The sequence below is a fragment of the Biomphalaria glabrata genome, chromosome 12 (assembly GCF_947242115.1).
Source record: "Biomphalaria glabrata chromosome 12, xgBioGlab47.1, whole genome shotgun sequence".
In the NCBI taxonomy this organism is placed as follows: Eukaryota; Metazoa; Mollusca; class Gastropoda; family Planorbidae; genus Biomphalaria; species Biomphalaria glabrata.
The window spans coordinates 22,783,424-22,914,504 of NC_074722.1; the positions used below are offsets into that span (position 1 = coordinate 22,783,424).

Consider the following 131,081-nt stretch of genomic DNA (forward strand, 5'->3'; position numbering starts at 1 on the left):
CCATGGGCGTAGCCAGGATTTTTTTGTCGGGGTAGGGGTATTTTTTTTATCCTCCCTCACCATATATATTTAGGTTTCTGAACCAAAATTTTTTAATAGCAGGATAATGCACTGTAGATACCTAAGAACAAGATTTTTTGTCTTAAATACCAGAAATATTATATTAGTGTTTGGCGCCAGGGCTCCGCCATATATATATATATATATATATATATATATATATATATATATATATATATATATATATATATATATATATATATAGGCCTATATATATATATATATTATATATATATATATATATATATATATATATATATATATATATATATATAAATCGATCAATTTCTAGAATCTAGTAGTAGTAGTAGCTTATAACTATTTTTCATTCGCGGCTCAAACCAAGAATGCCTTCATATTTGTTTTAAAATGGCGTTTAGGGCCTAGGTCTAGATCTACATGTTCTTTAAAAAAAAACAACAGTTTATTCAAATTAATAGATCTAGGATTTGTTTCGTCAAGATTTGCAATTTAATAAGTGGCGGGAATTTTTAACTTTTTCGTTGTAATGTCCAGTAATGTAGATCTAGATCTATATAGAGTATAGAGGTCTAGATCGATTATAGATCTAGATATAGACTAGTAGATCTAGGAATCTAGGTCTCAGTTTAGATTCTATTATCTGGGCATCTAAACTATTACTCTAGATTTTACGATATCTATATCTACTCTACTCAGTCACTAATCTGTCTAAACTTAAAACTAGACATATAGTCATAGTGACTAGATAGATCTAGATTATTCTAGATCTAGTTAGTCTAGTATCATACTCATAGTCATAGGGCGATAGGGTATTATAGTATAGTGACTAGATTCTAGAAAAAAATTGTTTAAAAAATGGTAATCACTTTTAATGAAAATAACAACACTATAGTATATACTAACTAGACTATCTCGTATAATGTAGAATATATTAGGTACTTTGATAAAAATTTCAAAATGATCACCTATTTAGCTAGTTAGATAGAACTTGAGAAATGCTTTCCAGTGATACCAATTTTATATTGCTGAGTTAGATCTAATTGTGAGGGAAGTTATTAAATTTTTAGTGGCCAAAAATTAGCCTCTTTGTAAAGCAAAAAAAAATCTGTGACCGAAACAACTGACAGTTGAACTTAAATTAACTGTATTATAAAAAGTCTTAAAGATATTATGGGGTTGAAACTTCACACTCTTTTACATTAACCAGTATTCTGTTAAAATAGATTTAAAAATAAGACCAAGAAATAAAATCTTTGAAAAAAAGTGAATTAATATATAAAAAAAATATATATATGTGATTTTGTCATCATATGAGCCAAAAAATCACAAATAAAACAAATCAGAGATCTGTAGTGTGTTTTATTTTTTTAAATTATAATTCTACTGTATTTAAATAGCTATTTATGTGCATCAGATAGATAATTCTTATAAATTATAAATGAAAATAGCACTGCGCAGAAAAATATTTCCTAAAATTTAATGATTATAAGTTTCATAAACTTCATAAAATAACAGTTTTAACCTTTTTGTAGAGCACTGGCAATTAATCATTTTAAAATGCCTTAATTTAAATGCTTTAAAAATTTGATTGTAAATGAAAAATTTCTTGCTTCGGACAATAAAATAAAAAAGAAACCTTGCGATTTTTTAGAAGTTATTAAAAGATTTTTTACTTGAATTTTTGTGCAATAATAGCTCATCATTTTAAAAATATAATGTACTCATTTATTAACTATTAATTTACATGTATATTAATAGAAAAAAACAACACACAGAAAAAAAAATTAATTATTAGTTCGCTGAGCTAAAAATATGAAAAAAAAATTGCAATATTTAGTATTATTTTTTAAAGTAATTAAACTTTTACTTTAAAATTTGCAGATTCTATTACAAAGTCATAATAAAGACACATTCCCTCTCCATAATCTAGCATTCAAACACTATAAAAGTTAATCTAAATGAAAAATTCCTATGTGTGCTTCTAAAAATAGCTCGTGATAGACAGAAATTGACTATTTCCAGTAAATCACAGTGTTGGTTGTTACTAAAAAAGATTTTAACCATCAACTTTGAAAATTAAAATCTAAAGATTGCGCCAAGCTACAAAGTTCAAACTTAGCACACAGATATATGTTAACATGATAAATTCAATAGAATTAGTGAGATTGTTGTAACCATAAACACTTTTATTTTATTTAAAAAAGAAAATTTTACCCTTTTTTGTCTTTGTTAATTTTAATATTAAATATCTTTAAAGTGCGCCAAGAGAATTTAATGAAATTTGAAATATACACATTTCATAATATGATAAATTATTGTAGCAAACAGCATTGTTGTAACTTTTATAGGAAAAAAGTTGTAAAAATGTCAACTTTTACATAAACTTTTGTTAAGAAAAATTTAACAGATTGGCTTCAAAAGCAAATAAAAATGATCTCTGATATCTTATGTTTACAAAAAGTAATCATAATTAGTCTTCAAATCAAATACAATATGTGCTAAAACTTTGATGGAAATGACCACCCCTAAAAAAAGGGTAAAATGTGCTGACACACTTTTCAGCCATTTTTTGGGAGAAAAAAAATGGATCTAGGTCAGTTTATCGAAGTACCTAAATATATAAATTATAAATTTAAAATATATCTAGAATCTATATATAGTTGTTTATTAAATTTAATTCGGACATTACATGAATTTGGACATTCGCTGTTTTTGTGGTCATTAAATAATTATTTTAATATTTATTATAAAACTAGCGCGCTGTATAATGTGCTAGTCCATTTTCCAATGGTTCTGACCCAATTTCCTTCCATAAAAAGTTAGCTGTCTTATTTTTATGTAAGAAAAACGAATTTCTAATTTGTTAGGTTGTTGTTTTTTCCTATGTTACCCTGAGCCCTGATGACTTTACCTCTTCCTAGGGTTAAGACTAGTCACTATAGTTTTTGAGTCTATACTAATGAGCCAGGCAATATTTACTCTGTTTTTGGAGCTAATTTATTTGATTCATAAGCCAAGTTGTTTGATTCCATTCAAAAAAAATTATTAGGGTGTCCGAATTAAATTACGATTTTTTCTTACCGAAATTTTTTTCGGACAGTCAGTTTTGGACATCACTGTTAATTATTAAATTTTTTTTTTTTTTTTTTTTTTTTTTATAGAGAATAAATGGGCAAATGTTTGGAGTGAGCTTGGTACATTGAATGAAGTTAAATGCTTAGTCTGTAAGGCTTAGATCTAGCTCTAGACTCTGCTAGACCTACTAGATATAGATCTAGATTTATAAAGAATCTAGAGAGAATATAGAGGATTCAGTTAGGCAAGAATGGCTATCCTAACCTGTACTATACTACAAAAGATCATCTGTATTAGAAATTTATTAAATTAATAAACAAAAAGCACAATAAATATTCAACACACATTGTTTAAATGTATTCACTCTGCAGCTAGCTGTCTGCTTACTTTTTGGTTTAGGTGTTTAATTTTTATATATATACTTTTTGTAAACTGCCTTAGTTTCTTTAAATTTTCTATATAGGTTTTCCTTCTGTTTACAAAGCTTCTTTAGTCTTTTATTAAACCAGCATTTATTTATTTTGTTTGATGTGTATTTAGTTGGTATATATATGATTTTCTATAATGCTTTTAAGATGGTTTTTAATGAAATTCCAGAGGTCATCGACTGGTTTAATGCAGCTTGGTGTAGTTGTGTTTGGTTACATTTATTCCAGAGTAAGAATGACAGTCCAGCGGCACATAATATACCACACGACAAAGCAACCACCCTATACTCTTTTATTATGTCTAGTCAAGATATATATGATACAGTCTACAGTGTTAAACAGTAAAGGGGGGGGGGGATATAATTTATGTTAAACAGTAGTGAGGGGCGAGATGATTATTATTAAAATTATTTGATCGGATAAACTGGCTTTTAGCAAAAAGTTATTTTAGTTGGGTGTCCGCAGACAACAGTTTGAGAACCACTGATCTAGATCTATGTGAATTTATAGCAATGTTTCTCAACCTTCAGCGAAAATATCATGCTAGTGCCCTTACTCTTCGACAGCTAGGGGCAGACGTCTACAGCTCATTATATATCCATCCAATTGAAAAATGCAGGTCAAATCAAGTAAAAAAAAAGTAAGGTGGGGATACTGGCCTCTTTGACAGCTATAGCTCTGGGTGAAGGCTTAAAGCCAAGCCTCGAGGTCCACTGCTCTTGCATCCTTAGATACATAATAATAGCATTTTTCTGTGTTCTGAGCTTCAGGAGTAAATTCTACTGGTGTCTTATAATGCCTTTTTATCATAGTAAAATGAGCACACATGTAAAAAAATGTTAAAACAAAAATGTGTGATGTGAGCCAATTTTAAAGTGTTTTCTTGAAATCATAGGACACTAATCATCATGGTTAAAAATAAAATCACAAGATAATTAAGTTTAATAAACAAGAAGGCAGCACTATTCAATATTATTTTGAGGGACATTCAAAGGGATAATTATTTCAAGATCATCTTCATGTTAAGATAATTGTCACTGACTTTTTTTTTGATACAAAAAAGTTGTCAATGTTAACAATGTATCATTAAGGAGAAATTCAATCATTCTGTTACAAGAAATTTGCAAAGAATCATGTTAGTTGAGACGTTTTAAAATGTCTTCAATTAGTTTGGAGATGACATTGTTCGAGCAGGAGGCACAGTGGCTGAGTTTGGGTTAAAGTTAGATATGTGAAAAAATTACAATTTATATAATACTTTTTTTTACCATTTGAAAAAGAAAGGATATGTGCATCTTTCCTCCTCCACCACCAATTTATCAAGACGTTGTGTGGCTTTTGGAGTTAGAGAAATGCTGGTCTAGACTTTATACTTCCATCATCATTTGTAATTCTTCAACACACGAGACCCTTGTTTAATGAGGTCAATACGTTGGCAGATGTCTATATATAGCTACAAGATCTAGATCTATATTATAATAATTATACCTGTAGCTAGAATGACTTTACTAATCTATATAAAAACTATATACCAAAAGGTATGAAAATACCTGTTATATTCTTAAAAATGAACTTTTTTTTCAGTCGAAAAAGAAAGGATTAAGCTTGGAAGAAAAACGTTCCAGAATGACAGAATTTTTCTATGAAAAGGTAAACAGTATAAAATGCTGAATATATTAAAATAAAGAAAATAAAAGTAGAGTGTGTAAATGGGTTTACCTGTTTAACCGACATTCATATCAAATTTAAAATACTGTGAAAACAGGATTACCTGATTTGTTAAAAGTTTTGTTCTTTAAGAGATAAATTTAGTGGTATATTATAGAAATTATTTTTAAGGCCCCCGGTTGTTGGAGGGACATTAAATATACACTATGGTCTCTTCCATGATCTAAGGCATATTTATGCCTAGATTGGTCAAACGGTTTTGATTTCCATTCAGGACATACTTACATACTCCTTACATTTCTACTTTATATGTTAGATATATATAAAACCACTTTAATTTCATCTGTCCCTTTGTCTCATGGTCATTTGGGGCACCACTTATGATCTCTTGACCATCTCTCTTTCCATTATATGTCTTTAAACATTATGATATTGATGTTCAAACAATAGTATGTATTGGCTGAAGATAGTAGAGATGATTAGAAAATACTTAATAGCAGAACCATGGTTCTTAAGTTACAGTCATAAAAAGAGACTGAATCATATTTTATTTATATTGTTAAGATCTCTGTTATTCTCACCTTGATAGGGATTAGAGATGGTTGGTTGTTGTGCTGGCCAATGATATGTGTTGCTACAGAAATAGGAATATTTTACACCATGAACTAACCTTACTGGCATTGCAAAACTTGTATATAAACCAGATAATTCTTTTCACAACCTATTATTTATTCAGTTACTAAAAATAAATCAGAGGTAACAAGAATTTTTCCCACTCCTTATTCTTTTAGTTTTGACATCTAGTTGGAAAGTTTGCATGTTTCTTTTGTCACAGCTAGAATTTTTGCTGGGTAGACAATTCAAGGGAAAGAGAAAAAAAGTTTAAGATTGGATTGCTATCTGAAATATATCACTCATCACTCATTATGATGTTAGAAAAAAAAGAATTGACTTAAAATAACTATGAAGTTCCAAAATTAGGGAGAATTCTGACAATTTAAGAAACGCAAAAAAAAAAATGCAATCAAAAACATTTTAAGGTGATTGGACATTAAGTTGAGCCTTAAGTGCAAGCATTTATTACATTTCTAGAACACTAGGCAATAGTACAAATAATGTCTGCCCACAAATTTTTGACTATTTTTGTGATACTCAAGCTTTTAACAGATTTTAATGATAGTTGTTTGACCTAACAAGCTAGAAAGCCAATTTAATTGTCATCCTTGTTGCATAACGGAGCTAAGAATATGTGTCTGATTTCCGAAGTGTAACTACTACATTTGTTTGATTTATTTATTGCAAAATCTTCTTAAAATTTTTCAAATTGAAAAAAAAAAAATCCATGACTTTTCCCATAAACCCTATTGGTTAAAATTATAGCAATATATTTGTTACATTTTTCTTTTAGAAAGACTTTTTCCAGCTAAAAGATCTAGAAAAACTATGTCCAAAAGAGAAAGGCATTACGAGCATGTCAGTGAAAGAAGTTGTACAGAGTCTTGTTGATGATGGAATAGTAGATACTGACAAAATTGGTACATCCATCTATTTTTGGGCATTTCCTAGCAAGTCAAGTCAAAATGTAATTTTTTGATTCACCCATTTTCTATTTCCTAGCATTTCTTTTTTGTTTATTTCACAATTTATCAGTTTTAAAATTAATACTATCTTATCTATGTATTTCAATAGAACTTACTGCATTGCGATTGTTTTTGTTTTATGCTTATAACATCCTTCAAGCCTGTTTATTGTATTATCTTCTAGAAACAGTTGTTTACATGTTTGTACTGACTTGTTGTCTAGAGGAATCCTGAATTATCTAACTCCTGGTCTAAAATTACCATCCTTCCCCACTTTGCTTGAACAAAACTCCTTTCAACTAATACTTTGTATCTTTGATCAGAGAAAAAGAAAACTAGATGAGCTAGATGGAAAGCTGAAAGCATTGGCAGCCAAAAAAGAACAACTACTAGTAGCATTAGAAAAGGCCAAAATTGGCAAAGAGGATTCTGTAAGTTTAAAAAAAAAGCTGTACATATCTCACCTATGATAAACTTAATTTAAACTATTTGTAAGATATATCCCAATGAAATCCCAAGCTTTTCTCTATGTGATTATATAATAGATGATAGTTTCCTATTACATACATCTATCACTTGGACAGTTTACTGCTCTGGAGATTTACTTTCATGGGTTATCAACACATTGCTTTTAATAGGATGAACGAGTGGAGGTCATTGAAGAGCTCAACAAAAGGAAGGCAGAAAAGGCAGCACTAAATGCTGAGATTGAAAAATACAAAGATTCTGATCCAAGTGTTTTGGAAAAATATAAACAAGAAGCTGAACAAGCAAAAGAGGCAGCTAATAGATGGACAGGTAGTTTTGACTAATTGTTATTTTTTTTTAAACTTCTAAATAACTTATTAATTGATGTTTTCCTGCCCTAATTCTGTTTGGCATCCTTAGGAAGGAATTTGTAATGGTTTCTATGTGACATTACACAAATGTAAACATTCATTTTAGCGTTTTGACTTGGACTAGATCTGTGCCAAATGCCAATACTAGAACTAGTGGAAATAAGGAACAAGAACTTCTTAAAAGATAAAATTAATTTATTACCATTGGGATGACTAAAAACATTTAACAGCAATAATTTCACTACATTTTTTACTGAAAACTCTGCACCAATTTTCAGAAGTAAACTTATTACTGGGGTGCTTAATGTATTTGACATCTCTTAAATCCTCTCTTCTCACTTTCCTATAATCAGGCCAAACTTTGTTTCATTATGACTTTGCTATCAAGAGGAACAGGAAATCCCTTCCTCATGTTCTCTATGCCTCCCCAGACTTGTAGAATTTCAATTCAACTATATGCTGAAGCCACTTGCTCTTGACTTACATACATGTGCTTCCACATTGGATATACTAAGTTTTATAGAGAACTGACAGAACTGTTTACCATGTGGCTTTCAAAAGGAAACATTTGACCACACAAGCCTCAACTCTAACAAGAGTTTGATAATGATAAGTGTCATTATAAGAAGTAAAAAAAAAATTGACTTTCTTTTACACAGTATGTCGTCCTTCGGCCTGATAGAAACAAGTTGTCGTCACCCTTTCATTTGGAGGGGGGGGGCATAACGTTACAAATTTAAATATGAATTGGGATCAATAGAAAGCACATGCTCATGAACTACCAGATCAATAGACTATACATTTAAGTATCAAATTATATATATAATTATATTTATTTACTTATTAAAAATAAATATAGACATTAATTTAAAATATTTCTGTCATAATTTGGTTACATACGAAACATTTTTTTTTTTCATCCAGTCACTAATGATTTTAGTAATGAATTAAAAAAGTGGATTATCCTTATATTATATTGAGATAACATTTTAAAAATTTTTGATATTGTTACAGATAACATCTTCTCCACAAAATCTTGGATCAAGAACAAATTCTCCTTTGAAGAAAGTGTGCTAGACAAACAGTTTGGTATACCAGCTGACTTTGACTATGTTGAGTGATTCCTATATTTTACTATGAAGAGTTTAGATAGAATGTACTCCTTTGGTGAGTAAATGGTCTGAAAGTATTCTGTCATTTCTCATTCCTTGAATGAACTTTATTTTTTCTTTAAAATCTTCAGTCTTGTAAAGTTCATCTGTTCATGTGACCATTGATTTATGAAAATAATATGTCATGAATATTTGTTTTCACTCCACTATCAGTCTGGTATCAATTTAAGTTGGATGAACAGTACGACTTAAACCAATGATTTAGTAGCCCAGCATAAAAATACCATGTTGTATAAATATTTTTTGAATTTGTAAATATTAAATATTTATATAGACAAGAATATGAATTGATTGTTACCCTTGTTGCCAAGTTTGATGTTTTTATACTTATTTGTTTGCTGTTGATATGTACACATTTATTGTTATTAAATTTTTTCTTAAAAGAAAACTTTTGTCATTCATTTGGCTAAGAATTAAACACTAAGTAAAGAAAAATTTATTACAATGAGGTTTTTATTATATAAATTTAATGCAAGTTTCAGTATGTTAAATTTATACAATAGTTAGAAAGGCCTAATTTGATTGCCAAAATAGTTACACAAAAGAAATAATATTGAACAGAATTATTTTTTTTTAAAGAAAATATTTGTTGAACATTTAATTAAAATATATGCGTCAAACTGTAAAGAAATAAAGTGTTAAACTGTAGGTCTCCTATATTATAAGACACAGAAGAGTATACTATTTTATCTACAAATGTTTTGACATGAACATAAAGCTTGTTAGCAAATTAAATAAATATAAAAGTTGTTCTTAGAGTAAAGATATATAAATTAAGTTAAGTTCTGGTGTTCACAGAAATAAATCTTAAAAATTTTCACATAATTTCTTCGAGATAAATGTTTTCTAACCAGTGGGACGTGGTACTTTGATATTTTGATGAAAACCAGAAAAGCATAGGGCCATTTAAAAGACTGGAATGTTTTATGGTCTCCCATTTATTTATTTAAATAACTTATCAATATTGTTGCATAAAGCATTGAAATAAAATATATAAATTATTTATTTTGTTAAAAACACAGCATGTAAAGCAAAAAAGAAAAACATTTTAGAAACAAATTTGACAAAAGTCAGAAAGTGTGTATGGAGAGTAACAAAGTAGCTTTAAGAATTCTCATTAATGATAAAGTTAAAACTCCCCCATTAATCATAGCTCAAACCTAGACCAATCGTTATAGAAGGCCTGAATGCTAACCTGTGATGTCACAACCTGTGGGCAGTTTAGACCAATAGCTCGTTGCGATGTCACGGGTGGTGATGTCAGCAGTGTTGAGGCCTTCTCCAATGATTGGTCTTGCTCAAATTCAGAGCAATAAATTTTCTTAAAAATGAAATAAATAGCTTCTCTTACTGTAGCTATAAAAAAAAGGCTAATCATTATCATTATAACTATTGTTAGTATGGAAACAAGAATAAGGGACAAAGAAATCATAAATATATCATTAGGTATTTGATACAGGAATTATTGAATACCCTAAAGAAATAAATTGTTTTGAAAAAAAATACAATAATATATTTCTGTAAACATAAGACAAAGAAACTGGACATACTTTCAAATGCAGATAATTAATTAAGCATTGTAATAATGTTTTAAAACTTCATTAAATATCTTAATTGTTCTTTGATTACGAAAGAATATATCCACAGCAATTATGGCTTTAATATTAGTTTTCACACAAATTTTGACCAGATTGACTTAGAAATAGGCAGGTACTTAAATTTTAAGACATGTAAATCAGACAAACTATAATTGTAAAATGAATTTACACAGTGTGTACAATTTTGATGTGATCTTGTTTACTCTATACTTAGTGTCTCCAGCTTTACCATGTTCAGAATAGAGTTATGGTACTGAGAGTATTTGTTTAGATTGCAACTTGTTTGCTTTTTAAATTTTCATTGTGTAGGAATCACATCAGAGCCAATAATATATGATGTTACTAGTCTATTGGGAGATATCTTAATATATCAGGAACAACAAAAATAAAATATTTATTACATCTAGACTGGTTACATCAAACTAGCTTGTTAAATTTATATAAGAAAAAATCTGAACACAAAAGCAATGAATGAAAACAAACCAATGTAGTTTGTTAAATAGAGAAACATGACTCATAATCACATGCAAATGAACCTTTTGAAAGGAATATTTACTTCTGTCACAAAGCATGACAAGTACATCAACAAAATAATTCTGTGATAGGCTGATATCAGGGATAGGATAATCTTTGTAAGAAATATATCTTGAAATTAGGCAGCTTGGTAAAAAATGTGGGATTGAGAGAAAATTGAATAAAAATGGGCAGAAGTTGAAGTGAGAAAACTAATGGACCCATTGCCCTTTGCAATCTCCTATAATATAGTAAAAGAATTTCTTATCTTATATATTGCAGACGTTACTTCAAAAAAGAAGAATAAACCATATGCTTCATGCATCTAGTCATGCATGTTAATGTCATGAAGTAATGTCTGTATTATATAAGATAAGAAGATGACTCAAATTCTGCCAAGTCACTGGTTTGCCTAACTGGCTCAGACAACACATTCCATGCTCTAATAGCACTAGGGAAGAAAAAATGCCACCAGTCATCTTTGATGTCTAAGTGAAGCAAAGAGTTAAATCAGGTGATGGCTTGGGATTAGTCAAATCTTAGATTTCATAGTTTAGTTCAACTCTTAGTTTTAATTGACTTACAGAAACAAATATACATTTAAAAAAATGACCTTCACCTCTGCAATAAAGCAATCATTACAAATAAATGTCTAAGGTGCACAAGCAATACACAAAAGATATGAACACAAATCTATGCATAAATATATAGATAAATATATACCCATTATGACTTTATATGTTTAGCTTTCAGTAAGGACAAAATAAAATGACACTTAAGATTGAAATGTCACATCTGGAATACCACACACACACACACTTTATTTGGTGCCATAATGGTTGGAATTATATCAACAACAACAAAGAAAAGAGAACCTTTGTTTTGTACAGAACAATTTTCAAGGAATAACAATTTTAAAATAGCAGAAATAACATTTTCACATTAGAGTAAAAAAAAAATGCATGTTATATTTTGAGGTAAATATTACAATAAAAATGTAGATACAACATCTGTAAATAAAATTGAAAATATATAACAACTTACCAAATACAACTTCTTTTAAAATTACAAAGTGTTATTTACTGGACGTTGTGCAAAATATCTTACAAAAAGAAGCACTTCTAAGGCACAGCCTAGTTTTTGTTTGGATAAATATCATCAATGGTTTCAAAACTAAATATATACATGAGATAACTTTTTTTTCTTTTTAAAGATTGCAAAGTTGAACTTTTTTTCAATTCATAAACAAACAAACAAAAATAATTTTCTATTGTAACATTTTATTTACAATGCTCATGGATGCTTACAAATAATTATAACTTTTAATGTGTTTACCATCTACTGAAATTTCATTAGTGTTTATAATTCATTAATTACTTTTTGAAAAGTCTCAAAAATAGCACAAATCTACACAGTTAGAGACACTTATTGCATTATGAAATCAGTTTTACTTTGAGAGCTGCTGTCATCTAGTCTTTCAATTCTGAACATTTCAAGACTGATCCCATAACAAATGATATAATGAGGCTCAACTATGTAGACAAAATATCAAGGCTGTCTTACAATGATAAGATACAGAATGAAATGCATAGAGAATGTTTGTCCATAGCTGTTCTGTCTTTAAGTGCTTGTCTGATTGGAGTAGATCCTGGCCTCAGCAACTCTCTCTGGCAAGTTCCTTAGCATTCCCCCTTCGCTGACAGGTAATGTGATTTCCTCCATCGTTCTCTCTAATGATGACCTTGACTGATCACTGCCAGCATGGCTGTGACTGCGAGAGATGGCGTGGTTCACAGTGAAGTTCATATCAACATTGTCAGTCACAAGGGTGACCTCAGGTTTGCCTCGAAGTGATCCACGCAGTGCAGCTAGTTCAGCTTCATCCTAAACAAGTTACAAGAAGTTAGACCACACTGCTTCATTAATTTTTGACTGATTATATTATAATTAACAGATACACCTTGTGTTATGACATGGGCGTAGCCAGAATTTTTTTTCGGGGAGGGTTTTTGGGGGGGATTCCCCCCTGACCCCCCCCCCCCCCGGCGGAAAAAAATTGTATATATATATATATATATGTACATAATTAATCTTTATTACATTCTGACCCTTTCGGAAGACGTTTATTGTAGACTCCCCGCCCTTGCTAGCAAGGAGGTCTGGGGGAGTTCGCGAAGCCCCGCCGCCGAGCACTATTTCTGGTATTGAAAGCCAACAAAATGCATATTCTGAGGTATCTACAGTGCATTATCTTGCTATTAAAAAGTTTTATTTCAAAAACCTAATGTGCTATTCTTACTGACTTAGACCCTCTCGCGCCGATCGGCGCATTTTCCGGCAAGCTGTTTCCGCAATTCTTATTTTGCGTAATTCATTTTGTGTGAGAACCTCATGCGACGCTCTGTCACAACCTTACTAAGGATTCGACTCCCAGTTCGGCATATGATTTTTTTGATTTAGACCCGATCTCTATGACTGACTCCTAAAATCTGTCTTAGTCATCTTTGTTGAGACACATTTAATGATTTTCAATTTTGGCAGAAGACTATTCACACTTTATTAATGGAGCCCAAGCCACTGGTAGAAATTTGTAACCTTTCTTGACTACGCTCTTGGAATTACATGCCTGTATTTCGCTTTAGATTTTATATCGAAAAGGAAAGTTTTTTCGTCAAATCATCTGTTGAGGGGTTTTAAACTAAGAAATCTCTGGAGTTTTTTTGTTTTGTTTTTAATTCAAAACCCCATTTAGCTACGATCATAGAATTTGGTGACTGTAGTTTGCTTTAAAATAATATTGAAGAGAGAGGTTTTCAACTCTAAACGCTCTGTAGGGGAATTTTAAACTCAAAACCATCTGGAGGGGTTTTAAACTTTAAAGAAAAAGCCATCTGGAGAAGGGGGATTTAAACTCAAAACCCCTTTGGCGACGCTCATAGATTTTATAGTGTGTAATTTGCTTTTTTTTTATATTGAAGAGGTACTTTTTAGCTTCAAACCCTAACTGGAGGGGAGGGGGGTTTAAACTTAAAACCCCTTTGGCTACGCTCAGAGAATTTTGAGTTTTTTTTTTTTGAGCTTTTTTTACATTGAAGATGGGGTTTATCGTAAATTTTGGAGGGGGTTTTAAAATCAAAATCTTCCTCAACTGTGCTGTTGGAATTTGGGGATTCTTGTTTGCATTTTTTTTGTTTTGTTTTATACAAGAGGGGGATTTAACTGCAAAAACACTCTGGTAGGGGATTTAAAATTCAAAACCCCCTGCAGGGGGTTTTAAACTCAAAGCCCCCTGGTAGAGGGATTTGTATCTCAAAACCCCCTGATAGGTGTTTTTTTAAATCTCAAAACCCCCTGGTAGGAGGATTTAAACTCAAAACCCTCTGGTAGAGGGTTTTAACTCAAAACTGCCTCGGCTGTGCTGTGGTAAGTGATGATTTAGTATTAAAATCTCACCTAAAATAAACAAAATGAAAGCAAAAATCAGTCACATAATTCCGTTCCCCCCCCCCCCCCTTAACTGGGATTTCATTTCGGGGGGGGGGGGGGGGGGGGTTGAACCCCAAGACCCCCCCCCCCCTGGCTACGCCCATGTGTTATGAGCAGATGAGACTCTTAATCATACACCAATAGACTCATCTATAATAGATTATGAAGACTTTTAATCTTGATTAACAAACAATAATATGTCAATTACAACTTCATTTATAGTACTCCATTTTTAGATTCCCCTCTCTCCCTATCTTCCTCTTTCAACACACATTTGCACCATTCCAAATTCACACTATGCTGCGCACGTAACACTTTGAAACAATAATGTTTTATCACTCTTGTACATAATAATTATTAGTTTCAAATTGATGAAACTGCAAGTGTAGCCAGTGTTGTGGATACACAGTTCTCTCCGCTCCTACATTGTGATCAATTTGAAACCATCCATTAGTGAATCAGTTTATATATGCTTAAGAGCATTAAGCAAAAGAATAATTAAATTCATTAATCTGAGCATTAAAAATAAAAATAAACTTAATAGAATCCTAAATGCTGCTGGCAAAATCATTGGCAAAAAACAAACCCCATTTGGGCAGTTGTTTGAGACAAACATCTATAAAAAAGCTAACAAGATCCTCGAAATGAAGAATCACCCTTTGTGTCAGGATTTTGTGATTTTACCATCACAAAAGAGATACAAGACACCGATAGCAAAGACAAACAGACACAAACACTCTTTTGTTCCCCTGGCAATCAAATCATTAAATAAGAACAATCTGGTATAAACTTTGTCACATGTAAATTATGAGTGAGTCTGGTGTGAATGTACTCTTTGGTTTCTTATAGTTATAATGTTTTTTGTTTGGTGTAATGCACAAATTGTAAGACAAATTTCCTTACGGATAATAAAGATTATTATTATTATTATTATTATTGACTCACAGTGAACTATCTGTAAAGGAATTAATGAAATATTTGTTTGATTCAAGAAGTTTAAGGAAGTTACTCATTTCCCCTCTCCCTAAATTTTATAATTAAAGCTCTACAATGATAGTGCTTGTAGAATTATACTAAAAGTTTCATTTTTCATTACAACTATTAGTAGGCAATTTTATTTTCCTAATTTGTGAGAAATCAAATGTTTGTAGAATGGGGACTAATCATCCTGAGGCAGGATAAATAAGGAGGCCAAAGTAAGGGACTAGAATCTAATTGTAATAAAAAGTCTACAGAATAAGTTAGGACATGTTTTTCTAACTTCCGAATGGTCTTATGGCAAAAATCTTAAGTTTTGCCCACTTAAGTTTACATTTTTGTTTAAACATTTTTCATGTTACTAATAATAAATGTTACCTTGATGTCCATTTGTGCTTGTAAAGTCATGTATCCTCTAGATTTGACAGGCATTGTGTTGTAAGTAGAGGCAAAACCTCTTTCATCTGTTTCACATAAGAATAAATAATAGACTCAATTAACTAACAAGCAAAATCTTAAAAAAACAAAACAAAGCTTGTCAAAGAGAAAGAGCTCTGCACTTTCAACAATATCTCTTAAAAATGTATAAGTTATTTCCCTCACACAATATGAAACAAAATAATTAATTACCAATAAATAATTTACTAATTGGTAAATTTTTAAAATTGATTCATGTTTTGTTAGGGAGAAATAATGTGTTCAATTATCTTTCTGACTGAAAGAAAAGCTTTATTGTTATTTTTTAAATGTTTATTATTACAACTCAGCTTATGGTAATAAATTCATATACAAATTTCATAAAAAAATTTAATCTGGATAAAGCTATTTGCCTATACACTTTCAATTGCTTTACTTCTGGCTACTTTTTAGCTTTCTTTGTGGCATTTCTTGTATAATTTTAGCCAAGGAATAATATTATAAAATTTGTTAGCCTTCAGGAGTCTACTCACCCATTGATGTGTTGCCAGTTAGGTAATGTTGGCTCTCTGCCAATTTTCTGGCCATGCTGTCTTTCTGAGCCCTGTCCAATGACTGAGTAGAAAATACTCCATTATGCTCTCCATAAGATGTGGATGTGGCAAAAGCAGACAAGCCTGACTGGAATCCACCTCCTTTCATCAGACCAATCTGATTGAACAAAGTATATAATCATTTTAAATAACAACATATAGTGCAAAATCACTAATCACTATATGACTCACTTTCCAGGCTCTCTGCAAACTGCACCACACAACACTACCAACTCAAAGAACTTGAGAACTTAGTGCTTCAAAGTAAAATGACACTTTAATGTCCAGTAAATCCCAGCTAATACTGTACAATTGGCAACACATTACAGTGACAGTACAACTTTTCTGTCATGGATATCTGAACCATCCTGTACAGTGGAACCTCAAGATACGAGTTTAATTCATTCCAGACCCGAGCTCATAAGTCAATCTACTCTATCTCCAACGAATTTTCCCCATATAAAATAAAGTAACTTAGAACTTAGTGCTTCAAAGTAAAGTAACACTTTAATGTCCAGTAAATCCCAGCTAATACTGTACAATTGGCAACACATTACAGTGACAGTACAACTGTTCTGTCATAGATATCTGAACCATCCTGTACAGTGGAACCTCGAGATACGAGTTTAATTCGTTCCAGACCCGAGCTCATAAGTCAATCTACTCTATCTCCAACGAATTTTCCCCATATAAAATAAAGTAAACCCAATTAATTGGTTCTAATACCCTATATAAGGTCTCAAAGTTATCTAAATGCTGAAAAGACATGTTTTGAATTAATAAATGTACATGAAACACGTATACATTAACAATAAAATAAATAATGAAATGAGAAATGCAGAAAAGAAATCAATAAAATGTATGTAAAGTAATGGTAAATGTACAGAATAGTATCTGGATGGCTGATGACTGCGGCTAACTGAGTGCGGATGAGGAGGAAGGAGCAAGGGGGTAGGGCTACGTAAACAACACTTCATTAACAGCATAAACAAAACAACACTGTATTGTTTTCAATGGATCTTCTTCGTATCATTTGACTTTGCACTTATGTTAACTTTCTTGGGACCCATGATGCACAAGAATAATTCTGATTAAAATCACTAAACCCGCTAGCTACAACACTCACACTACTGAGACGAGCCTTTGTTAAGCACTGTGATATGTGCAAATGGTCGAGATCATGGTGTACACACTCTGTTGTTTTTGTCCAAGTAGTGTCAGTACTTAACATCACATTAAAATTTTTGTTCTTTATTAAGTATTTCATGATTGTATTAGCTATAGCAGCTTAGAAGATTGTAAGCCTATACTGCAACTCTTTACCATTTAAATTAAAATAAAATAAAAAATACTCTTAAAGTATGGTATAATTAAACTTCAAATTTATATTAAATTAAACAAATATATGACTATGTTTGCCAAAGCTGGACAATGCTTGTAAGAAGTGGCGTCACTCTTATCCAGTGTCACTTGGTGTGGTTAGCTCAGGGTGTCACCCCTCCATCAACTTTCTTCAAATATGTTTCATTTAACACTATTGTTAGTTCTTTTTGTTGAACCAATATAGTGAGCTGATTACCCACTTTTATTGATTATTACTCAAATGCGAAATGAGTGTCAATTCTATTATAAAATCCTTCTGTTTAGGACATTTATTCAATTCTTATTGCAAATTTTACAATGAAATTGAATTAAAATTAGAAACAGACTTAACATCACCTGAACAGGTTTCCTTTGTTATACTTTGAGATAGAAATGGTATAACATTGTGCAATATCATTTCAACTTAAATTACCATCTAGATGTGTCTAGGCATATTTGGGCATATATCTAGAGATTTTATTATTATTATCTTTTCCGATGTGTCTGCTTTTGCAAAAATATAATTTTTTCAAATTGGGTGTCACCCCCAAAAGGGTGTCACCCAGTGTGAACTGTTCCCCTCGCACCCCCTTGTGATGCCACTGCTTGTAAGACAAATTAATAAAGCCATTTCTATCAAGTAGAAAGAAACATATAAATACATTTCTTTCTTTTTTTTATTTTATTTATTAACAAGGTAATTATTTGATTATTAATTAATGTTTAATTTTTTTTTTGAAAGTTATGTTCAGTAATACAAATTTAAACCAAAAGACAGTTTCTGCTTGAGATTTATATCTTAAATACATTATCCCCTTACAAAAGAGATTATTGCGAAAACAAAATACCTGAGATCCATGTTCTGAAACTGAGCTCATGTTGCTATGCATGGTTGCACCTGAAGAAAAAGAAACAATCATTTATACACATTTAATATTTGCTTGTATTCAGCATACTATTTAGGCATGGTGGATAAAACATTGCCCCCAAAAGTTATTATTTTGTATAAATCATATAAGCTTAAGCTATTTATTTCAAGATTTTTAGTTCCATTAATAATAAATAAATGAAATAAAAAGAAATGGAAAATACATTTATGTTTTTCTTGACAGAAACACTAAACTTACTGTAATCAGGCCCTGCATTAACATCTGCAAAATATGGAATGAAAGCCAAATGTTCTTTTGCCTTCTTGAATTTGCCTCTGAAAATATTTATCACAAATATATTTTTTTTCTCATTCAAAATGCAAATGCAGCTCTGTAGACAAATTGTGTGCATTTATACAGAATATTGGTTTTGTATGGTGTTATAGATAAGGTAAAAAGTATTGTTATAGGCTGATTTTTTTTTGTCATTTTAATTTTATTCTAATAAATAAAAGAACTGAAAATATTATACTTCTTTGAATGAACTGCCAATTAAAGAAGCAGGCTGAAGACCTTTCAGACTCCTAATGAAAGGAAAGGATTGCTCCCATCCCAGTAGTCAGGAATAAGAGATTGACTTCATTGACCACAGGTGATCTCTTTGAGCCAAACCTGGTTTCCCCCACAATTGTATACGCTGTATGACCGTTTTGTGCACATTAGGTCATAATGTCTTGGTGTTTTGTCTTATCAAATATAGACGTTACTCAAAAAAAAGAAGATAATTACATCCTACGTGTCATGCATCTAGTCATGCATAATGACAATGACCAATGACATAAATTCTGCCAAGTCATTGGTTTTCCTGGCTGGCTCAGGCAACCCATTCCATGCTCTAATAGCATTAGGGAAGAGGGAGCATTTGTACAAATTTGTGCTGGCATATGGAACGATAAATGGGCCTTTATCTTTGTGTCTTTCTGAGTATTTTATTAGATTTTGTTTTTGTATTTGAAGATTATTGTTCAGTGTTTTATGTATAATTGCTTCTTTACTTTTGAGTCTTCTCTCCTGAAGGCTTCTGAATTTTAGTGATTTTACTAAAGGTATTACTCTAGTCAAATGTAAAAATTTGTTTGTTATGAATCTCGCTGCTCTATTTTGTTTCTGTTCCAGTTTCTTAATGTTTTCCTAAGTTGTTAAGGATGCATATTCTATTATTGGCCTAACCAAGGTTAAATAACATTTTAGTTTTAAGTTCTTATTTGATTTATAGTGGCAGATGGAACAAGGGTAGTGTGGCTTTCTGTTTTGTAAGTTCTTATATATGTGAAGTTATAGTGTTATCTCATGTGCACCTATCCATCTCTTCTCATGTGTAATCAATCATGCTACACTAAGGCATGGAATATACTTTGGCTATCTAACTCAAAGATTATTAACACAACTTATGAGTGAGTAAAATATTGAACTGATTCCTCATTCTAACCAGAATGTATGTAGAAGCATGCTACACTTTTATTTATGCAAACTTACCAAACAAAGGTCTTCAAAAGATATATAGATGAAAACAATTATTAAGATGTCAATGATCAGTGATTAAAGATATATTAAAGTAAAAATGAATAGAATGTTGATTGAACAGGTCAGAATATAATACTGACATCCATCTTTTACACTGGCATCAGTGCCTAGTGCTGATATTTTAACATGTATGTTTAAAGAATAACTGAGTTAGTACTCACTGTCTATGACAATATCCAAAAGCTAAGGCCAAACATGTTAACAAAACAAGAGCAGCCACACAGGCAGCTATCACAGCAGCTAATGGAAAGCTATCTGTTGAAGAAAGACACTCAACTTTTAAAAATTGCAGGTTATGATAATACTTTATTAAAAGGTGACAAGAGTGAGGCAAAAAATTTTTTTACAAGTAATCAAATCAGTTTAACTCCAACATTTTATGAACATTCCTACTTTTCTTAAGATGTCTGTTTATGTTTTCATCTTATAACTGTTGAACTCATTAGCTATTTGTGCCATGAATAAAGAGCATCTAAAGGCTAAGTTGGGACATTAAGAAAAAAAACTTCAGCCCCTTACTTATTACTACAAGACAAAGATTTTTTAAATGCCAGGAGAAAGAATAGCTGAAGCTCAGAATGCAGGAAAATGTCGTAATTGGAGCCGGATTAGAGCCCTTGGTGGAAGGAAGATACTTAATACTTTCTCCAGAAATTGTTCGTAAGTATACAAAACACTCAAAATTATCTATGAAATACTATTTCTGGAAATAAAAAAGCTTTAACTGATTAAGTCCCACATTTTATTTTGCTCCTTAGCAGTTAATATTTAGAAGTATTAATAAAAAGGATGTAAATAAACATATTAGTGAAATTTTAAATATATTTTCTTTACATATGTAGGCAAAGTAAAATTCTAAATTTTATAAGTAACAATGTTGTTTGTTTGTTTGTAAAATGTTTTTCATGTTTCAGATGTTCCTTCAGAGTTGAAGATTATTTACTTCCTAGTCCAAACCTCCCACAGTATGACAGGGGATGGGAGTGGGCAGGGTTTGAACACGGAACCATTGATAAGTCAGAACGACAATGCAGCATGCAAACTGCATGACCAGGCAGCCATCCAGTAACAGTATGGGTTAGATGATGAAAAATAATCAAAATACATCTGAATAACTTATCAATCTATTTCATTAGTTACAAGCATGTATAAAACAATGTCCTAGGATGACCATTACATCCATCCATTGGACAATAACATTGGTTGCTTTTTTCTATCAAATCTGATACATAGAAATACTTTTGATCTTGAACTGGAGCGGGGTAATGACAGGGGACCATGGGTGATCCTCATGTCCTTGCCTAGACATAAATATGTTCTTGCAACCTCTTTCCTTGTATTCTTGATAGAAATAATTTTGTCACCATGGATGAATTTAAAAATGCAAATATGTTAACTACTGTTAACTACAGTAAACACCTGTAGTGTAACTGAGTTGATTTTCTGCGTGCGTCCAGCGTGTCAGAAGGTCATGCCCAGTGTGTGTGTTTCATGTCCAGTGTGTGTGTGTGTGTATAGACTGCATCAGTGTTATGCGAGACGTGCTGATTTCATTCACTGTGGTCTAATTTTGTCGAATACAGCCATGTTATTGGTATACTAGTATTTGTTGTTTCATTACAACACCAATACCACTTTTTTCTTTGAATGGGTATGGTGTGCTTTAATTTCTAGCAAACAATGGTTGGAGGTGCCAATATATGCCACATTCTTATAACATATGCAGATTCAGAGGTGCCTATAAAACTATTCAAACTCAATACTATGATTCACTGAAGAATCACAGTGCTGAATATATTTTCCTTGAGTTTAATGCTCAAAGCAAGGATATCTGCCCCTAATTCCTTTGATTTCAGGTAGTCCATGCCTTCCTCCATGGTCAGAAACTTTTTTTTTATAAACATCTTGTATAAGAAAATATAATCTTACAATATAAAGTATAGAAATAATAGAATAAAGAAAAATGGAAATCCTATATAGCAAATATGAGCATGATGACCAATTACATGATTGTATTGTATCAGTGGCACCAAACATATTGAACATAAATATTTATTACAAATATGGTGAGCTATAAAGTTTCTCTTCAATCAAAGGTTTTATCAAGAAATAACCAAGAACAACTGATATTAGTTAAAGTCAAGATCATGACACTGATATCATGTTGCCAATAATCAAATCTTGGACCCCAAAATGGGAACCTGTATTGCTCCTCCAGGTCACCAGCTGGCTAAGGGGAAGTGGATTGGGGGAATGAACAACATTTTTTCACCTGTTGGAGGGATGTTTGAGAAACACTGAATTATTGGATTGATTTATTTGTTGGATAATGTCCATGTAGAGGAGAATTGTTTAAAAGAGTCAAATTTTCAAAACTGACCTTAGAAATATGAAAGACTAGCCTTACTATAGTCTTCCAACCAACCTAAAGAGTTTCTTCTAAACATTTTTTAAATAAGCATAAATCTGCATAGACATAGATTGTGCTAGTTGTTTTTTAATTGTGTCGTGACTGATGGACACACTTCTTTGAGAAATGATAGAAAAGAGAAAAAAGGGCATGTTTACCACTTTGTTTATCACCAGTATAGCCGCCAGATGGTATTACAACTGGTGTCTCTGTGGGAATCACAATGATAGTCACAGGCCAAGGGCAAACAACTTCTTGATTTATTTCTGAGCTAGTAAAAGCTGTCTTGACTGTAAATTAAAAAGAAATGGTTAGAAGATGATCAACAAATAATTTATTTAAAGCAAGCATTATGTTTTACGTAATGAAAAAAAAGTTATTTACCAAATTCACAAAGGAAAGACTTTTGCTGATCACAGACAGTGTCCCCCCATTGCCACATACCACCAACACCAACATTAGTTCTCTCTCTAAACATGTGTCCACACTTAACAAGGTTAAAGTTTCCATTGACAGAATTTAGTTGAGCACTTGCTAAAATCATGGAGAGAAAATGGATTTACAAACATTAAACATAAAAAGACAACTCGTGAATAGATTTTCTTTCATTAGTGTAAAATGATCATATCTAGGGTAACTCATTTTTTTAAAAATGTATAGCTTAACACTATTTCTGTTTATCACTTACTAGCATTGAAAGACCAGGCATAATTAGTTGCTCCTATCCAATACCTAGATTGACCATCCAGGAACTGAGTCACTTGGTTCATCTCATTCAGTTCATGCATGTTCCAAAGATCTCCTCCTCTCTGAACACAGTACGCTCTAGCAGCATACCAATTGTAGTTGATAGCAACACGTAACATACATTTGTCTCTCATTAGGAACCTGCACTCTGTCCCAGTGCACTGAGTGTTATTATTGCACTTTGCAGCTTCTCCTAGGATTGAAAGTGAAATAAAATAAAGGGATATAAATATAAAGTGATATAACTGTAGGCTATATCTTAAGCAGATTAGATTTTTAAAATGAAAAAGGAAATAGCAATAAGAAAGTAATATATGAGTGGTAAATTACTTGGTTTCCAAACGAGGGGTTTTGGGTTGAAATCTTGGTGAAGACTGGGATTTTGAATTTGAATTTAGGATGCCTCTGGGTCCATCCAACTCTAATGACTACCTAAAATTCATGGCCAGTCTTAGGCCGATTTTATACTTATTGCTCCTAATTGGGCCCTGTGCCTGGCAGAGGCCCTGCAAATTACATTTAACATTTCACTATCAGTTATAACTATTGTCATAGGCTTTAAAAAATGTAGGACTTAAAAAGTTAACATATTCTGTGATTCATAGGGTTTAGGTAACTTCAATTAACTTCTTAAATTCTTGAGTGCCATAATTTTAATCTTGTTCTTGGAGATATATCTAAAACGTGTTCAATTGCCATGACATTTTTTTGGAACCCTGCAGTGTAAATACACACAGATGGACTGCTATTAAAAAGCATGTGAAAAATCTGTTAAATTATTAGCAGAAACATGATGGGAATGTAGAATGCAAAGTTAAAAGCTGTAAGATTCCAAGAAAATGTGAGGCTGAATCCTTAGTAAAACTATAGAGAAACTATAGATTTTTGGTAGCAATATTTTTGTAGCACTCTTACTGTTTCAAGTAAATTTTACTGTCAAAGAACTTCAAAGTAACACCAAGTAATACAGCATGCAGGGATGACATCATATGAAAAATTGTGTGCTTTGATTTATGCTGATGAGCTTGCAAATGAGTTAGAAGTTGACCACATAATTTTTTGGAAATATTCGTTTTAATACTTTGTTATTATTTATAAGATGAGCAACAATTGTGAAGTTAAGTTTTGAGTTTCTTTCTATACATATTGTAAAATAGAAGTTGATATAATGATCTAATTAGTAGCAATAGTTGCCATTGTAAAAAAAATTAGAGTAGCGGTCTCGCAAACATACGTTAAATTGGGCCTCATATTTCATAAGACCGGTCCTGCTAACATTAGCTGGGAAAAGTAAAAGTCCTTGATAGTTTTGCTGTTGGCTGACCATATGAAACCCTCTTAAGTGTCGGCTAAAGAAAAAGATTGTCTTTACATCGTCTGTCCTATAGATCACAAGGTCAGAAAAGGGTACCTTACCTTTTACTTACTCATATATATTTATAACTCAGTCCCTTTCAAAAAAAAAGTCAAGAAAGAAAAAAAAGATACCTAGGCAACAGATAAAGGGACGGTTGGTAAAACAAGTGTCACTCCTCATTTCTCTGCTATCTTTGGTTTGCTGATCCACAGTGGCACATAAAATTTCAGTTTTTGAGAAAGCTTCAGAACTGGCTAGTTTGATCAGATTGTCTGAAAAAAAAAATTAAATTAAATTAAAAAAAAATGAAAATGAGAGAAAATTATATGATGAAGATTATATGTATTCAACTGCAATTCATCATAATTCATGTGTCAAAATGTTTTAACAGCCAGCATACATTTTATTAACAATAGGTGATACTTCATATCAAAATCATTAAGCACTGACTCAATTAAAGCCACCACACAATGCACAATAAGAAAAGTAAGGCATTTTGAAGAAAAATTGAAAAGCTATAATGATTAGGGCATACTTAATGCAGCAGAAGACAGCATTTAGTATATGGCTCCTTATGTTTCGGAAGACAATGAATACACCCAGGTGATTCAATAGCTTAGGATTCGTCTTGAGACGGGGCAGAATCTGGTGTGACTGATCAAGCCGATTCTGAAGCGGCAGAGTTTGCCACAGTTCATTACTATGTTGGAATCCTTCAATTCCTGAGGGACCATTCCTTGCTCCCAGCACAAACTTAGCAGTTCATGGAGTGGCTTCTGCAGGAATACAATCTCCTCCAGTGTGCAAGCATGTCAATGGCTGTGCTCAGTTCCTTTACCGAGGGTGTTTTGTCTAATTCCCTCAAAACTGAAAGTGATGGGAAGTTAGACAAAGCAATTGGCGAGATGACATTTTCAATCTGGTAAAGTTCTGCATAGTGCTCTACCCATTGCTCCATTTGCTTGATTTGATTTGATTTGTTGATTTGAGGCACATCGGCACAATTTAGGCCATGTCGTGCCTGCAGTCCCTTAAGGACTACTCTCTCTCTAAACAACAAGGGCCAGATTCTATACAGTAATATAATTAAAATTAAGGTCTATTCACAGTTAAAATGGTAAAGGTAGTAAAAATTTAAATATTTGGTAAAAATCTAATGTAAATAGTGCATGTTCACAAATTCAGAAATCAGATCTTCGTAGATAGCCCCACTTCCCGAATAAAGCCCAGTACCTTCCCAGGGTCGACATTATTAAATAGTGTTTTTAGATTAGTGGCTCTAAAATGTTTCGCCCTGACATCCTGGTATCTGGGGCAATCAACGAGGATATGTTCCACGGTGAGGCGAGAGTCACAGTACTCGCAAAGTGGGGGCTCCTCTCTCTTCAGTACAAAAGAGTGCGTGATGTAGGTGTGGCCAATCCTAAGTCTGGACATGGTTGTGCTACCACGCCTTGTCAGACCCTTAGATGTGGGCCGCCACCTGACATCCGCCACAATCTGCCTGAGTTTACTGTGAGTCTCAGCCTCCCATCGGTTCTGCCACTCTCGATAGGTGGCAGAGGCAATACTTTGTCTCAGGTCCGAGTAGGGAATTTGGGTTCCTGACACCGCATGATTTAGGGCTCTCTTTGCTTCTCTGTCTGCGGCTTCGTTTCCCTCAATGCCAACATGGGAGGGGACCCAGATGAAGGTGACATCCCTACGGTCGGCTGTTATTAGGTCCAACAGCTTCAGGCTCTTATGTACCAATGGGATGTCAGTCTTCATCCGCCCCAAAGCTTGCAATGCAGATTTGGAGTCGGAGCAGATTATAAATTTACTCCTTTCTGATGCTTTTACGGCCATAAGTGCAAGCAATATTGCGTGCAATTCGGCCGTAAAGATGGAGCAGCCATCGGGGAGTCTACGGGAGATTGTTTTGTTCCGAAAGGAGCAGGCACACGCGACCTTTCCCTCCATTTTGGATCCGTCTGTGTAGATGGTGCCACAATCTCCGTAGCTCTCCTGCAGTTCCCTAAAGTGGACTTGTAGTATGCTTGGGTCTGTATTTTCTTTTTTGAAATTAAGGAGGGATAAATTTAATTTAGGTTTATTCATTAGCCAAGGAGGATTCTGAGGGGTTTCTATTTTAGAGATTTGGTCAATGGGTGGGGTTAAATTTTGGATGGGTTCTCTCATTCGAAGGCCCAACGGCTGTATGACGTTAGGCCTTCGATTGTATAATTCTACCTCTGTGGGGTTAAATATGGAGTCAAAAGCAGGGTTCGTGGGGTTGGATTTTAGCTTGACTATATACTGCATTGCAAGCTTTTTCATTCTTATATCCATGGGGAGTTCTCCAGCCTCCACTTGGAGACTTGGGATAGGTGATGTACGAAACGCGCCGAGACAGAGACGCAGGGCAGCATTTTGTATTGGTTCCAGTATTTTTAGGTACGACTTCCTTGCTGCTCCATATATTATGGATCCGTAGTCTAGCTTGGATCGAATTAGACTCCGATAGAGCAGCAGCAAGGTATCTCTGTCAGCTCCCCAGTCCGTATGGCTGAGTACTCTTAGTATGTTTAATGACTTTTGGCATTTCTTCTTAAGTTCCTTAATGTGGGGGAGAAAATTAAATTTGGAATCTAAGGTGAGGCCTAAAAATTTTGTAGTTTTCACGACAGGGATCTTCTTTTTGTGTATAAATAGTTCAGGGTCTGGGTGGAGCCCCCTTGGATTACAAAAATGCATACTAACTGTTTTGGAGTCTGAGAATTTGAAACCATTATAGTTTGCCCAACCCTGAATTTTGTTTAAACATAACTGTAATTTCCTTTCTAAGGTGTTCATGTTTTTCCCATAAGTAAGAATGACAAAGTCATCAACATACAAAGAGCACTCTATGCCAGGGGACAGCGCATTTATGATGCTATTTATTTTAATGTTGAACAGGGTGACTGACAGAATGCTGCCCTGGGGTACACCCATTTCCTGGTCATGAGTGTCAGAAGCGGAGTTGCCCACTCGGACCTGAAATTTTCGATCTTTCAGGAATTCCTCCACAAAACGGGGGAGGTGTCCCTTAAGCCCCATAAGCGCCAGGTCACGTAGAATGCCATGTTTCCAGGTTGTGTCATAGGCCTTTTCTATATCGAAGAATACAGCTACTAGATGTTCTCTTCTGAGTAATGCATTTCTAATATAAGCTTCCAGCCTTACCAGGTGGTCAGTTGTTGTCCGCCCCTGCCGGAATCCGCACTGGTAGTTTGAGATCACTTTATTCCTTTCCAGGTACCAGACCAGCCTACTGTTAATCATTCTTTCCATGGTTTTGCAGATGCAGCTTGTTAGTGCTATTGGTCGATAGTTAGCTGGGTCAGAGCCGTCTCTTCCCGGTTTAGGTATCGGTATAACTGTGGCTTTCCTCCAGCTGTTTGGGAAAGCGCCTGTTTGCCACACACAGTTATAGACCCCTAGTAGGACTGCCAATGAGGGTTCGGGAAGGTGCTTGAGGAACTGGTAATGGATTTCGTCTTCTCCAGGCGCTGTGTCATGTGACTTGTCCAGCGATTCCCTCAGTTCCTCAAGGGAGAAAGGTTTGTTGTAGTCTTCATTGTTCTCTGACCTGAAATCAATGGGGTGTCTTTCCTCCCTGGTTTTGACTTTTTGGAACTCTGGCGTGTAGTGTGCAGTGGATGATTTTTCTGCTATTGAGGATGCAAGGCAGTCAGCTATTTCTCTGGGGGACGTGACAGTTCGTCCTTGGTTTTTCAAATGCCCTATTGCATTTGATTCTTTCCCTTTGATTCGCCTTACTGCCTTCCAAACCGCTCTAGCAGAAGTTTTGGCATCCAGACTGCCGACAAAACTTCTCCAGGAATTCCTTTTGGCTGACCGTATGGTTTGTCTAGCCTTTGCTCTAGCTATCCTGAATAGCTTTAGGTTTTCCTGGGAAGGATTCTTTATAAATGCAGCCAGTCGTTTTTTCCTATCACCAATAGCACTTTTGCAAGCTGTATCAAACCATGGTTTGCTAGGCCGTTTTGGATTTGCAGAGGTTAGGGGTACAACTTTCCTGGCTATACTTAGTAGCTTGCTAGCAAAGGTATCAGCTGGGTTCTGTTCATGGAGGATATTTTCTGTGATATCCTCAGAGCATCTTTTTTGGAATTGTTCCCAATCGGCCTTATTCAGTTTCCACCGCTGAGGTCATCCCAATGAAGGGAGATTGTTAGTAATGATGATTGGGAAGTGATCACTTCCCCGTAGATCATTGCTAACTGACCATTTAAAATCGTCCAGAAGTCCGGGGACGCATACGGTGAGGTCAATGCATGTGAATGATCCAGTTCCTGGGTGCAAGTAGGTCGGTGATGCATCATTAAGTATGCATAAATCATGTTGGAGGAAGATATCCTCCAGCATACGACCTCTTGTGTCGGTATTGTTGGATCCCCACATGGTGTTATGGGCATTGAAATCCCCAAGGATTAAATAAGGCCGGGGGAGTTGTTTCAATAGGTCCTCCATGTCTGTTCGGTTTAATGGAGCGCCTGGTGGTAGATACAGGCTGCAGCAAGTGATAACCTTGTGAAGGGTTATCCTAGCTGCTACGGCCTGTAGTGTGGTCTGTAGTTCTACCCTCTCATGGGGGATGCTATCCTTCACAAGGATACAGACTCCACCTGATGCTCTCTCTGCATCCTCAACATTCTTGGTGTAAGCACGGTAGCTTCGGAAGCTGATGCAATCTTTTAGAAATGTTTCCTGTAAGCAGACAGCTACAGGAGTCTCAGAGTCCATCAGTAGCTGCATTTCCTCGTAATTGGCCTTGAGGCCTCTACAATTCCACTGTACAATTCTGGAATCCATGGCTTATTCTAGATGACCTACTTGGAGCTATTTGGCCTTGGGAGGCCCCCGGAGGGGTTTCCCTTTATTCCAGTGACCTTGGTATTTTTATTCTTGGGTTTGGATGGAGAGGAGGACAACCCCCTTTTGGGGGAAGTCTTTCTCTCTGGAGAGGGGAGATCCCTCTGGTTAGAGCGGAGGTTATTTCCTCCTCTCTCACCTCGGGCATCCTCTCTGCTTTGATTTCTCCCCTTAGGGAGTTGGTCAACCTCTAACTCAGTAGAGGTTGGGGTGTCTGGCTGGGTTCTCTGAGGAGAACCTGTGTCAGACATGATGTCTCCGGGTTCTCCCGGAGTATTGGTTTTGACATGCTGCTCAGTCTCCATGCTCTCATCAGCGAGCACAGAGAACCTGTTCTTTAGCATGACAACAGGGCTTTCTTGTTTCTTCAGAGGTGTGTTCTTTGGCGGTGTTTTCTTCTGAGTTGGGGGAGGAGGAGGGGGTGGTGGGGTCAATGTGTCCGTCTGTGTGGCTATGGATCTTCCTTTCTTAGCAACAGCCTGGGCGTAGGTCTTTGTCAAGCCGAATTGGCCCTTGGGTAGGGCCAGTACAGCCGATTTCGCCTGGCTAAAGGTACATCCGTTTCTTGCCTTGTACTCCTGCACGGCAACCTCCTGTTTCCACACAGGGCAGTCCTTGGAGTAGGCTGAGTGGCCAGCTTGACAGTTTGGGCATTTGAACTGGGCTGTGCAGCCCTTGTCCTCATGACCCTCTCCAGCACATCTGGCACACACAGTGTTCCTCTTACAGACTGCCGCGCCGTGTCCATAACCCTGGCACTTGAAGCACCTCATGGGGCCTCACTGGAACTCGTAGGTATCCTGCCTTCACATACTCTGGCGGTGTCCTAGTTCCGAATGTGAGGATAATAGTGGCGGTTTTGACCTCCTCACCCTCCCTGCGCCTGGTAATGCGCCGGGCATGGGTGACTCCTTCAATGCCCTCCACTATTTCCTTCTCGGAACATTCCAGTAGGTCCCTAGAGCTGATTACACCTCTGCTGGTGTTCAGACTCTTGTGTGGCATGACTTCCACTTGGAGATCACAGAGTCTTCTGCATCTTAAAAGCCCATCAGAGTGTGTCTTGCTGTCTACTTCTACAAGGAGTTCCATTGTTTTGTGTAGCTTAGACACACTCTTGGGCTCTCCCACTACTGACTTGAGTCCCTTATAGATAATAAAAGGGCTCAACTTGGTCAGGCTTTTTCCCTCCTCTGTGCATCTAACCACCAGAAATGATGGCCAGGTGGCACAGCTTTTTGGGACCTCCTCTTTTTTATCGTCAATTCGTCGTTTCTTGCCCAGACATAGGTCTGGGGCAAGTAGTTTTGTGTGTGTTTTTTTGTCCATATATATTTTGGTTAATTCGGCACCTGTGCTCCCCACCCGCCATCGAGTCCAACAAGGGGACGGGCCATTCGGATGTCCAGAATGAGCCCGCCAGGGCTACACAGGTGCTATACTCAGTCAGCTGCTACATCGGACATGTGTCCGATACAGCAGCTCCCTGATTGACCCTCCAGCCACCGCCCTCCAGCATAGGTCGACGACCTATGCTGGTAGCTCGGCATGACCAGCCGGTTGACCCAGAGCGGGCCATCTGGGTCTCAGGTCTAGGGGAACTTGGAGCCAAAGTATTGTGTTGTGGTTTATCCTCAGATAGCCACCACTCAAACACCAGGATCTCTTTATCCCCCCTTACCCGTCGCAGTCCACGGCAAACGGACTGGTCTAGGACGTAGTGAGAATTTAAAGTTAAGGAGACAGTGAAGAGATCAATGAAGGCAGACTTAGGAAAAGAGGAGGCAGACACAATGATAGAAAAGAAGTAGGGCACTTTTGAGCTCCAAAAGTGCTAAGGAAAGAGGAGCGCAGTTTAACGTCATGTCTCGGGACGAGCTCCATTTGCATTCAATAATTCAGTTGTATACCAGTTTAAAGTCATCAGCTCAACATTTAACAACTATATCACCATGCTAACATCTTCATCATCATCATCACTCCTTTGAGTTCCTCATGGAACATAGGGCCTCGACAAAAACACGCCACTCTCCACGGTCTCTAGCTAGCTTTTTGATGGTTTCCCAGCTCTTCCTGGTCTTCTCTGCTTCTTCAAGTACACTGCGTTGCCATGTTCTTTTTGGTCTTCCTCTGCATCTTGTTCCCTGGGAGTTCCACTCTAAGGCCTGCCTAGCTCTTTTGCTGGTATCTTTTCTAAGGGTGTGACCAATCCATCTCCACTTCCTCTCTAAGATCTGCACTTCTATATTTTTCTGTCCACTCATCTCCCACAGTTTGGTGTTTTCTACTTTGTCATACCAGTGTATTTTTAGGATATTTCTCAGGCATCTGTTGATGAAGGTCTGTATTTTTTTTTTGTTGTGGCTTCAGTTGTTCTCCATGCTAACATCTTAAAGCAGTATTATACTAGATCAAACTTATCAGACATTTTAGTATGTCAAAGTCTTTTTTGAAAAATGCACCACATCAAAGTTTTCAACCAGAACATCATGTCGATGTCCTAATCATAAACATACACTTTGTCTAATAAAAACAACAACAAAAAAAAGTTTTACCTTCTTGAGCATGTACAATAAAATAAGTTTTCTTGTCTGAGTAATTGACACTGTCTGCTTTACATGGTGACATATATTTGGTTTCCAACTCATGCTTACAGTAACACTCAAAGGAAGTGCCTGAGCTCTAGTGGAACAAAAAAAAAAAAAAAAAAAAAGATTGAGACTTAAAGACAACAATGAAATGAAATCTTCAATGCTTCCATTCTAGATTAACATTCGTATTTCTGTGCAGAGATTTCTCAAGTGACACTATCCTTCAATTGATTAAATCTTATACATTACAGACATTCTTTCTTAACAGAAGATAATTATGTCCTACACATATTCATGTGTCAGTCTAGTGCATGTTAACAGTGGTCCTCTAGTGGTACAAAAATATGGATGTTATAAAATAATAAACTGCTTGTTAATTTCATTGAAAGCTAGACAGAATGGCGCCTCTGGAAGTAATACAACTTTATCAGACAGGAAATCATTATTTATAAGAGGGTTTAATCTGTTAACATTAAAAATATCTACTAGAGACTAACATTACGCATTTAAAATTACATTTAAAAAAAAAAATAACTATAAAAATGATTTAAAGTTTAAGAAAAAAAAAGTATAATTCTGATGTTATTTAATTAAATTCTTGAATGTTCTTAGTTATTTCTCAATAAAGATTTGTTTTGATTCTATATACATCGGCTTATAATTAATTTTTCCATTAAGTCATGTTTAATGATCTTCAAAATGCAGTATGATCTCATCAATATGACATTATAATAAATATAAAGTTAATACAATTATTACATTTAAATTTACATCATTGATTATTTTACCGATTAAAAAAATATAAGTCTAGATGTTAATCTAGAACTTAATAACTATAAAACTGCATAAGTGTGATTTGTCTTTACCATATTCAAATAAGTCTACTGTGACACAGTGAGGTAAGGAAAATAAACCAACACCAACAATTAATCTGGGTGCATCCATTGTCTTGAAAGACAGAATGGGCCATATCCAAGTATTACAATGACTAGGATTTCCTCTTGTATTTTATCAATAACATTCTCATAATACGTACAGTGTATTTTGATTGGCTCTCTAGAGGTTGTGAAGCATGAAAGTAACGTAAGCAGAAATGGCATTTAGTCAGCAATGAAAGCAGGGAATACCCATGATAAAAGTTATGTGATAGAAAATCTAGCAGTCTGTGTTATTGTACGTCATGAGAGAAAATGTTGCCATAGTAAATGAAAACAAATTTGGCTCCATAATCTTCATTATTTTATGTCAATTTTTTGTGTGCCAAATGGTAAGGACAGCAAGTTCGTGGGCTGTCTCCCACATCACCTACGCCTTGCACCGCCTCTGCATTTTAATTACAGACTTAAACTCTTTTAAGTTATTGGTTTTCCTAGCTGTTTCATGCTCTAGTAGCACAAGAAGGAACACTTGAACGAATTTGTCCCAGCATATAGAATAAGAAAAGTGCTTTTATCTTTGTGTCTTGCTGAGTATTTATAGGATTTTGTATTTGTAAGTAATGATTCAGTGTTTTATGTGTGACTACTACTTTACCTTTAGTCTTTCATTCTGAGGTATATCTAAATTTAGTATTTTACTAATGGTATGACTTTCTTGGTATTTATTATTAAATACTATTTTTTAAAAATCTGAGATAACATTGTACAGAAAAAGCAAATGAAGATTTGCAATGGCTTTTAGATTTAATTAAAATTATCTGGGCTACTAGGGCAACCTGAAGAAATAAAACATCTCATTTAGAATTTTCTAATTTAAACAGGCAATGATGGAAGTGAACAATGTTGATGTATACTACTTGACTTACGTGTAGAACTATAAACCTGGCACCTCTGTCATGACAAGTAGAAACACAGTAGTCAACACTCAATGTGTCACTAGTGATGGGAACACTGCTGGAATCGTCTTTGGGTGGTTGAAGTTCTGTGCAGTAGTTGATCTTGTTCACCAAAGTCACTGGGAAATACAAGCCACCATCATTAATGTGTGTATGTATTTACACAAAGGTAGGGAAACTCGTGTTTGTGTATGTGGATCTCTCAGCTGTTGTGATATTGTCTGTTTAGATTTAGTAAAAGACAACAGTCATTGCAGCTTGAAGAAAGTGTCTTAAGAATTGTCTTTGGGGAAGAAGATAACACTAGGTGAATTCATGCCATTGCTATTTGGTTAAATAAGTCAGCAAGGAAAACAATGAAAATAGTTTGGGCAAGTAAAAGCTTACTATGTCCTGAGTTAGGCCTACACATTCCTCTATAGAGAAATTAATTGATATGCCACCCTTAAGCTGCCTTTCTACAATTTCTCTTATCAGCTTGCAAACTGGAACATGGGTTCAGGGTGGACAGGGATCTCGAAACGGTTCTAACAATTTTCCTAGAAATTTGGCATTTTTGTGTAAATATTTCGGGAAAAAAAAAACAAGCTAATAAGCCACACAGGGAGAACTCTGGTTTGACCATTATGATTTTTCAAAATATAATAATGGTAGAATTAAATTTAATCTGGAGGTCTTGACTACACAGACATCAGCCGGTAGGTGTTGAAATAACAAGACGTTCAGGAGCATGTCTTGTAAGTCTCAGCTGGATCTAGAGGCCTTTTATTTGTTTCCCTCCTTTTATACTTTCCCATCTAAGTTTAATTTAAGATAATGAGAACATATAAAACTTTCTATTTTTAATTATTGCTTTTTAAAAGTAATTTGCTTTAATTGGTCATTAGAAAGGCAGTGCGTTTCCGCTCTTAGAGCAAATTTAAACTTAATTGTAACAAATTCATCACAAAAGTGCCAACATATTTACAAGAATCATAAATCGTCAGTTGTGACAGCAAAGTATCCGGTGAGACCAACACAATGTCGAAAGAACAACCAAAGAAGAAAATGACAACAAATCGCAAGAACAGTGGAACTATTTGCAATGGGGTTTTGTTACATCGAAAACAACACATCAGCAGTCAGTTGTGGTATTTTTAATGAGATTATGAAATTGAATTGTGTCAATATTCGGTGTACTTGAGCAACATCTCCCAACTTAGCACACAGACAATCATTTGAAAAAACTCCACAGAGTTCGAATCATAGTTTCTGTTCTCGACAATGGGAAGCGATGAATGAAAGCTCTGGGTTATATCACCGTTTAATACAGAAAGTATTTTAATATATAAATTATATATGATCATGTATTTTTCATATGAACAAAGTGTATTAAACATTTATTCATGAACGAGAATATGATGTCAAATAATCGCATATATGACTTTCTTTTGTTTGGCATTTAAACAGTAATTACTTACATAAAAAGGGAGGGGGGGATTATGATTAATTGATAGTGGAACCTCAGTCCTCAACTGCTACTACTTGTTGAAAAAGGTTTGAGAAGCCCTGGCACATAGGCTATCCATGTGCCAGTCTAGACATGCATGTTAGTTAAACTAGGAATAAATTAGCTTAACATAATTAAAACATTGCATTGAAAAAAACAACAACTCTGTTGATGTTATAGCCTATCTGGAATAATCCCTTTTAAGAAATAGGAAGTGGAAAAAAAAAAAAAAAGAACATGTGGGGAACCTACACCTCAGACTTAAAAAAAAAAATTATATAGGTCTAACTTCTTCCAGAAGAATGTTACACAAAAATGTTTACATCTAAACCATATGTTTAAGATACATTGACAACAAAGAAGTCATTTTGCACATGGGCGTAGCCAGGATTTTTTTTCGGGGAGGGTTTTGGGGGGGGGGATTCCTCCCCCCCCCCCCCCCCCCGCGGAAAAAAATTATATATATATATTGTTACGACCCTATTGGCGGCGCAAAAGGGTTAACTCAGGCTCAGCTGACACACACGTGAATCACTCAGGTCAGCGGGGCCATGGACAAGGGACAGTACTACGATTACACGATTACACGCAAATATGACCAATGTTATGGTCATGTGATCGAAAGCCTGCGTGTACGAGAGACAGTGTGTAGGAAAGCGGCAGTTCAAGACTGGAGAGCGTCGAGACCGGGACTGTTAGTCGGCCATGAAGTCGGTCCTGGTCGAGTCCTCATGTGTTGATGTACAAGTCCAGAAAGAGAGACAGTAGAGTTTTGTACGGTGATCTACAGAGTGACATTTTAGTTGTTGACGTGTTTGATGCCAATTGTCTAGTATTGGCTGTTATCTACTTATTCACTCATTATTAAAGTACCCGATATTGTGAAGCTCTTGTTGTCAAGTTCTTGATGTGTTGATGTGTTGTGTTGAGTTTTAGCAGTGTTTACAGAAGACTGATTAGGAGAGAGAGAATCGTAACACTTGTGTCTTTAAGTGGGATTTCCTATGGCTTCTGTAAAACTGCTAGATGAACTGAATCTGAAAGAACTGCAACAAGAGCTGAAATGGCGAGGACTGAAGTACTACGAAAGGAACAACGAAACTCTTAAAGAACGTCTCCGGCAAGCCCTGGTGGATGAAGAGGAAGATCCGAACACGTTCCTCTTTGAACTCGAACCTGATGTGGTAGAGCTCTTGATCACCTTTAGAGAGCAGATGTTGGCTGGCTTTCAGAATGTGATCAAGGGTGACTCGCAGAAAGAGACAGATGAACAAACAAGAGAAGAGACCGAGACCAATAGTTCAACCAACGTTTTTGCTACAGACGTCCATGCCGTGAGTGCCTCCATCAGCCAGATAGAACAAGACAACGTCGTGTCTTACCTCAAGCCTGTAGCTGAGGACATTAAAGACATCTGTCAATCTGTCAGTGCTGATGGGAGGAACTCGAATCCTGATGGCTGCACCCAGATGTTTGGCAAGAACTTTGTGTGTCGAGCTTCGCAAGGAGAACGTCAACTCGAAGGAACCCATCGGCAAGGTCTGCACCCAACAGACGTTTGTCCTGCTGACGAGGCCATAGTGAGAAGCCCTGGTTCTGGTCAAGTAAGTGAACTGGAGCCTGATGCTGAAGATGAGGGTCCTTCGCAAGTGGAGTGCTGCCAACTTGCTCCACTAGTTTGCCCTCCGGACAATCCTGAAGATGATGTGTGCCACTATTTCCCCTCCTGTGGACCTGATACCCATTCCCAAAACCCATCTCTTGAAAGCCCTATGAAACAACCTGATAGGCCAAAGATCTTGGTGACCCCAGTCCTGACATCTTATCCCTCCCCATGTGCTGGCTGGCTGCCTTCAGTAGTGAGCGACCAAAGAAGGCGATGGTTGCTGAATCCAAAGTGGATGGCTATGCAACCACGACGTCTGTGCAACCAGGTGAAGGTCAACTGGAGCAGAAGGAGAAAGAGACATACGCAGTATACAACGCAGATGGCTCCATCGAGATGGCAGTATAGGCCCATTGTCGCCCCCACCGATAGACCTCCTCCTGCATCGATTCATCTCCACTGCCCATGTCGTGTGATAGATTTTGTCCGGGACGGACAAATCTGAGAAGGGGGCAGTGTTACGACCCTATTGGCGGCGCAAAAGGGTTAACTCAGGCTCAGCTGACACACACGTGAATCACTCAGGTCAGCGGGGCCATGGACAAGGGACAGTACTACGATTACACGATTACACGCAAATATGACCAATGTTATGGTCATGTGATCGAAAGCCTGCGTGTACGAGAGACAGTGTGTAGGAAAGCGGCAGTTCAAGACCGGAGAGCGTCGAGACCGGGACTGTTAGTCGGCCATGAAGTCGGTCCTGGTCGAGTCCTCATGTGTTGATGTACAAGTCCAGAAAGAGAGACAGTAGAGTTTTGTACGGTGATGTACAGAGTGACATTTTAGTTGTTGACGTGTTTGATGCCAATTGTCTAGTATTGGCTGTTATCTACTTATTCACTCATTATTAAAGTACCCGATATTGTGAAGCTCTTGTTGTCAAGTTCTTGATGTGTTGTGTTGAGTTTTAGCAGTGTTTACGGAAGGCCTGATGATTAGGAGAGAGAGAATCGTAACAATATGTGTGTGTGTGTGTGTGTACACAATTAATCTTTATTACATTCTGACCTTTTCTGAAGACGTTTATTGTTTATTGTAGACTCCTCGCCCTTGCTAGCAAGGGGGTCTGGGGGAGTTCGCAGCGCTCCCCCAGCGCGGGGCGAAGCCCCGCCGCCGAGCACTATTTCTGGTATTGAAAGCCAACAAAATGCATATTCTGAGGTATCTACAGTGCATTATCTTGCTATTAAAAATTTTTATTTCACAAACCTAATGTGCTATTCTTACTGACTTAGACCCTCTCGCGCCGTTGGGCGCATTTTCCGGCAAGCTGTTTCCGCAACTCTTATTTTGCGTAATTCATTTTGTCGGAAAACATGTCCCGCAAAACCTCATGCGACGCTCTGTCACAACCTTACTAAGGATTCGACTCCCAGTTCGGCATATGATTTCTTTGATTTAGACCCGATCTCTATGACTGACTCATAAAATCTGTCTTAGCCATCTTTGTTGAGACACATTTAATGATTTTCAATTTCGGCAGAAGACTATTCACACTTAATTAACGGAGCCCAAGCCACTGGTAGAAATTTGTAACCTTTCTTGACTACGCTCTTGGAATTAAATGCCTGTTAAAGAAAAAGCCATCTGGAGGAGGGGGATTTAAACTCAAAACCCCTTTGGCTACGCTCTTAGAATTTTTAGTGTGTAATTTGCTTTTTTTTTTATATCGAAGAGGTACTTTTTAGCTTCAAACCCCAACTGGAAGGGGGAGTGGGGTTAAACTCAAAACCCCTTTGGCTACGCTCATAGATTTTATAGTGTGTAATTTGCTTTTTTTTATATTGAAGAGGTACTTTTTAGCTTCAAACCCCAACTGGAAGGGGGAGGGGGGTTAAACTCAAAACCCCTTTGGCTACGCTCATAGAATTTTTAGTGTGTAATTTGCTTTTTGTATATTGAAGATGGGGTTATCGTAAATTTGGATGGGTTTTTTAAATCAAAATCTTCCTCAACTGTGCTGTTGGAATTTTCGGGATTGTTGTTTGCATTTTTTTGTTTTGTTTTATAGAAGAGGGGGATTTAACTGCAAAAACCTCTGGTAGGGGGTTTAAAATTCAAAACCCCCTGTAGGGGGTTTTAAACTCAAAGCCCTCTGGTAGAGGGATTTGTATCTCAAAACCCCCTGATAGTGGTTTTTAAAATCTCAAAACCCCCTGGTAGGGGGATTTAAACTCAAAACCCCCTGGTAGAGGGTTTTTAACTCAAAATTGCCTCGGCTGTGTTGTGGTAAGTGATGAGTTAGTATTAAAATCTCACCTAAAATAAACAAAATGAAAGCAAAAATCAGTCACTTAATTCCGTCCCCCCCCCCGCAGGGGGGGGGGGATTTCATTTCGGGGGGGGTTTGAACCCCAAGAACCCCCCCCCTGGCTACGCCCATGATTTTGCATATCGCAACCAAGGCGTCCAAGGGGTATCGGCTAAATAACTAAATAGGGCCTGTAGCTAATGTCCATTAAATAAAAGTAGATGTAGGCCTACCCTTGATACGTTTATTCACTTTGCTTGTGTTGACATTTAGAGCACAAATAATACAGCAATACATAATTAAAAAAACAACAACAGCTCACTGTTAATCCAAAAAAAATGTGGATACCACATTCCAACAGCGTTCAGCCACATATCATCAAATGTGGTCTCAGATATGGATGCCAAGCAGTTCATTAGATTAGGGCGGGACTGCAAGAAGGCGTTGGGGTGCTAAGAAAAGAAATATAACAATTCATCAATCATTAAGTCAGATAAATTAATGTCATTAACATAACTATCGTAATTCATAACACTAAATTTAATATTTATTAAATTTATTACAGAGAAATTCTTGGTATGCCACCGTATGCTGATTATAAAATAAAAAAACAACTATAAATTTGCTTTATAAAGTGAACATGTTATGGTCTGTATGAACAAGAAAGCATTAAATGTCTAAAAGTACCTGATAGAGAGAACCTCCTGCTCTTTCACATGCAGCCTGAGCTGTAACCCAGTCATAAGCTGTTTTAACTGGAACCAGACATTTCCCATCTTTAGGCAGATTTATACTTCTCTGGTGTGAGCAAGTGTTACCAGCTATAGAATGAGAGCAAATAAAGAAAACACAAATAGTTTAGAGATATGCTTATAGTAATATATTAATGGGACCAAGATTATCAGTAATTCAAGACCAAGAGTACAATTGGAACAATGTTAAAAAGATAGTTAGTGTGGAAACACAAACTCAGAATCAGCTCCCGAAGTCTATTCAGGCAGGTAAAAAGCAGGTTTCAAAATGTTCAGCCTACAGACTATCTCCATCCATACAAAAAAGAAGAGTGCGTGTTGCCGAGATTATTGTATTGTTGGGACATGATGCTGCAAAGTATGGAGATATATCAATGTTATTATTAGTATTTGCCTGCATTGTTCATATATATATATATATATATATATATATATATATATATATATATATATGTATTTAATGAACTGATTGTTAAAGATATGGTTCCGAGTGAGACTGGCCTAACTGAATTGAATGATGGTTTTGTAAATGGCCAATCTCTCATTCAAGGTCTCAATGAAGAGCCTTTCCATTTGGTTATAAGTGTCAAAAGATGTACCGTTGGTGGTTGTGTATAAACTATCACTGGTATGATAGTAAAGTACTGCTTATCAAATTTTGGTTTAAAATATGTGTATGACTTCTAGGGGTACTAAGTGCATTTCTCTTCTTTTAAAAGATAAACATTTTTTTATATTGTTAGCAGCTTGTGTACAAGAAAACATTTAAGTTTGTACTACAAAGATTTTTAAAAATCATTATTTCAGAAAAAGAACAAAACCACTCGCACACATGTTTTGAAAAAATACAGAAATATCGAAATCTCCACTCCCTTATCAATACAGTCTCCCATGAATTTTACTATTGATATTTGTAAAAATTGTATTGCGTGTTTTTATGACAAAACTGCTTAAATATTTAATTTAAAAAAATAAACGGTTTGTTTTCGGAAAATATAAACTAGCCTTTGCACCAGACCATAGCAAAATCTAAAATAGCATGATATTGGGTTTTATATAAAACCTATTTCACCTCCACCTGTTTGGTGCATAAAGTAAGTGCAGTGGCAGTGGCTACATAATATGTGGTCTTGCAAACTTTCCTTTTTGTCATTATTTACACCCTTTTTGAAACAATATCTTAAGTCCATCATCTACTATATATTTTCAAGTTACCATTTACTGGTTCATCAAGATATCTTTTAAACTGTCATACTGATCAGCATGAAATTTCGTACACAGGTTTCTTTTACTTCCTAGGCGCTTGCTAAGAACCGATTTTGATAGATTCGCAACCTAATCCTAGTAGGATCAAAAAGATAGGTCTGGATTCGTTTTCTTACGATTGAAGGATGGAGATACAAATTTAAAACTAACCAGTAACCATAGATGCTATATATATAAATTCAAAATCTAAAAAGTGTTTGGTGATCAATCGGAGGATTCTTTAATTTAAATAAATAAATTTTAAAAAAATCCAAATAACATTTAAAAAAATCTCTCTCTCTCTCTCTCTCTCTCTCTCTCTCTCTCTCTCTCTCTCTCTCTATATATATATATATATATATATATATATATATATATATATATATATATATATATATATATATATATATATATATATATATATATATTGTTATTTCGCTACCTTCAAAAGGGTATTGATATTTCTTTTTATTTAGAGAACAAAATACCAAAAATAAATGTAGAACGGGGAACGTGAAGATGACATTCAATTGGGAACTTCGGGGAATGCAATTTTGTATAGGTCTGAAACTGATGGTATAGGTACATTACCTTGTTATAATACTATACTACTACTAATAATAAGGCTTGTCTTCGAGTCCGAAGATTAGTGAGGTATGCAGTATTTCCCGTGGCTGCGTAGCCCCAGCTGTGGCCTACATATTTTGCTACATCCAGGGCAAGCATAACCAGTGTCCGCAGGTGGTCGATTTAGATTTTCCCTTTGCCGTCTGCGTTTGTCCTCGGCAGCGGATTTTCTTTTGGTCTCAAATGTGTATCCCGTTGCCTTCGTGAGTGACCTCCAGCTGTCTCGTTCTGAGGCCGCATGCAACCAGGTGTTCTCTTCTATGTAAGCCAAGGAAAGTTGACGCCTAAGCTGGTCTTTGAAGCGTTTCCGTGGGGCGCCTCTGTTACGTCGACCAAATTTTAGCTCACCAAAAAGGACTGCCTTTGGCATACGTTCGTCTCCCATACGGGATACGTGCCCTACCCAGCGCAACTGTCGGACCATAAGAAGTCCCTCTATACTGTCCATACCGGCGTTTGCAAGGACATCGCTGTTTGAATTGCGGTCTTGCCACCGTATGTCCATGAGTGGTAGACCACTTCACATATCTAGGTAGTATAGTGTCAAATGACGCCTCACTTTCAAGGGAAGTTGATAACCGTCTGGCCAGGGCCAGTAGCGCTTTTGGACGCCTTCAGGCGAGAGTTTGGCGGAACAAATAGCTCCGCCTACATACGAAAATCAATGTCTACCAGGTGGTGGTTCTCTCAACCATTCTATATGGCTCTGAGACAAGGACACTATACAGGAAACATCTAAGACTTCTTGAGCGCTTCCACCAAAGAATACCCTGTTATGATTAAGCTTCAATAACTTTTTAGTTTGGTATCAGAAAATGTTTTATTTGGCATAGAATTAAAGGAGAATGCATGCTCATTTTATATAACACAAAGAAAAGTTTATAAAATTATTTTATTTTATTTAATGAGGTCAAATCAGGAGAGAAAGAGTTAATATTGTACATTGCTTGCATTAAGAATAAAGGTTGAAAAAAAGATTAACAAAAAAAGGGGGGTGTCACGTTCGAAATATAATAGGCTTATAGATTGAATTGTGAAGCCGAAGAAAAGTGATAAAGAGTACGAAGTGATTAAGTGTACGAAGTGATCAAGTGTACGAAGTGATCAAGTGTACGAAGTGATCATGTGTACGAAGTGATCAAGTGTACGAAGTGATCAAGTGTACGAAGTGATCAAGTGTACGAAGTGATCAAGTGTACGAAGTGATCAAGTGTACGAAATGATCAAGTGTACGAAGTGATCAAGTGTACGAAGTGATCAAGTGTACGAAGTGATCAAGTGTACGAAGTGATCAAGTGTACGAAGTGATCAAGTGTACGAAGTGATCAAGTGTACGAAGTGATCAAGTGTACGAAGTGATTAAGTGTACGAAGTGATCAAGTGTACGAAGTGATCAAGTGTACGAAGTGATCAAGTGTACGAAGTGATCAAGTGTACGAAGTAATCAAGTGTACGAAGTGATCATGTGTACGAAGTGATCAAGTGTACGAAGTGATCAAGTGTACGAAGTGATCAAGTGTACGAAGTGATCAAGTGTACGAAGTGATCAAGTGTACGAAATGATCAAGTGTACGAAGTGATCAAGTGTACGTAGTGATCAAGTGTACGAAGTGATCAAGTGTAGGAAGTGATCAAGTGTACGAAGTGATCAAGTGTAGGAAGTGATGAAGTGTACGAAGCGATCAAGTGTAGGAAGTGATCAAGTGTACGAAGTGATCAAGTGTACGAAGAATTTGTTGTTGACGGTGGGGAGGGGAGGGAGAAGTGAAAGTGATACTAAAATTAACGGGCCCATAATATGAAGTTGTCATTATGTGTCGGGGGCGCATTATGAAGCGAGTCTTTCCAAATCAAGTCAAAAGTCTATGTCAGAGGTGGCAAACCTTTGCTTCCGTGCGCCAGTTTTTTTCCTTTCTAATTCGCGTGCGCCACACCAACTTTTACCCATTTTCAGCCCATTAACATATAGTAATTTAGATGTATTTGGTCAGTTAAGCATAATAGCATTTATGATCATAGTTATACATATGATAGTGTGGGCAGATCAGTAGCGTAGCTAGGGTATTTGATGCCCTGTGCGGCAGTTCCTCATAATGCCCTCAAAAAAACTTTTTAAATCAGCGAAAAGTTTGTTATTTCGAAATAATGTGTATTTATTATTTAAGCATTGCTATTTCGCAAAAAAATCGATTTGACAAAAAGATGACGTGCTTAATCGTCATGCAAACTATCGATAATTTTATCGAGATCCTTTTTTTTTCACTAGTCAAGTTCAGTAGACGAAATTGCCAAATTAGTGAGTCGTGAATTCGTCATCGTTGATCGTAAGTATTTCTTCATCAAAGTAAGTTTGGAAAAGCTTCACTTACTTGTCACAATTACCACAATAGTTTAAAAAAAGAATAAATAAAAATTTGCAACTCAAGACGACAACATTTCGGGACAGACTCAAAGCTTAATAGATTTTTGTTTTGGAAGTTCAGAGACTTCTGGAGAAACTGCGACAATGAACTGATTTTTGTCTATGTCGCTGGGAGAACAACATTTTCACAGACAAACTTCAAGTTTCCTCCAAGCAAGTGATGTGCGGCTGGGAGGCTAAAATCGCTTGGCCACCTTATAAGTGGGCTTGAGTTCGAATCCCGACTCTAGCAGGGTTGTGTTTGTTGGAAAACCTTATCGCAGATATCCCTTTCTCCACTGGTCCACAAAAGAGATTTTTACATTTAAATTAATTTAAGAAAGCATATAGGACATAACAGATAAACAAAACAAATAAATGTGATTTTGTTTCATGTCATTACAATGTGTAGTTTTACTGAGAAAGTTTGTCCTCAATTTGATGCCCCCCACCACTTGATGCACCGCACGGCTCGCACCACCCGCACAGACGTATCAATTATAAAGTGATAAACTGTAGGCTACCTACGTTATAGACATTTATTAATTAGCATTTATAATTATAATTCAATGTACAACTATTAATTTATGAACACTGTTAGCAGTTTTTTAAAAATAAAAAAATGTTTTCAAATATAGGCTAGATAAACATAACTAGATTTAGTGAGAATTTTCACTTTCCTTGGCTTTAACCAGACCTTACTGTGCAATATCATCAATGTGAGTATATTCGTTGAAGCTAATGAAAAGATAGAACTAAGAACATGCATGAACAAGGAACAATTCACCTATATTAAGCGTAGTTGTATCAATTGTTTGTTTGTTTGTTTGACATGTTTCGGATGTAAAGGGTTGAAGATAATTTACTTTCTAGTCCAAACCTCCCGTAGGACGACGGGGGATGGGAGAGGACAGGGTTTGAACTTGGGACTATCGATAAGTCAGAACGAGAGTTCAAGGCGCTAACCGCACGAGCAGGCAGCCATCAGAAAGATGATGCATACATGGCATACGTTTAGAAAGGTTGCAATTATTATTGGGTTAAAACTTGTTCCTATGTCTATTGATGATGAGCTATTGGACAAAATTAACATGACTGATCAGCAGGATGGCTGCCTGGTCGAGGATGGCTGCCTGCTCGTGCGGTTAGTGCCTTGAACTCTGGTTAATATTTTTTTTATTGATCCTTGTGTTGGCATGTATTTGGTGTGGGAGAAATAACGTGTACAAACAGAGTAAGTTGATATAAGCTTTGGAATACATTTACATTTATATTTAGACTTTAATGTGGGCTAATTAATACATAATTAAAACAACAACAACAACAACAGTTCACTTCTCTTGGTAACCACTGTGCTAGCGAAGAGCTTCTGAAAGAGTGCATAGAGTGTTTCTATTTCATGTTTGTGTTTACTAAACCTTAGACGACGACGTCAAAAGGGGACTAATCCAGCTTATACCACCACTTTTGTTTAGTATAATTTCTTTTTCTTCTTCGAGATACCAAACAAAATAATTAATCACCAATAGTTAATAAACAGTTTTTTTTAAAATTGATGTTTGTGTTGTCAGGTAAGAGAAATAATTGTGCCAAATTTCAGCTTAATCCGAGATAACGTTTACAAACTTTTTACTATACAAACAGACAGATTGAGTAGACATAAGCTTTGTAAAAATAGAATAGACGGCATAGAATGTGCACCTACAATTATTACAATTCCTCTTATAAGCTTGCAAATTCATGAGTGGAACCTAAAACCGACCTGGGTAAACACGGATCTCGAAAACGGCTCTAACGATTTTCCTAGAAATGTGACTGTTTATGTACATATTTGGTAGCAACAATATCTAGCTAATTGGCCACACCGGGAAAACAAAAGACATCTTTATTATTGCATCAAAGTTGAACAGGTCAAAACTCTACAATGCTGTACGGAATAGACCTAGGTGTTTTAGTAGGCAGTAATGTTTCCAACATTTCTTGGTTACAAAGTTGGCTTTCATGCCTAGTGAAAACATGGCTTCTCGCTGTTTGTGATTCATGTATGTAAGCCTAACAGTGTTTAGATATATTAGCCAATTAAATCCCAATACGATCTGAATTTAATTTGTGTTAAACTTCTTGCGTCTCCTTGAGTTGATGTAATCGTGCATGTTGTGTTTGGGTTTTGTTACGTCTTACTCTGTACATGATGAAATCTCTTCAAGACAGAAAATATGCTCATTCATTTTTTTTTTGGCTGATTCAGGCACTAGAGAAAAAGACGCTATTAGTTTTGTGTGAAATGTCTGTCCGTCTGTCCCGTTTAGATCTCGTAAACTGTAAAAGAGAGTGAGAATCCGACATCCCAATATTTTAGACCATTCAAAGTTCTGATGCAACGTTTATTTTTTTTTCTGAAAGCGAAAAATCTAATTTTTTAAATCAGTTATGCAAGCAGTTTTTTAAAGAGAAAAGGGTATTTAGTATGCATTATAAGGTAGACCTAATTTACTAATTTAAAACGAATAGTAATCTTGTAAACTGCATTTTCTAGAACATTTGTAAAACTTATGGAATTTTTTTTTTTTTTGAGGATTCGAATAAGAGATTGAGCCTTTTCAAAACAATTACATCAATTATAAGACTTCAGTTAGGCCAGGGGAGGCGCGGTAGCTGAGCGGTAAAGCGCTTGGCTTCCGAACCGGGGTCCCGGGTTCGAATCCTGGTGAAGACTGGGATTTTCAACTTCGGAATCTTTGGGCGCCTCTGAGTCCACCCAGCTCTAATGGGTACCTGACATTAGTTGGGGAAAAGTAAAGGCGGTTGGTCGTTGTGCTGGCTACATGACACCCTCGTTAACCGTAGGCCACAAAAACAGATGAACTTTACATCATCTGCCCTATAGACCACAAGGTCTGAAAGGGGAACTAGTTAGGCCAGGTTCACATCTAATTTAGCATTCACTTGCACCTATCATTAGATCTGCTGGACCGTTGGGGCACTACACAAGATCTGTTAACCTTCTTTCTCCATTTTTATCTATCATTTGTCTTTGATCTAATTTCATTCGGATGTTCTTTCTGAAAATATTGAAGCCTGCCTGGGTGGACCACTTCGGGGGCCGATTTTGAGTTTGTGTTTCCACACAAACTGTCTTTGTAACCTTGTTTAATTTGTAAGTTATTGTTTAGTGTCCTATGTATGCTACTTTACTTTTCAGTATTCTGTCTGAGGTGTCTCTACTTTTAATGATTTTACTCAAGGTGTTATTCATGTCAAATGTGAGTATTCATTTGTCATAAATCTTTAATTTCTTAATTGTTTCTTTTGTTGAGGGGTCCTAAACATGACGTATTTTATAACATTGGTACTTTCTTGTTTTACGTAATTTGTCGTTTAAAACTCTTAGCTTTATAACAATGTTACATTTGCTTCCAGTGTTAATACGAAATATACTGTACTAGTTTTGATGTCCACCTGTCTTCCATTTACCATTTGTATATATTCACCAACTGCAGGGCACGTATCCCATAAGGCAGTCTTTTTTTGTGAGCTGAAAGGTGGTCGACGTAACAGAGGCGCCCCACAGAAACGCTTCAAAGACCAGTTAAGGCGTTAATCTTTAGCTGACATAGAAGAGAGCACCTGGTTGCATGGGCCTCAGAACGAGACATCTGGAGGTCACTCACGAAGGCCGCGGGATACACATTTGAGACCAAGAGAAAATACGCTGCCGAGGACAAACACAGACGGCGAAAAGAAAATCTAAATCGACCACCTGCGGACAATGGTTATACTCGCAAAATATGTAGGTCACAGCTGGGGCTGTGCATCCAAGGGAAATACTTCATTCCAATCTAATCTTATATTCACAACTTCACCCATCGATACAAGACAGCGGGTGTGTGGCGCTCATCTATCCTTTCAATACGCTGATATCGATTGATTTCTAGCATCAAATTGTATATGCATGGCGTATAGGCTGTGTTACTTAAAGTAGGCTCATTCTGCTTGAGGGTACCTAGTGAAGGACACAGGTGGACATTCCCATCACTACACACTCTCACGGTCAAGCATAGTTATTTGGCCTCCTTCAGTCGTATAACGACTATGGTTCATCTCGTCGAACATTTTTATGTGCCTTTAGAACCCTGTTCTTGAGAGACATTCCCGTCCATATTGTTATGACTCCGCCATGCACACCGGCCGCACCGCCATTTAAGCTAGAAGTTGCGCACTGTGATAAACTAGACTGAGAAGGATGTCAACATTAGGAAGAGAAGAGAACGATTTCCGCCCAAGTAGAGAGCCAATATGAAGAGACTGTGCCTAAGATAGAGGTTGTTTTGTGTACCTGTGTTGTCCTGTAAATAAACATCAATGCCCTCGTTGAGTTGCCTCACTAAAGTTATTACAATTGGTCTCAGAAGTGGGATTATAGGCAATTCAACGAGAGGAGGTAGGATTTACAATGGCATCTTTGAAACAATTAGACCAACTCTCAGTTAAAGAGCTTAGGAAGGATCTTCGTTACCGATATGAGATAATTGGTGTACCAAGGAGCTGCTTACAGCTCGTCTCCGGCAAGCCTTGATAGATGAAAACGAAGATCCAGATACCTACTTATTTGAAATTAAACCGGAGATTTATGAGCTCATTGGCAAGATACTGGAAGAAATTGATGCAATGTGTGAACAAATTAATAGGATGGAGAGTAAGGTAGATGAAAGTGTATTGCAAGTGGAAGGACAAACAGATCAATTTGATAAAATGGTGTCTCAAGCGAAAGGAGGAATAGACTCGTTAGTAAAGTTGCATGGTCAGGACTGTGGCTGCACAAACAGTGGTGACGGAGACGCTAGGGATTGGAGCGCCGTCTGTGTCTGCGTTGTGGGCAAGTCTTGTGGTTGTGACTTTCAAGATGAGAAACGTGACAACGATTGCTGCGACGATCTCAACGGGATGTACCGAATTGAAAGGAAAGAGAGAAATGAAGAAACTGAAGTCTGTTATGTGCCTGCAGCGTTTGTTCCTGTAGTACCTGTTACCAGTACCTCAATGAGCTGGACAGATCAAGACAACGTTGGGTCTGCGTTCAAGCCTGTTGCTGTGAACTTTAAAGACCTCTGCCTATCTGCCGGTGCTCACGAGGGAAATTTGAAGCTCGACAACTGCATCCAGAAGTTTACCATGAACTGTACGTGCGGCGCATCATACAGAGAATATAGATGCCAAGAAAACTACAAACAGGGCATGTGTACTTCTGCCATCATCATCGACATTGGCATAGACAAATGTCAATCAACCCAGTCTAAATCTGAGCTGTTTAGAGGAAGACATTTGAAACTTGAACTTGAAGAGACCTATCTCCTGGATGTGAGACTGTTGGGTGAGGGTGACTGCGGCGTATTGGACTTTGTTTGCAACGTTGCTGCATTTGAGCCTGCAATCTCCTTGGGAGGCGTCTGTCGGGAAGGTCTGCTGAGACAGCGTGTCCGATCAACGGCTGTGCTGAAGAAAACAGTGCTCGACACTATCTCTTTGTGTGTCGAACGGCCACGTCATCATCGCAACAACAGCCTGGTCAATTGGAGAAAGAGAAAGCGGCACCGGAGAAAAACAATGCAAATGGCTTCGTGGGGAACACGCTCCCTGCCGCCTGTGGCTCCCACTGATCGACCTCCACCTGAACTGTCAAACCTCAGCTGCAGTGTTTCTTTTCGGGACGAAAAGTGCTAAGACGGGGGCAATGTTATGACTCCGCCATGAGTACCGGCCCGCACCGCCATCTAAGCTAGAAGCTGCGCACTGTGATAAACTAGACTGAGAAGGATGTCAACATTAGGAAGAGAAGAGAACGATTTCCGCCCAAGTAGAGAGCCAGTATGAAAAGACTGTGCCTAAGATAGATGTTGTTTTGTGTACCTGTGATGTCCTGTAAATAAACATCAATGCCCTCGTTGAGTTGCCTCACTTGAGTTATTACAATATATAACGCAGGTTAAGGTAGCTAAGTTTTAAACAGAATGGTATATTCGAGTTCTTAAATTCTTTGACAGAAAAATGTTTTAAAATAATAATAATAAAAAAAAGACCAAGAAAGAAAAGAAAAACGATATTTCGAAAACTCAGTTTTCTTAGTGATTAAGTAAAGTAGGTAGTGTTCGATTTTTGTTAGTGATTAAGTAGTAGGTAGAGTTCGATTTTTGTTAGTGATTAAGTAGTAGGTAGAGTTCGATTTTTGTTAGTGATTAAGTAGTAGGTAGAGTTCGATTTTTGTTACGTATTACTCCGTTAATGATCAAATCTCTTATAGTATTTCATCAGGTGCATCAAAGATTTCTCTTAGCATTTGCTATCAATGAGGAGCTATAAATCTAAATAACTATGTAGTCTTCACATTTTTAAAACTTATTTGTGGATATTCCATTCATCGATCGTGTTGATCAAATCACATTTTCACCATCCTGCTTTTGTTTGGTATCATATCATGTAAGGGGCCTTAATAGCAAAAGGTCACCTGCTATAAGAATCTTGCAAACTCTTCCTAAAGATTTGTATCTGTCCAGTTTAGGCGTGTTTCTGTAAACCAAAACATGCCATTGCTAGATTTCTTAAATCTTAACTGGGTTTAAAAGAACATAAATCATCATGTTCTGGGTTTAAAAGAACATAAATTATCATGTTCTGGGTTTAAAAGAACATAAATCATCATGTTCTGGGTTTTAACCCTATTAGTAGGGTCGATTTTTGGAGTCGTAGGAGCTAATGGGTTAAATTCCTGTTGTCCTTTTTTTTTCTAGAAATCGGCTCTTCTTATTTTTGTATGAGCAGGCATGTTTATAACTGGGGCTTAGTGCGCCACTTTTGGCGGATGTTCCATTGTTTGGCCACTCTGACCCAGTACATCAGGAAACATAAAAAAACACACAACGGTTCTCAAACCCCAACACAATTTTCTGATCTTTTTTTTCCTCTCTTTCATCCTTCAATTGAACGCTCTGCAACCAGCTAATTTAGACAATGTATAAACACTTCTTTGGCCCATCAGTTGTAGTCCAGCTAATTTAGACAATGTATAAACACTTCTTTGGCCCATCAGTTGTAGTCAAGCTAATTTAGACAATGCATAAACACTACTTTGGCCCATCAGTTGTAGTCAAGCTAATTTAGACAATGCATAAACACTTCTTTGGCCCATCAGTTGTAGTCAAGCTAACTTAGACAATGTACAAACACTACTTTGGCCCATCAGTTGTAGTCAAGCTAATTTAGACAATGCATAAACACTACTTTGGCCCATCAGTTGTAGTCAAGCTAATTTAGACAATGCATAAACACTTCTTTGGCCCATCAGTTGTAGTCAAGCTAACTTAGACAATGTACAAACACTACTTTGGCCCATCAGTTGTAGTCAAGCTAATTAAGACAATGCATAAACACTTCTTTGGCCCATCAGTTGTAGTCAAGCTAATTTAGACAATGCATAAACACTACTTTGGCCCATCAGTTGTAGTCAAGCTAATTTAGACAATGCATAAACACTACTTTGGCCCATCAGTTGTAGTCCAGCTAATTTAGACAATGCATAAACACTACTTTGGCCCATCAGTTGTAGTCCAGCTAACTTAGACAATGTACAAACACTACTTTGGCCCATCAGTTGTAGTCAAGCTAATTAAGACAATGCATAAACACTTCTTTGGCCCATCAGTTGTAGTCAAGCTAATTTAGACAATGCATAAACACTACTTTGGCCCATCAGTTGTAGTCAAGCTAATTTAGACAATGCATAAACACTTCTTTGGCCCATCAGTTGTAGTCAAGCTAACTTAGACAATGTACAAACACTACTTTGGCCCATCAGTTGTAGTCAAGCTAATTAAGACAATGCATAAACACTTCTTTGGCCCATCAGTTGTAGTCCAGCTAATTTAGACAATGCATAAACACTACTTTGGCCCATCAGTTGTAGTCCAGCTAACTTAGACAATGTACAAACACTACTTTGGCCCATCATTTGTAGTCAAGCTAATTAAGACAATGCATAAACACTTCTTTGGCCCATCAGTTGTAGTCAAGCTAATTTAGACAATGCATAAACACTACTTTGGCCCATCAGTTGTAGTCAAGCTAATTTAGACAATGCATAAACACTACTTTGGCCCATCAGTTGTAGTCAAGCTAATTTAGACAATGCATAAACACTACTTTGGCCCATCAGTTGTAGTCCAGCTAATTTAGACAATGCATAAACACTACTTTGGCCCATCAGTTGTAGTCCAGCTAACTTAGACAATGTACAAACACTACTTTGGCCCATCAGTTGTAGTCAAGCTAATTAAGACAATGCATAAACACCTCTTTGGCCCATCAGTTGTAGTCCAGGTAATTTAGACAATGTACAAACACTACTTTGGCCCATCAATTGTAGTTCTAAACCAAAAAAAAATGTATTCTGATCTGCTTGCATTTTGAAACCACCCTCCACCCAATTTATGTGTATTCATTCAATAAACTGTCATTCCCAACTACACAATATTTAGCCATTGTATCTTCCAATGGAACGGTACCCCCTCCACACACACAGACACGTACTCAAACAAACAACAACACATATTTTTAGACCCTTGAATTCAAGAAACGCAAAAAGATAACGCAATTCTTTGACTTGAAGCATTTGTTTTTGTTCTTATATTTATTGTTCAGCGGGTCAGCCAGCATTATAATTATATACCAACAACTTTTGACCTCCAATGAAATCCATCCTTCCCAACCACGCATTTTTGACCTTTCAACTTTGTGTGTGAATGCTCCTTCACATTCACTCTGACCATTCTGTGACAGGAGAAGATTGAGATTGAAGAAAGAGCCTAACCCTAACCTTACCTTGTCTAATGCTAGGGAGTAAAAAAAAAATGTTTGTTAAATATTTTGCATGTTTCGGCTGTTCCTTCAGAGTTTAAGATAATCTACTTCCTAGTCCAAACCTCCCGCAGGAGGACAGGGGATGGCATCGAGACGACCGAACGACAGTCCAGCGCGCATACCGCACGACGAGGCAGTGTAGTGATCTTATCTACATATAAATGTGCGCGTGATCATAGATAGTTCTTGCTCTGGAAAACAAAAAGACATAGATCTATTTGCTGCTATTGTTGTTTATTTCGACCATGTCTACTATAATAATAACAATAAAGAGGAAATGAGAACACAATATGGCGCAACTAAAATGTAGTCGAATTAAAAAAAAAATAGATTGAAAGAAAGCGAGGATAAATATCGAGAGATGTAGAGCCAAGAGGAGAGATGAGAGAACAATGCCTTACATTGTTATAGAGTTTAGTCCTCTAAACACACATTATCGACAAGGTCGTGAGTGTTAAGGTTTGTTAGGTACAAGAAATGTGTGAAATAAAAAGCGTGCACATTTATCTAAGGGTCTTATCTGTGAATACTGGAGGATTAATTTCCTTTGTTGCTATCAAATGAAATAATCAATTAGCAGTAACTAATTGGCTAATTGTTTATTTTTTTATTGTGTCATGTCTTATCTATGCCAATGTATAAATGTGCAAAGTTTCAACTTGATTCGAGAATGGGTGTGGGAGAAATAACGTGTAGACCATGGTGTAGTCTATGGTGTAGTCCCTGGTGTAGTCTATGGTGTAGTCCATGGTGTAGTCCATGGTGTAGTCTATGGTGTAGTCTATGGTGTAGTCCATGGTGTAGTCTATGGTGTAGTCCATGGTGTAGTCTATGGTGTAGTCCATGGTGTAGTCCATGGTGTAGTCTATGGTGTAGTCCATGGTGTAGTCTATGGTGTAGTCTATGGTGTAGTCCATGGTGTAGTCTATAAACTTTTACCAGACAGACTTGATATAAGCTTTGTAAAAACAAAGAAGTTTCATTATACCCGTTTTCAGCATGCAACAAAAAATGATGAGGTCAGAGGTTCTAAAGCGCTTTTAGTTTGTGTGATCTAGCCAAGACACAGACAACGTATGGCGGCAGCCCTCTCAGGGCCCGCTAAAAATATTAATATACAGTAAAGTGTATATTTAACAAAGTGTCAGCATGTGTGGAACAGAGGTGTCTATTCATATGTCTATTTGTATAACTAGTCACAGTGTCGTTTAGTGGGATTTATTACCGGGGACCAGCTAGGGGATCTGTGGCGGAGTGTCACAATAACACAAGCCAATCTCCAACTTCATTTTCAATCATTTCATAATCAATTTCGAATGTAGGAAAGTTCATGTATGCTTTTGAAATCAATAATATTTTTTTATTACATACGGCGAAAATATCTGAATAATATTTTAAAAGAATTATCTGCAAATTCTGAAACAGTAAAATGACAGGTGTTCTAATACATTTTTCGACACAAATCATTTACAACACCATCTGTGGTAGTACTTGAAAAAGTTAATACCAAACTAAATCTCTAACTGTTCGATCAGCATCTCAAATTGTCCCCCGTAGAATTGCATACAGCGCATCCCGACGTCTCCAGCTACTTTACAGGTTTATACCGACGTCTCCAGCTACTTTACAGGTTTATACCGACGTCTCCAGCTACTTTACAGGTTTATACCGACGTCTCCAGCTACTTTACAGGTTTATACCGACGTCTCCAGCTACTTTACAGGTTTATACCGACGTCTCCAGCTACTTTACAGGTTTATACCGACGTCTCCAGCTACTTTACAGGTTTATACCGACGTCTCCAGCTACTTTACAGGTTTATACCGACGTCTCCAGCTACTTTACAGGTTTATACCGACGTCTCCAGCTACTTCACAGGTTTATACCGACGTCTCCAGCTACTTCACAGGTTTATACCGACGTGTCCAGCTACTTCACAGGTTTATACCGACGTCTCCAGCTACTTCACAGGTTTCAAACTTTAATTTAGGCCTCTTAAGCAAGCAAATAAAAACAGATTAATTACAAAGAATTAATTGATTAATTGAGTATTTTTGTTTATTGATTCATGTTTTGTTAGGTACAATAAATAATTGGCTAAAGTATCAACTTGATCGGGGAATGTGTGAGGGGAAAAAAAGCGTTAATATCAAGGGGACTAAACCCAACAAAGTTAGCCATATCTGTGAAATAAGGAATAATCAGTAATTAAATGTCTAATTGGTTACTTTTTTTTAAATTGATTCATGTATTGTCTACGTCAATGAATAATATGAATATTTGTGCGAAGTTTCAGCTTGATCCGAGATTTGGTGTGGGAGAAATAACGTGTACACATTTTTTACCAGACAGTCAGAGTGAGTAGATATAAGCTTTGTAAAAAATAATCAGCGGGGCATTGTCAGAAATACATTATTAAAAATTGCTATGACTGCATCCTTATTAATTATTATAACAATTGGTTGTATTGCCAGTTAATTATTCTCCTGGAAAATAATTGTCAAATGTAGTGTGGTATTTTTATATTGTCACAAGAAAACATGTGTCTCACGTTGCCGTCCCCTATTATCGGGCAGAAATTGTGTTCTTGAACTGCGCTATATAGCTACTAGTTTTATAATTAGGCTGTAATATATATTTCTAAACATGTAGGATATCTAGATCTAATATTAATATACATTTAGACTCTACGTATCTACCTATTTTGACTTCAAGTTATGAAAACTGAAAACTATATGTTTTATGATATAGCGACTTTATCTAAATCTATCACCAGTAGAGTCACTAGGATCGATGTCACTCGGTGCGGTTAACATGAGATACCTAATTTTAAAGAATTATAAAACGTATAATTGATGTTTTTACCAAACGCTAATATAAAATGGATTCAGTATATATGAAATAAACTTTCCACTAAAGATCAGATGGATTCGAGCATTACATTTTGAGTTATAGAAATAAAATGAAATCATTTCAGTATCCCATATTACCCGCCATAAATGGATAATATGGGATACCCAACCAATGTATGAAAACTCTAAAAATACAAACAAAATATAATTCTGTAAATCAAGGAAACAAAACAAACAGTTTAAAACATCACAAAAAATAGCATTTTTTTTTCTATTAAAAAGACAATAAAAAAGTGGTTGTGTAAAGTGAACCGTGCACGCACCGGAGCTGATGAGAAAAATTAATTGTCTGCATTTTAATTTATATTATTGGCTAATACAGCTTTTATATGAGCTGATTATTTTGGGTTTTCTTCTGCTTGAACATTCACCACCAATTAAGATCTAGAGGTAATATTTGAGCAATTAAACATTAAAAAAACATCGTAACTTAATTTACCCCAACTTAGTATCGCATATTACCCCCAGGGTAGAACACTGAAAAGTTTGTTATTACAACCATATCGCTGTGCTGATTAGAATTTTAAAACTGTTTTATGCTTAATATTAGCACATGTATCCATTATATACCAAATATAATATGATAGCTAACTTTATGACCCAAGACCATTTTTTTTTATAGCCTCCCTTGCGCAATGCTGAAATATTGAAAGAATAAGTTTTCAAGTGTAGATCTACAAGTGACAAGTCCAAGAACTGTCACTGTAAGCGTGAAGGGGAGGAATCACGACAATTCGTTCCGAAATCGGAGGAGAGAGTCACTTCTTGACAGTGGTGTAGCTAAGGATTCGGGAGCCCGGAGGAGCTTGACCTTTTAGGGGCCCCTGCATTTTGACATTCGACATCATCAATCGTCAATGCTTTCTGTGAAGCAAAGGCATCTAAAACATTATCTAGATCAATGCTGTCTATTAGTTTTGGCTCCACGTGAATAGCATGGGGCAGTGGCGTAATATTTAAAATTAAATGTACAAATAAATTACGACATTTATTTACGGGTCCCCCTCAAGTGTGTGTGTGTGTGGGGGGGGCCTTTCGAATTTGGAACTCTTCTACCCCACCATAGCTACGCCACTGTTTCTGGGAACTCTTTCATGAGGGCTAAAACTGAGGAGCTGAAAGACTTGAGCTCATGACATCTCTATTTCTTTAGTTGAAATGTAACAAAGTGGAGGAAAGTGCTTTGACTCGAGATGAGCACATGTGACTGACGTCCTGGAGATTCATGTAGATTTCAGTACAACTTTATATGTGTTCAAGCTTTTAGAAATAAAGTTTTAAATATATCTGTTCACGTGTATTACATTTGTCTGTACCAGTCACACAGTCAAACAAGCTGGTAGACATAAATGCCAAGCATGCTGTTGACAATACTGGGAAATAGCAATAATTTGCTACTTATAATAATACCCGTGATTCGCTTCGTTGAAATAGTTGATATGTAAACGATTTTTGACAGGAACGCGTTTTTTTCTTAAAGTCATGCATAGTAACAACCCAAGCAAGCACAACTTTGTCCAATAAGTTGTAATAGCTCCAAGGATGATAACCCTAGCACAACTTTGTCCAGTAAATTGTAGTAGTTCCCCAAGCTAGGGGGGTGCGGTCCGCACCGGCTGACACCCGTTAGGGGGTGACACTCAAGTAAAAAAAATGCACTTTTGGAAAAACTGACAGTTAAAAAAAAACAACGACATTGGCTAAATATTGGAACAGGTTATTCACAATGAATCAATAGATCTATCTACTTTTTTTTTCATTTCGACTAAACATATTTAATTTTTAATGTTTAAATGTTTAAAATATTATATCCTACTTAATATCACAAGGAAAACGTGAAACCTATTTCAGATGTTTACCATCTGCATGTATGTATAGGAACACTGCTTTGATTTTTACAAAAATGTTTTAATCGAATCCATTGAATTTTGAACATCAGCATGCCAAGCAATAGTCATTGTTTACCATATGACACAGTGTTCAGGCATAAAATATTATTGAAATCTCACAAGTAATTAATTAACGTAAATTTTGTAGAAGTGGAAAGTAAAAAAGTGGCCATTGAGATTACTGAAGATAATTATGTAATTTCATTTTTCTGTGAAAGAAGCTCTAGCCAAGATGAAGGAAATGTTACAATATCTCAGTCGAATGATATAGGCTACTTGAATAATTTTTTTTTTTGGGGGGGACATGACTGAGAAGAGATGTAAAGGCAACAAAAGTTATTCTTGAAGAAAATAAAAATTGATAGTGCCTGTTTCATATGCCACTAAGACCTTAAAGATATTGCTAAATCATTTAACAAAGCCATTTTACAATCTGCTTATCTATGGCGTCATGTGAAAAAAGATTTTTAAAATGAAAATTAAGAGCTTTTTGAGACAAACGACACTTTCACAACGGGCAATTTGATTAAAAAAGAAATTGTTAAAAACATTACTTTGAAAGAAGTTAATGATACGTTTTTAAGTTTGAAATCCAGAAAAAAAGTGTAATTTACTTCTGGTTGCATGGTTGCAAAATTGAACTCTAGATTTATGTCAATGTCTTCGACTCTGAAGATTAAGGATGAGTGGAGGGTTTCACATGTTTAGCAAACACAGTGAACTATAGATAAATTGTAATAAACAATTTTGAATTTTAAAAATTAATGGACATTCATTTTATAGTTGTTGAACACTCCAATAACGTAGGTCATTATTAAACTATGTGTATTACAGCTCAACAAACAAACGAAAATAAAACAGGATTTTTTAAAGGAGGGGAGGGTGACACCCTGACCGCACTGAGTGACACCCACCCTAGTGGCGCCATCGGCCCCAAGGATAACAACCCAAGCACAACCTTGTCCAGTAAGTTGTAGTTGCCCCAAGAATGACAAGCCAAGCACAACTTTGTCTAGTAAGTTGTAGTAGCCCCAAAGGATAACATCACAAGCACAACTTTGTCCAGTAAGTTGTAGTTGCCCCAAGAATGACAAGCTAAGCACAACTTTGTCTAGTAAGTTGTAGTAGCCCCAAAGGATAACATCACAAGCACAACTTTGTCTAGTAAGTTGTAGTTGCCCCAAGAATGACAAGCCAAGCACAACTTTGTCTAGTAAGTTGTAGTAGCCCCAAGAATGACAAGCCAAGCACAACTTTGTCTAGTAAGTTGTAGTTGCCCCAAGAATGACAAGCCAATCACAACTTTGTCTAGTAAGTTGTAGTTGCCCCAAGAATGACAAGCCAAGCACAACTTTGTCTAGTAAGTTGTAGTAGCCCCAAAGGATAACATCACAAGCACAACCTTGTCCAGTAAGTTGTAGTAGCCCCAAAGGATAACATCACAAGCACAACTTTGTCCAGTAAGTTGTAGTAGCCCCAAAGGATGACGTCACAAGCACAACTTTGTCCAGTAAATTGTAGTAGCCCCAAAGATAACAACACAAGCACAACTTTGTCCAGTAAATTGTAGTAGCCCCAAAGGATAACATCACAAGCACAACTTTGTCCAGTAAATTGTAGTAGCCCCAAGGATGAAATACTTTTGTTTTGTTCTTCACATGGAACAATGTTGTAGAGGGACATCCTTTTCTATTTAGTCCTCACCCCTCACATAAACATTATTGTCATCGCTACAATCAAATTTATATGAACAACAGCTTACATACAAAATAGGTTCGCTTTCATAAGACCAAAGTTAGCAGTTGCACCTAAACTTATCATGCCACATTTGACGTTTTAACATTTTGGACATCTAAACATGACGGACGGACAAACGTACGACACAAAACCAATAGCGGCAGTTCTCCTTACCAGGGCCGCTGAAAACAAACAAACAAGTAGCCGCTGCACATAAATCGTTATAACTTTATATTCCAATAGATGTGAATTCAAAGGGTTGTACCTTTCAAACTACATGATTTAAACTATGGAATGTACAATACTTTAGATATTAATGTTATTAGTCTTAATTAAATCCCATTTACTAAGCTACTTACTTAATTCTTCAGGCTGGCTGCTGACTGTCACCAAACTAATCCCAAAAAGTAGAAAAATAATCCTCCAATAGTTTGAGAAGTGTTCCATTGTTACTTCAATGAAAAAAGTCTCTTCAGTATCTCAATAAGAAATGTTTTGAAATACACACACACACACACTCCTAAGTCTCTTTGTGAATGGAATAACACATAAGCCAATAGACACGATGAAAGTACAAATGAGTTTAAATTAAATGATTTTGAGTCACTCGCTTCAAATATATACTAGAAGAGTAGATTTAAAAGAACTTGAGGTAAAAGTAAAATCTAGAGTCTAGACTCTAGATGATATTTAAAGGCATAAAACAAAAGAGTAGGCCACCGCTAAATAAAACTAAGCCTATAGTAAGTAGGATTCTATATCAGTAGCCTTTCTGTTAATACAAATATAGATCTACATGTAGCCTAAATATATCTAGACTTGACTAGCATATGATAACACTATCTAGACTGTAATATAGACCTAGATAAATTTCTAGACTATAGAAGTCTAAATATATAAATAATGTGTCCAGACTTTAATAAAATACATAGATCTAAATCTACATCGAGATTTCTTTTTTAAGCCTGTATTTATCTATTTTATTTTAAAGTTGCCTAGATCCTTTGTGTTAAACAAAACTATGAACTTAAACACTGTTTAAAAAAAATAATTCATATTTAAATTCTGAAAACAAAATGAAAAAAAAAACTGAAATATTTTGCCAGAATTAATCTCATTTTATGACAATACTTGAATATATCTTTAGAAAACTTTGGAAACACACACTGCGTTAAAGCAGACGGCGCGTTGTTACTTGCCTGTTAGCCTTTCCAGTGGACTAAAAAAACAGAGATGCTTTTTTTTTCTTTCTACTAGTTTTCTTTTTAAAAAAAATTGAATCAGGCAAAAATCTGGCCTTAAACAGTATTTTAAAAAGGGGGGATGGGGAAGTTGCCAATGTAAACTAAAAGGAGTAATAACGATGCGAGAGGCTGTACTAGGTTTTTGAATGGCGTGTTGCTCCGATGGCTAGGTCTACGGCACATTTGCACAGTGTCACATGTGTAAAGATGTGAGCGTGTATTTAAACAAAGATACCTTGCAAATGAAAACAATGATTCTAACAAAAATGATACTTAATAAATGTAAGTAAAGGTTTGACCTTTGACAAAATTTACCGTACGCAGTGCTGGATTGACCTATAGGGAAACATAAGCTGTAGCTTAGGGCCCTTGCTTGCCTGGAGGGGCCCCAAAAATAGTTACAATGATATTTTCAAGAAAGAGCACACAAAAAAAAAATGCCTTGCAAGTTACAAGGGGCCCCATAGCTCTTGAAGCGTATGGCCGTATTAATTCTAAAACAGGCCCTGATCATTGTGCTCTGTCATCCGTCCAGCAGACATTGGCCTAAAGTGTGAAAATATTCGGGTTTTAATCTGCTGATTCCTACAACTGCATAATGTTATTGTCAAGTCCATCAAATACCTTGTGGTTTTAACACACACATACGCACACAAACTCGCTTATCAATAACATAAAGATGATAGGATTTGCATAATTAAGACTGTTGAAAAGAAACCTGTTCTAAAAGATTTTGTCAATTTATTTGTTTATTCCTGGGCCAATTGCCGTAGTCAATTTGTTTATTCCTAGGCCTATTGCCGTAGTCAATTTGTTTATTCCTAGGCCTACTGTCAGTTTTTGAATTGTTATAAGAACGGTACCAAGTGCGTAAAGCGACGCTGTTATCTCCAACCGTAATAATCGTTATTTCTGAAAGAATATATAAAACTTATAATTCACATCGGGGGTGCGGTGGTAGAAGTGGTTAAGCACCTGGCTTCTGAACCTGGGGTCCTGGGTTCGAATCTCAGTGAAAAATGAGATTTTGAATTTTGGGATTTTCAGGGCGCCCCTGAGTCCACCCAACTCTAATGGGTACCTGACTTTAGTTGGGGAAAGTAAAGGCTATTGGTCGTTGTGCTGGCAACATGACACCCTGCTCGTTAACCGTTGACCAAAGAAACATGTGACTTTAATATCATCTGCCTTATAGATCGCAAGGTCTCAAAGGGGAACTTTTACTTACATGAACGTTGAATGTACATCACGGCTGATCAACGCGATTGAGTTAATATGACATACAATAGCAGCTCTACGGTACAAAGGATGAGAGAAATAATATGGTGAAACACAGATAAACCCCGAGGAGGACTCGAACCGCAGACCTCTGAAACATCGCCTAACAGCAACCAGTCTAACATATAACTTCCCCATCCAGGTGACCAGGTCTTCAAAATATAACCTTTCAAGTCAGCAGTGTTATCTAGCCCCGCATCGCTACCCAGGGCCACGTCATTACGCAGAGTCGGGTTTTATACTTTTAAATTATAAATTCTAAAATCATAGAATAAGCTTTGATATTGTTACTCACAAGGAATCGCTTTCCTGAGTTATGAGCTTCAGAAAATTACTTCCTGTTGTGTGGAATATAATTTTATTGTGTTGTAAGAAAAATTCATATTAAAAAAAGATGTATTAAAAAGGGTGAGACTAAAACGCAGGCTAAATTAAATCTGATAAAGAAGATGGCAGCACTGGCCAATACTACTATATGAGGGACATTCAAGGTAAATATAGTGTACTAGTCGACCGGCCATGAAGAGAATTATATATATATATAGATGCACGTCTCTAATCGGCGAGATCGTCATAAGACGGTCAGAGTATCTTGATGTGAAGTAAGAAGGTACGAGTATCTTGATGTGAAGTAAGAAGGTAAGAGTATCTTGATGTGAAGTAAGAAGGTAAGAGTATCTTGATGTGAAGTAAGACGGTAAGAGTATTTTGATGTGAAGTAAGAAGGTAAGAGTATCTTGATGTGAAGTAAGACGGTAAGAGAATCTTGATGTGAAGTAAGACGGTAAGAGTATCTTGAAGTGAAGTAAGAAGGTAAGAGTATCTTGATGTGAAGTAAGACGGTTTTGTTTAAACATTGACATTAACTTCGTTAATATTCAAATCAAGATTTATAAGTACAATGTAAATAAAACATAATTTTACCTTAAAAAGTAAATTGAGCGCCCCCCCCCCCCCCCGGTTGTCAGATACTCGCCCCCCCCCCCTTTTTTTTTGTAAGTTGTTAGTGACTCCCTGGAAAAGGCGCCTCCGAGTCTGATATAACGTAAGAACCACTGATATAAAAGAGCAGTATGACATCATCTTCATTTAAATGACGTCACAATCTAAGTTTATATCACACTTAATATTTAGAGACAGAGACACTGAGGGAGAGGGAAAGACTAAAACAGTGGAGGTAGAAAATGTTTGAAATAAAGAGACACTGAAACACGCATCGCCCTCTTCATTGCATGAACGCCAACGCGAATTACAGTAAGCGTTCTAAAGGTTTGACATAGAACTGAGATACCCAACCATACCCTGGCCTTTCCTCCAACCCTAACCTGGCCTCTCTGTACAGACGTCAACCGAAACGAGGAGGCAAGCGCAAACAGACGTGGAGGCGAGTCAGACGCTGGGAGAACACGACTTGGGGCCTCGAATTTTCCATGTCACCGCCATCTCACGCATACCAAGTAGATGCCTGAGCGTGAAGTTATTTTTGGAAGAAAGTTCAATCGCCCCTTTAAACTCAACTCAATATTTTTTTTTGTGCTGCGAGAAAACAAAGGTATTTAACCCATCCCGACGTCCAAATCGTGCGTCACAAGAACAAGAAATCTGCACATTTAGCAACACCATCTCATCATTGTTTGTACGACATGGATGTACACACAAGAACAACATTCAACCTTCTAAAAAAAATATGTTAGGTCCTTTTGTCTCTGTCTTCAAGTAGTCTAATCAAAGCTTAGAATCGTTGCATTCATTTAGCGAATGTGTTTGTTGAGTATGTTTGGTATGGGGGAGATCATTAATGGAAATTGATGTGGCCAAGCCTAGCAACTTTTTTTCTTTAAATCATTTCCATGTTTAGAATACAACAAGTTTAGTTTACTTAAATTCTACCATCTCAAATTTGTGGCTATATAATCATGTCACTCGTGGACCAAAATATTTTTAAGGTTGGTCCAGGTATCAAAATGCCGGTCAGATAATGGAATCTTTCTACATGTTTATTACTCAGCTAGTAAACAAAATCTCAACGATTGAACTCTTGCACAATCAAATTAATCTGCATTTCAAATAGGAGAGCACTACATAAAAAATGACGTCTAGCTTTACCTATCCCACAAGCCCACGTTGTGTTTTTCATTCAACGTGCGTACTTAGCAACTAAATAAATACACAGGCTGGGTGTAGATGGACAAGATTAGAATGTAACTTTCTCAAAAGTAAATATCATGTCCATCCTTCTCGTGCTTACATTGACATTAATATAAAAGTGAGAAGTAGGTCTGGATAAATAGTGCATACTCTATGGACTTAACCTGGCCTATCTAAAGTAGGCCTAACTGTGAATAGATAAATAAAGTATAAGTTTAATTTCATTATCTACAGGAATTTGCATTTATAACAATAGACTTTCTCATAAAATAAGCACTCACACACTTAAAAGAGTTCAAATGAAATAGAAAAATAAAAAATAGTCATCGAAACAATATAATGACACAAATTATTGACATCCTGATGTATCTCATACAATAACGTGGGGGGTTCGCTATTTCTTCTCTAAAAAAATTGTTTTCAGTCCTCTCTGAGGCCCCCACTAATCGGAGGCCCTAGGCGGCTGCCTCCTTTGCCTATGGCTAAGGCCGGACCTGCCTAGGCGAAGCAAATTTGGTGGCCCTAATTGAAATTTTTAAAAATTTTAAAAAGGAACAGTAAAAAAAAATAAAATTACGCAATTTATTAAAAACCTGCCTGTGTCTATAAGTAGCCTCGAATCGACAAGTAACTGAAAGTCATATAGGTATCACAATTTCCGTAGTAGTGACGAGAGTTAGATTAGTAAACATAGAGTCATAGCTCTAGTGCTGTACTATGTTGGAGATCTGATCGTATTTTGTTTTCTAAATTCTTAGTTCTCTGCGAGGTCCCCAACTATTGAAGGCCCCAAGCGGCTGCCCAATTTGCCTATACCTAAAGCTATCTCTGTGAGAATGCTAACAGGCCAGCACAATGTCCTGTTGCTTTTAATTTGGACAACTGATATTAGGTGCATGCTTTAAGAAGAACAACATCTTTCAGTGGGATGTGAACCTGGACTTTAGGATTACGGAGTCGTAGACAATGACAAACCAACTAAAATGACGCAAATAACGTTAGATTTGCCTCTGCGTGGATACCTCTAAGTTGAGTGGTGGAGAGAACTGTTACGATCCAACAACAACAGAATAGAGGCTCGGTTTGTTTTTCACACCAAGGTTCAAATCCGGCCCTCGTGCCTGCACCTGGGACACATTAAAAAAAAAGCTCGTGTGTTGGCCTCTGGCTGGACGCAGACATCTCTAAGGCATGTTAATCAAGTTGGCATAGTGTCATTCTGTCACTACCGACCCCCACCGTTCGCTTTTTTTGTGTGCTCGGAGCAATGACAACTTAGTCACCTGACACAAGAAACCATTTTTCATTAGAATTCTCAATTATGAGTAACCTGAGACTGAAGCTTAAATTAGCAGTCGGCCAAAAATTGGATTGCCAGCTGGACTTACAGAATAATACAGAAATGAAAACTATAAATGTGTAGACAAAATTTTGATTTAAAGTGATGGCTTTTATAAACTGATTAAGTTATGAAGAATTAAAATATTACTAATGACATTTCTAATGTATTTGGGTCTATTCATTCTCCAGAAGTACCTAAAAATTCGTGAGGCAGAAATAGTGTTAACAATGATTTAATGTGACTAAACCCAATAAATGTATCCATATCTGTAAATACTTAAGTATTAGTTTCCATTGTTGTTATTAAACAAAATAATGGATCATCAGTAAATAATTATCTAATTGGCTACTTTTTTGTATTTGTCTTGTCTATGTCAATGAATAAGTGTGTAAAGTTTCAGCTTGATCTGAGAATGAGTGTGGAAGAAACAACGTGTACACACTTTTTACCAGACAGACAGAGTGACAGAGTGAGTTGATAAAAGCTTTGTAAAAATGAAATGGGGTTAAAAGTGCTAAAAAAATGAATCTAATTTTATCATAAAAAAAGTAGTTTCATTATGTATAGAACACAGATCTACGATACTGAACTCGTTGTGGTCTCTTGATAAAGCCTTTCTACCAATCGGAGTTCATCTCAGGTCTCTCTATACAGCTGGCGGTGCTCGGTATGATTTGGTGTTTGTGAACTTCAATCAATGGAAATGTAATTTATTTAAAGTGTTTGTTTTTTCTTTTCCAACATTCAAAGAATTGGCACACCAGAGAAGTAAAAAGAAAAAGACGAGCCATGAAACAAAATTAATTTACACCCATAACACTATTTTGACATGAATCGTTAATAGACATGACCATTGTCAGGAAGAACCACACATTTCTTTTCTATTAATCATTTGAAAGTTTTTTTTGTTAAAGCAGGGTGTCATGTGGCCATCTCAACGACCAACGTTCCCAGGTATATCCATTAGAGTCAGGTGGACTAAAGGTCGTACTCGAAATCACAAAGTATGAAATTCCAGTCTTCAAAGGGATTCAAACTTTTGATCCTCTGTTTGGCCACTAAGCCCATACGTGTTTGTGGGGATCTATAATTTATTTTTTTTGAATGGGACATTTTTGTTTTACCCTAGCTTCTGTCTCCATCTCATGCAAACGTTGATTGAGGCACATGTCGAGTGGACGAGAAGCTAGTCTTTGATATTCATTAACCCACAGCCAACCGAGTTTGAATTTATTTATTATAATATGGAATACGTTGAAAGAAATACAATAGCTGTGTGATGAAAACGTTTTAATGCATTTTTACCAAACAACCGATTCTTTATAGGCTATATATATCTATTGATTCGTGACTTAATCGCACTGAATGTTCAATTCAATTCGTTCGTATTTGTTAATGACATAGCAACCCCCCCCCCCCCAATAGCTCAATGTGTTTCATTAAACAAAAGATCACGAAGACAAAACCTGTGAGAGATGGGTCTGCGTCCCTGATTGTATTTTTATACAATGACGCAAGTGCTCCCAAAATCCGGGTAAAATAGTCATATAGGTAAGTGGCAAGTGTAAATTTGTACTTCGGTGTGTGTAACTGTGTTTGCCTAAACGAGTCACGTGATTTAACCTCCTAGTAGAGTTTGTCCAACCCTAAATGGAATGAAGCTTTGTGAGAAAGAAATGAAAAAAAAAAAAAAAAAGAAACACATACTAACAAGTAATCATTGTTGATGGTGAAAACAGGATTGTCCCCCCCCCCCTCTACATAATTCTAGTAAGCAGTAATAAAAGTGTATGTTCAATGTAAAGCTCAAATGTCCTGCTTTAGGAGATAAAAAAAATATGAGAAAAAAGGTGCGTCAACACCGTATTTGAAGAACACAGAATTTAAAGTACCGCATCTAAGCCGATGAAAAACACAGGAACTTTCACGTACAGACTTACCCTTGACAGGGTGCGCTAACATCACAGAGTTTTAGTACAATGAACAAAAAAATCAGACAAACTTTACATTCGTCAGCTTGTGCGTGTGCTTTTGAGAATACTAAAGATAAGTGCTTCCCATTTACTGTCATAGTAAGAAATATGCGAATGAATCTAAACGTTAACATTAAAAGAGTAGATGTTGGGACAGTTGCGGGTCATTCCATGCTTACAGCCACCCCCCCCTTCCCGACCACCTTGTTGGGTGAAGGCAGAACCAGCAACCTGTTCAATAAAATCTCCAGATTGAACTTTTTTAAAAACAAAACATTTTAAAAATTAGATCAATATACGAAACAGTTTCCGAAAAAAAAAAACACTAAATACACTAGATTTAAAGAACATTTAAAGCGTAATTTTAGATTCTAAACATATTGTAAATAATAAGGCTTGTCTTCGAGTCCGAAGATTAGTGAGGAATGCAGTATTTCCCGTGGCAGCGCAGCTCCAGCTGTGACCTACATATTTTACCACATGCATGGCAAGCCTAACCATTGTCCGCAGGTGGTCGATTTAGATTTTCCCTTTGCCGTCTGCGTTTGTCCTCGGAAGCGGATTTTCTTTTGGTCTCAAGTGTGTATCCCGCGGCCTTTGTGACTGACCTGCAGCTGTCTCGTTCTGAGGCCGCATGCAACCAGGTACTCTCTTCTATTTAGCTAAGGCAATTTGGCGTCTAAGCTGGTCCTTGAAGCGTTTCCGTGGGGCACATCGACCACCTGTCGCTCACCAAAAAGGACTGCCTTTGGCATTCGTTCGTCTCCCATACGGGATACGTGCCCTTCCCAGTGTAACTGTCGGATCATAAGAAACTCCTCTATACTGTCCATACCGGCGTTCGCAAGGGCATCAATGTTTGTAGTGCGGTCTTGCCACCGTATGTCCATGATGGAGCGCAAGCATCTTTGGTGAAAACGCTCACGTAGTCTAAGTTGCTTTCTGTATAGTGTCCATGTCTCAGATCCATATAGATAGGTTGAGAGTACCACCACTGGTAGATATTGATTTTTGTAGACAGGTAGAGCGATTTATTCCGCCAAACTCTTTTGTCTAAAGGCGTCCGAAAGAGCTACTGGCCCTGGCCAGACGGTTGTCAACTTCCCTTGAAAGTAAGGCGTCATTTGACACTATACTTCCCAGATATGTGAAGTGGTCTACCGTATTAGGGGCTGTCCGTTTACGGTGATCTTTGGGGCTGAGTAGGTTTTTTTGGGTGACTTCTGGAATATGACTTCCGTCTTCCCGAGGCAGCGATTGCATGAAGGCATCTACATCCGGTTTCGTTCGGACGGCAATGTGTTTAATTTTTGACGTATACTATCCCATACAAAAAAAGGATATGGTCATGATGGAGCTTCTCTATTCTTATGTTTGCGCCCTGCTAGCTCACAATGAACATGATCTCCAGAACGCGGTCTAGAATTTGCATACGCTGTCGCCTCTTTCGGTTTATCTACAATGTAAATATCTATGTAAAAAAAACAAGAACGGAAAATTGTGCTGTAATTATGTTTTTAAGTTGTTGTTTTTTTCATTACATTCTAAAAGCCTTTCGGATTCCAATGTGAGAGCCTACAGATAGCTAAGGAAAGGAGCGAACGAATTTTTTTTCCATTTAGACTTTAGAGGGTCGTCACCGGCAAAGTTGCATACAGCAATGGAGAAGTCACCCCATCTCATAAGTTGCATACAGCAATGGAGAAGTCACCCCATCTCATAAGTTGCATACAGCAATGGAGAAGTCACCCCATCTCATAAGTTGCACACAGCAATGGAGAAGTCACCCCATCTCATAAGTTGCACACAGCAATGGAGAAGTCACCCCATCTCATAAGTTGCATACAGCAATGGAGAAGTCACCCCATCTCATAAGTTGCACACAGCAATGGAGAAGTCACCCCATCTCATAAGTTGCATACAGCAATGGTGAAGTCACCCCATCTCATAAGTTGCATACAGCAATGGAGAAGTCACCCCATCTCATAAGTTGCATACAGCAATGGAGAAGTCACCCCATCTCATAAGTTGCACACAGCAATGGAGAAGTCACCCCATCTCATAAGTTGCATACAGCAATGGAGAAGTCACCCCATCTCATAAGTTGCATACAGCAATGGAGAAGTCACCCCATCTCATAAGTTGCATACAGCAATGGAGAAGTCACCCCATCTCATAAGTTGCATACAGCAATGGAGAAGTCACCCCATCTCATAAGTTGCACACAGCAATGGAGAAGTCACCCCATCTCATAAGTTGCATACAGCAATGGAGAAGTCACCCCATCTCATAAGTTGCATACAGCAATGGAGAAGTCACCCCATCTCATAAGTTGCACACAGCAATGGAGAAGTCACCCCATCTCATAAGTTGCATACAGCAATGGAGAAGTCACCCCATCTCATAAGTTGCACACAGCAATGGAGAAGTCACCCCATCTCATAAGTTGCATACAGCAATGGTGAAGTCACCCCATCTCATAAGTTGCATACAGCAATGGAGAAGTCACCCCATCTCATAAGTTGCATACAGCAATGGAGAAGTCACCCCATCTCATAAGTTGCACACAGCAATGGAGAAGTCACCCCATCTCATAAGTTGCATACAGCAATGGAGAAGTCACCCCATCTCATAAGTTGCATACAGCAATGGAGAAGTCACCCCATCTCATAAGTTGCACACAGCAATGGAGAAGTCACCCCATCTCATAAGTTGCATACAGCAATGGAGAAGTCACCCCATCTCATAAGTTGCATACAGCAATGGAGAAGTCACCCCATCTCATAAGTTGCATACAGCAATGGAGAAGTCACCCCATCTCATAAGTTGCACACAGCAATGGAGAAGTCACCCCATCTCATAAGTTGCATACAGCAATGGAGAAGTCACCCCATCTCATAAGTTGCATACAGCAATGGAGAAGTCACCCCATCTCATAAGTTGCATACAGCAATGGAGAAGTCACCCCATCTCATAAGTTGCATACAGCAATGGAGAAGTCACCCCATCTGATAAGTTGCACACAGCAATGGAGAAGTCACCCCATCTCATAAGTTGCGCACAGCAATGGAGAAGTCACCCCATCTCATAAGTTGCATACAGTGATTGGAAAGTCACTTCATTTCATCTGTTGCATACACCAGTAGGAAAGTCATATCATTAGTTACAAGGGACTGAGAATGTGTCTCAAAACGTAAAATGCTGTATTATAACACAGCTCGTGTGACAATGGCTGCTGATCTTATAGTTCTATACATTGCACTGGAAAAAAAGAGGATTAAACTCCATAATAGAGTCATAACATTCCAGGATTACTTTTTTTCCTCCGCTGATTTACTCTGTACATTTATGTCTTGAATTCACTTCATTCTTACATTGGTCTTCTTTCAATCTAATTAATATTCATTCATTTGAAGAAAATATAAAAACAATCACCGGTAAATCTGATGGAAGCACAGTGTCAACAAATGATGTGGGCCTAAGTGTAGAGCTTCTCAATTAGTTTGGACTGTCTCACCTTGCTGTGCTAATGTCAATCGTGTCACAGTTCTGTTAACACAGCTGTAAATATGCGTCTAAACGTGCACAGGTTTTAGTTTTGTCTGAAGAGTCTGGAGGAGTATTAGTAATTACATTACAGTCTCTAAACTAAAGAAATATTGTATATGACAGATAGTTCACTAGTTGGGCTATATAGAGATAGGCTAATAAAATGGTTTAATTCAATGTTCTGCAAATAAAAGGAGTCAATCTACAAAACAGACCAGATAACGAATATAACACCAGCTCAGTAAATATTTTAACTTTTTAAAAATATAATTAAAACTAGTACTTGAAGCAAGGGAAATAACACTGTAACTGGACAAAAAAGAAAGATAGCCAGTACAGAGAGGAAAAAAAGAAAGGGAGAGAATAAAAGAAAAAGTATGCTACTGTGTCAATAGTGATTATAGGGGAATTACTCAAATCCAGGGAGCAGACTCAAACTAAGTCTGCCTGTTGACTTTCAAGGCGTGGGACTAATAGTGTTAAAGGTCCGTATTGCATAGAAACATTTAACAGAAGTTCCTTCCCTTTAAAGCAGAGGTTCTTAACCAGGAGACACTGGGAGGGGTTGCGAAAGTTAAAGTAAAGTTTCAGACCTTGTGATCTATAGGGCAGATGATGTAAAGGTCATCTGTTTCTATGGCCAACGGTAAACGAGGGTGCCATGTGGCCAGCACAACGACCAGCCGTTTTACTTTCCTCAAGTATTGTCAGATAACCATTAGAGTTGGGTGGACACAGGGGCGCCTAAAAATCCCGAAATTAAAAATCCCTGTGTTCACCGAGGTTCGAGCCCAGGACCGCTCGGTTCGGAAGCCAAGCGTTTTACCACTCGGCCAGCACGTCTCTAAGTTATGCAAGACTAAACAAAATTTGTTGAAGAAACAAAATTTTTTAAAAAGTTGACTTGATAATACAAAGTGGTCGCTAGAAAAGCGGAAAATTTGTCAAACAGTTTATATTTTCATATATATATATATTTCACTTCAGAGCAGCGTCTCAACCAAGAAATCCAAGTTCGTGTAGCGTTTTGGTGTGTAACTTGTTGTTCCCTTCTCTTCCCACGCTCGTTTTCAAATCATCACTAGAGTTTATGTCACGTAGACAAGTCTGATGCTCTGTTAATAACCAGCTCCAAATCCAAATAGAAATGAGCAATGTCTCAGTATCTCTGTGTCTGTCGGTGTTGAGGCCTACTCAAACGGTCTAGTATATGGATGTGGTTAAGACAGTTTCGGATGTTTGTGAGATATATACTATGAAGACATTCACGTTTTTTTTAAAAATAATTTACCTTCTTTAGAATGTATTTTGGTTCAAACCAAAATCTAAAAATATTTTTTTTACCAACGGTTTGTGTGTGTTTTATTTGTTAGATGGAGCTCCTGCTATATTTTGAGTCAAGATTTATCAATAGCATCAATAAAGTTTATTCTGATCCACTATTATTAAGGAGGAATGCAATGCTTCACGAGACTACGAAGTCACATTTGCGACATGCATATTGTGTCCCTCATGACATAGACAAAACTGTTGTCTGTCGAGCTTCAAAGTGAAGATAAGAAGAATGCTCAACTGCTAAACATACTTGTAGTTAGTGACTTGCATGGGCAGGTTGGGCATGGGGGGGGGGGGGCAACACAGTGGCATTAAATCAACAAGTTAAGAATCCCTGTTCTGGGGATTGATTTTGACATTGGTGTTGGAGGACATAACAGGCTAGTTATTGTTAAAGGGACTTGATTAAGAACAATTTGTTTAGTCTTAGTGAGAAATAAAACTGATGATTGCTAGAAAATCCTAGTTCGTTGATGTATAGAGACAAAAACAAATGTTTAAAAAAACGTGATTAAAGCAAGCAAGACAAAACATTTATTAATTGATTTTCTAGATCTAGACGTACATCCTGAAGTCAGAACCAAAACTTCACAAAGAGACCTTGTTCAATTCTTTTTAAAGACATTTTGTTTTTGGTAATTCGTAATATAGATAATGGCGTGAGGTGTTAGATTTTGAAATAGCTTCATACTATTTGTTGATAAGTACAGAAGCTGAATCAATTTTATTTTCATATGATACTTTTGAAATATTGATTTGATATTCCTGTCATGGCCCAACCAATCCAATCCATGCCTCCATTAATGTTTTGTTAAATGTAAACAGGACAGACAGAGAAATGGACATAACTTTCTTTACTACTGTTTCCATTGCAAAATACAAGTAAGAACAAGATAACTGCCTGGTCGAGTGGTGTGCGCTTCCGAAAGCAGTCATGATTGTCCCGAGAACGTGCGTGCTTCCATATCCAGTCGTCCTGCAGGAGGTTTGGGATAGAATGTAATGACTTACATCCTGCAGAGGTTTGGGCTAGAATGTAATGACTTACATCCTGCAGGAGGTTTGGGCTAGAATGTAATGACTTATATCCTGCAGGAGGTTTGGGCTAGAATGTAATGACTTACATCCTGCAGGAGGTTTGGGCTTGAATGTAATGACTTACATCCTGCAGGAGGTTTGGGCTAGAATGTAATGACTTACATCCTGCAGGAGGTTTGGGCTAGAATGTAATGACTTACATCCTGCAGGAGGTTTGGCCTTGAATGTAATAACTTACATTCTGCAGGAGGCTGGGTATGTAATAACCCAAATCATGCAGGAGGTTTGGGATGTAATAACCTACATCCTGCAGAATGCGGGGTTAGGATGTAATAAGAATGTGAACACATTATTTCTCCCACACCCATTCTCGGATCAAGTTGAAACTTTGCACAATTTGCCATTAAAAAGAAATTACGAATTAGTCAATTAACTGGTAGTTTTTTTTTTATACCGACTAAGAAAATAACTTCTTCAGTATTCAGAGATATGGCTAAATATTTAGGGTTTGTCCCTTTAGTTAATTGTACACGTTATTTCTCGTCTCGGATCAAGCTAAAATTTAAACAATTATTTATTGTACTTAACAAAACATAAACAAAAAAAAACAACTAAAAACAATTAGTCATTTATATACTGGTAATTATTTTGTTTGATATCGAAGAAGGGAAATAGCTTCTCCATTTTTTAGAGATATAATTGTAAACGTGGAGTTCCTCCCCTTAGATAAGCAGTTTTTTTTTTAAAGTATTTTTTTAGTCTTTTGAGTTCATCTTAGAATACCCGAAGAGGAGGGTACTTTTTTTTGTTGTAAGATACGTTGCTTCCATTGGTGAGTGAAATGTGAAGGAGGGTCGGAGGGGCTTGAAACTGTGTCTGTGTGAGTTTGGAGGTTGTGAAATCAAATAGAAACAAGCAGCCCAAACATTGCAACACCTGCACCAACAGAGGAAGATCCGCACCAGGTGATACGCTGTAGGGATGGCAAAACACTTCACATTCATAGCTAGAAATGAAGTACAGCCATATTTATATTGCCAGCGGCATCAAATGGTGTTGTGTGGCCACTACAACGACTGTATTGACTCTTCTTAACGAATGCCAAGTTTCCATTACAGCTGTGTGAATCGAGTAACATAATCTCCGGCTCAAGAGTTTTGGTGCCCTTTAAGCGCTATGCCAATGACAAGCATATCACAGAAAGTGATACATGTAAACTATATATACATACAAGAAGAAAAGCGATCGCTGTTAAAATAAATAAACAGAAAATTGTGTAACCAATTATTTATTAAAAATAATCTTCGAAAATAATATGAAATATAAATATTTGGCTTTCAAAACCAAAACAAATAACAATCGATCAGGTTGTCTTTCATGGTGCTATCTATTTTAATTAATGAGCTTCATTTTGTGACCTCACCTTCCAAAGACTAAGTGACATGTCATCATGCCATTCGTTAGCCAAATGTGTTTAAACGAGATTAAGTATTTACACAAGATTGTCAGTACATTGAAACAGATGGCAACTACCCGGATGAATTAGATATGTAGATCTAGAAGGAACCACTCCTTGTTATGGCATAGATAAAAACAAACGCCTATAGATAAACCATGTCTTTAAGAGGCAGTAATGATTAATAACAAAAAAGATTAAAAGCATTAATGGAAAGTCTATGCAAGAGTAAGCCTACTTCTGACAAAGGTATTGATTCTTCAGGAAGAGCAAACCTATATCCCAGTTTAACTTAAGGACAGATCGATCAACAATTGTCAAAACTCACAACAACTTAACAAGAGACAAAAGAGAGTGATTCTAGATGGCTTTTTAAATTTTTTTAGATGCTAGAAAGTTTGTAGTGCTGCAAAAAGTTGATTAAATCTGGTTTCCCTGATACTATACAAGGAACTATGCAGTTTTTGATCATTCTGTTTCCAGGACATCTCTCAGTAAGGCAGGGACTGAAACAAGGTTATTTTCTGGTGCCAGACGTTTTGGCTTTTTCTTTTCAGCTTTTCTCGCAAGAGTCTCTAAATCTGTGACGGAGTCTTTTCAAAACAAAAACAATGGAAGACTTATTTTTTCATTTAGATGAAAATGCTGCACTAATGTCTTATACAAAGGCAGTATTGACTTAATGTCATGGAAATACCAGAGATCTACAGAGGTGATCAAAACCTTACTAAGGCTCACTTATATATGCACATATAGTCAACTATAAATAACGATTATTTAAGCCCTAACAAAGAAATACACAATAAATTGGACAAGATTAATAACAATTTTTAAATCGAGTATTAAAAAAAAAGTCAAATGCACTAAGCATCTAGGGAAAGAAAAAGGAAATTTGTCTTATAAGATATCTGTTAAAACAGACACACCAGAAACTGTGCAAGAATCTGGCACCCCAATACTAACCTGTTAAGTGAAAACTATAATATGGCTTGACTTCACATACTCACACTTCAACTAAATGAAGTAGGTCAATAATAGGACTTACAATTTCATACCCCACTCTTTTAGAGTATTATAAGTCATACTCCATACTTTAAGGTAATGATAAAATGTAAATGTCCATACTCCACAAATGTGTACTTCAAAGAAATACATTTTTCAATACTCCTATTTTAATAAGGAGTACATTCATTTAATTATGAACTTTTGTTAATACATGGATGCTACATATGAATTAATAAGCCTAACAGCAGTAAATTAGACATTTTGGTTTTGTAATTCTTTCCTAAATGTTGTTATGCATATCCTTCAATAAATTAGTGTAACAATACAATAAAGAAAATGTCTTAGAAAAACTTTAACAATGTGATAATTATTTAAAGCTACAATAACAGCATCAATATTAAAAAAAAGAAACATTAATTTCATAGCATATTAGAGATCAATTAAATTTATATTTAATCATTTAAAAACCAAATTAAAATTCTTAAAATAAAAAACAAAAAATGTCCTGCAGAAACAATAGACAACAACATGAGCTTTTGGATTTAGTTAGAAATGAGTGCTAGAGCTAGATGTTGAGGACTTCTATAGAATGCCTAGTGTTGTCTTAACAAGAAATAGCTTCATTATATCAAACTTGCCTAGACATTGTAGAGAACAAATTCAGCAATGTGTAGCATGACTAAGTTTGTTTAGGCAAGAGTATGAAACTGACTGAGGTATATGTATTACTTTTCAATACTGATTGTTTGCTTTATATTTACATATAAAAAAAACTTTAAAAAGACATAAAACAATGAATAATTAATGTTTTAAATAAACTCCTTTTTCATTTGTATTTTTCTTTTCATTTGTGAATAATTTTTAATAAATAAATATCTTTCTAATTAGGACATTGCATATTTTGCCTTAAGTAGTTTTAGTCATTCTATGTAAATAACAACTGGATTTCCTACTTTGCTTTAGTATCTTTATAATATCTTCATTTTCTATATATACATATATAATGTACCTGTGTCTCACAATCATCTAATAATATTGCACACATTAAAATGTCCCTAACATCAATAGCTGCGTTCCACTGGAATGTGCAAGGCTGAAATGATCTTGTTGATTCTGTGTTTATTTAACTTCATGTCATGAAATGGAATCCAAAATAAAAACTGAAAACAATAGGGAAAATGAGAATCTTAGGAACTAAGTGTATAAATGAAACAATTTCAAATGTGCTGTGTGATTTGTACAAATACATTAGTGAAGAATACACATTTTTTTGGCACCATAAATATTAGCTTTTTGTTTTTGTTTTTATTAGATGTCTGTAGTCTGCAGTAAATTAGCAATTCCAATTGAAACTCAACATCAGTTGATGAGGTCAAAAGTTCACATTTTAATTCAAAGATAACTTTTTAAATTGAGTTCTGCATCATGCATATCACAAATAGAAGATCAACTAGCATTACACACTGGCTTTGGTGATTTGATTTGTTCCCAGGATATATATTTTTTCAACCTGAACAGCCAATAAACAGGTGAAATTTTAGCAATCCCCATGACATGCTTTAAACCAGTGAATTATAGTACCTGTTACATTGAATTGGAATAGCCCATCTTTCCTTCTCTCTCTCTCTCTTTTCTGTCTCTCTTTCCATCTCTCTCTCTCTCTTTTCTGTCTCTCTTTCCTTCTCTCTCTCTCTTTTCTGCCTCTCTTTCCTTCTCTCTCTCTCTTTTCTTTTTCTGGCACCTCCTTTTTCTTTTGTCTTCACCCTGTGCAACATTATGTTCTCTGACATAGACTTGTAACTTAAACTGGAATGACCCACTTTATAACACCCCCCTCTAACACACACATGTACCCAAACTTTTCTAGTATCACTTTTACTGTTCCACTCTCCTCCCCCTCATAACAAAAAAGTTAGTCCTACATACAATTTCAGACTTTTCTTTGGCTTCTCAATTTTATACCAAAATATTTAATATACTCTATGTTGCCTTTGGGATGGAATCCTACCCCCCCCCTCACTCATTATCACAATGTTTGGCGTTTTTCTATTATAATGACAACAACACCCCCCCCCCCAGCTTTTCTTTTTAGCATCCTCTCCACACAATTTTTTTTGCATCCTTCAATCATAAGGTAAGCAATGTACAAGACACTGCAAACCTTTCTTTAAACTATCAGTTTCTATATTACATTTATTTGAGCTTGTGAATTATAGAACACAACTAGTAGGACTAATAAATGATTTTTCAAAGGGATTAATTTCACCACCATAGCTTCCTTAAAAGTTAAAATAATTTGGCATTTCTGGTTCATTACATCAGTAGATTAAGGATTTCCTGATGGGTAGAGAACAAACTGTAATAATAAATGGCTCCAAATCAACAGCAATAACAGTAAACTCAGGTATACCTTAATGAACAGTCTTAGGCCCACTACTGTTTCTAATTTACATAAATGACCTATCAGACTGCATTACTTCAGGAACAAAATTCAGATTATTTTCAGAAGACTGCATAATATAAAGAACAATAAAAACAACACAAGATACAGACATTTTACAAAAAGAATTAGAAGAATTACTGAAATGGGAATTAAATTGGAGAATGTCTTTCCACCCAGAAAATGCCAGTTATTAAGAGTAACAAAAAAAAAACTAAAACAAATAAACCTAATTTTTTATTCATTATAAGCTTGTTACACAAACTAAACACTCAAAATATCTAGGTGTAATAATATATGAAAAGTTATCATGAAATTCTCATACTAATGAAATAATTAAAAAATTAAGCAAAACTATAGGGTTTATTAAAAGAATTTTTTACAAATCAAACAAGAACATAAAACTAAAATGCTAGTTAACCTTTGTTAGGCCAATATTAAAACAATGCATTTTCTGTTTGGGAACCCTCAAATCAAGAAAACCTAAAGAAACTAGAAAAAATACAAAATAGAGTGGTAAGATTTATAACACAAATATTCACATTTGATGAGATTAACACCATTAGTAAAATCACTAAATTTAGAGATACTTCAGGACAGAAGAATTAAAAGGTAAAATAGCTATAAAAAATAAAACACTGAACCATAATTTGAAAATAGAAAAACAAAACCGAATAAAACACCCAGAAAGACACAAAAATAGAGACACATTTCTTATTCCACACGCTAAGACAAATTCATCACATGAAATGTTTAGGATGTAATTATCTCTTTTGAAGTAATGTCTGTAATCTATAGGATAAAATACACATCAACATACATGAAATCATTATAGTCCTTGTTTCTTAGAATAAAAAAAATAAAAAGATTTATCTATTTGATGTTGTTCTTTATTTTAACTGTGTCTAAAAGGAAGTGGAAATGAAAATACAATATGTCAAAAGGCAAATTAAAAATAAATTGAATTAGGGGAAAAACATATGCTTTAAAAAACTGAAGTTTTATTTTGTGCTATATGTATTCATGCTTTATATATAGAATGTGGCCTTTTAGGAAATATTGAGAATAAAATACAAAGGTGTAATGGAAAGCTTGCATTTTTATTTGTGCATTGCATCATTGTGGTTGCAAATCTGTCAAAACCATTTCTAGCGGTAAAAGGAACTCTGTTTACAAAATTTCATGGAAATGCGTACAGCAGTTACTGAAATCTATTGATACATAAATAAATAAATCATTCAGCAGTCAGTGGTAGTTTATACTTGTAATATAAATTCAAACAATGTTTTCCTGTTGTACATCTTGAATATTTAGATTTATTTATAGTTAAAGATAAGAGATAACCATGGCTCAAGTTGGTAGAGTTTTAAGTAAATTATAATATTTATTTATAATATAAATGAAAATATTTTCAAAAGGCAAATAAGAGTTTTCTATATAAAAAAAATATCATCAAATCAACTGGAGAGTTCGCCAAAAATCTTTTCAATGCCAATTCTACAGTGAGGATATGAAATAAACCAATGATCTTTTCCTTCTCAAAGTTTTTGGCTTAGATTGTTGGTAATAGGTCCAGACATTGTAATGTTAGGGCCTTGTGCGAATTTGTAATGGAGACTCTTTATTACATTGCACTTCTTCTGTACAACTGAATTGGAAAGTATTTTCAAACATTTAAAAGAGGGCAACAAGGCTGCATTTTCTATACAGTAGTATTCCAATTATTTCTAAAGTATTTCGTTATTTCAACCCTCCAGGGATTCAGACTAAGGGTGAAGATAAAAGGTTGATCAATTCCAGTGTTAAGTTTCATGATAACATAGATCTGAGTCACTGGAGAAAATATCAAACTATGTATACAACTTTCATTCACAATGAAAGCTGCAACACCAAAAATAATCAAAATACTCTTCAGGGGATATCAAACATAGATGCCAGTATATTCTAATACTTCAGTAAAAAAAGAAAATGGAGATCTAGTTCTATTTTTATTTCAATATGTCTGCTGATTGTGGACCGTAAGAATAACATTGGGAAGGAAAATTTAAGCCAAGAAAATAGAAATGGCAAATACTAAGAATGATGTCTGTACTTACCGGATTCAGTAAGCAAGCAAATGGAACACAAAGTGGTAAAAATCCTGAAGAAAATGACCAGACCTATTAAAAAAAAAACATTCTGAAAAGTGAAAAATGCTCTACAACATAATAATACCTAATTTTACAGTACAGTTCTAGATATATAGTTATATTTATATTTTAAGAATTAGAATCTGGATGCACAACTGCACAATCTATGATGTGCTTCTTTCAATACATGCTTCTTATTTGCAAGCACTCTATCTTTTTGACCATGTATGAATATTACATGCAAAATATTTTCCTTATTATTCTCTGCTTTTTTAATACTAATACTGTACAATAAATGGATACAAATTTGGATAAGAATGAAATAATACTCAAACACATTTGGACACATAAAGAAACGATTCTAGCCTCTATTTCTTTTGAGAAGGAGGAGTGCAGAATAAAGAAAGCTTTGAGAATAATGGTGTAAGAAATCTTGCAAACATTATGCATGTTGAGAATGAACAATTTTTTAAAAATGTTTCTTATATGTGAGATTTAAGAAAATCTACTCATCTACATCATCACCAAGTTCAATACTTATATGTAGAATACTTATATGTAGAATAGTTTGCTATAAGGAAGTTTGGAAAATTGAACTGACTCTTACAAGCTTTAATATCAATTTCTAAGGGAAACAACTGCATTAAGCAGTCAATCCAATGTGTGAAAAGTAAGAAGTTCCCCTTTCAGACCTTGCAATCTCTAGGGCAGATGATGTGAAGGTCATCTGTTTCTTTGGTTAACAAGCAGTGTGTCATGTGGCAAGCACTTTCCTTTTGTTGGGTGGACTCAGCGTCGCCCTAAAAATCCTGAAATTCAAAATCCCAGTCTTCACTGAGATTCGAACCAAGACGCCAGGTTTGGAAGCCATTTGCTTAACCACTCAGCCACTGCGCCCCCATGAAAAGTAAGCTTTATTTAAAATGCTTATGTTAAAAGCTACATAATTGTTTGCTGAATGCCTATTAAATGTACTATGTTTTTCAAAGTTACTTAAAAGACATATAAATAGTTCAACTGTAAATGCCTTGACTACACCTTCTAGACTTACTTATCAATAAAAAAAAAAAGATATTCAGGCATTAGAATGTTCCTTTCCTTACACCTCTCAGCACATGTCAATGTATTTAATGTCTACCCAATGGAAACATAAAAGCATTTCATTGAATCAGTTATGTTGTGAGAGATATTCATTGCTTCTAATACTATTATCACAGCACTCATCATTAACAAGTAAATCAAAATTACCTCAGCATTCTTGCCAGAGAACTTGATCTCAATGATGTCCAGCCATTCAGCCCTAGTATAGACAAACACCTGCAGAAAACCTTCTAGGAGTCCAACCTCTTTCTAGACATGAATAAAATTTAAAGTGACTTATTAGTTGCTGATTTCTGAATTGAAATACTTATAGCAAATAGTGAAATGTCTAATTCCTGTTTTTTATACTACAAGATATACCACATAACAACCATTCCATTTAATTTTAAAACATTTTATAAGGATTATAAATCTAGATCCAATCATATAATACAATGTTTCTCAAACTTTTACCAATGGTTCCCCCCCCCCTCCTTGTTTACAAAATGATTAAACATAAAGCTAGATCTAATGTGACTGAATAGAAGTATTATTAATATACTACACAAATAGTTACTGAAACAGAATTTATTGATTTTATTAGCTTGAAGAATAATAATTACATCTTTAAAATGACCCTTTATTTTTTCTTTTTATAAAGGGTAGATCTTTCTATGGCACACCTAATAACTGCTTTTAAAGTGACTCTGTGTCTGTAACAATGTCATGATAGTTGGTATAGATGTTTACTTTGTCCAGAACTCCTCTGTTTGCTAATGGAAGAGTTTCTTCCATGCCCTTCCCACAACTTAAAGTGAGATGCAAACCTTGTGCAAAATGAGATGCAAACCTAGTTTAAAGTGAGATGCAAACCTAGTTTAAAGTGAGATGCAAACCTTGTTTATAGTGAGATACATACCTTGTTTATGAGCCAGTAGGATCTGGTCTTGTCTTCTTGTATCACTTCAGTCAATGCTTTCACTACAGCTTCTAAATTACTGTTAACTGACTCACTGTTTAACTTCCATCTGTGCAACAAAACAAATCACTATAGATAGATTAAAGCTAATAATAACAAGAGTAATTAGTTCCTTTTATTCTTTTACAACAATATGCAGTTCAACAATACTAAAAAACTAAATGAGAAAATTTTAATTGATAATGTAACAATCATATTCAAACACTTGAAAAGGGGATGAACATAAAAATCTATCATTTCCCTTGAGGTGTCTGCAACAGCACATATTGACTCAAAACATTTTGAAGAATACATTTCAAAACATCTCAGCTAACAAGTTTCTTATTTACTTTTGTGTGACAGAATGTCGACAAATTTTAAGTGACAAAAATAAAAAAATCCACAAAAAAAGACTTGTTTAACATGATAACACCCATCACAAATGTATGAGCACTATATGAACTTTGAATCATTGAATGGCCCTAGTATAGCATTATTGGTCTGTGCTGCCTCCTTCTATATTGGACTTTATTTGACCAGCAATTTTCTTTACTAGGATGAATAGTATGCTACAATTGGACATGATTACCTTCTTCTTTAAAGGAAAATGTATAATTATAAGATAAAGACACAGACTGTAACAGCTTTCTCTTTTGTTTTGTTGTGACTTCCAAATTATCTGTGATGTCCTGCTAATAATAATAATACAAATGGGATTTTTTTGTGTGCTACCAGACCCTTATCAAATTTCATGCTTGACTGGGCACAGAATCTACACAATTATTTGGCCCCTAATAATGGACTCAGAGACCGTGCAATACAAGAATAAGGAATTAAGAAATATAGGAAACTAGAAAAGAAAATGATATTAATAAAGTAATATAAACTTTTCATATGTGATTAATTTCTATATCACTTTTCTAACTTTTCAAAGCATTGAAAGTATATATAGCCATACTTTTCTTTATGACTATGAAGGTTTCGGATTCCTGGCAGCCAAACACCTGGCCTAAGTGTACACTGGATATTACTCTGTAATCTTGCAATGATGCTTGCTTTAGATTTTTCCATTGTCTATAAATACAAATAACAATAGTTAAAACTTTTATTAAGAGTGACAATGTACATGTGCAGGTTTATCTTTATTGAATTTCAATGTTTTTATTATGTTTACATGCTGAATAAAGAAGAAATATCTGATTAAAAATTAATGTGAATAACTTAATATATGTGTTTAAATTAAAGACACCTAGAATGCAGAGTAGTACTTATAATATGATTTTAAAAAATTATTGATAGAATGTAATAATAATAGAAGCAATAGATATATATACAAACTAAATCTAGTTTAACAATGTAACTGTAAATCTTAATTTATGTTACATCCAAAACATCTACAAATTCTACAAACAAAATGTATTATTATATCTATAGTTTCGATATAGAGTCTACACTACTTATGCAGATCTGATTTTGTAAACAAGGTTTTAGATCTAGATAGATGGGCTATAATTTTACTAATTTTAGATATAATCATAATATATAATAATAATTCTTTTTATGTATTTTTTTTTTTTATAGATCCAATAATCATTATTTAAAATGTAATCTTTCTTAATAATCTTTCATGATCTATAAAAACCATCTTTATCGATTATAATGGTTTCTGCATTTTGTTTCCCTTTCTAGCTTTAATTAAGGATATTGAAATGGCTCGCAGGTTGCATAGGCATCACTGATCCATCATCTAGAATCTAGACCTAGCTAAAATAGATCTGGTAAGACAGTAGGCTTCTTTAGTGACAATTGACTGAGTGTCTCTAGGCCTTGGTAGTCTATAAATTAGATTCTAGATATAGATTAGATCAGGAATCTAGATATGGATAGAGTGATGGATTAGATATAGACATAGTCGTCATAGTGTCACATAGATCTAGATAATATTGGATAAGTCGAGACTAATTTCCGCATTCAGATGTTGAGATTATCATTATGACATTATCTCATTATAATCATTATAATTATTTAGATAATTTAGAATTTAGATGGTTACCGGTAACTAGATTTTAGATATATTTAGTAATTTAGATATATAGATAGATCTAGGACTAAATATATTTAGTCAATCTAGTAACTAGATTAGTATGTTTATATCTATTACACTACGACTCTATAAAATTAAAGGTCTATAATATATCCTACTATAATCACAGATCTAGATAGATCTGTATACCGGTATGTTTGATCTATTTTGTTTTGATTTTTTGCTGAAAATATATTTAAACTTTGACCTTTGCACTTCTAAAACGTTGTTGTTTCCCTTTAGCACTCGTTTTCTAAGTAGAAAAACTAGACAATAATTTTTTTAAATGGGACTGTTCATTATAGATATGGATCTATGAGAACATCATTTTAAATTTTGTTTTAAATTTGATAACTAATTATGAATTCAAATTAATAGTTATTAATTTTTCAAACATTTATTATGAATATTCTATGAATATTCTATTACCTATATTTGTACATTTAGACTTTGAAATAGCTAATAAAAGGGTAAGAAACCCAATATAGCCAGGGACAACACAAGATCTATATATAGGTCTGTGATCGAGAACCAAGAACTAATCGAGTGGCTGTTTGTTTTTTTTTTCTTTTTTCTTTTTTTTTGGGGGGAGGGGATGATGTATCTTTTAATAAACATACGTTTATAAGCATCTAGCTCCCCCCCCCCCCCTCGACCTGTAGGGTCCGGGACGATCAAACTTATCAATGTGTAATATGTGACCTCCCCCCTGAATGTGATGACTATAGTTTGCTTGAGTTTTTCTCAGATTGTTGCTTGTAGGTCGTCTTTATTAAATGGAGCCAGCGACGTGGGTGACCGCCCGTGGCATCGCATTGCTTAAAAGGCGTGAAAGTGAAAACTTGTTATAAAAATGATTCCAATTTTGTTCCATTGATCTATTATAGTAACATTGCTGTCATTTCATTGTTATCATGGAGATTCCCTAGTATCATTCTGTTTCTTGTCTTTAGTGTAAAGATCAAACAATTTCAATAAACTGGAATTAACAAATATTTCTTAGGCACTTGTCAATGTATCGAATAAAAAAGCATTTATGATATGGCATAAGACTTTTAAAATATAATGGCAGGTCTACATAGGAAGGATGTTCGATTATGAAGGCCGCGATCAATTAATACAATCCACTAAAAGCCAGTACGCAATAGACTTTTAAAAAAATACTATGATTGATTCTGTTATAAGCAATATAGATTCAAAATCCTCCATGATGAGAGTAAAGAAAGTTAAAAAGTCATCTTAAAGAGCAAATAGTCCTACAAGTGGGCGAGAGCAGTGAATTATAACTTGAAGAAATAGTTTTCCTCAGTCTGTTGTTTAAATTCTCATAGATTTAGGCCTACTTTATTAATGGAGCCTGGTGACAGGCAGCAAAACAGTTCAGTGTGAAAATTATTTTTTTGAGCGGTGAAATATTATTTTTGGGGAGGAGGATTTGAGCCCTAAATTTTCTGGCTATGCCCATGTATAGCAGGTAGTTTTTTTATACGATCTAGATCTATTAAATACAGGTCTGTATGTCACGGTGTTGCATAGCTTGGTACTCTTTGTGGTAATACATTGATTTGTATGGCCCCGGTAGGATGTGACAACATTTTGCGTATATCAGTAGCCAAAGTAGGCCCTACATGTATACAAAAGGCATTCAAAGGCAGATAATACCTTGTTTTGAGCTATTGTTTTTGTAGGTTTAAAAAAAAACGGTTTATTTATTTATTTCAGTGTTTAATGGAATTCTCATAGCCTCATAACAGTCTTGACCCCAGAAGGGTGGATGCCACGCTAAAGTCTTTTATCTTATCTTCTTATCTTATATAATACAGACGTTACTTCAAAAAAGAAAATGATTAGGTCCTACGCGTCATACATCTAGTCATGCATGTTAACCAATGACGTAAATTCTGCCAAGTCACTGGTTTTCCAGACAGGCTGATCCCACCCATTCCATTCTCTACTAGCACTAGGGAAGAAGGAGCATTGATACAAATTTGTCCTAGCATATGGAACGAGGAATGTGCCTTTATCTTTTCTGTCTTTCAGAGTATTTTATTAAATTTTGTTTTTGTATTTGAAGATTATGGTTCAGTGTTTTATGTATAATTGCTACTTTACTTTTGAGTCTTCTCTCCTGAAGGCTTTCTAAATTTAGTGATTTTACTAAAGGTGTTACTCTAGTCAAATGTGAATATTCGTTTGTTATGAATCTCACTGCTCTATTTTGTTTCTGTTCCAGTTTCTTAATGTTTTCTTGAGTTGACTTTTTGTTTGACCTTTTGTGGGTCCTCTAACTTGTTGTGTGTTCTGTTTACCTAACAGGTCCCTCTCACCTTCTGGAGTGAAACATATTTCATGATGGGACGTGACGTAGTACGTCCATGTGTTACTTCATTAGGGCCCAAGTCACATGACCTGCTGTCATAACTAGCTCTATTTTTAGAGTTGAACTCGTCTCACAAGTATGTCCTTATGTGTGTGTGTGTGTGTTTGAAATTGAGAGAGAGGGAGGGAGGGAGAGAGAGAAACGTTCACATGTCACTACGGAAAGTGATACCATATAGAATGAGAGAGAGGTTTGCAAATTATATACAGACACAAACTATTTTTCCCTCATTTTACTAATTAAGAGAGGCAAAGGGAATAAAAGCTGGAGGTCTATTGGGTCAATGTGGAAAGGTTAGGAAAGAATGCTTTGATTTATTTAGAAAAATGTAACATTAGAAATAAGAATATAAAAAAAGAGTAATTAATTAAATTAATTTTTTTTTCATAGGCAATCAATTTTATTTTGATAGGAATTATTCTAATATTAATTTTTGAAAATAACGAATGAATTTTAAATGTCAGTCTTTTTTTTTTTTCTTTCTTGAAAATCTATGGTTTACAAGGCTGTTATGTCATTAACATGACAGTACGAATTTAAGCCACAGATATTTAGCTCTAGATTTTACTAAAATTAACAAGCTTATGTTTTCAATGACGCCATCTCTATGTGGTGGGTTTGGCACAGAACAAACTAAATGACATGACGAAGGCAACTCCTAGGACGATTCCAAACCTGCAGCCATCCATAAACACATGGTGTAGAACCAGGCACAAACAGGGAGTGGAGACGACGTAGGTCCAGTAACGTACGGACACTACAGCGACAAGAGGTGCAGGTGGAATAGACAGTGCTCACGTTGGTCTGCCTTGTTATGCGCGGACACAAGGTGCCATCTAGGGGGAAGGATCACGTGGATATCGGGGTGGCCGGTGTTTTCTGAAAAGGTATCCACTCCACTACATCTACATAAAACTACATCAAAGACTTTTATTTAAAAAAAATAGGGAATTTCAAGTGATCATTATCTTTAACTACCCACTGTTTGTACTCTTGTAGTTTTTGCTAGAATGTTTTTATAGTAATAGATTCACTATTAGGGCTGTCATCACTTGAAGACACAACCATAAGATTTTACACTCAAATAACACAACTAGCCCCTCATTAAGGCTTTATCAGTATATTTTGTGATAACAACAAGATACTTCAGAAAGTTTAGATGACTTTTATGATTCTGACCATCGGCTAGATAAAATTAATTTGTTTCAGTATTGATGATAATACTTTAATGCCATCCTTGACTGTCGTAGTTGAGAGTTGGGGGGAAATCCCTTGAGATTCTTGACCAGCAAAAAGCTTTCTTTCAGTGACTAGGTTGAGAGGCCGGCTCTTCACTGACTGACCTCTTTGTTTCGAAACTGTAAGCTCATTAAGGGCTTGGCTCCTCATACGTTACATATAAATACAGTCCAATGTATTTTTTTTGTTCGCATTTTAAATTACGAATTGTCAATCCTAAGATGTATGGGAATATTAAATCGCGCTGACTAGGCGTGAACATTTTATGCGCAGACAGATAGTTCGGCATCTCGGGTTAAATACATTAAAACTGGTTGAAAATCTGATGCCCCAAACCAGCGGATGCCTTGTGTCCCCCGCACCACACTTGCTACGCCACTGTTAAAATAAAGCTCTCAGGAAAGGACAAACTACGTGACTGAAATGCAGGATAAATTGTCTGCACCGAAACTTACCCGCCCCCTAACCTTTTATAAGTCATAGAAGGTGGGAAAAAATATTTAAAAGCGTCTGCATGCTGATGATTGCGTCACCAACTCAAGGGACAGCAGTGCATGTTGTGTTTTTCTTTAGAAGGGAGATAAGCCACCACTTGTCAACTGATGGTGAGGTTATTACCGTTTGTACGTGGGGCTTTACCTATTTTTAAATTTGTTTTGTTTGGCGTAAATGTTAATTAAAATTAACACTTAAAATTGTTACAATTTGAATATATATTAAGTGGAAATTAACAAGTTCAGTTCAAAATAACTTAACAAAAAGATTTTTTTAAAGGTAGGAACTGAAATGAAGAAATATATTGTTAATTAACTGTATATACTATACTAACTATATACTAACATTTATATACTGAAGGACAGACACATTTGTACATTTTCTTGAAGTGATAAATTTGTTTCACTGCTTGTAATTTTAAGAAAAACAATCAACGCAACTCTAACTGATCCATTGATTCAAAATGTTCTCTGTGCAATGGAGACTATCAGACATAAAGACAAAACCACCAATAGCAAGGTTGTAAGGTATATCCGGTGTAGGGAATACGTCATTATGAATACGCGGAAGTATTTTAGTCAACTACAGAAATAACTCTTGTACCTTGTAGAAACACATTTTAAAATTTTATTCATTAGTTGATGAAAGTTATTTTAGTTATTTAGTTATTGGTCTTAAAAAGGAGGTGCAGTGGCAGAGGGCTTGGACTCTGAACTGGGGTGTCCCGGACTCAAACACTAGTGTAGACTGATTTTTTATTTCGTGTCTTTGGACGCATCTGAGCCACCCAGCTCTAATTTTAGTTGGCAGATGATCGTCGTGCTGGCCACATGACACCCTTGTTCATCGTGGGCCACAGAAAAAATGATCTTTACATCATCTGCCCTATTGATCACAAGTTTTGAAAGAGGAACTTTACTTTATTGGCCATTCAATGTTGTTTCCTGCAGATGTTTCTCTTCATTTGATTTCAAAATGTCTCCCCAATTTTCCTCTTTTCGTTTTTGTACCTTTTTTCTTTTGCTTCTATGATATCGTCGTATCACTTTATCTTTCTTTTCCTGTTAATTAGAGTTGTATCCCTTATAAGCGTAAAAGGAATCATAAAATCATAATAAACATAGAACAGATTACGATATAAAACTATCAAAAGATTTTCAATTTTGAAGGAAATAAATTTTAAGATACAAGATGGGATGTAGGTTAATATTTTATGAGAAGATGATTAAAAACAAGATTGTAAATTTAACCTTTTTTTTAGAACTACTAGAACTTTTTCTTATGGTTGCTAAAAATAAATAATTTACCGAAAACAAATTAATGACTTGGAGCTTTTGTTTTAAGTCATTTGAAAATTGCTTTGTTTTCATGACTAACGTCACAAATCAAGAGATAATAGAGTAGGCGTGAGCCAACAAGTTTGTTACACTGGAACTTTTATCATTACATTTACAATGATGTCATCCATAGCGGAGTTTTAAAAACTAAATCTTACTAGAATTAGTAGAATAGCGAGGGAATTAGTAGGTCTCTATAATAATGCAGTGAAGAAAGTACTTTCCATCTTCCGGAAGTTGAAGGTATAAAAAAGTGAGACAAACTCTAATTAATCAAGTCAGCTTGTGGTTCAAGGTTCAAGTAACAGGAGGCCTTTTATTTCTTTTTGCAACAAATACAGTTAACTTTATTATACTATTTATTTATTATTATAAGAAATTCATTCCTACACAAGCTAGAGTTGGTCATTTAATCTAGCAATACTAGTTTTGTTACGACCACATTTTTAAAAATTAATATAATTCAATATCTGTCTAGATGTGCTGGATCACAATGTTAGTGATAGCGTGCCATGTCCACTGGGGAGCAGCAGTATTGAACAACAGAGACAACCAGGTCTATACAGGTGAGAGCAGATGTCTGTATGTAAAATATTATGTGACAAGTAAGCAATCATATAAGTAGATGTCATGTAGCAATCAATTAATTATGTAGTCTCAATCAGAACTAAAACCATGATTTTGTACTTACTTAATTCATCGACATGGACAAAACTCACCTTCGCAGATCCCTTAGGCTGATGAACAGACATACGTTTGAAACTAGTAGACCCTAAGCTAAATCGTTCATCTAACGACCTTCAAATTCTAGCATTGGAGACCATTAATACCTTCAAGCCCAGTGCTATTTTTGCATACACTGATGGGTCGGCATCGATAGATTCTGGAAGAGCAGGCTATGGAGCCTACATCGACTTTCTTGGCTCTCACTCAGTCAAAATCTTTGGACCATGTGGTAGTGTTTGGAGTTTCGATGCGGAGGCCATGGCAGTCTGTGAAGCCTTAAAAGTCATTGACTCTCAACTCGAGATTGTTGTGGTCACTGACTCAAAATCTGTACTACAGGCTTTGCAAAGCCCCGGACCATGGCCCCCCAATATCGACACTGTCATCATGGCTTCACACAACATAAAACAACGCTATGGCACCCCTGTAATAATGCAGTGGGTACCGAGTCACATAGGTGTGACTGGCAACACTATTGCAGACTCCTTGGCCCACCAGGGAGGGCAAATTCCACACACTGAACAGGCTGTAAGTTTTCATCATGCTCTGGCTATAATTAAAAAAACAGAAATGGAAAAGTGGTTTGAGTGCTGGGACAAGTCCCAAAAAGCCCGTGGAGTCTGGGAGCGCATGAGACGCCCTGACCGCACTTCCCCGTGGTGGAGGCTGTCCAGGCCTGAGCAAGCTATTATAGCACAGTGCAGGACATGCCATTGTCCTGTTGGCTCATATTTCTCACGGCTATGGCCAAATTTCGATTCGCGGTGCCCCCACTGCGGGGAAGAAGAGGACACCGTGCCTCATATTCTGTTTGACTGCCCCAGACTTGCTGATCTCCGTCTCGACAGGTCTGGGAAACCAAACATTCTTGACCTGTACGGCGACATTTATGCACTACGCAAGACAGCAGGGTTTCTGTCCAGGGCTTTTGCAAGAGAGGATTTGAGCCTCTCAAGCCCTTTCTCAAATGGAGTTTGATGATGATGCTGATGACCTAGTGTATGCACGAAGACACGAAATGAGTAAATAAAATGAAATGGCCCCTTAAGACCCCATTTAAATTCACATATATTTTGTAACCATTTTTTAACGAGCACAATAACTATCGATTATTAAAAATCACATCACATCACATATTGAGGAAATGTTACATAAAATTGAACTGGTTAGAACTGAGTAGAATATATTTATAGCTTTTATATATAGCGTTACTTTCATTTCATGCTTATAGCATGCTCAGAGCGCTTTGGTCCAATCTCATTTGTGGACCAGTGGGGGGGAGGGGGTATCTAGGAGTTGGTTTTCCGTGCTGCCTTTAGGCGCTCAGTAAACACAACTCTGCCCGAGTCGGGTGTCGAACCTCGAGCCCCCTTCTAGGTAGCCAAGCCAAGCCAAGTTCAAGCGCACTTGGCCTCTCCACCACGCTTCCCACATTGAATTGAACTGAACTGGTTAGTACTGAGTAGAAATGAGCTGAACTGGTAAGAACTGAGTAGAATTGAGCTGAACTGGTTAAATCTAAGTAGACCTCAGGATTAGTGAATGAAGTACTATGTAAAAGTGTAATGCTTATTATTAGCTGAAGATATGTAAAATAATTTTTTTCCAAATTATTTGAATACAAAATATAAATATAGAACATAATTATTGAATCCTTAAATCTACTTATTAATAACGTGAAATAAATTAGATTTCTTTCTTGTTTTTTCTTACTTCTGCCACCCCCCCCCCTTTGACTAGCAGGATGTGGTTTTGATGTAGTACCAGGACAACCAAGCATGTTTAAGTTTTGCAACGCTTATGGTCAGTGCATCAAATCAGCCTGCGGCATGTCTAGAGTATTTAGGTAAAAAAAAATATTCACCAAATGATAATCACCACATTCTTAAAAAACATGCTCTGTATTACGTTCGTCTCTAAGAGTCTTCAGCGCGGACTTAAGAGAGTTGTGTGTGGATAAAGTATGGGATGCAAACATTTTTTTGGGATGCCTAAATTAGAGAGAGCGTTAGAGAGAGAGAGAGAGAGAGAGAGAGAGAGAGAGAGAGTGTGTGTGTGTGTGTGTGTGAGAGAGAGAGAGAGAGAGAAAGAGAATGTTTTCAGACCGAAGAGAGAAAATATTTATAGACCTAAGAGAGAAAAGGTTTCAGATCTAACAGAAAATGTTTAAAGAACTAATAAATAATAATAATAATCTTAATTATCTATAAGGAAATTTGTTTTACAATTTGTGCATTACACAAAACAAAACTTTATAAGTATAAAAGAGAAGAGAGAAAATGTTTATAGACCTATAACTTTCGAATGTTTTCAGACCTAATACAGAAACTTTTTATAGACGTAAGAGAGAAACTGTTTTCAGACCTAAAAGAGAAAATGTTTGTAGAGAGAGAAAATGCTAGAAATCCTAATCGTGAATTGACGAGCTATAACTATAAGTAATGTAACGAGAAGTTAAAGTAATAAGGTACTAAAATATTGCTTTTAAATTTACTCAAATGGCTGTCCTCCATTAACATATTTTTAATGCATGTATTAATTTTAGTAAAACTGACTGTGGTTGCGTCCCCTTGTTGAATACTATCAATGAAGGAAACTCGAGCACTGCTTCAGTGAAACTGACACTGCCAGATAACTCCACACGTCCTGAAGAAAGATCTGCTGCTCGAGCTTCGGTCGTATCGTCATTTTTAGAGCCTAATGACAGGACAATCAACAGCGTCACTTCCAAATCAAAGACAGCTGCAGCAGCTTCATCCAACAGCTCATCAACAAGAACAATTAAATTCCCAATGACTATTGCCATAGAGACAGGAAGTCAATCCAAAAATGTTACACAGCCTCCCAGCGACGTAGAAAGTTCGACAATTGGATTTACAATCCAACCAACTTTGTTTTCTACAGCTTCCAAGCACCTAAACATGACTAGAGTTCTCCCTCTCAACCATACGTTTGGTAAGTAGGCAATACGTGTTTCAGCCTTATGTCTGTCTCATATTATACTTAGACTGGACATGGACATCTCTAACGCAGCACACAAAATGTGAAAACCTTCAAAAAAGCTGAAATAAGGCGTTGTTATCTAAAGTAGTTATAAGAAGTAAGGTGTTGTTTTTTTTCAACTCTAACCTATGTAACATATAAGTTAATGTTTAGATCTAGATCTAGTAATTTGAACATCGAAGATAAGAGATTCTCGTCTCATTATTATTATTATTTTCTATTTGTAGACACATAATCTAGAAAGAACTAGGTAATCCATCTATTTTCATGAGATGATTAAAATCAACAGACGTGAATTATATGGATATAGGATTTTGAAAACATTTTATCTCAATGGAAATTAACAGGAAATGGCTTTATTTCATAGATTTGCGTGAATATATAGATCTTTGATAAATAGCCCATTCTATTTAAAATTCGCAAAAGCTTTGAAAGCTAAAGAGCATTAGTTTTCCAAGACAGAAAAGATCGATTTTCCTTTATCCATGGAGACTTCCTTTACAGCTTGAAAAGGTAACGTATATAACAATCTATATATGTCTGTGATTTGATCATTTTCAGATAGGAGATAATTACAGTTTTCCAGTCTAGGTAATATATATATATATAGGTGTGTCGTCTGTAAAATAAGAATGCTAGCTTCTATGAGATGCAGTAGCTAAACTATCGTACGATATCTTCATACCGTAAGAGAAGGTTCACAGGATCATTAAGTGTTCTTTTTTGTTTTCTCTAGTGATAAAATTAGGAACATTAAATCTCTTCAAGTATTGATTGTATGCCGTGAACTCTTAGTCAAATCTCCTAGTCACGAGTTGTTTCTCTAATTAGTTTGGATAAGTCTGTGTTTGCTAAGAGCTACATATGCTGTACTGTAATTTAGTCCCTCCACACCCGTGACAAATGAATGTTGCCTACAGCTTAGAACTCAAGCTCTACTGGCAGGGCCACTTCAGTAGCTATAAAACATTTCTATGTGCTCTTTCTGCTGGGGTGGAGAGTTCTGTTAAAAGTAGATGTACTTTTCTTTCCTAGTGTGAAAAAGAAAACTTAAGACATAGATGTTACTTTAAAGAACAATAGCTACTGTTTTCCCATCATCATATATTTGTATCATTCGCTAGTACTGTTAATAATTAATAGTATTTAGTAGTATTAGTATTTGTATAAAAGAGCTTGTATATTACAAACAAGCGAAATAAAAAAAATACTTTAAAAAAAAAAAGCTTATACAAATTTTAAGGGAGAGGACCGTCCAATCGCTGTCAAGATTCAATATTGCAAGGTCTATCTCCACCTTTTCTATTCTAAACAAAATTAATTAATTGCCTCTAATTGAGTAACTCATTGGTGCGTTTTTAGATTGATTCGTGTGTTGTCATCGAGAATGAATAATTATACAAAATAACAATTTGATCCGAGGATGGGAAGTGGGCGAACAAAACGTGTAAAAGAATGCACACAGACGGAGTGAGTTGATAGAAGCTTTGTACAAGAGTTCTCTTTATAAGAGATGATAAGTAGTGGTTGTAATTGAACTTACTAAGCTACATAATATCAAGTTATCAGATTTTCGATATCTGTTCTAGTTTTAAAGATTTAAACGTGACGGACAGACAAACTGCACACAATGAATAGCGGCTTTATATTTTGATTTTTAACGTAAGAAAAGAGACCTTTTTTTTTTTTTTTTTGAACACAATTTTTAATCGCTTGGAAAATCTAAAAAATGTAATCATAAATGTTTTTAAAAAAGCATGATCACTTCCTTGTGTTAGAGCACCAGCTCGGCGTACCGTTCGAATGGCCGTGACTATTTTGTTTTAAATGATACAGTACGTAACAGCGTGTTGCATTAATTTCCGCTACTAAAAATAGCGCCACATCAATGTTGGGACAACGAACTCATTTAACCTTAAAGTTTCTCCTGCTTTGAACAAGGTGGCTGATTGAGAGAATGTCACTGTTTCTATTTACAGACTTCGAGACTTTATTAATCACACTATGTCAGCCTTCATAACAGACAACCTTTGAGCTAAGGCACAGACCGGAGTTAACTTTGAAGCAAATTCTTTCCACCTAATTTATGTTCCCCTTTTTTTAGTGGACTCTGTAGGGAAAAACCGATATTAGCCTGTAGCATTAGTCTGTAGTGATTACGATTACACCCGAAAAGCTATTGCAATTCCGATTTCACCATCCCTGTGCTCTATTCTTTATCTTGACTGCTTCTCTTAGTCCAATGGTTTCTAGAAGTACATTTAGTAGGTCTATGGTACAAATTGTATTTGATGAGTTTGAATTTTGGAACTGTATTGCTATGGTCACATTAACTGTAATTTGTGTTTTAAGTAAACTTGTCAAAGAAATTAAAACTAATTCTTATATTAAGGTATATTCACTACAAGGTTGTTGTCGCCGTGTTTAGCCTTTCACCTATAAAATTCTTACAAAGGCATAAACCTCAAAAAGCCTCTGACAACAGGCCAGACTCTTCATCAGAATGTCTGGTTCAGGCATTGTGACTAAAGTAATGCTTTGCACTATTAATAGAAGGGGCAAAGGCGAGTATCTGGTATTTAAACCGGGCAGAAGGGGCTTGCTTATATTATTTAATTGCCCTCAACGAGAAGGGAAATGCAAACCTCCGCTGCTTTGCGTTCAAAATCGGGAAGGGCTTTGAAATCAGGAGCCGGTGACCACAGGATGTATTGGCTATCGCCTTTCCCTTTGGACCAAATAGTTGAGTAGAGAGGGGTGGACTACTGTGTGAGCGACAACGTTCTGACCATAGCCGATGTCCGGTTTTCATCTCGTCAAGACGTGAGCCATATGCGAGTTGCGACTGAAGGAGGCCAATAAGTCTATATATTTAATACATTAAAAGTTAATCTAAGAAGCTTAATTAGTCAAAGAATGTAAAATAGATGCAACTTTTATTTTCACCATTCTGCTCTTATGTCAATTTTAAATGTCGTACTGAAAAATTGTATTTTAGTTTGCCGGACAGAGGTCAACATATCTGGGATGAATGACAGAGAACTGTTAACTGGTGATACAACAGTCGGAACTGTTTATGTCGGTGTCAGAGGGTTAAACAATAATAATGGATCTATCCAGTTCAGTGGCAGTGGACTTCTGTGGATACCTTACTACGATAGTATCAGTTTTCCATCAGGTAAGATAGAATTAAACATAGATGCAGCGAAGATGCAATTATTATGAATCGTGTCCGACAAATGCGAGTCGAGAATCTTAATTTATAGGGGGGGGGCTCCATAACCATTGTGCCATAGTGAAAAAACAATTGATACCTAGCTGGATACAAGTGCTATATATAGCTTCAAGTTTTTATTTCATGCTTTAGAGTTGCTCAATGTGACCACCACCGGCGACAACAACAAGTCCAAATGAAAGTTCTTCCCAAACACGCTTTAGGATGTCTCCGTTCACTGTGTTGATTGCAGCTGTTTTGTTCCTTGACTCAGCATCAGGTCTCTTGAAACTGTCTAACCCACTGCCGAATGCTTGCATGGTGGGATGGATCAATACCAAATTCTGTTTTAAAAGCTGCAATGTGACATTGGCATTTGTTTTGATAAACTTAAACACACAAGACTACTTCTGTTGAGGAGTCGCCATTTTGAGGGTAAATAAACAGCTGATTTTCTTATAAAGAGAAATAGAAATTGACTAGTGGAAATTGAGACCCAGTTAAACATAAATACGTCCTGTATCAAATGGCCACTAATTCAGTCCATTACTATAATTTCGAAATGAATAAATGCGTGACGATTTTGGAGCTTTCTTTTTGCATCACCTTGTTACCTGTATATATATTCAAAGGTTCCCCATTCACTCATTAATAATGCTCCCACTTGCTATGGACGAACAAATATAAAATGTAACCTTTTACCTCTTACCTTTGGTCGAGGTTACTTTCAAGATCGAAACCACAGCGGTTAGATTTTCTTAAAACAATTTTTATTCGCAATATCGACCCACTATATTATTTGTAAAGCCGACATATCCAAAGTACTAGATTATACTTGCGTTTTAAACAGTTTTTGTAATTTCTTCCGATATTAATAACTCTTGGTTAGCTTAGTCGGTAGAGCATCATACTTTAAATCTGAGGGTCAGTGGTTCGAATCCCTAATCGCGGGATCTTTTTACAATTTTTTTCGCACCATTTAAATTTAGTAATTCGATCTATCTAAAGTTGAAACGAAATTTGTAACGTCGATCCTAAAACTATTTTAAACACTTCATTCAAATATTTCGATAAAAAGCTAAAAAAATAAAAAGTATTTATATCGTATATAGGACTATTTTGTTCTAAGGGGTAGAGTGTTTGTTGGGGAATATGGGATATTGGTCATCACATTCACTGGCGACACAAATATGTGTTTTGGAGTGGAAGTGTTATATAGTGATGTATCAGATACTAAATTTTAAGTGTTTTAAGCGCCGGAGGGATGGCAAAAAAGAGGAGGGGTGAGAAAAATGATATTGCAGAAGTGAATTGTTTGGGAGGTCGATTTAAAGGGGGGAACATATTAGAATACACTGGCTAGAAGGGGGGTTGTTGAAATGCGGGCAGTTTTATTGACAGTGCAACAAAAGGGTGTTTAATGTGAGCATTTGCTGGTTGTAATTAGAAAAAAGGGACTAGGCCTATTTCCTATTTCTATATGTTACTGTCTAAATAGGCCAATAAAGATTCAGCATTTTTGTTACTTTGTGTAGCATAATAATAAACCTGATCTATTCATTGGTGTTAGAAACTTTTCCAAAAAAAAAAATAAATAAATAAAGGAAGGCTACTAAAGTATTTGTGTATTGTATTCGTCCTGCATCAGTTTGAAGTGTGCCGTTTACTCCTGGATCAAATCATTGAATGTGTCCCCTGTCTTCTTGACAAACCCACGTAGATTGTACTAATAATTCTATTTTTAAAAAACACAATGACAAGAAATTATTTTGTGTCATGCATTCTGCTGTCATAAGAACGTTGTGCGATCCTAATTCCAAGTCTATGTTTATGTAATAAAGCTCGTGACCTAAGTCGCTCGACAAGTTCCCCACTAACGGAAAACGTAATACACTTTCAAGACATGGAGAGCAGGGGCGGTCACTCTCATTTGAATCTTGCCAAAATTTTAATAAGCGGACTTTACGTTTTGCTGTCACAGACAATAACCATTTGTAGAGAAACAACGTCAAAACATTCCTGCGTAGTTCTTTACGAATATTTTTTTAATTGTATCAGCAATAAAGGAATCCTAAAGACAGGATACATTATCTGTCAGTGCAACATATCCACATGAGAAATTTTGTTGGTGGTTTCCGAGACAGCACTTCTCTTGGATATTCGCACACTATATATACTCATAACTCTCGTTATCATCACGTCTTCCATCGCCAGGTCTGACAATCTCCATGGAAGTTCAGGAAAACGTTACGCACATGGTGGCCCAAGGGTTAGTCAATAACTGCGGGAACGGTGTGTCGCCGTCATACAGCATTGTCTTGGATCCAAGCCAAAAATTGGTGCGCTTTAAAGCTGTGGTCATTTCTGAGACCAGGCCACAGCCAACGCTGGAAAATCTGGAGATCTCAGTACCATACGAGGTATGGAAGTACTAATAAATCTTTGAAACAAATACAGGATGTATTACATGAGCTTACAATTCCAGATCATGAAAACAAATTAAACTAAACAAACGGTTGTTACTTCTTAATGCTATATCGTCCGGATAGAATGTCCTTTTATTTGTTTACTTGTAGGCCTACCAAAGTTTTGTTTTCCGTTTTGTTGGTTGGCATTTATTTTTGCTGAATCTATTATCTGTTTGATGTGTTCGATTTGTATCATGTGAACATTCATACAGCACATTACAACGTGGATCTTCGTTTTCTATTCAGCCTGGTTTTAGCAAGATCATAGAGATGGAATGTGACGGGAACAATCTGATTGGAAGAGTAAGCGGTCACATGGCAGGAACTCACATTTCCTCCAAAGGTGATTTGAATAGGTGTATGTACACAAATTATTTTAGGTTGCTGTTATTTTTTATCATAAGATTTATTTCAGGTTTATTGTTAAACAGTCTCCCTTTGTATACCATTGAATCTATTTTAATCTCTTGGGACAGAAAAGTATACCATGTCAAGTCGACCTAAGCCAATGTACGTTGGTAAAGGTTGTAATGAGGAGATGACGGGAGACTTTCAAGGGGAGATGAAGAATGTAAGTTGTCTCTTCTTACGTAAGGGGTAGATTGTGGTTGTCAGTCCTTAAGTAAGCAGTAGATTGTGGTTGTCTCAATCCTTAAGTAAGCAGTAGATTGTGGTTGTCTCAATCCTTAAGTAAGCAGTAGATTGTGGTTGTCTCAATCATTAAGTAAGCAGTAGATTGTGGTTGTCAATCCTTAAGTAAGCAGTAGATTGTGGTTGTCAATCCTTAAGTAAGCAGTAGATTGTGGTTGTCTCAATCCTAAAGTAAGCAGTAGATTGTGGTTGTCTCAATTCTTAAGTAAGCAGTAGATTGTGGTTGTCAATCCTTAAGTAAGCAGTAGATTGTGGTTGTCAATCCTTAAGTAAGCAGTAGATTGTGGTTGTCAATTCTTAACTAAGCAGTAGATTGTGGTTGTCAATCCTTAAGTAAGCAGTAGATTGTGGTTGTCTCAATCCTTAAGTAAGCAGTAGATTGTGGTTGTCTCAATCCTTAAGTAAGCAGTAGATTGTGGTTGTCTCAATCATTAAGTAAGCAGTAGATTGTGGTTGTCAATCCTTAAGTAAGCAGTAGATTGTGGTTGTCAATCCTTAAGTAAGCAGTAGATTGTGGTTGTCTCAATCCTAAAGTAAACAGTAGATTGTGGTTGTCTCAATTCTTAAGTAAGCAGTAGATTGTGGTTGTCAATCCTTAAGTAAGCAGTAGATTGTGGTTGTCAATCCTTAAGTAAGCAGTAGATTGTGGTTGTCAGTCCTTAAGTAAGCAGTAGATTGTGGTTGTCAGTCCTTAAGTAAGCAGTAGATTGTGGTTGTCAATTCTTAACTAAGCAGTAGATTGTGGTTGTCAATCCTTAAGTAAGCAGTAGATTGTGGTTGTCTCAATCCTTAAGTAAGCAGTAGATTGTGGTTGTCTCAATCCTTAAGTAAGTAGTAGATTGTGGTTGTCTCAATCATTAAGTAAGCAGTAGATTGTGGTTGTCAATCCTTAAGTAAGCAGTAGATTGTGGTTGTCAATCCTTAAGTAAGCAGTAGATTGTGGTTGTCTCAATCCTAAAGTAAGCAGTAGATTGTGGTTGTCAATCCTTAAGTAAGCAGTAGATTGTGGTTGTCAGTCCTTAAGTAAGCAGTAGATTGTGGTTGTCAGTCCTTAAGTAAGCAGTAGACTGTGGTTGTCAGTCCTTAAGTAAGCAGTAGATTGTGGTTGTCAATTCTTAACTAAGCAGTAGATTGTGGTTGTCAATCCTTAAGTAAGCAGTAGATTTTGGTTGTCTGTCCTTAAGTAAGCAGTAGACTGTGGTTATCAGTCCTTAAATAAGCAGTATATTGTGGTTGTCAGTCCTTAAGTAAGCAGTAGATTGTGGTTGTCAGTCCTTAAGTAAGCAGTAGACTGTGATTGTCAGTCCTTAAGTAAGCAGTAGATTGTGGTTGTCAGTCCTTAAGTAAGCAGTAGATTGTGGTTGTCAGTCCTTAAGTAAGCAGTAGACTGTGGTTGTCAGTCCTTAAGTAAGCAGTAGATTGTGGTTGTCAATCCTTAAGTAAGCAGTAGATTGTGGTTGTCACTATATACACTATGATGTGACAAAGGTAAAGTAATGTTCCCCTTTCAGACCTTGTGGTCTGTAAGGCAGATGACGCAAAGATCATATTTCTGTGGCCTACGGTTAACAAGATTTTCATGTAGCCAGCACAACGACCAACCGCCTTTACTTTTCCCCAACTAATGTCAGGTACCTATTAGAGGCCGCAGATCCTGAAAATAAACAATCCCAGTCTTCACCAGGATTTGGGGTCCAAGCGCGTTACCGCTCAGCCACCGTTCCTCATAATATGGTGTAGAGTAGGTTGCAATTAGTCCAACTTTTCACGACTATATTCCTACGACCAACAAAAAAAAAAAAAAAGATTTCTTAGATTGATAACTCAATTATTTGTCCGAGCCTAATAGTTTTAATGTTAATCGTAGCCTATTGTTCTTTTTGACAGATTCTCATACACAGGTGTACAAGGAACCTTGGGACACAATAGCACATAAACATGGAAACCAAATGAAAACTTTCTCCTGTAAGCACTGTGTGCTACTACAAACACCTAAACATCCAACAAATGTTGATGCACAGACTCTAACGTCATGGGTCACAACTATGCGACAACTCGCTGCTTCAACTGTTAAACTCAAGGTGACTGAGTGATTTCCGGTTAGATTAGTTCAGAGGTCATCAAAGATCTGCGTAAATCAGGAAAGAAACAAATCTGTTTCGTGTAACCAAGTGATACAGTTGTTTACATTCACCTATACGCCTACTTGAAAATAGATCTACCTACAAGATGGCATTCTTACAATTAGAGTTAACGCCCATTGACTAGTGTGCAAAGACTTCAGCCAAAAAGCTGAATGCTAAAGACAAAGGGTGACCCCTGCATAGTGGAGAGTAAATTATGTCTTACATCACACCACATTCAGAGAGGCGCCCAAAATTTTAAAAAAAATATTATAGTTAGGTTATTCGAATTATATTATTATTAAATACTTTTATTTAAAAGCCTCCTCAAGCATCCTCAAGCCAACACCCTAACAACTTTGCCAGCGAATCGCGTAAATAAACGATTTTATAGTTTTCTATTGTTATCTTCAGACTTTAAAAAGTTGACCTATAAAGTATAAGTATTTGGGGGGGGGGGCTAATTCAACTTACACCACCACATTAATATATATACCATATCTTTCCCTTGTTCGATACAAAAAAAAAAAAAAAACAATCACCAATAGTTATTTAGCTAATTGTTTAATTTTTTAAAATTGATTCTTGTTTTGTCAGGTAAAACAATTGTGCAGCGTGATCCGATATTGGGTGTTGCAGAAATAAGGTTTAAAAATTTTTACTAGGCAGTCAAACAGACAGAGTGATATGATATAAAATTTGTAAAATTATTTATATATATATATATAATATAAAAATTAATCAAATGATTGAATAAAAAAAAAGATACAATTAAACTTAATTTAAGCTTTGTTTTGTTCTTTTTTAAACAATTTGTTCAAGGTATTCTAGAATGTAGACAAACTATTTTTAGCGGCCCCCGGAAGGGGAAAAGACGCTATTAGTTTTGTGTGGTCTGTCTGTCCGTACGTCCGTCCCGTTTAGATCTCAGAAACTAGAAGAGAAAATGAAAATCGGACATCATGATATTTTATATCATTCAAGGTTCTGATGCAATGGCTTCTTTTTTTTCAAAAAGTTAGCCATTTAATAAAAAAAATATCTATGCAAGCAGATGCTTCAAAAAAATACACCACTTTGATATGAACAAATTTAGGGGAGGTAAGTTTTTTAAAAAGGGTCACAGTCTTCTTCATTAATAACTCAAGCTTCATTCATAGCTTTCTGCGTTAATAACTCAAGCTTCATTCATAGAATCGCGCATCGGTACAAAAAAAATGGAAAAAGTATCAATGTATTATTATAAAAAAGTATTTTCCATTTATTAACTAACTCATGGCATAAAATACTGATAGAAATGTTGTTTAAAAAAAACAATTTTATACGAACCTCGCTTTAGTTGTTAGTTAAAAAAAAAACGAACTACTTTTATAGTTGGCAGTTTTAACATATCTTCATTAAACACTTGAAAGTCTAAAAAGGACTAAATAGAGCCCAGATGTAGATATATTTATAATGTATATATTATAAATGTATTAATAATTTCAACAAAATTTTAATTATTAAGGTAATAACTTGTCTCCTGACAGCTAAGGGGTGCAGATTTATTTATTATGTAAACATTAGTATCACATTAAGAAGTGAATCGGACACGAACAGCAAAGTAGGCCTAAACCATTAGATCTAGTTCTAGATCTATGTCTAGTTCTAGATTCAAGAACGAGTTCTAGATGTAGAATTAGGTCTAGATCTAGCTAGATCTATGTCTATTTTGTATGACAAATGGCAATGGAGATATTAATTTTTATTTGCGAGGGGAAAGTGTTGTCCAAGTCTGTCAAGTCATTTCTAACTAGCTCACTATCTAAAGAAGTTCAAGAATTATTTTCTTTTTCGTGTTACCAATTCATGTAATTTTGTAAGAAGAAGAAATATTTTTGTTTCTTTTATTAATGTATTATTATTAATTTTGAATGTATGGATAAAGTTAATAATTATTATTTTAAAAAATATTAGTTTACGCTAAATGAATATATTGAGATGCTGTGGCTGAGGGGTCAAGCACATGGAACTGGAAGTCCCGTGTTCGAATCCTGGTGAAGACTTTAGGTGGACCACTTCGGAGGCCAATTTTGAGTTTGTGTTTCCATACAAACTGTCTTGTAACCTTGTTTATGTCTATGTTTTTAAAAGCGCTTGAAGTCCACATGTTTTCTAAGAGTGCTTTATAAATTAAATTTCTATTATTTCATATATATTTTGGAATATTTCTTCTAACGAATTTATATTTATTATATCCTTTTGTGTCATTTTTACAGCAATATTTTTGCACTTAAAATTTGACACCCAGTCATAATTTGTATGATTGAAGCAGATTTTTATATTTTTTAAAAAATTATTCAAATCACATTGTGTCGTACTTAAGAGTGTCAAATATGCATGTATGACTTGACTTCACTTATTGATATATTGACCTACTTAGGCTCTCTTAGTCCTTCCGCGCTTGTTCGGCGCATAGGACGGCAAGCTCACTTCCCAGATATCGGTCACACGCGACTTTCACAGCATCTTCTCAGATGTTATTAGCATGCTTTTAAAAGTAGGATTACAACAATAAGGCTATGTTCTGACATCATAGCCATTACCAGAGAGTTCACTACGTCAATATGTCATCACATCAGTTATAATGTCAGGTCTCACCCTTTTTATGACTACTTTCAAAAAACTATGTCAATACGTAAATGACATTATATGACATCACTTTTGGGACATTTTATAATATCAAATGACCAAACAGGCCGAAATTGATGGAGATGATATCACAGAGTTGACTTGTTATGACAGTTTATCAATGAACTCTACGTTATGACAGTTTATCAATGAACTCTACGTTATGACATCACATTGAAGAGTACTTATGATATCACTTATATGTTAACTTTAACACAAATTTTTAACTTTTGTGATATTACTTCCTTTAATGAAACGTCACATCCAAAATGTCTCTTAAAAACAACATACTGTTAATTAACAGAATATGCAGGATGGATATCACAGGTGACCTACTTTATTGAACACTTCTGGTAATTAACTTCTTTCTTTTTTAACACAAAGTTTTGTTACTGACAGATTAGTTATGGTCAGACATTTAAGGCTCTGTCAGTAAATAAGCGGCTCGATGAAGCCTAACCGTTTGTAGACGAAAAATGAAGCGAATCTGTTAAATATTATTATTTGTACATAATGACTTATACTTAATTAATCATTTCATTAATTTTCTTTTTCAATCCATGGACAATTTGTTGCTTGACCAATTAAAACAACCAACATGCTTTCTTTTAATCTTCCAAGTACAATCCTATTTATCAATGACCAAGACCAAGACAAGAGTCATAATAACTTTCTAATTTCATTATTGAAAGTAAAACATTGATGACTAACTAACAATAACTAACAATAATGTAAGTACAAACAAGAAGAAATGTCATTTGAAATGTACACCTGGCTATTTGTAAACTCTTCCTCTACATACACTCACACACCTGTGTGTTTTTGGTATCTTCAGGAAACAGATGACATCAACATCCGTAGCACATAATGGTTTCCACTCATTAATTATTTTCAAGAGTGTTAGTCTTTGTGACGGCAAGGTGGACACTAGATTTCCTTTTCCCCGTAGCTCTCAGTACTTCTCTCCCCTCTCCATGAGAGATGCTTTGAGCCAGAACATTTCACTCACTTAGTGTTTGAATTGTGCTAGAGCTTTCAAGTTGTTAATTTGGTTGTATAAGATACTATATTATATTATATTTTTATATTTTATTACATTATATTATATTATTAAGAATATCACTGGAGAAACAGTTAAGATCTAAAGAAGAAAATCTAATGCTAAAGACAGTTGCAGATGATGAGAAAGAACCTCTATAAATTCAGGCGGACAAGGCTTTGTCTGCGTTAGATTCGATAACACATGCAAGTCACAACTGGGTCTGATACTTTACTTAAATTTTTTTTTGTAAGTCTTTGGACTCTAACAACGCTTAAGATCCTTCAATCATGTTCTAGGTTTTTTTTTATCAATTGTTAAGTATTTTCATTTAAAGCTTTTTGTTTTTCACTTTACTACCATTTAGTTTTAATCAACATCTCAATCAAAATATTCACCAGATAACTTTACAGCCTGTTTATCCTATCACTTGAAAAAATAAGTTCCCTTTCAGACCTCTCAAGAAGATGACGTAAAGCTCATTTGTTAATGGGCCTACAGTTTACGAGGGTGTCATGTGACCAGCAGGACAATCAACCGCTTTCTTTTCACCAACAAATGTAGCGTATCCATTAGAGTTAAGTGTCCTAAAAAACGAATTTATTTCAAATTCCAGAGTCTTAACCGTTTTGAACTCGAGACCTCTTTATTTGGAAAACAGGCGTTTCACCTCCACTACCTGCACAGTTGGTATCTTAAACTAAAATAAAATACTATGTTAAAAATATAAAGGCCTACATACAATGTACTAATGCTATTTTTAACAACCCCTGTAAAATGATAACATGAAACGATTTAATGAGCCCTGAAAATAGCAACAGCCGAAGAAATACAAAAACAAAATTTACGTGAAAAATAATTAATTTATTATAATTAGAATATTTATATCTAAACAAACACACTAGTCAAGGAGCAATAAATATCTTGCAATACAACATACAAGACACCAAGGAGGATAAACAAGGAAGAATTTAGAAAACAAAACAACATAACAAGTGTCAAAATAAAACCCTGAAAAAATGAAACGAAACTATGCATGTAGAAAGAAAACGTACACGCCATCTCATGACAACTTGTCTCATATTTTCCAAATCAGTTTCTCACAGAGCCCAGCTTTCTTCAGCTTCTATGCTTGCATGCACACTATATAGCAAGATCTAGTTCATGACCAAATTGATCATATTCTTTTAAGTACTTTTCTTAGAAACCTTAAAAGTGTAGAAAAAGTGTATTTCTTTTTCATGGCAGGATTGACAAGTTGGAAGAGTTCTTTTTGCGTCCACACCTTGACCTGGAGTCTAGTCCCAGCCGCCAAAATCCTTTCTTGAGAACTTACAAAAAAAAAAAGAAGATTATTTTCTTTTCGTCAGATAAAAAGAATCTATTCACTGATAAATTTCTCATGTTTCTCCCAGAATTTTATATCGTGACTTTCAGACCTTTCGATCTATAGAGCAGATGATGTTATGATCTTCTGTTTCTGGGCCCAATGGTGTCATGTGGCCAGCACCACGACCAACCGCCATTACTTTTCCCAAATAAAGTCAGGTACCCATTAGTTGGGTGGACTGAGGGGCGCCCTAAAAATCCCGAAATTCTAAATCCTAGTCTTCAGAAACATTCGAACCCATAACCCCAGGTTCGGAAGCAAAGCGCTTAATCACTCAGACGTCACGGCCCATTAGGTGGCTTACTCTTTGTCATTTTGTATAGCATTCAAAACGTAGGACTACCAGAACATTTTGATTAAAAAATTCACCATATGAGATAAGTTTAGTAACGTTTATAGTTAATGAGCTTAATTAAGTGTAGTCTGTAAGGTTACGACTGAAGGAAGCAAACAAAAGTCCGTGGCCGCTGACAAACAAATGTCGGCGCTTAGATTCTCTGAGAAGACACTGGAATGTCAAAAACTTACCAATATTGTCACCAACAAGCAAGGGACATATTGAAGGTTGGAGGTTTGGTTCGGAATCTCCATTGGGCTGGAAGTTGTACCATAAAACAGCTGTTCCCTAGATGGGAAAAAAAAACATTGAAAAAAAAAAAAACAAAAAAAAAACAGCATCAGTTCCATTTTAATATTAAAAGTCTTAAGGATAAACATAGATTTTAATTGAATCTTTGTTTTTTGTTTGCTATTTTTGTATTTTTTTTACATTTCTTTTCCTCGTCATGCAAACCTTAAAAAAAATCTTTGTATTTTTATTATTTCTTTTGTACTTTTATGGTCATGCTTGAGAGGGAAATGTGGAAGAAAGTTTGTATGCACCTTTTAGAAGGTCTCTAACGAAGCTTGAAGCAAATGTCAATTTTAACAATTAAGTTAGGTACATTCATCAACCCCCCCCCCCCCCAAAAAAAAAAAGAGACAAAAACAAATCTTGAGTTACCTTTCTTGGTACTATGGTGACATTCTGTTGTACAAACATTGTTGCTCCACCCAGGATGGTGTCACTCAACTGAAACATAGAAGAGAAAGCAGGTTCTAAGTCTATCTCTATGTAAATAAGTTGTTCGGATTCTCTTCTTCCATAACACAACTGTTATATAAATGTTCTAACTAGTTTAGAGTATATATATTCTAGAAATTTATTATCTTATTCATAACACACGCATTTTAGAATTCTATAACTAGGCTCTAACACAGATGGTCTTACAAAAGCTTGCAGAGTAGCGACTCGAGCTCCGTAGAGAATCCCCATGTACTTGACTTCATATTGCTAGGAAGATCAAGAGAAAAAAAATGTTAAAAGCAACATGAAGATGTAATTGATAACAATATAAATGTAGATGTCGTAAAGGTGATCGGAGAGGTGATTGGAGAGGTGTTCGGAGAGGTGATTGGAGAGGTGATCGGAGAGGTGATTGGAGAGGTGATCGGAGAGGTGATTGGAGAGATGTTCGTAAAAGTGGTCGGCCACATATTCTTAAAAAATGCCTTCATTTGATAAGAGGTACAGTCACTCACAATAAAAAAAGCGCTTTTAAATATTATAACGAATGAATATCAAACTTATACTGCTAATAAAGAGGAGAAACAAATGGCTAGACAGTGTGCTAACAACTTCTAGAGGGATACCTGCAATAGAATTCAAGAAAGTCTCTACTCAGGAAATAGTTAAGCTCTGTTTAATGATATAAAAGCGGCCCTGGGTCCAACAGTCTAAGCCTGACCCCCTTCTAACAAAATCTGGAGAAAAAATTATATATAGTTCGTCCATCGTGGTTCGATGATGACCACTTTGTCATCCAGGGGGCTGAGGGCTTTGCACTGAGGTTTTATGCCTCCTCATGTGGCTGGTGAGACCTATGTGAGCCCGGAATGTTCGGCCGCACACTGGGCAGGTTATTCCAGCTGGAGCTAGTGTCGTTTGTCTTGCTTTTCTTTTCTGGCGTTTTTCATCTGCCAGCATTGTTCTTTTTTCCTCAGCAACCTGTGCGCCAGTTTTCACAACTCGACGCCATGATGCTCTGTCATGTGCCTCTGTTTCCCAGGTGGCTGGGTCTGGTGTCCCTGAAGCGCTTTCTTTGACCACCTTGCGAGCTCTTTCCTTCGCTTAGTTGGCCATACAAGAGTCGTTTAGGGATGCGGTGGTCTTCCATTCTGTAGACGTGACCTGCCCATCGCAGCTGGGACTGCATCAGGATTGTGTGGATGCTTTGCAGACACGCTCTTCGAAGGACTTCTGTATCTGGTATTTTGTTTTGCCATTTGACATTTAGTATTTTTCTCAGACATGTCATGTGGAAGTGGTTTAGTTTCTTTGCATGTTTACTGTACACTGTCCATGTTTCTGAGGCATAGAGCAATGTAGGGAGGATGACGGCTCTATAGACCCCTAGCTTTGTGTTTGTGGTGATACCACGTCTGTTCCAGACATTTGTAGACAGTCTGCCATAGGAGGCACTGGCCTTGGCGATAGGCAGGTCGATTTTACTATCGATTTTTCCATTTCTGGAGAGTGTGCTGCCAAGATATGTGAATTTGTCCACTGCGTTTATATCCTGTCCATTTATAGTGATGCTTGGATCCGAGTAGGCTTTCCCAGGAGCAGGTACATATAAGACTTCAGTGTTGTTCGTATTGATGGTAAGGCCAAAAGCTGAGCATGCACTTGAGAAGTCACTGAGAAAAAATTACAGATCAAACCAAGCAGCTAGATGCCACACTGAATACATCCCAGCGGAAGTAGTTAAGGTCAACGAAACACTCTTGCTTCCTGCCGCTGCTGGGAAGCAGGTCTTGTCAAGACAGGACATGCGTGACGCAAATATAGTCACAATTTATAAGAACAAAGATCGGAGTGACTGCAACTATTATAGGGGTATCTCTCTCCTCAGTATAGTGGGCAAAATCTTTGCTAAAGTGGCACTATCCAGGCTGTAAGTGATAGCTTCTAGAGTCTACACAGAGTCCCAATGTGGATTCAGGAGTGATAAATCCATCATAGGCATGATATCCTCTCTACGACTATTGCAGAAGAAATTCAGAGAGAGACAGCCCCCTTTACATCGTTTTTTGTTGATCTGACTAGAGCCTTTGACGTGGTCAGCAGAAGTGGCCTTTTCAAACTCAGAAGGAAAATAGGTTGCCCTCCCAAACTAAAAGTTTATTGAGTACTTTCACGAGGAAACAAAATGTACTGTCAAATTCAATGGAGCCCAGTCAGAACCTTTTGAGGTTAGCAGTGGAGTCAAGCAGGGATGTGTGCTTGCACCTACTCTGTTTGACATATTCTTCTCCTGCCTACTTCATTATGTATTTGTATTTCTCCATACAAGATCCTCTGGAAAACTATTTAATGTATCAAGGCTGAGGGCAAAAACCAAGGTTGGGAAGATACTAAGGGAACTCCTGTAGCTGTTGATGCAGCTATTGAGGCCGATTCTGATATTCAGCTTTAGTCCCTGGTTGACAAACTATCTGCTGCTTGCCAGAAGTTCGGCTTAAATATTAGTCAAAGCAAAACTAAGATACTAGTTTAGAACACAAACACTGCACCTCACGTAACCATTAATGGCCAACGACTAGAAATTGTTGAACAGTTTTGCTACCTTGGCTCCTTCATATCCAACTATGCTCTTCTGAATAAAGATATTAGCAAAAGGATAACTAAAGCAATGGGTACCATGTCACTGTTGCAGAAAAAGTGTGGGACAACATACTTCTGACTAACAATACTAAAGCCCTAGTCTACCGAACCTGTGTGATGAGCACTTTGCTGTACGGAAGTGAAACATGGTCAACCTACTCATGGCAGGAAAAAAAGCTGAATAACTTCAACCTCCGATGCCTAAGGCGGATCTTTAAAATAAGGTGGCAAGATAAAATAATGAATGCGGAAGTGCTACGAAGAGCAGGGTGCCAGGCCATCCGCAGTGTTAAAAGCAGCTGACGCCTTGGCTGGTTTGGCCACGTTCGTAGAATGCCAGTAGGTCGACTTCAACAAGAGATTCTTTATGGCGGTCTAACAGAAAGCAGAAGAGCCACCCATTTTTACAGTATACGGATGTATGCAAACGCGACATGAAGCTCTTCAAAATCGACACTAGCAGCTGGGAAAAAGTGACACTGGATAGATCCACATGGAAAGAGAGCATAAAGGAAGGATCTCGGATTCCAGATGCCATACACAACAGCAGCAGAAAGAAAGGTGAAAATGCAACGGCGCCTGGTGATTACATATGCCCAACCTGTGACCGCAGCTGTCTGTCAAGGATTGGCCTCTTAAGTCACACAAGATGTTGCAAAGGGAAAAGATCGTCTCTCGAGATGTAAAATGCCACATAAGAACCAAACTTAACATCCGCTTCTTACAAAGTATTTGTGTCAAGACTTGCACGACTTCTATTGCTTATATATTAACATTTTTGTGTCCTATGCCTTTTGAAACTAGGCCCAAGGAAGTAGGCTTATATATTTCCACACCATTATTCAAGTTCTTTCAGGATAAGCACGTTCGTCTAGATAGCTTGATAAAGTGACTCTACAGAAAAGTTTAAGAATACCAAAAGTGAGCTTTAAAGATAAAATAGATAATGAAACCACTTTATGTTGTTTATCTTAAATTTACTCTGTTTGGATTTTTGAAGCTATATTCTACTCTTGGTCTTCCTTCCTTGCAATGCCATTACTACAGGCAGCTGTCTAGTCTTACGGACTGTTATGTAATCGTAAAATAGCACACAAGGGCCAAAACAGACATTTTATTTCTTACAGAGTTCACTCATCAATTCCAATGTGCACGTGTTGGGCTAACACTAAGATTTGATTTCGAGTCCGAAGATTAATGAGGAATGCAAAATTTCCGTGACACCATAGCCCCAGCAGTGACCTATATATTATGCCACATCCAGGCCAAGCATAACAATTGTCCGCCGGTAGTCGATTAAGATTTTTTTTTCGCCTTCTGCATCTGAGATGAACTCCTATTGAAAAAAACAGAGCAAGAAGGACTCTATCCTCCCATAGTGCTCTGGCAAGAAACTTGGCCGTTTGGCTTAGTGCCTCATAGCTACCATACAAGTCGAGTGACTGCTCAGACACATCCCCCCTTAGCTCATGGAGCTGGGGACACTCGTACAAGACGTGCGACACTGTTTCGGGGTTTTCTTCACAGTGACGGCATCGGGAGTCAAAGTTAGGACAGAACCGGGCAAAATATGCCCCGATAGGACAGTGTTCCGTCCTGCACTGCAAAATAATTGTCTGCTCTTAACTCCTCAGTCACCACGTGCTCTATCGGATTCCACCCAGGATTTTAAACACTTTAAACACTCTTGAATGAGTGCTCGGATTTGTGCCGTTGCTTGCTGCTTGGTGCTTCGAGGTGTGTGGCTGCCAAAGGACCCTCCCTTGCGAGGGCGTCTGCCGTTTCATTGCCCCTCACGCCGCAATGTGAGGGCGCCCACTGCATAATAACGACAGCTCCAATAGTTCGGGGGATGATATCTGCGGCGCCGACTGCCTCTTCTATTACGGTCGACCCTCCCCCGCCGCCACCCATAGCTTGGAGACTGGAGCGAGAGTCGGTGACTAGTACCACGGTAGTGGCACCAGTTTTATGTTGGGTCATTTGGGCTCTAATAGCCTCGAACGCCCTAGTGCCTTCTGCATCAGCCCTGGGCAGCGGATTTCCTTTTGGTCTCAAATGTGTATCTCGCGGCCTTTATGAGTGACCTCCAGCTTTCCCGTTCTAAAGCCGCATACCATCAGGTGCTCTCTTCTGCGTCAGATAGGCAAGTTGGCGTCTAAAGCGTTTCTGTGGGGGACCTCTGTTACGTCGACCATCTTTTGCTCACAAAAAAAGACTGCTATTGTCACACGTTCGTACCCCATACGGGATACCTGTCCAACAAAACTGTCGAAGCATAAGAAGTCCCTTTATACTGTCCATACCGGCGTTCGCATGGACATCACTGTTTGTAGTGCGGTCTTGCCACCGTATGTCCACGACGGAGCGCAATCATCTTTGGTGAAAGCGCTCAATTAGTCTTAATTGCGTTCTCTATAATACCCATGTCTCAGATGCATAGAGAAGGATTGAGAGAACCACTGCTTGGTAGACATTTATTTTTTTAAGAAGGCGGAGCGATTTATTCCGCCAACCTCTCGCTTGGAGTCGCCCAGAAGTCACCCAATAAAACATACACAGCCCCAAAGATCACCGTCAATGGATAACCCCTTAACGTGGTACACCACTTCACATATCTAGGAAGTATCAAATGACGCCTCGTCCGGCCAGGGCCAGTAATGCTAAGACTAAAATCGTCTTTAAAAATGACATCATCAATCTGTGCACAGGAAGTAGATCTCTCTCACACACAAAAGGATGCTCACTTTTGAATTTCTGCTGTTTATTCATTGCCTAAATTTTACTAAAATTTAATACAAATCACTTTTTTTTTAATATTAAAATATCATTTTAGAGAATTGAAATTAGATTAAAACAACACACAAACGGTAATATTATTTATTTTGGATTCATATCTAGATATTTCCTATTGATTAAGACTAGCATTATGATAAACAAAATATTTCGACTCTTTTCTACAGTCTCAATCATCAATGTAAGATTCTAGAGTGTTACGATTTTTAGTGGCCAACGAAAGGGGATAAGACGCTCTTAGTTTTGATTGGAATGTCTTTCCGACTGTCCGTCCGTCCGTCCTGTTTAGATCTCGTAAACTAGAAAAGATAGTGAAAATCTGACACCATAGTATTTTAGACAATTGAAAGTTCTGATGCGAAGGCTCCTTTTTTTTTCTGAAAGCGAAAAATCTAATTTTTAAATCACTTATGCAAGCAGTTTTTTCATAAAAATACACCACTTTTACAACTATTCACTATTAACAGTAACAAACACGGCAGGCTATTTAGAAGGGGAGTCCAACATTTACCTTATTTTTAATAATATTTATGCAAATGTTTGTAGATTTTTTGTCAAAATTTTTTAAAATACATTTTTATTACATTCGTATTGCTTAGTTATGTAAGTTCTGTCATACTTACACACTTCTACATTTACACACTAACATTTTTCTTTTAAAGAGAAAAAATCTATTTAGTATGCATATAAGTTTGACATAATTTAAAAGAACAATTAATAAGTAGATCTCCATACAATGCCGTGGTCTGCAGCACATAAACAGAAACTATAGTACACTTAACTCTTTTTTTTACGGAAATGTTTTTTTCTTGAGGATTTGAATAAAAGATTGGCCCTTTACAAAACAATTAGATATTCATTATAAGACATCAGTTAGGCACGGTTCACATCTAACTTCACATTCACTTTCACCTATCCTTCGGTCTGCTGGACCGCTGAGGCGCCACACAAGATCTGTCAACCTTCTTTCTCCATTCTTCTCGGTCATTTGTCTTTGATAGAATTTCATTCTGATGTTCTTTCTGAAAATATTGAAACCTGCATTTTTACCTCCCTGGGTGGACCACTTCGGGGGCCGATTTTGAATTTGTTTTTCCACAAACTGTCTTTGTAACCTTGTTTTTTATTGTGAATGTTCAGCATTATAATTAAATTAGATGATTAGATCTATTTCTTTAAAATCTAGATAGGTGCATTTTGTATCATTGAACTATATATATTCTGAAAACGGCTAACCCTAAATAATTCTACATTATAATTACTTGTAATGTTATATTTAATCATGTAATTGAACGTATCTTGGAAAGAGTTATGCAAGTTGCCGAACGTAATAACATGCTGGCTGTTTTACTTGTAAGTCCTATTATGACTATGTCGAAGGGTAGAATTTTACACACAGGCCAGTTTGGCTCTTTACTGACCCATTGGTCCGAACGCACCTTACCAACACTGATAATTCTCAAAAACGTTTATTGTGGGGTCATGACTTCTTCAGCCAAGCACGGTCCCCCCATTGCCCGGTGAGGCTGCAGACCCCTAGTATACCTACGCTGTATCACCACTAACCGTGTGAAAGATACCTCAGAAAAGTGACCACTAGGAATGACGAGACGGATATGACCGGGTTTTTGTACTGTGAAGTCATGTAGTATGTATACAGTCAATATCAATGAGGGGAAAAAGATATATTAATCAGAACACCAGCCTAGAAGCAGTAATTTAAAAGTCCAGCGGTTTAACATATTTCTTTATTGTAGCCTTAACTGTCTTTAAGAGATCTGGACTTGATTCCAACCAGGGCTAGCGATGTGATACAAATACATGATCCATCAGGTCAATGTTCTTCACTTTGAAAAGGTTTCGTTATTTCTTCCAACCCCCCCCCCCCTCCTCTCCTCTTGATATTTGGCTCTCACTTTCTTTTTCTTGCAGGAGTCAAAACGTCATACAGGTGTCTGCAGCCATGTTGGGCGATTTCATGCTGCGAACATTACGGGGCAAAGCTTTGATGGTAAGTTGTATCATCTTAAAAGACAGTCTTAATTACAAAAGTCAATCATTGATTACTGTAAAGCCAAAAAGTACGTTCGTGAGAAGGTAACAAATGTAACACTTTTTTGAACTAGATCTATCTTTCTTTCACTGACTGTGTACTCGTTTTCATTTCCTAAATTATTTCCCAAGTTATTTCCAGAGATTCTGATCTTCTACCTACAGTACTTCTAGAGCACATAAATAAATGACGTCATAAACCGATTTCCCACCTACTTAGCATTGTTTGAATCTATTAGTGAATGACGTCCTACTAGTTGTCATGGTTATTGTAAACGAGGGTCAAGGCCTTTTCGACATGTGACGGTACTACTGGAAATAAATGCAATCAAGCATAACAGCTCAACAACAGTCTTTTAAATGGTAACTCAGTTAGACGAAAAAAAGAAGAGATTTGGGAATCAACCCGTCTAACAAATGCATCTGGTGTCAATATTTAAAAACCATAAATAACAAGGTTACAAGGACAGTTTGTGTGGAAACACAAACTTAAAATCGGCCCCCGAAGTGGTCCACCCAGGCAGGCTTCAATATTTTCAGAAAGAACATCCAAATGAAATTATATCAAAGACAAATGAGAGATAAGAATGGAGAAAGAAGGTTGACAGATCTTGCGTAGTGCCCCAATGGTGCTGCAGATCAAGGGATAGGTGCAAGTGAATGCAAAGTTAGATGTGAACCTGGCCTAATCGGTTCCCCCTTCAGACCTTTTGGTCTATAGGGCAGATGATGTAAAGTTCATCTGTTTTTGTGGCCTACGGTTAACGAGGGTATCATGTAGCCAGCACAACGACCAAACGTCTTTACTTTTCCCCAACTAATATCAGGTACCCATTAAAGCTGGGTAAACTCAGAGGCGCCCAAGGATTCCGAAGTTGAAAATCCCAGTCTTCACCAGGATTCGAACCCGGGACCCTCGGTTCGGAAGATAAGCGCTTTACCGAGCCTCTCCTGGTCTTTACTTTATGTAATTGTTTTGAAAATGTTAAATCTTTTATTCGTGTTATATACCAGTTTACATGAATTTAAATGTTGAAGAAAATGAAGTTTATAAGATTACTATTTGTTTTAAATTAGGTCTAACTTATAATGCATACTAATTAGCTTCTTCTCTTTAAAAAACTGCTTGCATAACTGATTTTAAAAATTAGATTTTTTGCTTTCAGGAAAAAAAAAAGTAGCCGTTGCATCAGAACTTTAAATGGTCTAAAATATTGTGATGTCGGATATTCAATATCTTTTCTAGTTTACGAGATCTAAACGGGACGGACGGAGCTTCTTTTCCCCTATTGGAGGCCGCTAATACGGTTAACGAGGGTGTCATGTAGCCAGCACAAAGACCAACCGCCTTTAATTGTCCCCAACTAATGTCAGGTACCCATTAAAGCTGGGTAGACTCAGAGGCGCCCAAGGATTCCGAAGTTGAAAATCCCAATCTTCACCAGGATTCGAACCCGGGACGGGACGGACGGAGCTTCTTTTCCCCTATTGGAGGCCGCTAATACGGTTAACGAGGGTGTCATGTAGCCAGCACAAAGACCAACCGCCTTTAATTGTCCCCAACTAATGTCAGGTACCCATTAAAGCTGGGTAGACTCAGAGGCGCCCAAGGATTCCGAAGTTGAAAATCCCAATCTTCACCAGGATTCGAACCCGGGACCCTTGGTTCGGAAGCTAAGCGCTTTACCGAGCCTCTCCTGGTCTTTTCATAATGTAATTGTTTTGAAAATGCTGAATCTTTTGTTCGTATTCTTCTATTATTGACATTCAAAAATCTGTTTAAGAAAATAAAGTTTATAAGATTACTATTCGTTCTAAATTAGGTCTAACATAAAATGCATACTAATTAGCTTTTTCTCTTTAAAAAACTGCTTGCATAACTGATTTTAAAAATTAGATTTTTCGCTTTTAGGAAAAAAAAAAAGTAGCCGTTGCATCAGAACTTTGAATGGTCTAGAATATTGTGATGTCGGATTTTCAATATCTTTTCTAGTTTAAGAGATCTAAACGGGACGGACGGACAGACGGACTGACGGACAGACATTTCGCACAAAACTAATAGCGTCCTTTCCCCTTTCGGGGGCCGCTAATAAAACATTGCCTTGAGTCTCTGATCTCCAGCCTCATTATTCTCTTCTTGTCCTGCCAGGAAAGCCGCGAAGTCGAGATGAGTCCCAGCAAGGAAACCGTCAAGAAAAAATCCGAGAATGATGTTCCCAAGTCTAGCCCCAAAAGGGTTTTCATTCAGAAGGAATTAGTCAAGGATAAGATAACTCCGGGAAAGAAAAGAAACTTCAAAGATTAAAGATGGTTAAAAGAAGGAAAAACTAATTGATGACTCTGTGACAGAAGGCAAAATGAAGATGTTTAGCTAAGGGACTCTTGTTATTCCTTTTATATTCCTTTTTATTATTTTGTTTTTTTCTTTTTAGAATTGAAAACAAAATATCTTTCAAAATTGTATATTTAGTTTTAAGTGATTTCCCAAAGACTAATATACATTTTTTGTGGCAAACTAAAGCTTCAGTAGTCTTCATCAATGTACGTCAACAGGGGTTCGGCCTAGATGACACGAACTTTGAGATGACTAGCACGAGCCATTGGAAAGACAAGTTTAGAGCAAGTAAAATATAAAAAAAAAACTAAGGGATAGAACCGTTCAATCTCACCATAATGCAATATTTATCTCCTCTAATTATATAGATAAAATTTAAAAAAAAACTTATTGACTAACTAATTGTTTTGTTTTTAGATTGATTCATGTGTTGTCATCAAGAATCAGTAATCGTTTAAAATTTCAAATTGATCAGAAAATGGAAAGTGGGTGAAAAAAAAGTGTCAAAGAATCCACCCAGACAGACAGACAGACGGAGTGGTTTAATATAAGTTTTTGTATGACCAAAGCTTGTATTCAGTGAAAATGCATCGATTATTTTGAATCAATCATTCAATTGATTTTTAATAGATGTTAAAAAATTAATTAATTGTTTTTATTTAGTGCAACTTTCACGCTTATAGGATGCTCAGTGGCTGTTGTCCAATCACATTTGAGGACCCCCTTTTTTTACGGGGTGGGGGGAGGAGAGGGATCTGAGATAAGGTTTCCGTGGCTGCTTTTCAAAAAGCTATTTAAAAAAATGTTCGAGTCTGAATTGGAACTCAACGTCTCGAGTAAGTCACAGCGTAGTCTGGGGAGCCAGGTCCAATGCTACAGTCTCCTTAACCTTCGAACTCAAAGACAATACTTGAATATTACGACTCTATTAAGATAAAGATAATGTCTCCAATAGAAACAAATATTCTTACCCTGCGGGTCTCAGCGTGGGGCAGGGCGAGGCCGGAAATGCCAAAGTCAACAATCTGTGGAGGAGAAGAAAAGAATGTGCTGGTTGGACGTACACACACACACATGTACACACACACATGTACACAGATACACACATGTACACACAATGTACACACACACATGTACACACACACACATGTACACACACATGTACACACACAGATGTACACACATACACACATATGTACACACATACTCACATGTACACACATATGTACACACATACACACATACTATATGTACACACATACACACACATGTACACACATACACAGTTTGTTGGAATGTACGAGGAAGACAATCTGCACCTGTAAAGGCTCGCCCAAAGAGTAGGAGGTGCTTCTCTGGAGGGCGTCCATATGAGAGACATCAGCAGCTCTTTTGGACACTCGTTCAATCACCTCACTATAGTCGTCTCTGAAATATGACCTGGGAGACAATACAAAATGTAGTTGAAATATGAATTTACCTTTTTTCCTAAAAACAGTAATAAATACAGATATTAAAGTGAGCAAAGCTGGTAACAACAGACACAGGGGCTGTCAGATCCCAAATCGAGTACAGCCTGCCCGTGCAGAAATTATTTCCAACGTGGCTCCTCTCAGCCTGAGGAGAGAGCGCGCCGTGCTAACAGCCCTGGAACGCTACAAAAGGGGCGAACCAGGGCTCCCGACCCATACATTAGTGAGTCATTGGAGAGAAAAACACAGGATAAAACGGACATCATTTATGCACTGCGCTACAAATTTGAGTGCACAAGTTGGCCTCTCCACTGACCGGGTCTCAATTAGACGGATAAGCACGGGCCCGCCCTGGAGGAGACAGCCCATCCCTCCCATACATTTCACTATACACGGATTGGAGGTAGCCACAAAAAGACACACACACCCGGACTTACTAAGGAAAATGGCATTGGAAACACTAAAGACCTACCCGGCCGATGCCATTTACTGTTACACAGACGGGTTGGTCATGAAGGACCCCTTAAGAGCTGGGTATGGGGCCTATATCTGTTACCCAGACCATGAACCAGACAAGTTGTCAGGCACATGCGGCCTCGCTGCATGTAGCTTTGATACAGAATTAACGGCGATAACCAATACCCTCATTACGTGCTCCAAAAACTGCGTGAAAAGATAACTGTTGCGACAACCTTTGTAATGGTTACCGATTCCCAGTTCTGCCTCCAAGCCATGGCTGGCTTAGGGGGAAAGTCCAAATTGGTGGAAGAGGCATTAGGCGCCGCAAATAACATTCGCCTACTTATTGGAGCTGTCATCGTTATGCAGTGGGTGCCCTCGCACTGCGGCGTGAGGGGCAATGCCGTGGCTGATGCTCTAGCACGAGAAGGAGCGCTGGCCGTGACCACTTTCGAGTCACCAAGTACGTTCCAACAGGCTACAACAACAATACGAGAGTGATTACATGAAAAGTGGTTGAAATCCTGGGATGACTCCAACACTGCAAGGGGAGTCTGGCAGCACATGCGACGCCCAAATCGAGTGGAGGCTAAAAAGGTCAGAACAAACAACAATAGCGCAGTGGCGTACGGGACACTGCCCCATAGGTGCGTACTTCGCCCGGTTCCGGCCAAATTTTGATGCCCGTTGCCGACACTGTGGGGAATCAGAAGAGACGGTGGCGCACGTCTTGCAAGAGTGTCCGCAGCTCCGCTAGAAGACGTATCCAGAGGTTCATTATGTTTGTATGGAAGCTATGAGGCGCTACGCCAAACAGCAGAGTTCCTTACCAGGGCACTACGGGAGACCTAGGTCTCCCTGCCTTGTCACCAATTGGAGTTTGTGACAAATTAAATATGTGCAGATGTGATGGACAGTGTAAGTTTTTGTTTAAATGAAGAATTAACTCTATTTATAGTTAACGTGTTCTTGGATATTTAGTCTAAAGCAAAACAAAAATATAAGGTTGTTTGACAATCTTTTAACTCTTTCTCTCCGTAATTATTTACCACATTCTGGTGGAATCAACGCTGGTATCATCAGATAGGAGAGAAAGAGTTAAGTGACACAAATAAGAGACTAAATTGGGCCGACGTTAAATTTATAAGATGTGGGAACTGGAAAGAATCTATAACAAGGTTACAAAGACAGTTTGTGTGGAAACACAAACTCAAAATCGGCCTCCGAAGTGGTCCACACAGGCAAGCTTCAATATTTTCAGAAAAAACATCCGAATGAAATTATATCAAAGACAAATGATAGATAAGAATAGAGAAAGAAGGTTGACAGATCTTGTGTAGTGCCCCAACTGTCCAGCAAATCAAAGGATATGTGAAAGTGAATGTAAAGTTAGATGTGAACTAGGCCTAACTAGTTCCCCTTTCAGACCTTGTAGTCTATGCAAAGTCCATCTGTTTTTGTGGCCTAAGGTTAACGAGGGTGTCATGTAGCCAGCACAACGACCAATCGCCTTTATTTTTCTCCAACTAATGTCAGGTACCCATTAGGGCTAGGTGAACTCAGAGGGCCCAAAGATTCCGAAGTTGAAAATCCCAGTCTTCACTAGGATTCGATCCCGGGACGCTCGCCTCCCCTGGCCTAACTGAAGTCTTATAATTGATGTAATTGTTTCGAAAAGGCTCAATGTCTTATTCGAATCCTCAAGAAAAAACATCCCGCGGAACTGTTGGTGAGTGTAAATAGCGACACGAAAATGCAGTTTACAAGATTACTATTCGTTTTAAATTATGTCTAACTTATAATGCATACTAAATAGATTTGTTCTCTTTAAAAAAAAATAGTAAACATTTGTTGGTGTGTAAATATAGTACTTAGTATAACAAAACTTACAATACAAATATAAAAAAAAAATTGACAAAAAAATCTACAACCGTTTGCATAAATGTGTTAAAAATATGGAAAAAACATGTCTCCCCTAATAAAGAGCCTCAAGTGTTTAATAGTTAATAGTTGTAAAAGGGGTGTATTTTTATGAAAAAAACTGCTTGCATAAGTGATTTAAAAAATTAGATTTCTCGCTTTCAGAAAAGAAAAAAGTAGCCGTTGCATCAGAGCTTTGAATGGTCTAAAATATTGTTATGTCGGTTTTTTCTACCTTTTCTAGTTTACGAGATCTAAACGGGACAGACATTTCACACAAAATTAATAGTGTCTTTTCCACTTTCGGGGGCCGCTCAAAATCACGGATCGTATAGGTGGCAATCAGAAGTTCCTGAAAAAATGATGGTATACATGGTCTATGGACTTAATTTAGTCTATTTCTAGTCAAGCTAAATTGGTTTTACCCTTTATATTGCCACAGAGTGTTTGGGTCTTCTCCAGGTAGCAGCTTCTCCTCTAACTAAAAATAAAGACAATGAAATAAGTGAGTAGATTCATAGAATGAAAGGAGCTTGCTAGTTATTTGTAATATTACTTTTAAAACAATAGTCCGTAAAATTATTGATAACCAGAGACGGAAAATGTTTATTTATTATATCTGCTGGTAGCCATCTTGTTCCCTGCATCACTGTGATTACAAGGACCGCGAGAGGGGGGCACTTAAATGCATATAATCAACTTGAAATTGTTAAATATAGTGGCTAAGTAGAAGCTTGTTATTAGAAATATTGGACCAAAAGTAAGTGTCAAACATTTCACCAAATAGAAGCCGAGTTAAGGAAAGATTATAACGCTCTCTTCTTTTTAGAGATAAGGAATTATTTTATTTTATAAGCACAAAGTGTTTTTAGTTTCAATTCTAAATGGACAACAAAAACTTCGTTGCTAGCGTTCAAATGGAAATAGTTGCCGTAGAAATCAAAACAAAAAAGTTGAATGTTTTGTCTCAACACGTTTGAATTGGATTGTAGATCTCTTCATTTCTACTTCCCTAGTTTGTTACATATTACTCATAAACAGCGTAATAAGTCAAATGAAAGTAATATTTTGTATACAGGTCGCATCTGGGAAAATGAAATCGCTCACACAAACACACACAAGCTCAACAGGAAAAAGCTTCAATCTCCCCCCCCCCCCCCCCCGCCACACTTAATGATTGGTTGGACCAAAAGTATTGTAAGTGACCAGAAAGCAAGCCAATCCACCCTGAAGTGAATGTACCGATAAAGCAATTTCACAGAGTTTGGACTACGTAACATATTGTCTTCAAAGTAGTATCAAAGAAATAGTTAAAAATATCTGCAAACTATTAGGCTGTAAGAATATATTCTGTAGAGGTGCACACATTCGATTTAAATAATTATAGAATCTTAGTGACTTTCTTTAGTTCTTCCTACAAATATTCCCCGAACACGTCTATCAACAATTTCCGTTCACTTTTGAATGTGTTTTGGGTGAAGGATGTTGATATGGTGACAAAGTGTGGATCTCACCTGGTCTAATGTTTTGTTTTTCAATAGTTTGATCTCATCGTCTGAAAGGAAGTCGTGGATGACAGAGATATAAGGGACAGTACTCATGATTTCCTCCTTGTAGAACAAGATTGGTGCACTGGCAGATTGTTTCAGACGACATCTGACATTAGATTTCAATGTTTTCTAATTTCAATGCCAGAAAAAAAAAAGAAGCTGTATATACATTTAGACTAAGTGGTTAAAGCACAATTAAAATATGCTAAGATTGTTGTTAGTAAATTTTGTTGGGTTGGCACATTTTAAACATTAACACGATGCTAGCAGCAAAAGTTATGTATAGCTTCCTTATTTAGAGCTACAGGGGTGGGAATAATACCAGTGCGTCATGAGACCATTAATAAACATAAATCGTTAAAGGAATGATAAACAAGCATAATGACCCTTCAAAAGAGATCAAGTCTTAATTTATTGCATTCAGTGATCTCAATCAACATGATCAAACTCTACGTGACAGCGAGCCTAAGAAGCCTAAGTCCTCTCCTGCCATAGACAAACAAACAAAAAAAGTAGTGCGCGCGCAATGTATGAATGTCACTGTATAGGTCAAGAGCATGTGACTTCCTGGACCTGTCGAAATGGATCTCAGCAAGTGATATTTTGGTATATTTAAACAAAGTGACTGTGCACTTTTTATTGATCTGAATCTAAATTACTAACATTAAGACAATTGACTTAGACAAGGATGGGTCAAGATGGGCTCATTAGCCTTGGCTGGCTACCCACATAGGAGAAGGAAAACTCTGAATCAAAGCCTCTGCTTGTGTGGCTTTACCCAAATATGGGAAATGCTTTGGAGAAAAAAAAAACTAGGAAAAATCAAAAGCCGGTGACCCTTTCAACACACCCTAGAAGAACACTCGAAGCCGGTGATGCTAAGCTGTATCAGCACTTGCTTTTTCTTTGGACACATCAGCAGCGTGGGCAACATTACTACGACCATAGATAATGCCACGGCTTTCATCTCATTTCTATGCAATGAACAGAGTCACTCCCTGTTTGAAATAGGCCATACGGAGTACCTTACCCATAGGAATACAATGAATCAAAAACTCACTCTTTGTTCTTCTAGCCAGGTAGCATTCACAGTGTTCTGACAGGTGTCAAAGAACGTTTTCCTCCAGGGTTCTACTTTGTCCCGGTTAAGTTCCGGAATTGGCTTCACGTTCCGAGCAAATCTATAACTCATGTACTCACTGTATAGTTCTCGGTTATCTGGTTCTAGTATTGGAAAATTAACATTAGAAATATAACAGAATAAATGTTATGAAAACATGTGATAATAGAAAGTAATATAATATTTTAACGTTGCTTCTTGAGAGTCTAAGAAACGTTATAAGGTTGTACAGTTCGTGCAGTGCTATAGATATAGCTGTAAATAAGTGTGTCAGAAATTTACAAGACACAGCTAGATTACATCTTGAACACTTTATATATACATGGCGTATTGCAAACATGACCTTAACTTACCAATATCTACTGCTTTTTCTAAGAGTCGAACCGATTTCTCTGGGTCATTTCTCTGTAAAATAAAGTGTTAAAAAAAGTTGTCCTTTGAAAAATGTCTCAATATTTTCAACTCTTACTCTTCCCTCCAGCCAAGCTATAGCTCACTCCCCACCTCCTACAGTAACTTTGTACATTTCAATGATTCAGCAGACGATCAATTTTAAGACTTGCTAAATAAAATAGAGAGCTTTTAGATTTCAATCATACAGTTCAGTTGACCAGCAATTTGGTTTGCAACTAATCAACTCTTTTACTGATTATAACAAGTTAGATAAGTAAAAAAAATATGTATTTGTATAAACATTATTCTGTTGTTGTTATTCTTGACCTACATTTGCACTTGAAATACATTTTATCTAGGAATAGATTTTTTTTTTCTGAATCTATTGTTGATGTTGTCTTTGATAATAGTGCTTTAGATATACAGTAAAGTAAAGTTCCCCTTGCGATCTATAGGGCTGATGATGTTAAGGTCATCTGTTTCTTTAACCAACGGTTACCGAGCAGGGTATCATTTGGCCACCACAAAGACCGCTTTTACTTTCCCCATCTAAAGTCAGGTAGCCATTAGGGTTGGGTCGAATAAAGGGAGCCCCAAGGGTTCCGAAATTCAAGGTCCAAGTCTTCACCGAGATTCGATCCCAGGACCGCAGGTTCGGAAGCTTAACCTCTCAGCCACAGCGCCCCCTTTAAATATAAATTTAAAATAGATTGTTCCAAGTTGTAATATGAATGAAATATGAATACCTCGTCTACTTGTTTCAATCTCCCAATTTGTACTCTCTCTGAGAGACTTTGCTGCCAGGTATTTAATCTCCAAAATAATGATTTTTATTTGGTTATAGAGCAGTTCAAAAGATGCAGTAGTGTTAGGAAATTCAAACACATCGCAATGAATTTCATTTTTACAACGGGCTAATAGAGTAGAGAACCTACATAACGCTCTTCTAAAGCTCTGCAAAGAATGTGCATAAACCTCTGAGACTCCAAACTATTTTCAATGGAGGCACTTGTGTTCAAACTTTTTTAAAATTTTATCTTACCTTATATAATACAGACGTTACTTCAGAAAAGAATGTGATTACATCCTACGCGTCAAGCATCTAGTCATGCATGTTAACCAAAGACTTAAATTCTGCCAAGTCACTGGTTTTCCTGGCTAGCTCAGGCAACCCATTCCATGCTCTAATAGCACTAAGGAAGAAGGGAGCATTTGTACAAATTTGTCCTAGCATATGGGACGAGGAATGTGCCTTTTTCTTTGGGTCTTTCTGATTATTTTATTAGGATTTGTTTTTGTATTTGAAGATTATAGTTCAGTGTTTTACTCATAATTGCTACTTTACTTTTGAGTCTTCTCTCAAAAATGTTTCTTTAACATTTGTCTCTCTATCAGAATGAAAGTTGCCTTTCCCATTCTTTCGATTCTCATCTCATAATAAATCTTTAAAACATAAGACTACTACCCACTACACTGATTCATTTATTAATATAGAATTGCTTGTTAATTAGAGACCAAAAGTCAGCAAAGTCAATTATTTCCCCAGGTTAATTCAGACAAGACTTTGTATGCTCTAATGGCACTGGGGGAAATAGGAGCACTTCTACGACTTGACCCCAGCCTATTGAGTTTTACAAATGTGCCTTTATCTTTGGGGTTTTCCACAAATGAACTCTTTGTTCTAATGAAATAATTATAATTTCCAATACCAGTTGCCTCAGCTGCTTGAAGTCAAGAAAATGGAAGAATCTAGCTTTGGAAGTTTTCAGACAAACCAAATGGGAGTTGTTTTGTTTTCTACATCTAGAGTCCATTGCAGACAGTGTCAGGGGGTCACTTCCCACTTGGACACCTCAACTTTGTCTATTCATATGTTAACATTTACAGGAAATTCAAAGTGCAGGTCGTCTTACCTTGAAAGCTATTTTAGCCAATGACGAAAGAGTGTAACCTAGGTCAAAGGTTAGACTTGATGTATTAACGTTGTTCAGATCTATTAGATTTATGGCTGTTTCCAGCCATTCTGTGGCAGTATCTAAGAGGCCGGCTTTCATTACAGTTTTTCCTAAAAAAATAAAATCATAGATATAGAAGAGCAGCAAAAATTATGTTAATGAAATTTGGTTGTTTTATGTTGTTGTGTTTTATGTTGTCGTGTTTTATGTTGTATTGTTTTATGTTGTTGTGTTTTATGTTGTAGTGTTTTATCTTGTTGTGTTTTATGTTGTTGTATTTTATGTTGTTGTGTTTTATGTTGTATTGTTTTATGTTGTTGTGTTTTATGTTGTAGTGTTTTATCTTGTTGTGTTTTATGTTGTTGTGTTTTATGTTGTTGTGTTTTATCTTGTTGTGTTTTATGTTGTTGTGTTGTATGTTGTTGTGTTTTATCTTGTTGTGTTTTATGTTGTTGTGTTTTATGTTGTTGTGTTTTATCTTGTTGTGTTTTATGTTGTTGTGTATTATGTTGTTGTGTTTTATCTTGTTGTGTTTTATGTTGTTGTGTTGTATGTTGTTGTGTTGTATGTTGTTGTGTTTTATCTTGTTGTGTTGTATGTTGTTGTGTTGTATGTTGTTGTGTTTTATGTTGTTGTGTTTTATGTTGTTGTGTTTTATCTTGTTGTGTTTTATGTTGTTGTGTTTTATGTTGTTGTGTTTTATCTTGTTGTGTTTCATGTTGTGTTTTATGTTGTTGTGTTTTATGTTGTTTTTTATGTTGTTGTGTTTTATCTTGTTGTGTTTTATGTTGTTGTATTTTATGTTGTTGTGTTTTATGTTGTATTGTTTTATCTTGTTGTGTTTCATGTTGTGTTTTCTGTTGTTTTTTATGTTGTTGTGTTTTATGTTGTAGTGTTTTATCTTGTTGTGTTTTATGTTGTTGTATTTTATGTTGTTGTGTTTTATGTTGTATTGTTTTATGTTGTTGTGTTTTATGTTGTAGTGTTTTATCTTGTTGTGTTTTATGTTGTTGTGTTTTATGACGTTTTTTTCTCTAGTTGAAAACATCTTTATTGCCAGAACGAGCCAATAAGATGGCGGCAACATGTCATATAAAATGGCGTGACTTAAACATTTTTTTTACAAAACCATAACAAACGGATTAGTTTGAATTTAAATGTCTTTCATGATATTTGAATGTGAACAATTGACCTCGTGTCCACATGTGGCTTCTGACACAATGTTTAGCACCACACACACGCAGGCAGATAGAATGTCTGGTAATAGAAACTAGTTGATTCAATGTTGAAAAAGAAAGAAATTAATTAAACTTTAATAGGAATGATAAAACTACACAGTTGTTTCATCGATTGTTTGACTTGGTTGAAGTGTTTAAAGGCAATATTTCTTACAGTATGACTTCTTCAAGAAGTTCATCAGTCCTAAGGTTCACACAGAGCTTGGTGACAATATCTGCCATCACTAGTCACGTCAGTGGGCCTTTTGAACGAATTATGTCAAAATTCACTCGTTTTGTGTAGATTGACAGTGTTAAGCAGCTTTGATTGTTTTCCCGATTAAAGACTTGTCTAACTTACCAATGTCGTAACAGTCAGCCCTAGTCAACTGTTCCCCTTGCTGTCCCAACACTTTGCCTAGAAGTAGATCATTCATTGACAAGTTGTATGCCGCCTGGATGACAGTAATGGCAGTTCCAATTTTGTCCAAGTCTAGTCGAGTTGGTAAAGGAACCTTAACTTTGTATTGTAGAAATTCTTTTAGTCCTGGAAGTTGAAATAAAATGACGTTTAGACTTCAAATGAAGGCTATGGTGAGCCAAAGATCAATTTATAAAACACCTTATCAGCATGTAATGAAAGTAGCTTCTTTTTATGAAATCCCTACACGATCTCTCACGATATATCATACACGAACATTGTTTATTCTTAGATTCAAACTTATTATATTATCCTGCGTTTAACACACACATTCCTTATCCTAGTTTCCCACAATGAAGTCTAGTTAAGCAGACATACTTCTCCCATAAGTTGTTTGATTTTTTAATCTGTTTTCCCAAGTGGCCACAAAATTTCGAACCGAAGCAAAGATTGTGATTGGATGATAGTTTCTTAAACTTGCGATGAATGCTGTGTCCGAAGCGTTCTTGACCAGGTCTTGGTGGATGCTAGAAAATGGACAAGAAAAAAAAAGAAAAACGCACATTTGAGAGCATTAGATGTAGAGTTTAGTGGACTTTGACCTTACACAAACACAAAAGGCAAAGAACTCAAAATTAAAGTTAAAGAGATTATCAATCCTAAATGTAAGCAAGGATAGTTGGAAAGTTTAGGAAACAGCTTAGACATTTCCATTCCAGATATAGAGAACTTACATAGGCCTATTAATATCCCACGTCTAACTTTTAGACAACGGTTATATAGAATATTATAGTTCAATGTTGTACAGAGAAAGCCGTGAGGGATTCTTAGAAGGCCTATATAGAAACAATCGTTTCAATGGAAGTAAACACATTAACAAGTAACATACATATGTTTTATACAGAATTCCTACTTTATAAAGTTGATAACCTTTTATAAGAGCGACTACTTTGCTCATACTATTGAATGATAGTAGACAGCTTGCCTAAGTCTTAAGTAAGTAAAAAGTCTGTTTCAATGAACTTACAAACTTTCCAACCCTTTAAGAATGTCTGTCCTTCTAATACTTACATCTGAAACTCTGTTAATCTTTTCTCTACCAATGGTATTTCCTTTTCGTACTTGGAGTTGCTACATTGAACACAAGAAAAATTGATGATTTCCTAGATACATTTACACATTATGGCTATTTACATTTCAGTGAGAATAACAACACTAGTTCCCTGAAGAGTTCCTCTCATCAAAGTGGAACTATGAATTTTACTTTCTCTCTCAAGTGCTTCCATTTACATTTCCCTTTAAAAAAAAAATAAATCAGAAATACTTGTTCATTTTAAGATATTGTTTTAGTGTCAGTAAGACTTTACTAATTTGACGATGGGCTAAACAATGTCAAGGACACTAAATTGAACGTCACTGTTGCCAACTCAATACAGTAGATCTTTGTGTCAAATGTTTATTATTACCACTAGTTAGTTACCCGTTTTTAAATAAGTTTGTCGCATATCAGCGGCCTAAGTCTTCCTGCATTTTGAAATTATTATCATTATTTTTTTCTGATTACAAATATAGTTAAGAAAATTTGATTAAAATGATCGTATTCTTTTTTTTTAAACATATCATATCAACATTGTCATTAGTTTGTACACCGGATATTCCAAAACTGTTTATAATTTGTTGAGCCATGTGGGAATATCTCTAAAAAAAAAAAAATAGGAAAATACATTTTACCACTGGAACAAATTCTCTTGTTATGACATCCGTTGATGGCATTTACAAATCTCTATATTAAACTCTGACTTGAATTCTAACAGCTAAACACTCTTGTTTGAAGATAAACTGTACTGCCATTATCAGCTCTATAGTAGTGTGTGTAGTTAATCTCCTTCCGTTAATGTTTATTGATTTGTTGTTTTTTTTAACAATGCTTTGATATGCAAAGGGAAATAA

At 36.2% G+C, this 131,081-nt stretch overlaps 5 protein-coding genes and 1 long non-coding RNA gene across 22 annotated transcripts in view; 3 read left to right on the forward strand and 3 right to left on the reverse strand.

Annotated features, from left to right (window-relative positions):
* The first annotated feature begins 571 nt into the window (after positions 1–571).
* Positions 572–9,176, forward strand: LOC106072755 (meiotic nuclear division protein 1 homolog). Of its 3 annotated transcripts, none has more exons than XM_056005931.1 (6): positions 572–900; positions 5,130–5,195; positions 6,622–6,795; positions 7,117–7,224; positions 7,432–7,591; positions 8,647–9,176. In XM_056005931.1, exons 1-6 carry the CDS (start codon positions 898–900, stop codon positions 8,751–8,753), a joined length of 618 nt encoding a protein of 205 aa, XP_055861906.1. In that variant the 5' UTR covers positions 572–897; the 3' UTR covers positions 8,754–9,176. The 3 variants fall into 3 exon arrangements, with proteins under 3 accessions (XP_055861906.1, XP_055861908.1, XP_055861907.1); XM_056005933.1 differs by lacking the exon at positions 572–900 and adding an exon at positions 2,862–2,880 and having other exon boundaries at positions 8,647–9,175; XM_056005932.1 differs by lacking the exon at positions 572–900 and adding an exon at positions 3,497–3,516 and having other exon boundaries at positions 8,647–9,175.
* Positions 9,177–11,262: 2,086 nt separating this feature from the next.
* LOC106072757 (uncharacterized) lies at positions 11,263–61,148 on the reverse strand. The gene is made up of 16 exons (XM_056005930.1): positions 61,074–61,148; positions 60,302–60,565; positions 40,157–40,290; positions 39,792–39,921; positions 34,031–34,179; positions 32,191–32,317; positions 24,850–24,990; positions 23,303–23,554; positions 22,999–23,148; positions 22,773–22,904; positions 20,366–20,459; positions 18,879–18,955; positions 18,600–18,649; positions 16,330–16,507; positions 15,758–15,843; positions 11,263–12,799 (listed from the first exon to the last, which is right to left on the reverse strand). The coding sequence occupies exons 2-16, from the start codon at positions 60,387–60,389 to the stop codon at positions 12,536–12,538; spliced, it is 2,052 nt and encodes a 683-aa protein (XP_055861905.1). The 5' UTR covers positions 60,390–60,565; positions 61,074–61,148; the 3' UTR covers positions 11,263–12,535.
* A 13,973-nt stretch (positions 61,149–75,121) lies between these two features.
* Positions 75,122–85,219, reverse strand: LOC106067523 (uncharacterized). Its single transcript, XM_056006351.1, has 6 exons — positions 85,151–85,219; positions 83,876–83,991; positions 82,879–82,987; positions 82,128–82,229; positions 80,847–80,909; positions 75,122–77,470 (listed from the first exon to the last, which is right to left on the reverse strand). The coding sequence occupies exons 2-6, from the start codon at positions 83,986–83,988 to the stop codon at positions 77,372–77,374; spliced, it is 486 nt and encodes a 161-aa protein (XP_055862326.1). The 5' UTR covers positions 83,989–83,991; positions 85,151–85,219; the 3' UTR covers positions 75,122–77,371.
* Positions 85,016–103,349, forward strand: LOC106067524 (uncharacterized). 14 transcript variants are annotated; one of them, XM_056006341.1, is made up of 9 exons: positions 85,016–85,152; positions 87,317–87,456; positions 90,930–91,017; positions 92,918–93,023; positions 93,723–94,132; positions 97,179–97,358; positions 99,609–99,814; positions 100,109–100,205; positions 102,401–103,349. In XM_056006341.1, the coding sequence occupies exons 3-9, from the start codon at positions 90,930–90,932 to the stop codon at positions 102,604–102,606; spliced, it is 1,293 nt and encodes a 430-aa protein (XP_055862316.1). In that variant the 5' UTR covers positions 85,016–85,152; positions 87,317–87,456; the 3' UTR covers positions 102,607–103,349. The 14 variants fall into 14 exon arrangements, with proteins under 14 accessions (XP_055862316.1, XP_055862321.1, XP_055862318.1 ...); XM_056006346.1 differs by having other exon boundaries at positions 85,018–85,152; positions 92,921–93,023; XM_056006349.1 differs by lacking the exons at positions 85,016–85,152; positions 87,317–87,456 and adding exons at positions 89,123–89,242; positions 100,339–100,433 and having other exon boundaries at positions 102,401–102,450.
* A 3,839-nt stretch (positions 103,350–107,188) lies between these two features.
* Positions 107,189–131,081, reverse strand: part of LOC106075998 (prolyl 4-hydroxylase subunit alpha-3-like) — a 27,427-nt gene continuing 3,534 nt past the window's right edge. For both annotated transcript variants that reach the window (XM_056006465.1, XM_056006464.1), the window contains exons 3-16: positions 130,203–130,262; positions 129,510–129,658; positions 129,072–129,257; positions 127,452–127,603; positions 125,499–125,550; positions 125,086–125,249; positions 123,990–124,154; positions 122,901–122,956; positions 119,944–120,064; positions 119,596–119,649; positions 109,006–109,068; positions 108,739–108,807; positions 108,264–108,360; positions 107,189–107,676 (exon numbers count right to left, since the gene is read on the reverse strand). In XM_056006465.1, coding sequence (XP_055862440.1) covers positions 107,585–107,676; positions 108,264–108,360; positions 108,739–108,807; positions 109,006–109,068; positions 119,596–119,649; positions 119,944–120,064; positions 122,901–122,956; positions 123,990–124,154; positions 125,086–125,249; positions 125,499–125,550; positions 127,452–127,603; positions 129,072–129,257; positions 129,510–129,658; positions 130,203–130,262 — 1,480 coding nt within the window. In that variant the 3' untranslated portion in view covers positions 107,189–107,584. The remainder of the gene's footprint in view (positions 107,677–108,263; positions 108,361–108,738; positions 108,808–109,005; positions 109,069–119,595; positions 119,650–119,943; positions 120,065–122,900; positions 122,957–123,989; positions 124,155–125,085; positions 125,250–125,498; positions 125,551–127,451; positions 127,604–129,071; positions 129,258–129,509; positions 129,659–130,202; positions 130,263–131,081) is intronic.
* Positions 114,135–119,026, forward strand: LOC106059648 (uncharacterized). The gene is made up of 3 exons (XR_001216281.2): positions 114,135–114,311; positions 116,170–116,248; positions 118,439–119,026. It is a non-coding gene; the product is annotated as an uncharacterized LOC106059648 (long non-coding RNA).

Excerpts from the sequence above, each read along its gene's own strand:
- LOC106067523 (XM_056006351.1), bottom strand. The coding sequence starts at position 83,988 with ATGGAAAAATCTAAAGCAAGCATCATTGCAAGATTACAGAGTAATATC. Across the intron at positions 80,910-82,127 it reads TCTCTGGCAAGAATGCTGAG|GTCTGGTCATTTTCTTCAGG; the intron begins GTAATTTTGATT and ends TTTTTTTAATAG. Across the intron at positions 77,471-80,846 it reads TTGCTTGCTTACTGAATCCG|TTTTTATTTTGGATTCCATT; the intron begins GTAAGTACAGAC and ends TATTGTTTTCAG.
- LOC106072755 (XM_056005931.1), top strand. Across the intron at positions 6,796-7,116 it reads CTAGCAAGTCAAGTCAAAAT|AGAAAAAGAAAACTAGATGA; the intron begins GTAATTTTTTGA and ends ATCTTTGATCAG. Across the intron at positions 7,592-8,646 it reads GGCAGCTAATAGATGGACAG|ATAACATCTTCTCCACAAAA; the intron begins GTAGTTTTGACT and ends ATATTGTTACAG.
- LOC106067524 (XM_056006336.1), top strand. The coding sequence starts at position 89,222 with ATGGTGAGGTTATTACCGTTT. Across the intron at positions 97,359-99,608 it reads TAGTATCAGTTTTCCATCAG|GTCTGACAATCTCCATGGAA; the intron begins GTAAGATAGAAT and ends TTCCATCGCCAG. Across the intron at positions 99,815-100,108 it reads AGATCTCAGTACCATACGAG|CCTGGTTTTAGCAAGATCAT; the intron begins GTATGGAAGTAC and ends TTTTCTATTCAG.
- LOC106072757 (XM_056005930.1), bottom strand. The coding sequence starts at position 60,389 with ATGGAACACTTCTCAAACTATTGGAGGATTATTTTTCTACTTTTTGGG. Across the intron at positions 40,291-60,301 it reads CAGCCAGCCTGAAGAATTAA|CTGGTAACACTTGCTCACAC; the intron begins GTAAGTAGCTTA and ends CTCATTCTATAG. Across the intron at positions 22,905-22,998 it reads GTCTTTCCTTTGTGAATTTG|TCAAGACAGCTTTTACTAGC; the intron begins GTAAATAACTTT and ends TTTAATTTACAG.